The sequence below is a fragment of the Spea bombifrons genome, chromosome 6 (assembly GCF_027358695.1).
Source record: "Spea bombifrons isolate aSpeBom1 chromosome 6, aSpeBom1.2.pri, whole genome shotgun sequence".
Lineage (NCBI taxonomy): Eukaryota > Metazoa > Chordata > Amphibia > Anura > Pelobatidae > Spea > Spea bombifrons.
In genome coordinates this window covers 11,330,269-11,474,447 of record NC_071092.1, presented here as the reverse complement: position 1 = coordinate 11,474,447, position 144,179 = coordinate 11,330,269, and the positions used below count along the sequence as shown (strand labels likewise).

Genomic DNA, 144,179 nt, shown 5'->3' with positions numbered 1-144,179 from the left:
GTGTGTTCCAATAGTTTGTGCATATAGTGGTACACAAAGCAAAGTCCATAAAGACATGGTGTGTTTGGTGTGGAAGAACTTGACCAGCTGCACAGAGCCCTGACCTCAACCCCATCGAACACCTTTGGGATGAACTGGAACGGAGATTGCGAGCCGGGCCTTCACGTCCAACATCAGTAATCTGTTACAGCTGCAAATGGGAGACCAACTACATATTAATGTCTATGTATTTAGAATATGATGTCACAAAAGTCCCTGTAGGTGTAATGGTCAGATGTCCCAATACTTTAGTCCATATAGTGTATCACTAGATGTGTAAAACATTGGACACTACTCTAAATCTAAATCTAAGTTTCACTCATTCTCTACAATCATAGGGCAGTGTTATAAATCTGAAGGCAAGGAACCATATTTTGGACATTAGAAAACACCACTTATTTAACCATAATCCACAAATTTGCAGGCAATTTCATGCATTTTCATATGTGGCTTCCCTAAGTCATTTATTGTAAGGTAGTATCATCCTGCGGCTTGTGGTTCAACTTTAATAATATGCACACTCAATAAGCACAGTACCCCTCTATATAGCTTACATGTGCGTGAATATATATATATATAGTAGAGTAGAGGTTGTAGCCGTATTAGTCCAGTGGTGTCAATATCAAATAACAGATGGAATAAGTATCTTGTGATAAAACCTTTTTTATTGGACTTTATTGAACAGAATTTTGGAATAACAAGCTTTTGGGAGCTCTTCTCCCTTTCTCAAGTGTGTATATATATATGTGTATATATATATATATATATATATATATATATATATATATATAAAAATCATTATAGATCTGTCTCTATATTTTGATTTATAGCGTGTGGAACTCCTAATTAAGGGAAAGGAGACAATATTAAAAGCAGACGGGGAAGGTGAGGGGGGCTGTGAGTATCCTGAATGTCATGTAAAGCCTTTCATGTCCTAACTGGTATTAATATCTCCCCCTGCCTCCCCTCCCTCCCCAGGCTGGTCCCCATTAGCATTGATGCAGAGCTTTGAAGATAAGGAAATGTAGGAATACAAATCTTGGCATCATCTGACAGCACACGCTTCTCTTAACCCCTAACAGACAGAGGAGTAAAGCAGTGATAGGGTGGCTTAGGAGCAGCTGGTGATTTCAGGGTTATCCTGCAGAGAGGGAGCAGACACAATGAGTCCATAGGTCTATGAGTTTGATATTGTGTCACCCTTCAAAAAGAGAGACAATGTTCTTGGGTCAAAGGTTCCCTTTGTCATTCTTATGCAGTCCTTACAGATGCAGATCACAGGTTCCTTCTGTTTATACCACCATGTGACAGCAGATGAGTAGAGTCTGCAGGCCAAAGGTCTCTGCTGTCTTTGTCACCCTGTGGTAGGAGGGACAGACCTAGCGGCCCTTCTGTCTATATCAAAAGATGTGTTCCTAAGATGCCGAGCCAATGCAAACTACAGATTAGATTTAAAACCTTTGAAATTAGAAAACACACACAGTTATTGTTCCCACTTAAAAATGCTTGTTTGAGTTAACCTCATTTTCTCCCACATGATTCTACAAACTCACAATGCAGAGATGTACTCTTCAGGACTCTTCCAGCAGTGCTGGGGTTAAAGATATGTGAGTCTTAGACTGGCCGCCTGCCTGAGACCTCAGGGTCATCTCCTTGATTATCATGTAAAGGAGATGGATAAGATGTTTGTGTTGGTCAGCTCACTGAAAAGGATTATATTGATTCCTTTAGCCACTAAAGTCAAGTAGCCGTGATAACCTCTTGTTCTCCTGTTGGTTTGCTGGTACTATTGTTTGGCACGTTCTGGGCAGAATGGAAAGTGAAATAGACAGAAATGGACAGATGAACTAGGAACAGTTCTATAGCCATGGATGACCTATTCACCACCTGCCTTGGTCTTTTGGCTGTCTGGTAGGTAGCCCACGTTGTAGGATTGGTCCAAATACTGCACATTTTATTTATTCTAGTAACCATTTAGCTTTGATGTTTATTTACTCTGGGACTAAGGTTGGGAGTTGTAGGTTGGTCCTTTCCCTGTAAGCATTTGCAATCACCCATGGCAAAGATCCATCTCCAGAGTTGGGTGAAACAAAGGCTTCCACAAAACCGCTTGGTGCAAAAGACCCAAAGATAATATCCTCCCATTTAGCCAGGGAATTAAAAACAAAGATCACCCAAACAATGAAGGACATTGATCTGGTAGTGTCAGGATCCTATCTCTGGACGTTGGTGTATCTCCTGCGAGGAGCCATCCTACTCATACCTTCTACATGTGCATGTACCTTTTGTAACTGGTGTCTCTAACATTTTATCGCTTTGCTAGGGTTGTGGATTTGTATTGCGACATCTAAAAATGTAACTGTTGTTTCACGCCTTGCCAAATTTATAACTCACATGCCAGCGTCACATCTTTGCCTGTATAGTGAGCCTAATTAATGATCTTCAGGTGTGCTTATAAATTTGTTGGTCTTCCTATTTTTGACTTTTCCTTTGACTTTGCTGCTGGCCCTGACCCTTTGGCCTGTCCTTTGCCTTTCAGTTAGATTTTGCCCTTAGGTTCTGTTTGCTTGAGAGATGTAGCTAAGTCCTGGTGGTCGTAGTACCCAAAGGCTTAACGAAAGGGGAATGTGATTGTTATAGGCAGAAAACTTTCTCTTCTAGGTTTTCCCTACTCATCTCTGACCAAGGGCCAACTGTGATGTGCTATTGTTACAGGTAGTTTGTTGTGTCCTGTGGCAGTTTACTGAACACCAGGCTGGGCATCAGTAATGTCACATATATATATATATATATATATATATATATATATATATATATATATATATATATATATATATATATATATATATATACATACACAGTGGATATAAAAAGTCTACACACCACTGTTAAAATTTTAAAGATTTTAAAGAATGAGATGAATCATGTCAGAACTTTTTCCACCTTTAATGTGACCTATAACATGAACAATTAAATTGCAAAACAAACTGAAATCTTTTTTGGGGGGGAACTGTGCGGATCCTCTTATAACTGGGGCTGTGTTCAGAAATAACCAATCACATTCAAATCTATGTTAAATACACACCTGCCATCATTTAAAGTGACTCTGATTAATCACAAATAAAGTTCAGCTGTTCTAGTAGGATTTATCTGACATTTGCTTAGTTGCATCTCAGAGCAAAAAGCCATGGTCCGCAGAGAGCTTCCAAAGCATCTCACTGTTGAAAGATATCAGTCAAAAGAAGGGTGCAAAAGAATTTCCAAAGCATTAGATATACCATGGAACACAAAGACAGTCATCAACATTACCAGACATTACCAAGAACTGTACGTTCCTCCAAAATTGATAAAAAGACCAGAAGAAAACTGGTCAGGGAGGCTTACAAGAGGCCTACTGCAACATTAAAGGAACTGCAGGAAATTCTGCCAAGTACTGGCCATGTGCTACATGTGACAACATTCTCCCGTATTCTTCATATGAATGGGCAATGGGGTAGGGTGGCATCCAAGCCCGGCTGAAGTTTGCACAAACAAACATCACGTCCCCCAAAAGCACGTGGAAAAATATGTTATGGTCTGATGGAAACGAAGGTTGAAGTTTTTGGCCGTAATTCCAAAAGGTATGTTAGACGCAAAAACAACACTGCACATCACCCAAAGAACACCATGCCCACTGTGAAGCATGGTGGTGGCAGCATAATGCTTTTGGGCTGTTTTTCTTCAGCTGGAACTGGGGCCTTTGTCAGGGTGGAGGAAATTATGAATAGTTCCAAATACCAGGCAATTTTGGCACAAAACCTTCAGGCGTACGTTAAGAAGCTGAAGAGGAAGTTCACCTTTCAGCACGACAACGACCCAAAGCACACATCCAAATCCACAAAAGCATGGTTTTACCAGAAGAAGATTTGGAATGGCCCAGCCAGAGCCCAGACCTGAATCCAATTGAACTTCTGTGGGGTGATCTGAAGAGGGCTGTGCACAGGAGATGTTCTCGCAATCTGACAGGTTTGGAGCGCTTTTGCAAAGAAGAATAGGCAAATATTTCTATGTCAAGATGTGCCATACTAATAGACTCCTACCAAAAAAGACTGATTGCTGTAATAAAATCAAAAGGTACTTCAACAAAGTATTAGTTTAAGGGTGTGCACACTTATGCAACCAGACTATTGTGTTTTTTTAGTTTTTTTCCCCCTCAAAGATTTCAGCTTGTTTTGCAATTGAACTGTTCAGGTTATAGGTCACATTAAAGGTGGAAAAAGTTCTGACATGATTTATCTTTGTCTCATTCTTTAAAATCACAAGAACCTGGCATTTTTACAGGGGTGTGTAGACTTTTTATATCCACTGTATATATAAAAATATATAATTTCTAGTTTTCCCTTTGAAGCAGTGCTGGGGGTAAGCCTTGTCTATCTAGTCACATAGGCTACATTGCATTAATTTTCTTTATAATGTGTTCATCATTCCCAAGGCTCAATGTGTCTGTTTCTAAACCCTTGCTTTGAAGTGATATAAGATCCCACCCAATTTGAAAAGATGACACATTGTCAAATTGAAAACAATTTGAGTATAATTACACTGGCTTAAACATACCAGACTAGACACAGATATCTTGACACCGTTTTTATTTGTATATACACTGAAAATTATTTTGATATAAAACGTATTTGCCAGCAAATTAGTAAACATCCTATTGCCAGGTATAAGAAACTGTAATTGATACCAGAGGCTGCTAACTGCCCACACCTGGAGACAGGAGGGAGCTGATAGAAGCCACAGCTCAGACATGACCCTGCTTTTGATCACAGAGACAGGGATTTCATAAAATGGAGGGATGAAGCTTTGAAGGTAGAAAAACCAAGTGGAGCTATGGGCGTTCACAGATGCCCCCCTGGGCTCCTTCAGCCTGACACCTTCCAGAAGCTCCACGAAGACCTTTGTTACTTTCATCTTTCAATGCAGTAGGGAAATAAAGAACTGAGGAGTGACCGGACCTCAATCTCAGTGCATTCAAAATACCCAATAGTTTGAGGAATTATTCTTTCCAGACTCTAAAGACCGCAGATTTAAGTGTAGTTTGGTATTTGGTTGTTCCGTACCCCTCCCCTTGTTTGGACTCTCGCCTGTTTGTGAAATGACATGTTGTCCTTTCAAAGAGGTGACAGCAATGCTCTGACTGAGGACGGGGAAACATTTGTTCAGCCGAGTGAGGAACACAAGGACAGGAGTGAAATCTTCAAAGCAAACTATTCACAGCACTACAACAGTGACACATGCATACATCCTCACTCAGGTTAAGAGCACTTCTTGAAAAGGAGACGGCGGTTTGCATTGTGTCTATAGTAGATGAAAGTGAAAGACATTAACACTGACAAACCAACTGCAGGAGCAGGAATGGTAAAGATGATACATTTAGTGGCTTACTGAATTGCATTAGATTGTAACCTCTTGGCTACTTAGGTATTTCTACCATGAAGAGGAAATGTAAGTAGTCTTGAAAGCTTGCAATCTAATGCAGTATAGTCCGCCAGCAAAACTGTTTTTGGGGGAAAAGGCAAAGAGGTTAAGGCACAGAGTTCTCTGCTGTTTTAGACTGCTACTGTAAATATTGTCCTGTATGTACAAATACCATGATGTTAATGGGTACTGCCAGGCCACAAAATGGGCTGAAAGAACTCACACTGCATTTAATGAGTATGTTTTCGAGATGGTAGGCAAACCTACACTTCTGTACAGCCTTTGGATGCTCCCATTTTTGCATGTTTGTCTGCTTTACAGCTAGAGTGCCCAGCTTCCGTTGAGTCAATGTTGGTGATACACATTTAATTCATATTTACACCAGTGACATTGAACGTTAATATAAGTAAAGGCATTCTATAAGAAAGGAAGCTGCCGTGCCTTATCAAGCAGTCTATGATCCTGATATCATTAGCTATGAATCCCTTGAATAAAATCGACTTTATCCTAGTGCATTACTGTCAAAAATTATCTAATGCAAAACAGATGTTTGTTACATTATTATCGATGCTCAAATGTATTTGTCTGGATTAGGTGTTTGTTAGAAAAATTCCAAAACTCGCAGGAATAAGGCCCTTTTGGCCCAAGTTTGACATCCCTTTCTTATTGGATCTTAGACTGGGGTTTACTGTCCACTTTCTATTAATTGCTTATAGTGAATGGGCCCTCTTTACCTAATGTATTAGTTTGCAATGTCAGTCAAATCTAGTTTTGTGATACTCTTTGTCATACTGTATAAGAAGCTCTGCATTGCTGGCGCTATATAAATGAAAGATAATAATAATTATTTAAATATTTATCTAGTGCCATCATATTCTGCATAATGACTAAACAGGACATAACATAGTGAATTACATAAGTAGGACTTAGAAACAGAAAGATGAGAACAAGCTTCCACTCTTACTATGCTTTAACATGCTTTAAGAATGCAGTAATATTCATTAAATATGCTTTAATATTTAATATGAGATTAAAGCCCACACTCCATATGTGATCCCCATCCACTCCCACTCCACTCCCACTGACATGACCATAATAACCTTCTGCTTAAATTCTAAGCTTTGCAGTAACCTAGAACTAGAGGTGGGCAAGCTGGAAATTGGCACAACAAGACTTTGAAGTCAGCATTTGGTGAGATCCATAATGATCACAATACCAAACAACCCAGCTTGAGTCAACACTGACTAACCTAATTATATCTGGAACCAAACACTTCAAATTAGCCCCCCCCCCCGGTCAGGCACCGGGGTCCTGTAACGAGGCTTCTTTTGAGCCAGGACAAGGAAGATTAACAGAATAGTGAATACTTGTATAGCTAAATACTTGAAAGACAGAAATAAACTGATTTAGAAACAAATTTGGTGAAAGCAGCATTTCAATGCTGAAAAAACACAAAATGGACGCTATACTTTAGTACTTTAACAATAATTTAGAGGACAGTCACTGCTTAATATTGACTCGCTTGCCAACCGAGGCCTTTACTCAATGAGAACCTCTGTTGGAGGAAACAGTGGTTGGCCACAGAAGGTCACCTGGCACAGGCGTAGAGATAATACAGGGGTCTGTGAAGCCTAGGGACAGGACGCCATAGTATAAATGGTACAGTTACACCTGGCCAATTTAGCACAAGTAGCCTGATTTGCCGGTAGGATGATTTGTCCTAGTAATGTGGCACAGAGGCTAATGCACTCTGGACCTGGCGCAACAAAGTGAATAATGTAGACTAAGTCATCTTCTCTGATGCATATCATTTCCTACATAATCTGGTTAGGTATCTTCTAACCTAATATTGGGAATAAATAGAAGACTGGGAGTTAAAGAACTGATTCCCTTACACTATGCAATATTTCAGTGACTACATATTAATGTACATCGCTGTTCTGCCTGCTGCGTCAGAAAAAAACTAACCTGATAACGGATCTGATATAAAAGGTCAAATATTTCCCTGTATGCACTTCAGATATCAGCCGATACACATGTATCTAAATTACTCTGTAATGAACCATAGCAAACATTTTCCTGATAGCAGATGTAACTTTATACAGAATACCCGTGATCATTATTCTGGCACCAGACATATCCTTGAATGAATTTGAAAATAAACATTTAAAATACAGTAAAAACAGGTTTGGGTACATTTGGGTTACAAGTTGCACATTAGATTTGGCTGATGCTCAGGCAAAGATGAATTAATATAATTAACTTTTTTTTTTTACCTGCCTTTACCAGCTTTTTTTTTAGAAATGTTTAGCCTGAGATATGTGGCGTTTACATATATTTCCAGGACAGCTCTGGGGCCCTAAAGAAGAAAGTTTCTATTGGTAATGGTATGAATGCAAAAGCTGTCAGCGTCTTTGAGTTTGAGCTGAATGTGTCTAGGGCATCAGGTCTAGTGGGGCTGCAGCCCGTCTGCTGCAAAACAGGGAGCCTATTGCCCTCTTTCGCAAGATTAGGCTTGCTGTAGCAGGCCAGTTAAAAGTGAGAGCAGTCAGATCCTCACAGCCGGCCCAATAACACTATGGAGGACGGAGCTTAGACCTCACATCCTCCATAGCTCACTTTCGCCTAGTGTCATATGTCCTTAAAAGGTGGAGCACCGGGTTATGACATCATATCCTCAGCAGCAAAGAAGGGCTGCCTAGGGCAACACCATCAATAGCTCCATTACTGCCATTTATTTACTAGACCCATACTCTACTGCATCTGTCTAGTTAAGGATCACCAGCAAAACATTTCAGACCCATTATCAACTTAGACCCAGGCAACCACCCTGTCATGGCCCTCATGTTAGTCCCCAAGATGCCCTCCATGTTACAAAAAGCCTACATCATCTTCCCCTAGGTCTACCCCATATTAACGAAATACAGCACCCCTCCCCAGCCCCTGAACTTAATTTGGATAATTCAACTGATCAAATGCGCTTTGAGATTCGGTTTCTGTGTCACAATGTAACTCTCTGCACTCAGATTGATCCATGGTACATTAATTGCTGTCGTTCTATCTCCATAGTAAGACTGAAATGTGGAATTTGATGATTCCTTGCAACTAAAATGACTAATTAGGAAATCCACTGAACATTTCTTCTGATTATTTCCCCTGGAAACCACCAAATAATAAAAAAAAAGACAGCCCCAACCCTGCTGGACGCGCACCACAGATAGGGGTAAGAATGAGATGCTTTAATTGTTTAATTTTGTGGAGGAATAGAAGATTCGGGATTTGTATAGAATAAAAAGAAGCCAAATTGTAAGTGTAGGGAAAGGGATGGTTCCGCATTATAAAGAGATCACACCTCTTTTAGGCATAAAGCAGAAGGCAGGTGACAAACAGGAATTGAATCATTTCAAATGTTAATACAAGGCTGCTAATTGACTCACATCACGAAGAACTAATATAACCCCTAAAGTGCTGCTCTGAAACAACCACTAAAAGGTGCAATATGTACCAGAGAGCACTTAGTCATATAACCCCCTTCTATATCATCACTATCCAGTCATACAGTAAAATGTCCTTAAAGAATTATGGCTTTATACTATAAAAGAGTATATTGTTAGGCCTTCAGAAAGCTAAATGGCTCTGTAGACCACCGGTTGCAAGAGACAATACTGATTATTTTACAACCAATGTATTAAAGATATATATATATATATATATATATATATATATATATATATATATATATATAGATAGATAGATAGATATTAGAAAAAGGTCTGTGGGCCGAATCAAGTTTATGCATTCAATATAATTCAAATGTTTCTTCTGTTAGGTCCTCAATAAGAGAAATACCGGTATTAAAAACTAAAGTTGGTCCAAGATGCCACAAGACATCTTGGAAGGTAGTGCCTGCTGTGGCTCCTAGGGGCTACCCACTGGACCAGTGGCCATAATCATTAACCGAATATCTTGTGGATAATTCGTATCGGTTTCTCTAATTTTTGGAAATGCATACACCAAAAACGTCTACCAGAAATAAATGTCTTCATGCACTTTTTGGAGGGTATAATTTGGATTTCATGCTGTATATAAACGAGAGGTCTTGTATGTGGTAGAGGAGGGTGGTAATATTATACACTGCTTACCCCCAGCCCGCCCCACCTTGTATGAATTCTACAGCCATTCATTTCAGTTCTATAACAGCTCATTGTCATTCTGTGAAATCCCGATTTTAGCTTCTGCCACAAGACAGACACCGTTCAGTCTCTCAGCAGCCATAAAATTTGTTGAACTCTTCTCATCATGATGTGTTGAAGAGGACCACATACATATTCTACAAGGAGTTCATTTAGGGCACTGCGGGGGTGATAGACATAGCGGAGGGGCCTATAAAACATCCTCTCATCCCAAGAGCACAGTTCCAACATTGTGAGATGTGCTGCTGTCCTGCAGGCATATCGAGAAAGTCACAGGACTGTGCAAAAAGCTTCATTAAAATCCAATTATATCATGAAAGGGCTGCAACCTCATGACTGGGGCAAACCAGACCAATCATGCCCCCAGGACACACGCAGAGAGACGGCACCCTTCAGAGCAGAGACTGAATTTTTTAGACCAATTCCCAAGGACTGAAGTAGTCAACCAATTAGATCTTCCATCTGTTTTAAACACTCGCTCATAAAATATAAAATTTGAGGACGGTAAAAGCTTGAATCCATTCATATTTAAACATTTAAAGCAAGTAAGAAAGAAAAAAAACACACTTACAAAGCAGGAGAACCAATTCTCAATATATAGACAAACTTGCTGCAATTGTGTAATATATAGTCCCAGGGACCCCTGAAAACTGTGTTTAGGATCTTTATAGAGCAAATAAATGCATTTTGCCCCAAATATGAGCCAGTGGTATGTTTAACAAACACTCTGAGTTTGTTAATTAATAAAAATAAAAAAACAGACCTCGTTATCATGAAATTAGGGTGAATATTTCAAAGAGCTCACTTCTGGCACCTGGGGGCCTTCCCATCCGCTGCAGGGACATGTGTTACACGCCTGATGGGATCAAGAAATCGATCGGTTCCATTAGTGTTAGATAAATATAATCTGACACCTTTACAAAATAGAATGTTGGGGCTATTTTGACAATAAACTGACCCTGACCTTGCCCACTTCTAGTGCTGCCAACAGGCGTCTCAACTGGAAATGTTGGGTGGGATTCCAATGCCCATATCGGTTCTGAAGAGTAGTTCTACGAAGTCATTGATGACCTTACAGGTCATTTTCGTAAATGTCTTATTTTCAAAGAATTTCGGCAGCTATGGCGATGCACATGCTTCACAGTGGGTCTGTCACCTGGCAAACTCATGCTTAACTTCCTTGAATGTATAACGTTCCCTAACCACAGCAGACACAGAACGTTGAAATCATTAAGGGCGTCCGTAAGATATTGTTCCCTGTCAGGAAACCTCTGGTTCACTGACTTTTCAGATACACACTGGCAAATTGCACCAGTTAGGGTGAAACCTCATTATCTATGAATGATAAGGAAAGATGTGGTTAGGAAGTATTACCGCATACATGAAAATATAACATACATGAAAATAACTACATTATATAGGGACAGTCTTTATGTTCCACTGGTTAGTCAGAGGCGATCCAAAAATACAATACTTTGCATTCTATGCAACTAGTTGTCGGTAACAGTCTATAATCTTACACCCAAACCAGAGATGTATTTAATTCTCCTCGTCTTAGACCTGCATTCTGGAAATGTTGACTATCGGTGTCACCCTGGAGCACAGAACCAGAGAGCGGACGCGGGAGCACAATGTGTATAAAGCGCAAAAGGGTGTACAGGAGAAATGCATTGTAAATGAGATCCTCATAAAGTATACAATAAAGGGATCTTTTAACTAAACAAGAGGCTGTGTGTGAGGCTCCAAGATTAAAAATATGTATCTACTGTATATCCATTACGAAGGTCCAACGCAATCCGTCACACAGCAGACTCCCGTCTGGTTGGTCCTTTATAATACAAACTTAATGCTGTAACATAATTATTTTTTCATCTTACAGCAACTTCTCCCAAAATAACCAGTTATATATGGATAAGGAGAGTTTACACAGAAACTTAATGTAAGCAAGTGAACTCAGTCTAATTGTAGAACCTGAAACAGACGTCATGTGAAGCTTAAAGGGCACTTTTTACACACAAGGCAGCAGTGACACAGATCAAAAATTAAGAAAGTGAAGACAGATCCTAATAACAATAAAGTCATTAACGTCAGCAACCTTTAGGCCTACGGCATTTTACAAGTTTGCTGGCACGATGGCCAGGTATTAACCCTTTCAGAGATGCATGTCATGTTACCAACAGTTGTTGAAGTGAAGGGGTTAACCCTTATCACTATGGTCTCCTTGCAGGAAACCTGCTCCCCTTCTCCGCATTTCCTCAGGAACACCCCTTCCCCTCTGCCCCTCCACCCCTCCTCTCTCCGAGGCCTGATTTATTCCTCTCACTTCCTCAGGGCTCCTTCCCTGACCCCAGTTTCCTGCCTCGGCTCCCAGTCCCACTCCAGGGAGGGGCTTTTCCAAAATACCCTTTCTACCAGAGTCTGCTGTATGTATTGCGGAGAGCTAACAGTAATAAGAGTGTTTTACAGCATGACGCTCTATTCTGCGTGTAAAGCATGTTACGTGTATCTCGCCTGTCTCGTACATATGATGGCAGACACATCATAGAAAGTATCCAATGCCTGGGTCACAGTGTAGACAATGGTAGTCATACAATAAAGCCGTGTCGTGAAGGGGAACAGAAAATATCATATCCTACGTATATCAAGGGATAATATGCATTATTTAACCCTTTGGGTGCTCTGGTTAATTCCCTTAATCTCTTTTTATGTGGCCTCCACATACTATACAGTGCACGTTGTATTGATAAGAATCATTTTTGTGCAGTTGAACTCCTCGAGGCTGAATTGTATCCCAAGGATCTTTTATAGCCCCCATTACAACTAAAAACATTCTGCCCCGGTTAATTACACGGATATATCATGGCATTGTGTTATGCAGTGGCTACTTCACGCCGTCCCGTCTACATAGTGGACACATGTTTAGTTGAGTTCTCTTTTATGGGAAGTTTCAGTCACGCTTGAAGCCCCTCACGATATATGTCCCCCCTCATGGACTTCCAGTCTAGGATACTCCAGGACAGTTGACGGGCGCTCAACAAATTTGGTAATGTGGGCAGCTATGCGCGTGTGCTATACCCAGCACTTTCCTCCTATAACCTTAGCCTTGTACATATGCCCTGAGCACAATGGCAGCCTGTCAAAGACACCGGTCAGGACAACTGTCAGACTCTCTCAACCAGATCTGGAGATTTGGCGATATAAACATTCTGGCTGAAAAGACCTCAAGTTCTATTGCGTTCATTAACCTTCTCATCGATACAGAATGTGGATTTCTAGCACCACATTATCGGGTAAATATAAATTGAGAGTGTGTCAATAATAAAATGTCAACAAATGAGACAAAATCTTAGGAATGTTCCTGATCACATGTGGCCGTTTCAGAGAGCATTCCCTTCCTCTGCCCCTGTTTATTATTGATGTCAGGATTGGGTTAGCCATGCCAGGGGAGGAGCTAGCTGTGCGCATGGGCAGAGATAGCCCCAGATAGCATAGAATTGTATGGAAGAGAAAGGAGAATTGGGAAGGTAATGTGGCAAAAAAAGAAACGGAGAAAGAGCAGTCCTTCACCCAGAGACTCCGAATGAAACCCAGGGAGTTCCCTTGTATTGGTGGCAGCCTCTCTCCTATCAGGCTGGTTAAAAGGGAGATCACTGATCTCCCCAACTGGCCCATTAACACTGCACAGCCTCCATAGTTACTCACCTAATGAAATGTCTAAACATTACCCTCTAAACATTAATCATAGTTCAAAGTATAGGATTGTATTTTAAATAATTTAATTCCCGTTTAAATAAATCTTACTATAAAAATCACCACAATACATTTTATATTATTTAATATCACCCTTAAATAACCTATTACTAATACAGACCAAAAACATTACATATCAGCTATGTTAGTTTGACGGTAAACCCAAGCTGTTTCTGATCATCAAGCCATTTGTGCTCAAATATTTCATAGGTAAGCAAAGTACAAGTAGAAACAGATGTAAACTGGTAAATAAGGAATCTGAAAACAGAAAGCGGGATAGCGTCAGAGAAAGTGTATGGCTTACATGTTATTGCCTAGAGGAAGTATCGCTTATTAAGCAAATTGTAGTTCTATACGGCTTCTAAAACACGCATGGGAAACTGAGGTTTATGGGTAGGTTATAGACCAGCTCTGATAATGTCTTTTTAAGTGACACTTCAAGGATCGCATCTTCAGAGAGTTCTGTATCAGTGAAATAAGAAACATTCAGAAGTGACATATGGATCAGGGTCTAACTTAATTAGAAGTATTACTATAATGAAAGTGTGGTGTATCTACAGAATAACCTCCGAGAAGAAGTGTCATAGGTTAATAGACAAATTCAGCTCAGATATGCTTTGGGTACACATATGTCCATTCTGCATACAAAGAGAGGTCAAGGATCATACAGGTTTTAAGGATGTAATTGACCAGAATAGACAGAGCCTACAAATGTTTCTCGTCTGCTATCTCATCCTTTGGGTAAATGAATCAAAAACATAAAAGGAACAAAAAATGAAAGGATGTTCTTCTTTCATATTGAGACAATTAAGGAGTAATTTCTGGAGCCATGGTACCCTCGTACCTTTGGCCTTAGCTGAACAACAATCCAACTCCACAGACATGCACAGACAATATGACATACAGTATGTCTGCAGCGGCTGTCTTACAGTGATTAAGATTCAGATCATATCTGAATACATGCATCATGTTTGTCGAATGACTCTGTTGTTCACATTTACTAAGAGGTAATTTTGTTCTATTTAGCTATATATATATATATAACTTTCCCTGTTGCCGTTCGGTTTTGCTTTAAAGAAAGTGTTGAATAAAAAAGATGTCTCTGGGCCGATTGTCGATGTTGTGGCTTGTGAATATATGTAGAATAAGTGTCTCATGCGTGGTCGTTCCAGCCACGTGGAGTGCAGTTCAGAGCAATAGCGTGGTGAGCCTTGCCTTGAATATTGGCCCTGAGGGCTTTGTGTTAGCCCAGCGTGGGGCTGATGGGACTGAAATACAATGAGACTTACACATAAGGTATGTATATATTCTGGGGCAGTGTTATAAGAGGAGTACAATTTAGAATAACAGGAACATTTTATCGGTTTCTAGGGTGGTTTATTCTCTTATTGTATGTCTTGTTGAAATCCCGGCCTAAAGATCTTACAATAAATAGAATTCATTAAGTGATCATTTAGCATTTCCCAACCATAGCCAACAGTACAAAGAATCCACTCAAACAACTTTGCATTAATAAGACTGGAAAATGAAACAAACAAGCCTTTATTAATTATTTGGACGTTTCCTTTTTGATGCAACTTAATGGTTTAAATAACTATTGGAATTGGAGAGAGGTGATTAAGGCTGACAGCAAAAGTAAAGATGGAGGGGAGGTGGAGGAGGTTCCAAATCTCGGGTTAAAAAAGAGCTCCCTTGTTCCTTCTCCATCAGAGGGCAAAATATGGTACCTATTAGAAGTTGGCGGGGGTCACAAGCTTCCCACGCACAAACTCTTGCCCACCGCTACCAGACAGGCATTAGATGATGGCAGCTGGTATACACTTTGCTATTCTTAAACATTCTGATAAAAGCAGGAACTGGAAACGAAAGACAGGAAATAGGTGATTAGGTCAAACATTACATTGCACATTGTGACTGAGTATTACCAGTGTATAATTATTTGTCATAACAGAGCTCTGCATCTGTTTATATAAGTATCAGATTACAGGCCGCAGGCAGGATGTTGAAACCATATTTTCAAAGAGGAGTGTAAGAGGACCAGAATATTGTAGAATGTGCCGTAAGCAGCACAGCGAAGAGCTATTTATACACGAGAGTACTCGTACTCAGATTGTGTTGCAATGTATTTTATTTATTTGCATGGTGTGTCTAAATATTTGACACATAGAATATATATTTACAATATTTATTCAGTACACAATCTAATTTTTTTATGATATAAAAAAATTATAAAATCATATACAAAAATATAAAAATAAATATAAAATATATAATATATGCATATAATATATATACTGGTGTGTATATATATATATATATATATATATATATATATATATATATATATTTTATTATTATTATTTTTTATTTTTTTAATGAAAAATATTTATTTTATTATTACAGAATTATTTTGTTTTTTATTAAAGCCATATTGACCCCATTCCAGTTTATTGGGTTCACATGACAGGTTTCTATGCTTTGATCCTAGGCTTGCTAATTTAACCATTTTAATACCAAGTTAATCATCAGGAATACTTCTAGATGCAGAGTACCAACAAGACCCAGAACAACAGATGGTAATTTTATACACCTTATTAATAAATAAGGTATTTTAAACTTTCTCCATGTAATTGCCCTTTCAATCATTTACAACCAGGAGCTGTCATTTTAATTCAATTTAAAATCAATTACAAAGCCCAAAAAAGATTTTAAAAAAAATGGGTAGCCAATCAGAAAAAAGGTGCCAGGTGGACAAATGGAAATGTTTAGTTTCAAACACAAAAGGTTAACATATGTTTGCATTTTTAGGGGACAGCCCCCTTATTGAGAATCTGTCGCTGGTTACTCTATGTCCCCAAAATTGCCCCCCTCTAAAATTCAAAGATAAATTATATGTAAAAGTGACGTTTAATTTATTTACTATACTCAATTATAAAATGTCTCCACCAGACTAATTTATTTTAATACTGCACTTAAAAATAACATTAAGGCTAGTGAATGTTATGAAAAAAAAGTGTATTTAAAAATATCTATTTACAGAAGTTTATTTTTATAAGAAACAGGTTTATTATTGTTAACACTTCCTATATTATTATTAATTCAATTAAATAAGGAGTATACTTCCTGCTCCTGTGCATATCACTTGTTGGGATAATATAAATACATAATATAAATAAGTCCTCAATTTAGGATTTCGTTCAAAACTGTAATTTCTTTTCTGGATTTAATTGCAACAATCTCATCGTCTTAAAACACTATATGGTAAATACAAGTGTGAAAATATTTGTGTGTGAAACATTTGAATCTTACCAAAATTAAGCATTTTTTAACTGTGTTAGTCTTTTTTTTCCAGTTATTGTTGTGACTTTCAAAAGACAAGTTTTCGGGCTCTTTCTTTAATGTTTTGAACGGCGCATTTTGGTGGATTAAAGCTACTGTTCCACTTAGACTAAACATTTATCGCATACTCTAGTGTGTTAAGCAAATAAAGATTAGGGGATCTGTTATTATATTCTCTTTTTTAAATGTTTTATCGCATTAAAACAATGATTCCGTTTCTATGGCTGGAACAGCCCATCATTGCCTGTGTGGCATAAAAATTAGGGTTTTCCAGCAAAAATTATATATAATTACAGAATTATTTCTAAAAACGATTTATGCATTTGGCAGTACGAGAATTGGTGTTTCTAATGCTGCATTAATTTAAAAAATCAATATCCTATTTTTGAACAGCACCTTTAACTGCTAAAGGCTTTCTGGTGCTTTGGCAAAATTAATGGAAAAACAAGGATATAGAAACAAAGGGTGCTAATGTTTTGGACGGCTTTTATTCTAGCTTTGCACTAGAAATATACAATAACCTCTAGATCTTTTGCTTTGTGTAGGAACCTCAATTTATGCAGGTCCTCTCCATCTCAGTAATTTAGAACATCTCTCTCCATGTACTTTTGAATGTCTTTATCTCCCTCTCACTATCTGACTTCCTATCCATCTACCTATATTTATCGGCCCTTTCTCTCTCTCCATCACCTTTAATCCATCCATCTCTCTCTGTTTACACAATGTCCAGGGCTCGGACAACCACAGGACATAATGCTAATAATTAAAGGCCAAACCTGTGTTATGGGTTATTATACACGGCTACGTGTGTGTCCAGTGCCCTGCCCCCAATACTGAGATATATACCAATCCCTCTCCCCTCCAAATAAACACAAGGAGTTGTGAGTCTGCCTGGAGAGCAGTGCAGATGTGCGCAGAGTAAACTGTATATGTATACATATATATAATATAAAGTCCAGCGGACCTCCCTGCTTATATTGCTATTTCCTGCTTCTAGTGACCTCTCGGCTCAAAGCCCATCTGGGAAATTAGCCAAAACACAGACTGGTTCCCACCGCTCTTTCTGGTTTAACCCCTTACTGTCTAACCAACAATGGGTATATCTAGAAGCATAACACACAGTAGTTATAATGGCCGATGAAAAAAGTATAAATTGGTATTTTTCTAGTTGTTTTGTGCATTGTAACACATTGACCGGTGAATATATCTACGGAGCATTAGAGAGTAGAGTAAGAATCATAGGGCCGTTGGAGTTCCTGATGCAAATTCCTTTTATTTTACTGTACATCAGGGGAATCCTTCATTTACTAGTTAATTTGTGACATCATCTCCTGCTGATTATCCCCGGGGAATGAGATCATTCTTCCAACCAGCATGTAGGCTAAGCCCCCCATTTGGGACAGTGCCCTTGTGGGCAGATGTCCCTCCAGGAGGGAGACCACCCCATTGCTACCATTTGCTACTGGCTAGCATTTGCTCTTGGCTACAGCTGCTTCTTAGCCAAAGACCTCCTGTATGTCCATTGAGGTCCACAGACGTGGTATTAGTTTTGTCACGTGATGAATGTCTGCCAGCAATAGATTCTGGCGATTGAATATTCTCACGTAAATGCCTGAAATAGCCTCCATACTCACCTTTTCGTAGCTAGTTACTGAAGCTAAAATAGTTCTCCATCCTTGTTCTGGTGGGTTAATTACATTTGCACTTTTATAAATTAATTAGTGCAATCACCATTACACCCTTTGCATTGTAACAATTGCCCAATAACTACTAATTTGCATAACTGAAAAGGGTCTATTGGCAAAAACTCCACAGGAGTCCATAGAGTGTTGTATGGAAGGGGCAAAGCCATTATATAAGTAACTTCAGTATAGAATGTGGATACATGGATGCGGCAGATATACGTGTGCCTCGTTATTTAAGCTGTTTGGAACATTTGGCTACATTGCTTAAAGGGGAACGCCTACCAAATTGTTTTTGTTGCTAGAATCTGATAAAAATAAGTATTCAAAAGTGTTGTTTTCTTTTTAAAACAAAATCTATTTTTTGTACAATGTTTTGGACAGCTGTACATAAGGCTAGCTGTGTTATCTAAGTCCAATCAAGTCTTTATCATACTGCCTAGTGGTAAACAATAGAATGGCACTGTCTAAACCAACCAGCCTGACCCTCTGAAAGTCTAAGAGGAAATTATTTTGTTTTACAAGCAGGACTTCAATAGTTTTCCCATAAAGAATCCTCTCAATGTGATGTTTGAGCAGGGAAAGTCATCCAAAATATTAATGGCCGTCTCCAGATTCTACATTTGCCAGGAATTCACTAAATGCAGCTGAACATGCAGTTCTCTTTGGACTTAAAATGAAATTCAGCATGGTCAAACCCTCAGAGAGATTCTGACAAATTAAATGATGGAGTCCACAGGAGATACGTTCCTCTTCTTTCTATTAAATGTTCTAGTGAACATTTAACAACACCCCAAGAAAATTCTGTGTATGCACAGAGGCAGAAGACATATGTTTATGACACAAATTGCGATGTTTAAAATATATACCGTAAGTTACAAGGTTTTGCCATTTTATGAGGTTTCCTCCGCCGCCGGTTTAGAGACCATTAAGACCACCCACTAATTTTATATAGGAGCATATCAATTCCTGGAGGTATTATATATTTTTTATACTAACAAACACAAGCTGATGGTTTATGCGTCTCTTTTATTCTCAATTGCGGCTTGATGCTACATATATAAGTAAAAATTGTTATGTTGTGCATTATTTGCTATGTTCTGGCTACCTATTGTACAGTTCCGTGGAATATGCTGGCACTTTATAAATCAATAAATAATAATATATGTACAAAAATCCCTTCCTGGATTATTACAGATTGTTCATCAGGATTCCACTATTGGAAAAAGAGTTAGATCCTTTGAAAAAGAGTTAGATCCCATGACCAGCTTGGTCTCTACTTTAACCTTAAACATCTCAACGTTTGGATAGTTGCAATTATATTTGAGCTAATTTTACATCTGTATGTAAATGATATTTAGATTACGGTAATATGTCTCCGGCTAGCTTTGTCTGTCCTTTACGAGATGACCATTCGATTGGCTGCTATTGTGAGTTCACTTTTAAATCTCTTTTTATTTTATTTATTTGTTGTTAACATATGCACCGCTTCAGGTATCTCAATTTACTATTTGTGTACGTTCCTATTTAAGATGTAGCCAGTGCGTGCAGGATAGCAATCATCGGAATGGCTACGTAGTAATATCTATACAAAGAGAGGAAACAGGAAAGCCTTACAGCGATCAGCCATCCCCTCAACAACAATACAACAAACACTTGTGCTTTTTTTTTTTTTTTTTGCTTTTTTGTTCAAAATAAAATGGAGACTTTATTAGTGAATTTCAAGCCTTTTTATACAGCAGGTTGAACAATGCAAACAGCAATGCACAAAAATAATGGATAAGGCAAAAATGACCAATTATCACAGGATGTAATATATATACTAAACGCGTCCTTATTACCCCTCTGTGAAGAGGCTCCTGCATTTTGTAAAGCCATTACCGCCATTAGCATTATACAGTTTACATATCTGTACATATAAGCACCTCTCTTGGTAACCACCTTGCTCTCAAATAATTGGATTGTTGCACTTGTATTCCTGTATTGTTTTCATCCCTTAATTATATTTTCCATTTAGGTGGATTCTGTTGATGTTAGCTGAATGATAGCTGATAAAATCGTGAGGGCTAAGCCAGTCTTTATAGTTAGAGCGAATGAGCAACTGGAATGGTCTCTAAACACATTACCCATATCTTCAACATTCATTGGGAGAATCACAAACTAGGCTTCTGCCTTAGCCAAGAACAAGCATGATATGTTTACAAATGGTTAGCATCGTCCTTGTATATTGTGAGTTAAGCATGGGGTGTTCATTTGGTACAGCGACCATGGCTTGGTGTAATCTCTGAAAGTATAATAGACATCAGTAAGCGCCTCAGGGCTCTCTGTTTAAGCAGTTATGGGTTCCCTGTCGGCTGTCACTGCTGCCTCTGATGCCTCCACCATTCTGAGATCTGTCTACACAGAAGATGGAGAGGCTCAGCGTTACACTCATTGAAGGTCTATGAATAATAAGCTTGAAATCTGTCCCTCCAGCAGCCCAGGTTTCAGACAGGATCAATATGGCTTATAGGCATGGGCTTCTGCAGTCAGGGGCAAGAGGGAGTATTTGTCCCTCTGGAAGATTAGCCACAGGGGTAGTGCAGCTAAAGGGCTATTTGAAGCCGTGGCAATAATGTTTAAGAAAGTATGTGGTCTATAATTAAAGGCTTTGTAAAAGCGTATGGAAGTTAAACAGGGAGATAGAATGGATTCAACACGAAGGGATAGAAAAATTTGAACTTCAGGCTTTGCCTCTCTTTTGGAAAATATTTCTGTGGTTGCTCATGTCCACAAGAACAATCATACCATTGAATATTCAGTGAAATACTGTTGGGGGGTCAGCTCAGTTGGTAGAGTAGATACAGCAGAGACCATTGTTTCTTTTGCTCTTGCAATAAAGGCTCCAATCTATTGCAGTTTGGGTGGTGTATAGATCTATAGCTTTTGTTGGTCTGCAACTTCCACAATCCTCAGCCAGCTGGAGAGGCACATGCCGGCCCTCTCTGTGCATGTCTGCATCCATTAACAATACAATATGTTGCTTTGTAGGAGGGATGGGAGATCCTCCCAATGAACAGAGAATCATTTTGCAATCTGTGTCTTTTACCGCAGTCCATTACCATTCTAATCCCATTTGCAAGGCCTTGTCCTGCTCCCGCATTAACATTTGGTTGGAGTCTTTATTGGTTTTGTTTGTCATGTAATCAGGGCTAACTAAAACTAAAGCCATGGATCGTCGCTGTCCCCACTTCTTTTATTCATATTAGTAATCTAATATGCACATCCCACTTTAATGTTTGAAGGTAACTCTGGACACAGTTTACCTTGTCCCACTGCCAAAAACATATAACGTGTTATAAAAATGTTTTGGATGACAATGCTTTCAGTTTTGGACATAAGGCTAGATTTAGGGCAAAGTGCTGAGACATCAGGACCACTGGCCAGTAACTTGTATATATACATCCTGGAACAAATGGCTGATGTGGCTGCCCCTGGTAGCTCTGGTCAGTTGGCACTTCTGCTGCCCTAAAGGTTTTACAAGGGCAACAGAGACTGTTGCTCAGATTTGGTTCAGTGAGTGCAATATAGCACAATAGTGTGTCAGCATGGCAAACGCTAGGGACTGTTCCTTAATATATGGGACAGTTGACAGATTTTTTTATATCCACCCATCTGGGTTGAGTAGAAAAAGGGACTCTGGTGCAATGTTTGATAAGCAGTCATCATAGCAGCAAATAGAATTGCCCAATTAGCACTTTAACTCTTGTTTTATCTGTCTAGTCATTTGTATCTTCAAATCCAAATAATTTGTATATTATGGCTCTTTTTGGCACAATGGTAGCTAGTGTTCCACATCACTTTTTAAGCTGGCACATGGCAAGTGAAGGATCCAGTCCAGGCTCTCCAGTACTCTGTAATTCCTCTCACCTGCTCCACTAATTCATTGTAGAGGCTTCTGCCCATCTGCAGCACCGAGGAAGGTCCGTTCTGTTCCCTGAGAGTCTGGAGTTTGGGGGCCTTCAAACTTTGACCTGTGCAAACAGAGGTAATTTTGTTGTGTCTGTTAATTGTCATTATTAACATGCTTTGTTTTCCTGTTAGTGAACAGAAGAGCCAGGAACCTGTCTGCAATTTGTAAGAGCTTTGCAGACCATGGGGTTTTTGGTAAATTTTTTGTGCTACTGTTCCAAACCAAATAAAACCAAAAGTATCATGTTTTATTTCTGGGTATAAAAGGGTACAAAGTATGCGAACAGGGCTTTCTTCACCTAATGTTTCTCTTAGTCTGTCAATTCTCGTCTTGTCAGACCCCTTGAATATATGTATTGTATTAAACGCTGCGTAAAATGTTGGCGCTATATAAATAAAAGATAATAATATGAGTATAATGCCATAAATCCAATACCATGTATTAAAGACTGGAATCACAAAGTAAAGTTATGATTTAGATTTAAGTGAATTACTACCTGATTCTCCTTGTAATTGCTGCAGCCCAAACAGTTAAACAAATGATATTGTATTCTGTTGCTATATTGTAACAACTGACCATGCTACTAATGGGGAAAAGGGAATCCACTCAGGAGCCAACACACACTAAGGGGCCCCCAGTTGCCACTGTGCATGGATAGGGGTTCACCACTAAAGATGAAATTTTAGGTCAATTTAGTTTGGGGAACTTGTAACTGGTTTTAGATTGCATTGTCTCTCTGCAGAAGTTGCAGACCGTACAGGGCTCCCAAACATACTTTTGGACAGGTCCTGTTTGCATTAAAGACTGCAGTGTGGAGTAGAAAACCGGATCTGTATTTGTTAGGGGAGCTGTTATAGGCCGGTTGCAGGGCAGCGTCAGCAGCAGGTCTTCCTTATGCCACATGTCCTCTGCTGAGCTCAGATACCACCTCATATGCTGGTGCTCAGCCGCAGATGGACTAGTAGATACTCTGATACTACAGTGCTCCAAAACTAAAATAGGCTAGTTACAAAGGAAGTCTCTGTCCTATTGATCAGAGGCATCCCAGCACATCCAATCAATCTGATGCCCCTGGGACTGACGCCATAGGCTTGATGGCCATAATCTGTGCTTCACTAGCACGTCCAGTTCTGATGCAAAATAGTGACAGTGGAGCTTTTGCAAAGAATGCTTCACCGGTTGATATGTACTGGCATATTCTGGCCTAGGGCAACGGTTCCAGGGGCAGTAGCCCTTCTGCAGCATTACAGGGGCAGATTGGGTGATCTGATCCTCTGGCACACCACTGTTTCATGGGCTACCTGGTCTGTAACGCGTGCTTTAAATGCAGCACTCGGGATATAATGGCATAGAGAACAAAGACAGAGGAGGTAGGTGGCGGGACAAGCCTAAAGCAGCTCCCAGCCAAGAAACGCTACTGCTGCTGCGGTGTTTGAGCCAGTTTTGCCCTTTGTCTTAACACAAAGCCCACAAACTCCTTTCTGTAACTAAAATAGGATAGACTTCACAAATGTCAGTGTTCATACATTGATTTGGTAATATCAAGAAAGTTTGTTCTGCAATCGGTTTACTATGTCAAACTGTTTGAAATATTTTGCCATGGCGAGAAAGACATGTATTGTGTTAGTTTTAAGGTAAATAGCTTAACACACATTTTATGCTGGTTCCCTTTTAATAGACAAGAAACAAGGTCTGTAGGTCCAGACCCTTAAGATAAAACTAAATGAACATATTATCAGCTGTAGACAATTCTTAGTGCACTGTGTTAATCTCTATATCAGGACAATGACAATAAATCAGTTCACACTGAGGTCTACAAATGAGCTCATTCTTGTTCCTGAAAGAGTTATGGTGACAGCAATGCCCGCTGACCCCCTTCCAGGACAAGGTCATTGCCAGTCTGACACTGAATGTCCCTGCTCCAGTTCTGGGTCAGCGGCACGGGAGTATGTGCTATATCTGGACACCTTTAGACATCTATGTGATAATTAAAACAGACAAATCACCAACCTGATTGTAAATCACAGTTACAATTACATAGCTATCTGATGTCAAATAACACTAAAGTGACCTTGGCTTATCAGTTAAAATACTGCATTTTGAATGTTTATGTACTTTTTTTTTCATTTTCCTCCATGAGTCCAGCTATTGATGGATGTGTGTGTAATATATATATATATATATATATATATATATATATATATATGTGTGTATTATCCTCTAAGATTCTTATGGACGCGTAACATATTCTAGCATATGTATTAATGGATTGTGTTAAGTTTTTTTCCTAGTTCCCCCTTTCCAGTAAATATGAGTTAACTCCCAGTAAAAAGCCTGTTCTTGTACCTTTCCAGAAATCATCAGGCAATTCCTAACTACTGAGCAGCTGATTTCCTTTTCCTGTCCATATCCCTTGCAAATTTCACCAATCTATTAGTTTTGAATGTGCGCTGCTGTTAAACATAACTGTGTGGATTAAAGTAGACCTTTTTAAATATCACTAGGTCACCTCTGTCTGGATTGTAACTCGCGTTAGATTAGGCTGTTCCCAGCTGGTTGTCATCTGCAGCAATGTGTAGGCCAATGCAAAACTTGAGTTTTCCATAGGATAATTTGGTATCTGTCCAAGTCTCACACATCTGCGGCTCTCGTGTTATATGGTTTCTGGTCCTGTTATGTACAAGAAACCAAGGTCAGTATCTCAAGTTCTTCATTATGTATACTCTGGGCAGGTTATATACACTAAATATGACAGCATTGGACATGGTTCAAATAAAAAATGAAAAGACACTATGGATTTCTTGTGTCAGGAAATTTAATTTCCAGGTCGTGCCTAAGATCACATTAAATTAATTTAGAAATGATAAAGAAGCAAAGACGCACTGATTCTGTTACAAAAGTTGTCGTAGCACCATAGCAACCAGTGGTATGCCCCTGCTAAGTGGATCATTCCATTAGTTGCTATAGTGACAAGACCACTTTTCAGACTTTGCACCAGAATTAATCTGTGATCAGAACGTTCATGTTCCCATGCTCGCATCCCTTCATCGCACTTCTTCTTCTCATCAGTGGTGCGTTTAGTCTTCAGAATGGTTTCCAGTGTTGCGGAATATGTGCTCTCCTCAGGACCCTGGCCTATCCACCAGGCTAGTCTGATGAAAGTCCCATTGTAATGGGAACAGGCGACACAATTTGCTTACCTAGGAACGTTGTCACCTTTTCTGGATGTGGGTCGTGGTCCTGCTGACGTTACATGTGGTGCTAGCCCCACACATGTCATGGTTGGAGGGGAAGTGAGCAGGGCATGCCGCAACAGCAATCCCCATACCCAGGATTTCTATATTGAGAGGGCACCAATACATTCACTATGTATGTGTTCACGTTTCTTGTTACTTGAAGTTTCCGGCAGATGTTAGGAAGCAACACCAAGTTTACTGAAGGGTCAGTTATACACTGCTAGGATTGTCATTAAGAAAATGTAGTTTTACTGTTTCCATGACATCAACTTGTAAAAAAAAATATTCCAAGCAGACCGTGGGATCCAAAAAATGACTATTTTTGTTTATAGAGAACATTGTGCAACAACAAGTTTGCTATATCTATCTATCTATCTATAGATATACTACTTTCTCTATATTCTTCCCTCCTGAATTTCCTGATGGTCAGTGGCAAAACTGCCATTTGTGAGTATGTATGGTCTTGTTCCTTTAGGGAATTCTAATCTTAAAACACATTTTACTAGGCAGTTCTGAAGTCGGGCAAGAAGGGGGCTAGGTAGTTTGTGTGGAGGGGATGGGGAGGATGTATAAGGAAGGGTTAATCTGTTAATGGTTAAAAGGGGCGATAATGGTGATTGGGACAAACAAGATGTCAGTGGATGGAAGGGGATCAGTGAGGAGGAACAGGAGGGAGCTGTGTGCCGGGACTGTTCTGAGGGGGATGGGGTAGCCCCTCTGAAAGTTTAGTCTGGCAGTTGAGTTATATCTGTGATACTGTAACATTATCTGTTCATTTAGTTTTCTTTACTGACCCTGGATATTTTCACACCCAGTAAATGGGGTTTTTCACGTAACCAGAGTCTTGGACAAATATTTTCCCATGTGGCTCGAGTTGTGTGTTCACAAGGCAGGCGTGCGGTGTTGACTGTGTGCTTGGGGGGCAGCACACTTTCGGTGTTTGTTATTATCTAACACATCTAGTAATGAACGCTGGGCTCTGGGACAAGATCTAGATGTTACTTTCACTGGGCAGCAATGGGTAACTGTTACTGCAATCTGCTAAGTATATAACATACCGCATTGTATCACTAACTTGTCATTATTACATGGATAAGCGTACGTATGTACAAAAACCAAAAGTACATACTTTTTTCTTAACCAGAAACATTTGTGGGAAATGTGTACAATCTGGTTCCATTGAAATCATTGTTTTCCTGCATAGTAGGCTTTGTTTAACCAAAGAAACAGCCATGTTCATTAAAAATGCCCCTAGTCATTTAACCCATTGGTCTTCACTCTGTAAAGAAACTAGATTATTTTACCTAATCTGCCTATACCTTGCAGTGTAAGGCCAAACGTCTGTCGCCTATATAAATGTCACCCTTCAGTGGCAGGGAAATGTCACAGAATTGGAGTCATCTTCTGTACATCAAACCACTGTTGAAAGGATCAAGTATTTATTTCCTTATCAATTTGTCACCTTTCATTTAGACATACAAGCTAATTAGCTCGCTTCTGTTGGATAGAGAGCACAAGCTATCACTAACCCATCGTCCTATTACCAGGCTGGATTATATGTACAATTTCCCTACAATTATCTTCACTGCATTTAACTTGGCAGCAATTTTAGCACTCCTTTCTGCAGTGTAGATCCTGCTGAGTTCAGTGTTCAGTCTGTATGGATAGCTGCATCCTAAAATGTCTATGGAATTTCAGGAAGTTTGGATCATCGGAGGCAATTCCTTTTTAATCAGAACACTGATTCATTGAATTCAGGGAATTTTCTGAATTTTATGTGACAATTGCTCTAGAAGTATGAGAATGGTTCAACTGTAAATCTTAATGTCCTTCTTTTGTAGTTGCAACAGGTCAGAATTCACAAATTTATATAAAAAAAAAACTAGAAAGAACAGCAACATCATAACTAATATGACTGTGCATCATGCTTTAGAATTAACTGACTCTGAAAAAGGAGCTTCCCATCCTATGTCACTAGGATACCCTGGCCAAGCCACACTAACCTGAATACTGCCTATGGTAATAATATTCAATGCCCTCCCAACCCTTTCATAAATTGTTCAGTTTGTAGCATGCCTGCCAACCCACTTATGGAGCTGTCCCACTTTATGGTGGAGGATCATGGGTGGGTTAGGATGATGCTCTGATCTCGCCTAACTGACCCACCATGATGTGAAATTGATAGAGGTTTGTCTTGTTACAGATTCAATCACATCTTCCATGTGGCCACCATGTGATTCATTGAAGCTGAGCACCACAAGGTGGTATGATGGGTAAGGTAGGTGGTCCCACCTTGGCTCTGCCTCTACCCAACCATCGCCCCCCCCAACAAAGATGTCCTGATTTTAACACCTGAAATGTTGGGGAGTGTGTTGTAGTGGCTCACTAATACTGGCAAACAAATGGTTCTTTTGAAACCAATGACTTTTCTGGAGTTAAACATATTCTGAATTGTCACCGGCATTTAAGCAGGGGTATAAGTTGTGATATCAGCTCTGAGAAAAGCACCACTTGGGATGCTCAGATAAAGGATTGATACAGGGAGATTTCCTTGTGGGCCAGCTGGTCTGGGGGCCTGCAGAGCAGCACTGGGTCCCTGCTACCCCTTGGAAAAGGAAATTTGCGTTTCTTCACAAGGTGTGAGAGGACCATAATGGCCCCAGTGTTGCTCGGCCAGCACGCGAATCAGAGATATCTGCAGGTTAGGTGCGGGTGAATGAATGAAAGAGTGACTAAGTAAATGAGTGAATGTATAAGAGGTGGCACAGGCAGGCTGCTTGCGGGCAAAGATGGCACAGAAAAGCTGTTTGATCAAAGGTGGCACTGTGGGACATGTTGCTTGTGAAGTTGGGGTGCCCTGGGGCAATTTTTGAACTCAACCACTTAGTCACATATATGGGGCTGGTATCCAAATATTGCCAGGCCTGCTTTTCATTCCTAGTCGGCCCTGCTTTTCATTCCTAGTCCGGCCCTGCTTTTCATTCCTAGTCGGCCCTGCTTTTCATTCCTAGTCCGGCCCTGCTCAGATATCAGAAAATAAGAACAACGTGTGAAGGAGTCAGCGGCTCTATGGAGTGTGACCCAGAGAATCTGCCCATTCACCCTGATATTGGGACACAAACTCCTTTAGAATTCGCTGTAATTTTCTACATTATTACTGTCATGTAGTGCTCTGCTGCCCAGAGTTAATGGGAGCGTCTGGCGCTGTGATCCCTCCGTAATGATTCTGTCATAAAACAGCTGAGAGATATCAGCGTATGACAGACTAATCGGCGGCGGATCCCCCTAACTTCCGCTGCATCCAGCTGCTCATGGCCAGACACTGTTAACTCCCTCATTACCAACAGTCTCCTGCACTTTGTAATAGTTTTTCTTGGCAGGAGGGATCATGTATACAGTTCATTTATAGAACATACTATTAGCCGGTCTATGATAGTTCTAGTGAAACATTTGCCGCACTAGTTAAAAAAAATGTGTTTGGGAATTCTCTATTTACTATCTTCGCTGGGCCTGATTCTATTGTAGCTCTGGTCAATCTAATAATTTAAAAAGACTGTGCCACAAATATTTGTTGGAGTGTGTTGCGTGAATATATGTCCGACAACTATTTTTGCTGACATTTGCTGAGTACTGTGGAGCTGTTTTGAAAGCATTGTTTCCCTACTTAATGTAGTTTTGATACTTCTTTTTGGGGAGCAGACGTAGAAAAAAGTCACATAAGCTTTCGGGACCTTTTGGAGCCCACTGAAGGCTGCCATTTGTAGTGTATTTTGTTGTATCACTTAAAGAAAGGAGACCCAAGAGGTTCTGGCGCCATTTTTTTTTAATCCTTCAGTAAGCCAAAGGTGGTCCAAATTGTAGGGCCACACAATAGATACCCCCAATCTTCATCTAGTGGGGATCACACTTCCTGAGGATATGCAGTCCTTCCCTCTGGATCTTCTAGGGTCTCTCCCAAGTGATTCCATATCAGAAAAATAAGTGGCAAACCCTAGTTCCGTGGGTCACGTTATGTTTCATCTACCTACTGCCCATCTATATGAAGAAGCCTCGGGCAGATCAGATCTTTCAGGAATTGTCATTGCTCATCCTTATCTGTGATTGGGAGATAGAATATTCTGTGAAAGCCACAGAGGGAACGTCAGGCATCCTGATAACATCTCCAAATCAGGAGTTAGCTCCTTCTGGGCTAGTCTTCCTTAATTGCATGAATATTTTAGCTACCAGACATCCACACCCATAGCACTAAATGTCTTTATGTCATCTTGTGTCATGCAAATTTACACCTGAGTAATTCACTAAGATCTGTATACATATGCTAAAACGCCACATTACTTAAAATCTAAATAACAAAGCTATGCTATAGGCAGGTGTGACCAAGCGCTGCCTTTAATCAGACGTATAAAATGTTTCATGCGAGGCAGCTATGATTTTAATACAGTGTATGCTATTAATAAGCATCCATCTGGAAACGGGGTCTTCTTATTGTAGAAACATTGAGACCATTCTGCTTTGGACAAGTTTTTTTAGTGATTTTTTGTAGCACTGTATGTATGGCCCTGAATTTTTGTGATCTCCCTTTTGACCACTGAGCTTATATAGAGGTCTGATTGTGAATTCATCAACTGTTAACGTCAAATGAGTAACAGCATCTCATAATATTATAATGCTAGTAAATATGCATGTCATTAAAATGACATGCCATCAGATTATTATTTTTTGTGGACTACCCTTTACCGACCTTCCTCAAACCTTTTTTTTGGGGCAATTTAATTGTGGGGAGGTGTTGGTTTAACTCTCTGGAATATTGTACATGTCAGTGCCATACGATAGTCATAAACATGTTTGACTCCAATGTATAAAATTTAATGTGCAAATTCTTGCATTGCGGCCTCTTATCTCCGCATGTTAGAATTTCCGCTGCCTGCGGTTTCTTTTCTTATCTGTGCCGGGCCTGTCAAGGGGTTAATTACCTCTTTACTTGGCTCTGAAGCCGGAAGCAGTCCATAATGGGGCTAATTATAGCAGATGCAGTGCAGGCTCAGCAGAGGTGTGATACACGAAACACTTCAATATGTCCTAATATCTGTGCCCCAGTGGGCCGTTATTAACCGTTTCAGCGGCACAGCAGTCGGCAACATCCATGTCTCTTTGGTGCTCAGAGGAGATTAAGCCCATTGATAATGTATACCGCTAAGCTGCATTAAACTCAACAACGTCCTCCATGATTCTTTTGAAGCACCTCCTAATTACCTTGCTGCTCAAAATAGTCAGAGGACCTCCTCACTGAGAATTTATAAAAGACACTCAAGATGCATCGAAATGCTATGTTTCAGGACTGGGAGTTTTCGGTGGGGTAGTCTGGGCTCCAACCCCTCTATCGTTAGCCCTCTGAGCATGTTGGGAAGGATGTGCGGGACGACATGCATCGCGTGTGACTTTTATTTGCACTTTGCTCCCCCGATTAGGTTGCATGATTTCAGTAGAAGTGGAAATCTTGGTACCTTAAAAATGAGTCATGGAGAGCCTCTATGACAATAATGCCTCCTTCCATTGCACACCTTCCATAATGCCCCCTGTTAAAGCGGGAATTCAGTTCTAGGCTCAAGTTCCATACCTTAAAACCCAATCGCCATTATTATTCTGGCCACTTGCCCACGTATCGCGACACATTTACCCTAAACTAATTTTCATTTAAGTTGAACGCATGACTCCCAGCATCTGAAAATTCAGTTCCCTCCCTCTTTCCAAACCTCACACTTGTGGTTTTTCATGTTTTGACCATTTGATTTTCAAGCACCATTTTAATGGTGACTAATATGCCCCTGATTTGTTCCTCAAGGGTTAACTAAGGGTTAGCAAGAGCCAAGTCTTATCCTGAAGAACCAGGACTGACTTTCACAACCCCGCCAGGTCATTTTAAGGATAACGGCTCTGAACTAGAATAGGCCAGCATCAGTTTCATTTTATTAACGGTTATTGAGCCGACACTCAGTTTGACCCTCGACTGTCCTTTATATTCAGGGCAAGTCTGTGTTATAATCCATTCCATGGCCTCCCTATGTAGAGGTCCTAGGGCCATGTTTCACCAAAGCTTGCCATCCTCCATCTCCTGAGCATTTCCCCTTCATTGAAATGCACTTCCCTCCGGTACTCTGGCAATAACTCCTTTATGGCAGCACATTCAAGGACTTTAACAATTGGCATCCTATCAAGAAAACAATGACCACATTGAATTAGGGAGTATATGGTTTAGGTCATCTGTGAACCACTCACAACCTTTATCAGAAGTCTTAGATTCGTCGTTATCTACAGGGACAGAATAATTACCATAAAACTCATGTAATATTGGATTCCAAGATCATCACCTATTTAAATGCCAGAGGTAGAATCAGCCATTCAAAAGTTTGGGGTCACTTAGAAACGGCCCTGGTTTTGAAAGGAACATTTGTATATTAAAATAGCACGAAATGGGTCAGAAATACAGCTCAGGCGTTGTAAATGTTCCAGGTGCTTTATAACTCCCATCACTCCTGTGTTCCAGTGGTATGTTATAGTTGCTAACAAGTTTAAAAGGCGAATTGAGTATTAAATAAAACTTTTGCAATGAAGTGGTCCCACACTTTTGAACGGTAGTGTACAACAGGCCCCACCTAATAACGACGACTGTGTCTTGCATATGTTACCATTTTCTCTATAGTAAGAGACCATATAGAATTTGTGCATTTTAAACTGTGATGTTTTATTAAAAAACAATAAAAAAAATACAATAATATAAAATGGCTTATAAGATACATATATTTACACATATGTACAAACAGTTACACTTTTGCGTTCCCACATGTCACATATTAAATGTTCGTCACATGCCGAGTACTATAAGAATCTGGCATTGTTGCTGCATATGATTGGCTGTCGGCTGCGGCAGTGCAGTAGGTTGGAGGATGCTTCTGCAATGTCCGAGAGAGACTGGTGGTAGTATAGGGAGAGGGGTCTGCAACCCAACTGGGGACACGATAGACGTTTTACAGCTTCTTGTTCCGGACGGCCTCGTGCCCTGGACATATTGCCCAAGCGCCTTTTAACGTTACCAGACAGGTTGAGTAAAAATCCATGAGGCTTGTGCAGCCAGTTGCCAACCTCTCTTGCTCTCCGCTTCTCATCCTCGCCATTCTCTGGCAGGTCCATCCATTGCTTTACCAAGTCAGCAAAACTGTTGTCCCCCAGAACTAAAGGTTGGCGGCTACGGCACTGAGAGAGAAGACACCCAGTCCAATCTTGGGAACCAACCCCCATTCCAATTCCTCCCCACTGTTCCAAGCAAACATCTGATGTGGATTTAGGCCTAATCCTTCCTTGGCGCGTCCGGAGAAGCCCCCCAGAAGAAAGGCGCTGACATGAAGGAAGGGGATTCCGACGCAGCACTGGAGGAGCATCCCTCCTCTCTTCTTCTTCCTCTTCATCTTCTTCCTCTCCCCGTAGAGAGCCTCCTGACACCTCAGAATAACCAGAGTCCCATTCCAGCCCGCGCTGTCCACAACTCACAGGGGACACCTCGCTCGGGAGATCCACGCAGCAGGCAGAGTCAGCTTCTGACAGATCCGACGTGCGGTGAGGACGCTGGTCCCGCCGGGGAGCTCTGCGGGGAAGGGCCACAGGTGCCTCTTCTGTACTCGCAGGGGAAGGAGGAGAGGAACGCTTTAGATCCTGCAGAACTCGTAACATGCACTCCATTTGTGCAGAGAGAGAGGTGCTGGACTCCTTCATACACTGCTGGAATAAGAAAAAGAAAAGGAATCCATGAGACTAATGTACATAAAGCATCCATCACACAGTTCGGTATATTACAGATTTCATAGAAAAAAAAAAAACAAACGCATTCAGGGAAACAATGATTTTAGTGCATCGCTACAATACAGATTTTTCAATACGCATTTCAACTCTTATTACCTAAAATATTAATGATAATAATAATAATAATACTGCCCCCCGCCCCCAACAATCCACAGCTCATAAGCCATAAGTGTTACATGTTATGTCTGTGTTCCTCCCTTTCAGGTTGGCTATATCCTTTCCCCCCCATAAAATTTTTACTGGCCTGCTAATGTGTTCTTACTTTTAACCCCGATGATAATGCACTATTGTTATCTTCATCCAAGACGCTCTACTACGCTTTAGCCTGAAGAACTGGTTTAGACGTGACTTGCCGCGGCAGGTTTGGAAGTGGGCGAGTGGGCTCACAGCGCCATGCCTTAATCCTCTGGCACACGCCCGAAAGAATAAGGGGGTAGGTAAAAGCCCAAGGAATACATATCCTCAGGCAGTTCTACCCCCCCTCACCCACATGTAAAGGAGATGAGGCTTTTAAATGCATATTCTAAAAACCATCCCCCTTCGCTGCAGGCAGCAAGCAGAGACACGAGCCAACACAATAAGCATAGAACATTTAGCCCCGGGGCAGCCTCGAGGCCCGCACACCGGTTAACCCCGCCATTGCCAGAACAAACGGTTCAGCATCTTCCGTGATCCCTCTGTCTCTCTGTCCTATTTGTCCATCCTCACTTTCAATCCACACTCTCCCCGCTCCTGTTTGCTTTGGCTCTCGCTCTCTAGTATTCCCGACATCCGTCTGCTCAACATCTGTCTCTAAAATGCTCTAATGTAAAAAGACTCTCGGACAGGGCACAGGGTTGAATTATGACAGACTAGCTGCTAGTTAGGACAATGCAGATAAAATGATCACAGATTATCCGGTACGGTGGGTTCCGGTAGAGTTTACGTTAAATTATATGCAATGTATATAATAATGCTATATGGTAATTTGTAATGTATGCGCTATGTATTCCCCTCATTAAGAATTGCTGGGCTACCTCCTTCCCCTGGAACATCGTTAATTGTGCATTTATTAACCCTGCCTGACATCCACCAACCATATGGGCACCAGCTGAGCGACTGGATGCTGCGGACTACTGCTTGGCTAAAACCACATATTATCATTAACGGCCATCGCTAAATGCCGCGTTTACTATAGAGAAAGAGCCCAAGTAAATTAATTAAAATCAAAAGTTAATTTATCAAGCAATGCTTTTGTTTAGAACGTGGTGACCATCTCGCTAATCACTAGAGGTGCCTGAAGAATATACACCGCGGCGGCTCTAAAGTCGCTGTCCCCGGTAGAACCGTAAAGTAGATCTGTCCCATCTATATAGCCCCCAGTTCTCTGCATATCTACCTGGATAATACCAGAAAGAAAAGATCTAAACTTTTCTGCCTTATCTTTCTTTTTAACCTTCACTCCTTCCCTGGAGGCCTTTCCTGCCCTTTGTTGCTCACGGCCCTGTCATCCCTGCACCCACTGACACATCCGGCCCCCGCGCAGGGCACATCCCCGGCCACGGGGGCCAGGGAGACTTCTGAATAGTATGACGGGGAAGTGAGCTGCTCGCTATGATTAAGTTATTTTGCATTTCTAGACCCGGTGCCAGCTCTTCACATGCCGGGGCACGCTAGTTAATCAGACCGTGCCCACAGATAAAGAAAATCTAGCAAAACAATAACCTGATTTATTGATACATCTGGTGTATCGGACGGGGGGGCTGCACACAAAACCGGGGTTCTTCGGGGGAGATCAGAAAACGTATACAGATTTGCACAAAGCAACTGGAGATGGGGAAGCGTTCTTGGCTCTCCTTGCGTAAACCATGAATTTGATTTAAAAAACACACTATTCCCGTTTATCCTAAACAGACGGCAACGCTCATGCAGGTCGTGTGTTTGCAATCTAGTGTCCGCGATTACTTATTTGTGAGCGTTGTCTGCTCCAAATTAAACATGGAATTCTTGCCCCCAAAATAGAACACCCAGACAGAAACAGACAGCATGTAATTTATTAGCCCTGCAGCTCCTAAAGAAAAGCCTGAAGTGTTTACACAGCACACAATACCTTTACACACTGCCCCGAGGACATATAAAACGAGATCCGCGCAGGGCTAGCATCTTATCATGGCACCAGCAAGCTGTTTAAGCCAACAAAATGTGATCAAAGCATTGGGGGCACACTACAACCCCCCCCCCCCAGTAGCAATACCAATACACAAGGGACCAGGGTATGGTAGAGAAGGTGATGTCGGGTCCAATCGCTGCTACATATTTTGAAAATCTGGCTCTAATTTCCGACCCGCAAACGCATTCACCCATTAGAAGTCCACTGGTAACCAATACATTGCTTGCTCCTCTAATACTTTGAGCCAATGGCGCATACCCACCCGCACATGGGCATATAACACTATGGCACAAAGATGCCGTCCCATCAATTTATAAACCTGGGCGGATGTATATAATGCAGGTATGTGCATGCGCAAGCATATACTTTAATCCCTCTAACGTGGCTCAGCGATGTGCATTTCCATAGCATAAGGCAGTATTTAGCCCTATTGCGGGTACCATGTGATATTAACTTGGGCATCTATTCGCACGGTGTACCTGCTTAACAGATTCACGCTCGCACATCTACTGAGCCGAACGTGCACGCTCGTACACACCTGCACACGTGGAAATCTTCACACACGTTTTCAATGCAGATCTTAGAGAATAGGAAGCAAACAGGACAAAAAGGAGGGAGGTCAAAGACGCAGAACTGCCCCCCCCACACCATGCCCCTTCCAGAACGGGCAGAAGTGCGAGGATTTTGAAGTGATCTTTTATATCTATCTCTGACACCAGATCTGAGATTCCTTCGGCTTGTACCGAGACTCCTGCCTGTTCCAACACGCACCCAAGCAGCTCAAGCCTCTTTCACTATCCCAACTGGGGTTTAACCCATTCATCGCTCATCCACCAGCAAGTAGCATTTGCAAGTTTATGGACAATTTAAAATTCTGGGCCAAATACAGGCATGCCGTTACAAAAGGAGCGGCTTCAAGGAATAGCATAGCCTTTGACGTAAGCATAAATACATTAATTTCGGAGGAATGGGTCGTGTGTGTGTGTATAATTATATATATATATATAAAATCTTAATTATGGGTACAAATTAATGAATTTCCAGCCAATAGCCATTACCAAAAAAGTTAAATCAGAAAAAAATCCTCTACTAATTGACCGGATAGAGGGATCAGCCAAGCAAGGTTTCTAATTTCCTTGAAGCCCGGTGTTTTGCAGTCAAGAGGAAAGCGGCGGATTAATGGAGGGGTCTCCTTTATGCCAAAAACCACTTAATCGTACGATTCCACGTCCATTGTCCTGCATATCTCGGCTCTCCCTTCCCTGTATTATTTTTAGCCCCGTATCCCCTCTCCCACCCATCTACAGTTTGTTCTACAGGGAAAATCCGCCTGATTGTTTGGAGATGTGGAAACGGCCATGGGCATGCGTGTGCTCGCTCTTCACGTGTATCGCTTGCCAAACTGCTTGCGTTGCTTACAGTGAGGGTGTGAGGTATCTGCCTGGCTGAGCATGATGAAAGCACCAGTCAAACAGCACTTGGATGATGGGTATCCCCTTAGTGTACGGAGAACCCCAACGGAAGAGGGGGGATACTGCAAAGTGTATCCAAAACTATCACAAGACTTAGATGCCCCCTTCATAACGTATATCCCAAGACATGGATCCTACCTTCATAAAGACGTAATGCCCCTCAATGTATTACACGGCATAGATCCCCATTTATAATGTATCTATCGCAAGACTTAGATCCCCTGTAATAATGTATCTATTATAAGACACAGAGAACTCACTGCAAATACTAGGAGATAACCCATGAGGGTCACAATTTACCTATAAAAAGTACAATTATATACACTAATCAGATATAGTTATATATACATTTATATACACATCCTTTATAAGTACCACTGTGTATAACCATCACTCCTTTCTATACGTTACTTCTCCCCAAACCCAGATTTCTTACCAGCTCAGATCGCAGCTGGAAGGCGATGGGGTCCAGTTGGGTTCTCTGCATACCCTACAGATCCGGAGGCTGGAAGCGGAGTGAGAAGCGCCGGTACCCTTTAGATCCGGAGCGTGAGAAGCGCTGGTCTCCGGTAAAGTCCTCTGTGCGGGACGCGGCTCGCCTGCTGCCTCCGGACACGAACTTCTCACGTCTTTATCATCCTCATTTTGCTTAAGGCTGCCGAGTAGCTCCTCCCACCAGCCCTCCTGTGTTACGAGACAGCCAATGAGCGCTTCCCATTCACGCCCATAGGCTTTGGGGTTATTAAAGAGAGGGATATATAGAAATCTGATCTGGGTTGTATGAGAGAGAAGAGGGTGTGGGGGGGGAAAGTAAGAATTAAATTATTTCACAAGGAAAATAGAGGGGGCTTTTGGGGGAAATGTCTGGAAACAAAAAAAAACGAAAGGTGTTAACTGTTTGTGGACTGAGAGGAACAGCCATAGGGTTTGAAAAGAGGAAAAAGATTGGAAAAGGTATGCTGTAATATTTTTGTTAAAAAAAAGCTTTTTTTCCACCTAAAAAATAAATTAAAAACAATTAACTATAACTATCACACCAGATGTGCAGCTAAACGAAATAATATAATTTGGAAAATGATATAATGTTGAAGATCAAATCTGAAGCTGAAGAGGCAAGGGGGGTAAGAAGTGGCACACAAGGAGTTAATGAATATCTATCCATTAAAGGTTAAAGAGATGGGGGATACAGTGGCAATAACAGGGGAGGGGGGGTCATGACTGCGGGGGGGGCCGTGTAACTGATTGTTAATTAAAGCTCAGTAGGTGCATTGATTGGCTTAAAAGGATTATCTAATTAATAATGACATGCATTATCAGCTCTAAATTGTAGGATTAACTATTTGAGTGCCAGTGTTGGTCATTGTCCGCAAGACCAGCGTTGGATGAAAGTGGGAGGAGCTAAAACGAGATGAATTAGCATAGGTGCAAAAAAAGTGATGTATGGAGCAATAGGAGATCATGATGGGCAGAGAGGAGAGGGACATGGTTTATACAGAGTATGGGGTTAGAAAGGGACAGTGGAGCATGGTTGGTGAGCTGTAGAGCAATGCTCTATGGTGATGTTTACATGATGCTATCAGGAGTTTGCGTTGTTGTTGCATGGAGGTCATTTAAATAGCCCTGTATATAATGTACTGTCTGCTGGAAGTCACGTCCCTTCCTTTTCCGTAAGTAGACACTCAGACCCAAGGGACCCAAGGACATGTCCGCGTTGTATGTGCCGGGATCACCATGTATGTAACTTCTGTAACTTCTTCATCGTGTGCGTTTCGGCGTTGTTCATTTAATTCTGTATTTCGTACACATTTTCCATGATTACAAGCCTTGGAGCTATAAATAATATCTGCCTTTTTATTAGTTACTCGTTTTATGTTAAAAATGTATTCTATGGTGACCACACGTATTTAAAGGAGTGGCACCATGGAGAAAATATTTTTCTAATTGCGCATAAAATCCAGTGCTGTGTAGAGTAATGTAGGTCGGTGTTGACAAAAACCTGGTTTTACCTCCTTTTGGTTCCTATAAATTTCCTTTATCTGCAGACATGGAGGCGGCCGTTGTTGTCAGTTGTGATATTTTGGGTGAATTTCCTGCTCAGTCACCACACTGAGCTGATTCTTTGTGGCAATGCTAATAAAGTCTGTTCCTCCATAGACATTCATTAATCAGAATGTCTGCCTGGGTGATGGACTGAGGCATTCTATTGTTTCCCACTAGTATTGTGAGTCGAGAAGTTTGCCTAGGAAATTAACAGATACAAATGGCTAATATGCAGCTGCCTGAAAACATATTATGCAAAACTAGGTTTCAGAAACCTATTTAAAAAAAAAAATGTAATCTGATAAAAATAATTGATGGGATTTACCTTTATATATTCTGAAGGACTCAGCTATAAATTTGCCATAGATTGTGGGCTTTTGGACAATAATCCTTTGCCCTTGAGTCTCTCAGCTTGTTGTCGGTTTACTCTGATAAATACGGTTAACGTCTACTGCCGTTGGTGCGAACATCTGTAGGCCAGATGTGTAGGGCTAACAATCCGGCCTCTATTGACACATTTTCCATGAGAGGCATTCCCGCTGTACTCCCTAAAACATTCTCCGCGCGGCCTCTGAACGCCTGGGAAGCAGTTCTCAAAAAATGTATATAAATGCATATAAATAAAAAAACTAAAAGAATTCTGGCTGTTGGTACTGCAGCTTCAAACCAGACAAGTTAATCAGGCCTGAGCTCTGTCCCTTTGGCTAATACCTTTTGTTTAAAATAAGCCCGCATCCTCGCCTGTTGAGGCTTGTACAACCGCCTTAAAATAAAACCCCATCAACCGACCACATAAAAGTCCGGACGTTCTTGTAGCGGCATGAAGCGGTTTGATTGAAGACGGATCAGATTGCACGAACAGCGAGCGACTCTGCCTATTCCTCTAGGGGAGAGTGACCCCTGGTGGAGAGAAGTGGATATGGCACATATGAAATCTCCGCGGTTAATCCCGATACCTGTGACAGCTGTAGGCTGATCATCTATGGAAATAACAGTGTTGCCTTTCTTCTTATATATATATAATATATATATATATTTATGTAAAGAAGAAAGGCAACACTGCCTTCAGGTACACATGGGCGGCTTGATAGCAGTCTGTGTGTGTGTGTATATTATCTATCTATAGATAGATAGATAGATAGATAGATAGATAGATAGATAGATAGATGATAGATAGATAGATAGATAGATAGATAGATAATATACACACAGACTGCTATCAAGCCGCCCATGTGTACCTGAAGGCAGTGTTGCCTTTCTTCTTTACATAAATATATATATATATTATATATATATAAGAAGAAAGGCAACACTGTTATTTCCATAGATGATCAGCCTACAGCTGTCACAGGTATCGGGATTAACCGCGGAGATTTCATATGTGCCATATCCACTTCTCTCCACCAGGGGTCACTCTCCCCTAGAGAGTTTTACAGCAATTTGAGCTACAGTAGCTCGTCTATAGATTTGACCACACTGGCAGTTTCGCCCCCTTGTGCATGAATGAGCATTTTTCTGCCCATGACCCTGTTGCCTGTTTTATGTAGTTGTAGTTTATGTAGAAGATATATAATGGCTTCCACTCTTCTGAGAAGGCTTTCCATAATGTTTTGTGTTTCTGTGGGAATTTTTGCCCATTCATCCAGTAGAGCATTAGTGAGGTAGGGCACTGATGTTGGACGGGAAGGTCCGGCTCACAATCTCCATTCTAGTTCATCCCAAAGGTGTTCAATGGGGTTGAGGTCAGGGCTTTGTGCGGCCGGCCAAGTTCTTCCACACCAAACCCATCCCACCATGTCTTTATGGAGTTTGCTTTGTGCGCTGGGCACAGACATGCTGGAATAGAAAAGGGTCTTCCCTAAACTATTCCCACAGTTGGAAGCGTAGCATTGTCCAAAATGTATTGGTATGCTGAAGCATTAAGATTTTCCTTCACTGGGAGTAAGGGGCCCAAACACTGTTGGCACAATGCAGGCAGGTAATGTTCTCCTGGCATATGCCAAACCCGGACTCGCCCATCAGACTGCCAGAGAAGCGTGATCTGTCACCCACGGAACACGTTTCCACTGCTCCAGAGTCCGGTGGCGGTGTGCTTTACACCACTCGATCCAATGCTTGGCATTGTACTTGGTGATGTGAGGCTCGCATGCAGCTGCTCGGCCACGGAAACTCATTCCATGAAGCTCCTGCAGCACGGTTTTTGTGCTGATATTAAAGCTCCACGCGCTTCGTGGCTGAATTGCGCTGCACCTAAACTCTTCCATTAATACCGCTTATAGTTTACTGTGGAATATTGGCCAGGATGAAATTTCACAAACTGACATCCTATCCCGGCACCACGCTGGAATTCACTGAGCTCCTTAGGCCGACCCAATTTCTTCACAAATGTTTGTAAATGCAGACTGCAGGGCTAGGTGGTTGATTTTATACACTTGTGGCAATGGGTCTGATTATTCAATCTGAATAATAATAATGTGTGTCCCAATACTTTTGTCCATATAGTGCATGCTGTAAATGTGTGTATATGTGGGATGTATATCATTTGTATATATTTGCATCTGTATACATCTGTATATTTATAAATCAGTTTTAAAAAGGTCCTCCCCAGCTGCTTCTACTGAAAGCAGATAGAATACCACAATGTGCTTTTGGCGCATGCTTCGCAGAGCTCCTGTTTTAATCATTAGGAGTAGCAGTGGCCAATCATGCACACAAAGCTTAAATAATTAATGCTTTCTGGGCTCAGGGGAGGAAGAACAGGAAAGAACTCAAAAAACTAAAGAACCCCTTTGTATATAGGAAAATGCATTGGGGTCCAGATTACTGCTCTGGATCAGGTCATCATCACTCCCATCACAAAACCAACGGCAGCCTCTCTGGCCTGGTCACGCTGTTGAATGGCACCAAACAAGGCTGCCCCCTCTCCCCCATACTCTTTATCCTATCCTTAGAACCCTTAGCCAATCCCATTCGGCAGAACAGCGAGATCTGCGACCTGGAAAGCGTTTTTAAGCTGACTGCTTACACAAATGAACTGATGTTCACAGTCACCCGAAGCGATCCCTACCCCAGATAGTTACAGAATTTGAGGCCTTTAGAGACTTTAAAATTAACACTTGCAATGTCTAAATGTCAGCTTGCCACGGTGGGTAGAACGTCATCTTCTCTCGGAGGCTGGATACTTTAAAATATCTGGGAATACACAGGTTTATCACTGAATTCATTTGGGATCACGACACCCAGACTGCCGTATGCTCACCGAGCCAAAAAGAAAAAGGGTGGATGGAGTTTTGGGCTTCCAGATATTGAAAAATATTAAAGGGCTACATCGTGGTTTATGCTAGAAAGCCCAGTGCTCTACCAGCACCCTACTGTCTCCTCGGCATTGTCAGCTTATGAAACCTCACTCCACAAGAGGCTGGGGCGTATTTACAACGGCAAGTAATTCTTGAAGTTACAGGAACTCTCGCCTCCACGGTTTCTCTAGCAGCAGCTGAAACATTACATAAGGTCCCTCACAACCATAGATACAAGGTCTCAGGTACTCGCACCGCTTACACAACCCCCGACCACACTTACTTTCCCGTATCCAGAGCGCACTCACAGTCTTCCACACCTTATTTTTTTGGCTGTGGGAAAGAGCTGCAGAACGCTAAATGGCTAAAGATTTTCGTCGTCACACAAGTGACTTTATACAAGCTTTTTACAGGGTGGTTTAGGACTCCAGCGGACCTCCACAGCTTCCACCTATCTGTCTCTGACCGGTGTTGGAGGTGCCAGGTTTGAGGTGGTGACTTACTGCATGTGTGAGGAACTTGCCCTTTGATCACAGTTCTGGGAGAAGGTCTTAAATAATTTGCAGTGTGGTTGACTTATGTGGGAGATTCTACACCCGTTATCCTTAACACCGCCAGAGGCCATGAAATGCAGCATAAAATGAAATGGAACCGCAGGTCCGCTTTCATGAAGTCAAATGATATGATCTGGTTGTAACAGTCCTCAGCTTTTAGATGGGGTCCCACATGCTGTCTTTGGAATATGGTGGTACCCTGCTACTGGAAAGCACGATATCGAGGCATTTCAGCAACACAAATCAAGCTTTCCAGCAGCAGCAGCAGCAGCAGCAGCAGCAGCAGCACACCGCCACGTTTGAAAGACATCATCTTTGAATAGGGTGAATATTTTTTTGATATAGCAGAATGTCTCGATATAGAAGGCATTGCACTATCACCGTCTGAGCGGAGAAATAGATCGTTCTAAGCTTATTTCCCCCCCAGACGCGTTGGTCATTCACCGTGTTTTTCTGGTACATGCGAGGCGTTTAAGACTAAAGGAAAAACCACCACAAGTGGACAGTCTTAGAGGTGCAAAGGTTTAAAAGTAATATCAGGAAATATTACTTCACACAGAGGGTGGTGGATGCATGGAACAGCCTCCAGTATAAGTGGTAGCTGTTAATACAGTGAAGATGTTTAAGCATGCATGGGATAGGCATAAGACTATCCTAGATATAAGATAAGGCCACAGAGTAAGAAAAGTATGTATCAGATGGGTCGAATGATTCTGCTGACACAATCTGTTACTATGTAACCCAGCGGAACCCGGCGTGCAGCGTATGGGATGTTGCAGGACTCAGAGCAGCCTAGTTGAAAAAGCTAAGAGAAAAGGTAAGACTTGAGGATACAGTTTCATTTAACGTAACAATAAAAGACGAAGGAGTTCAGAATGAAGAGCGTATAACCGTAAGCTTGCGAGCAGGGCTCTCTTAGTCTGTCAATTCTCGTCTTGTCAGACGCCTTGAATATATGTATTGTATTAAGCGCTACGCAAATTGTTGGCGCTATATAAATAAAAAAATAACGTTTTTCCTCAGTCTGATAAGGACAGATTCCCAGTAAGGCAGGCAAATCAGCCGTGGATGCAGGGCATATAAAAAGGCCTGAGAGTAAAGGCGTGCATTTAACACGCTGCGTTGGCACACCGTGTGTTGATTTAGTAAAGAATACAAGTTAAAGTCCCTGCACAACCCCCCCCCCCAAAAAAAACCACATGCAAAGCACTCAACATGTAAGCCTTTGTGCAGAACGCAGCATTTAGAAATGTGAGGCGATGATCTGCAGCCATACCAGCCCTTCAGCAAGAAAAAAAACTCATCGGTTCATCCAAAGAACAGGAGAGATCACAACCACCTCTTCCCAAACGGGAAATGGTCCAACAGCAACCGTTACATCCCACAGACTGGTTCCAGTTAATGGGGTCCCACGGAATGTTTTAGTCCCCACTTTGAACATTAAACAGAATTGCATACTGTAATATAATTCAGTGTTTTTGTCATATTGTTCCTTGCAGCCCTGTGCACCAGATATTTATTAGAATACTTGTGTGATTGATTGAGCCCAGAAGGTAGCGTAAGGACTTTGTGCTACGATAAAAAAAAAACGGCTAATAAGGAGCAAAATTATAAACAGAGCAACTGGTGATAACATCCCCCTGGCTGCTCCAGCGACAGCAGAGGTGTGAGAAAACAGTAATGAGCCCGTTGGATTTTGCTTTGAAATTTATTTCTTTGGAAAGACAAGAGACAAAATAAACTATATACAGTGTTTCCTGCAAATAAACAGTGACTGATCAACCACTTGAAGAGTTCCAAAAATAAGGTCCAATCAAACTAAAACGCCGGCAACCACCCTGCACACGTTCGGAAGCAGCTGGTGCTCTCCCACATTGTACATCAGGACACCCGTCCACCTGACAGTTAAAGGAATAAGGTACCGACCGGTCGCTGGGAGAGAGGGGCTTTCACAGCACTTCTTTCTTTGAAACACCGTCTAACAGTATTTAAAGTTTGTTCACAAAACAAAAACATATTTACACTGTACACAATAATACATATATACAGGCGAGGGTGCCGCTTTCTCACAGAGGTCTGCAGTCACCTTCTGGAATTGTTCTCTGCTGGGCTACAGGGACAGCTCTGCCACACCAGTGCTTCCCATCCATGGTAATTAACAGCACATCCACTGCTGCTCCGTCTCATTCCATTTCCGTAAAGCGTGCAAACATCGCTTTCCTCACGGCGTCCTTGTATGTGTTCGCTGTGTCTACTCCATATGAGCTGCCTTTTACTCCAAGACCGGCCCCCCTCATCCTAACCTGAGCCTGTATGAGAGAAGCAGAGAAATGTATATGTAGTGAGTGGAACTATCCCCACACAGTTAGATTTGAAGTCAAGCTCTTACAGCCCTTGTTTTCACATAGAAATAGTACAAATGTCCCTATTCAGTTAACCAGGCCCTACTATATATCTTTACTGACATGCAATTTGTATGATCTGCACTTAGTTATCTATTAACAAGTACAGAGCCCAAAACACTAAATGAAATTAAGACTGTAAGCTACTTTAGTTTAACTACCAGAAACCATACTGAATATCCAGAGAGCGATAACCAGAGGCTGCGTTCATACCTGAATGGGAGCCGTGATACCCTGACTCTTGCGACCGAGGCCTGAACCCTCCTTCCAGCCCATGGCTTGCAGCATCTTGTTGCCTATGTTGCTGTTGTCAATTCCATCTTTAGTGGGTTGTTCATAATTTCTGCAGAATAAAGTGAGGTCAGATCGCTGTATCTCTAGAACGCAAATCTTCAGAATTATCCCGCCAGTTACAGGGACAGTAGAGACACTAAAGAGACCGACTTACACTACTGCGGAATCATACATCTTCTTGCGCTTTGGCTCTGGAGGTTCTGGAATGCCATATTTTTCTCTCCTCTCTGCAGCCCGATCTCTATATTTTGCCTGCAAGCAAACAGAAATAGTTATAAGCAACTGTTATACATCTCAAAGAGGTTTGCTAATAAAATGCAAAATCCGGTCTGCACTGACCTCCCTCTCTCTCTGCTCTAGCGCCTCAAGCTCCTGTTCAGACATCTTTGACCTCCGGTACACATCCAAGTTTTGCTACAATGTATAAAACATTGTTTAATAAATATTGATGAAAGCAGTTACATAGGAATTAAGTAGAACTGTTCAAATGACCTACTTTATGCAAGTCAGACAGTTGCTGATGTCTGTTGAGGGCATCCTTGTTGGGGAATTGCCTGCGGCACAGCAGACAGGCCATCTTTTTCCAGTCAGTCAATTTGTCCTCATCTATAATCCCCAGAAGTCTGTCGGGTTCTTCTTCATTATCGCTGTCACCACTATAGGCAGCAACCAATGCGCGCTGCAGAAACAAATGTCACAAGATCGTTAGTGGCTGCGGGTAATCCTTCACATCAGCACTAAACTTCAGGCATTCTGTGTTTACTATTAATCCTTCAGTCTTTCAAGGAAACGTACAGATCCCACACACAGCTCATTGATAATCCATATCCCTTCCCACTAAACAGTCTTGGAATATGCACACGCCGGCCAATAGACAAAAACTGTTTGGAATCCTACTGGTAGAAAAACACGACATGAGGTTTATCAAGTATATGAGCTCACCTTGGGAGGCTTTTCTTCCTCTGTGGTAATCATCATCATCATATCGGGCATCATCTGCCTTTCCAACAATGCACCCTGCTGTGAAGATAACCAGAGTTTTAGATCACAAGCTGCCTGGATTTCAGAGGCCCGACATACTGTATACAGGTCACTAAAACTTTACAAATTTGTGTATATAATTATATATATCTATCTATGTGTGTGTACTCAACTAACCTTTTTCTCGAACAAAGCAAATCCAGCATCTGCTGCGGCTGACTCTTTCCTTTCCTCATCTCGAGAACTCAGAGGCTGAAAGCTGTTCTTAAAATTCTCCTTCTGTTTGTTCAAACTCTTAGCCCAGCGCTCCATATCTTTTGCAATCTAAGAATGAGACATGTTAAATGAATAGGTTTCTCAAAGATTCCTACAAGATAGATCACTGGCTGATATTTATAAACCATCAACTCAGAAAGATGGGGGACAAACAGGCCACTGAATCAAACCATCACGGAAACATTCTAACACAAATCTCAGTAAGGAAAAAACAATTCCCGTTACACACTGGGGTGGGGGATACAACCGACTTGTCCTTAACTAGGGCTATGACGACAGTATCTTTACGAACATTTTAAATAATTTAAAGCAGTAACAGTAAAAATGAAAGGGACGCAACAAAAATAGATCATCCAAATTCCCAAACAATCTGAAGGTACGGATCTCAAGCCCTTCCCTACATCAATCACTGTTACCATACAGTACATGGAAATGTAGATGGTAACGTTTACTATTCTTACAGGACCCATAAAACACCAGTGTTTCTAACTAGCAAATCTTACCTGCTGAGCAGTTTTGCTTTTGGGCTTCTCCTTTTTTTCCTTGCCCTCCTTGTTACCATTAGCTGTGGCGGTTTGGCCGTTGGCCTGCGCAGCGTTTTGTGCCGAGCCGTCTGCTGCTGGAAGGTAAGTCTGCTTTTCTCCATCCCAGTACAGGTACTGCTGGGTCAGCGAGTTGTAGTAATACTGTTTACAGGAATACATTATTACTCACAGAAAACAGATACAAGATTCTACTCTTTAGATACTGAAACTGTTAACTACGGTGCCCCATAACATTTGCCATTATAATCTATGAGAACCCTATAGAGACATTTTTATTCTTAAATGATGCTTTATGGAACTATATTATTCTGTTTGTACTTCTGTTGTAGCCAAGTTTCTCCTAATGTACCTGGGAATTTGGGTCATAGTACAGTCCGGTCTGAGGATCATAGTAATAGCCAGAGGATTCATCATATTGGTATGTAGAAGTATCTGGAACAGCTGCAAAAACAAGATATGATAATTACGAAATTGCGGATTTAATGACAGAAAACCCTACGTACCCTATTTTCAACACCAGTCCTAATGTAGAGCTCTTAATTCAGGATATTCATGGGCATGTTCAAACTCCCTGGATAAATGAACCTTCACAACGGTGACTAAAAATTTGTTATAACCGCCATGGTGTGTTACAATATACCCCGAGCAGCTACAAAATAAACACTCGCTGGGTTCCTGAAGTCAATGCCCATTGCAGGTAATGGAGCAATTAAGTCGGTTTTAAAGGGAAAAATGACTTACAATATTTGACGCCAGGAATTATAGCATTCGGAGGAGCGGCTTCTTCTGTGCTAGAAGTCGTGCTCGGCGCTGCCGTGGTGGTAGGGGTAGCGGTGGTGCTAGCGGCGGCACTGGTGCTGGCCTGAGTCTGAAAAGCAGAAATAGCAAAATAATGGCATCTATGGTTTTCTGCTTGACATTTAATTAATTCTAAACAAAAGAGGGAAGGGAAATATATTTACCGGGGAACCAGGTTGCTGGTACAGCTGAGGACTCTGACAAACGACTGCAGCACTTGTGGTGGGAGCAGGAGCTGAAGTGCCCTCTGCAGAATAAGGATTCACATTTTAGGCACACATTAACATTACAGCCTCCCAGGGCACACAGACTTTACTCCGCATCAATCACGGACTCACACGACTCTCTCCTTACCTGCGGTTGCTGCTGTTCCCGTCTCTGCTGCTCCTGGCTGCTGATAGTATTGCTGGTAATCCTGGGAGTACTGAAAGGAAGATTTTGCTCAAATTACAGCTCTGTTAAAAAACACCAGATAACCCAACCTTGCCTAAGGACTTGTGAGCACAAATTACCTGCCCATAAGCACCATATCCTTCTTGCCCTGGCTGCATGTATCCATAATCAGCACCATCCCCACTCTGTTGGGGCTGTTACAAAAGAAATAGAAATGAGCATTAAAGAATCCAGTATCTGAACACGCGCAATATGCTTGAAGACAAATAAGGCACAATAAATACACACAAGATATTAAGGCTATACGTTCGTCTCCTAATTAAATTGGACTCTAAGCCCGACGTAATGCGTCAACGTTTTGAAACTTTTCAGGACATTTAAACACGAAAGAGGCTAACCTGTGTTGAAGACCACTGTGCCGCCGCAATAGCAGTGCTTGCCACAGAGAAAGCGCTGACCCTGTGCCCATCTTGCAACACAAGATCCCTGTGGACAAAGAGACTTAATGAAATACTGCCGAGCCAAGTATCGGTTTTCTACCTGTAGCGATGGGAGTATGGATACATAATCATATCATAAGCGCACTGCGATACATGTACGATAAATGTACAATGAGACGCTTTCCAATGTAAAGATACTAGTGATTTAGGTATTGCTGCATACGGTAAATGCATCTCCACATGAATGGCTTTTTCTTGCACCTGGGGTTTAGAGGCATGGGCCACACCAGCGTTCTTTTATGATGATGATGATTAGGGACTCATACTCACATTTAATATCTGTCCTTGTACACGACATTTAGTCTTACGCTTATAGTGTAGCTACAAGCATTAGAGGGAAAAAATGCTTAGAATCATACTTACTTTCTAGCACTTTTGGCAAAATCTACACCAATAGTTTTCCCATCAATTTTAAGGGGTGGATGGAGAGTCTGCAGGATCTGCAAAAGCTGCGACGCCTCCTGGAAGGGGTGAAGAGGAACGGGTCAGCCATGTTTGCACAAACCCACTGACAAACCCGATGGGATATTAATAAGATTCTTACCAGTGCAGAAGGCAGTTGTACAAATGCAAAACCTCTGTTCTGCTGGGTTTGCTTGTCTTTTATAAGCCTGATGTTGCTGACCACAAGTGAGACGTACGGAGCGAGGGCAGACAGAATGGAATCCACCATGGTGTGAGGCCCGATGTTTCGGAGGATTATGGCTGAGGATACATAGCCACCTAATAAGGTTACACCCAACTGAGTGAAAAGGGTCAACACCATGGCACACAAATATACATAACCCCCCATCTATAGCCCAAAAGTTTAATAAAACCAGCAGCAACAGGCTGCAATATAATAAGCCAACCATTATAAACTTTAAGTGTATTTTATGCCATAGCAGTGAAGCCAGGGACATGACACTGATTGCTATGACAAGACAGTTAAAATTGCTTATGCATACATTAAATATAAAGCAGCTGCCCAAAACCCATTATCCTATCAAGCTTAATAATTCTCTCCCACACCAGCTGGGCCTGCAGGCAGGCCTTTTACCTCCCAAGAGACAAACCATTCTCTGCCCAACCAAGCAATCCCTTCAGAACCTTAGAAACACTTACTGTCATTGTAGTAATCCGCTGACTGCGAAGCTTCAGAGCTTCCAGAAGGAGCTTCCACGTCAGAATCTACAAAGAAGGCAGCAACAGGACTCTGAATACACACATCTATGGCAGAAGCAAACCCACGGCCAAAAGGATCCCCCATTTACATCTACTGAAAGATAACTATACTTACTATAAGTTACATTTCATGGCCAACACTGTGAGGCAACGATACCAAAACTAGTTGCTATTCTAAATAGTCTGTTTGAAATGAATGTACACAGCAATGGCCCAAAGGGCTTTGCTTCATTAGCTCCAGGTAATGGAAGGCGAGGCATTAAATGCACCCATATTTTATTCTCGTGCGCTGAACACAGAAGCGCAGGGTAGACGTTTTCTGCGCCGACACCGGTTCATGCTCAAAGTTCGACTTGCATTATTCAATCACTCACCAGCCTTGGCTGCCCCACAGCGGAAACATTTTAGTCTTCGTCGAAAGTTGTAGAGACCGCACTATAAAACCAGAGAGCTTTGCACTTAATATTAACCACTCACATATTCCCCCACAGCACTTGTCTACTTATATTATTAAACTATGGAATTTATGTATGAAAAGCTTTAGTTTCCATTAAAAACAAAACTTAAAAATCTGATGCACTAAGAAAAATAACATTCTATCTATATCAATTCACCCCATCAGGTTTCCAGAATTAAATTATTTTAAGCATTACGACTGCATCATCTTTTTTAGTTAAGCTTTGTGTAATCAGCAGCCAGGAGCGGAAAGCCCTAATGAAGGTAACCACCACCAATAAAGAAAGACGTTATACAGGGTTATTCAACTTAATTTAAACGTAGCCCCAACCAGCCAGCGTACATTTTAAGTGGCTGGAATTCTACCCCTTACGTGACAAGTGATTTGAGCAAACGCTCACCTTGCTACAAAGCCAGTCCTCAAATTTAGGTCGTGGGTTGCTGTAATGCATGGCGATAGTCTTCCCCTGGATCACAAGCTTCTTCTGCAAGAACACAAAACATACAGAGTTATTTCCACTTCCCGAGGAGCGGACATCTATCCCCCGCTGCAGGGGAGGGAGCTCCCGACTTTTAAACGGACAGCAACGTGGGGAAGGACCACCCACTGCCAGCTAATGAATTGCCCGACCAATCCCTCCACAGGGGGGTGGAGAGAGGAACAAGATGAAGAGGGAGAGGTAGAGAGAGGCGCAAAGAGCAGCCGTGGAGGAAACAGAGTGTGGTATGGGAGAATAATCAAGGGCAGGGAATCTCCAGAGAGAGAGAGACGATATCTCAATACTGCACGCAGTATTTCCAAGGTCTGTAAATCTCTGCAGTTACAAGTGTCTTCTGATTAAGAGAGGTAGTCCTCCCGTCGCGTGATCGCTTCAAAGCCCTGGGGACAGAACTAAATGCCACCCAAACAGGCTGGAGAAGGATCAAGCTGGGATGACTACAAAACAGCTTCAAGTGCACATTTGTCAAGCCTAAATAAACATTTTTAAGAAATAACACCCCTCTAAGACCTCCAAGTTATGGGTCCTACAACATTCTGTCCAAACAGAGCCCATTTTGCTGCTATCACTGACCCCACATCTTTCACACCGCATAATGAACTCAGACAGTATCTTAAAACACAAGGCTACCATTTCAGGGGTATACAGCTGGACTGTAGTCCACTACTTGGCAACTCTTATAAAAAAAAATCCCCAATTTAAAAGGGGTGGCAAATAAGTGGAACAGCTTCCCAGCAGAAGTGGCAGATGGTAATATATGAGGGAATTTCTACATACAAGGAACAGGCAAATAGCTGTCCTTAATTTAACATAAGACCAAAGACTGATTAAGGTCCGAGTCTTTATGGACTTAACTATTTGACCCTTATAGTCTGGTCAATTTTAATTTGCCTTCAGATTACATGCATCCATCGTGTTAAACAGCATGTAAGGCAAGGGACTACTTTAGGTTGCCATAAGATCTGGTTTTAATAGTAGGCAGACACTTCAGCTAATATTAACATAACCCCCAATGAACTGCCTTTATGCAGAAAGCTGACGGATCAGGGGCATTAGGCCCCCATTCCAAGAAAAGCTCTACTGCCCCCGTGGAGTTATACGGAACATGTGTCTGTCAGATGTACTCAGCAGCAAACCCAGGGAGAGGGAGGGGACCCGACCTGCACTTCATTCAAACCACACACCTGAGCTCTGCATACATTAAAGTACATGTTTGTATACTAAATAGTATTCCCATGGGACAAAAAAACCACGGGTGCGATTATCTCCTCTTAGAACACCAGTCCCTCCCTTATTAAAAAAGGGAATGGAAGCCCTAGCGTCTGTTACAGGTAGGGCGCACCAACAGGTTATTAGATTCAGAAAGATTTGCTCAGCACAGGTTACCTGTCAGTTTTGAAGGTACTTTAACAGCCTACAATTTACACATTTATGCTACAATTCAAGATTAAAATTAAAAGGTTTGGCCACTTTCTGAGTAGAGAAAGTCATGCAGGCTGACCTTCAATGTACGCAGAGCACCTCTCACTCTCCCCTACCCTGACAGCATTAGCCTTGTTTCTTCACCCCCTCCCTCCCCCCCATTCTCGTTCTGCTTTTCGATCTCTGTTACAGACATATGTAATGTGCCATTTCTCAGGAATATTCTAGACTTGGCGAGTGAAGCAACCTGATTGGCTTCCATCCAGCTGGTAGCATCTTGCAAGTGATAAAACTCCACGAAGGCGAAACCGCGGCTTAAACCTAGAGACAGCATTCAGATATAGACGGGATACTAGTGTTAGTCAGTTCCTTTTACAGAAAACACAGCTGCATCTCTCCAACTGACAAAGCCCATGGACCTAGCAGTGCTTTATGGCATGGCTTCCATGGGTGCAGTCCTGTTGTCTGTCTTGAGGGAGGGGATTGCCATGAAAAGGAACCCCCAGACTAAGTAACCCCCACACACCACCCATTCCACCTGAAGAAGGGGTTACCATGAACTGGCACCCGCGCATGCTGTACACTCACAGGGGACGCATAAGGCTACAGGTACAGGCTGTGATTTGTGATATTCAGGAGGGAAAGGGGGTGGTGAAGCAAACCATGCAGCAGACATTAAATCCCTACATTCTACTTACCTACGATTCAAAATTAAGAAAAGGCAACAAAAAGAATGTAAAAGCTCAGACTACAAAGGGGTTCCTTAGTCATGGCAAGTCCACTTAGCACCTGATGGTGATGGGGATGGAGAGGGGAGAGCAATTTGAGGGAATGGGTTCTCAAACGAGTGGCAGCGCACCACACGCCGGATAGATCCTCACCTGTCTTTCTCTTCATCAGTCGCACGTCCGCAGGCTGTGGACCCTCAAAAGATTCAACCAGTTCTCGAATCTTAAAAATAAAGAACACTATTAGCCAAATGGTAAAATACATACGCACACACATATATATTATATACATGCAGCACGTGCTGGGGGACAATTCGGATCCGAATATATGCAATAAACGGTGTCTTAAATTATAACTTACATCATTCTCTGTGATGTTTATAGGGAGTCCCCTCAACATTATTGTTTTGCTCTCCTTTTCATCCATGTAATAGTCGTTGCGATAGTCATGATCCATGTAATCGCCATCAGAATGGTAACCATCCTCAGAGCGGTCACTGTTACGTCTCTCCCGATCTCTTTCTCTGTCACGCTGCAGATCGACAAATATCTGATAAGTCAAAAGTGGCTTCATTTTTAAATAAACAGGAACCAAACTGCTGAAGGCGTTGCTTACATCTGGGCTGTCATAGTCCCTATAGTCATCATATCGATCATCACGATATCTCTTGTAATCTGAAGATTCTCGGCGGCGAGGTCTAGAGTCGCGATCATCCCGATCATCTCTATCAAAAGCGGAGCCGTACCTCCCGCTACGTTCACTGCGGCTTACACTGAAAGACAATTATGGTTATGTTTACACCGCATGCAGGGGGGCACGGTAGCATACCGGGGGTATAAAGCATATAGGGTGCATAAGGCATATATGGGGGTGGGCAGAGTGGCATATAACAGGGTATAAGGCCTATCTGGGGGGGCAGGCTAGCAAATAAGGAACATTTTTCTCAATCTTGGTTTTTATTAAATGTAAAAAATAGTTTACATGTGAATATTTACTAGTAAAAATCTTTTTAGGTTTTAAAACCTAGTTAGAGAAATATTGTGTTTGGGTTCTTGTAGCTTTTATTATGTCAGTAAAATAAGAAGGTGATTAGAGAAATGTCATTGTGATAGAGATAAACGTGTTGTGTGCACAGAGTACAATGACATGTTAGCGTACATTTTAATATTCTGCTTGTTTTTAATACCCAGTTTGTCCATTAAATCATTGTAAACAAAATTTGCATATTTTTTATCCGATTAATTGGATGCCCTAGAAGCAAAATGATCAGACTTACCGTTTATCGGAGCCCATGTTTGGGGGTCCCCAGACAGCAGGTTTAGCCGTGTTTGCACTGGAATTCGAATACGTGGTTGATTTGGATGTGCAGCCTAAACAAGAGAACAGAGTATTAACAAAAAACATCCCGAAACAGTAATGTATTTAGGAAAGTGCTTTGGGAGGAAGTGTTCCCTGTGTACAGCGCTGGCATATGCTGCTCTATCATTTAGAAGAATCACTATGTTGATGCGCACAATTGTGTGAAGAGAGACTTCTGTACCTCTCGTGCCATGGAAAGCATGTAAGACTTGTACAATGTTGTTGGTCCCTGGCTTATGACGTGACATGCCGGCCAGTGGCATCGTTGATGGCACACACACTTCCATCTTACTTATATTACTTATATCAAGCAGGTCCCAGAAGACTTGTAGCGCTTTCATATTATGTCAATGCTTCATGAAGCAGTCACCACAAACGCTTATGTTCCAAATGTGAATACTTAATGTGGATCCATACGCAGGACGTCACACCATTTGAAGCGGCCACGTTGTAACCCTACTTGCCTATGGCAGGGATGCAATTCACTTTATAATTGTGTCAACTAAAAGCACAAGATAATCTAACGCATTCATTTAATTGTATTAAGAACTATGAAGATGTAAGCCATCAGAACACTAATTAATAGGGAGTTTCCTATTATTTTGACCATATTATATGGATTTGGAGAAGTATTCCAGGTGAAGATGTTAATGGAACGTGCAGCGGTGGACCCGGCAGGGCCGCATGGAACGATACAGCAGCAAAGCTGCACACAATACCCAACAACCAAGCAGGGGCACCAATGTTACACACAAAAAGATTAGTAGATGACGAGCAAGATAAAATAGAGCCTTAATCTGCGTCAATTACGTTATTCTACATAAAGCATCCTCTCCCATCATTATCTGGGAGGTCGGTGCCGAGTGAGGCCATGTGACCCCCCCCTTCCTAAGAGCATACACGAATGGAGAGGGGATACTGAAATCTGCGAACGAGGAGCATCTAATCCATTAAAATACAAACATTAATCTGAGCAATTCTCCAAGCAGTAAACGGATCACAGGTCTGTGTGTTAGTGATCTGTGTATCCGTTGGTCTGAAAGCACGTGTGAGGCCGCTATAATCGAGAGGTCAGTGTATAGAGAACAGCAAATGCATTAGTCCGGCTGAGTGCATTCATCGGCGGGTTATGCGGTAAGCGTGTTAGTTGTGAGGAGTCAATGTGTTTACATATTAGTCTGGCTATGAGCCACTGGGACAATCACATGAAACACTCCCTTTGGGAAAAAAAAAATCCCATCTTTAAAGGAAACAATCCCCAGTAAATGACATTGAGCTTAGGCCAAAATGAGAACAATTCTGGTCTGGATGACCTCAACTATTAATACCGTCACCAACGTCTCTTACCAGGACAACCGAGGCAAAGCAATGCGTGGAATGTATGTAATCACGCGCCACAAAGCCCAAATGAAACCGGGAAAGAACCGAGGAAGAGACCCAGGAATGGCACAAAAAGGACGACACTAAGCAGTAAGATATTAGCAGCCACGGCTATAAGGTTTGTGTGTAATATGTAGGCGCCGGCGCATTACTCGGTGGTAGCAGGCGCTGCATCTCTGCACAGCGGCTCCCTGCGTTTTAACGATGTCACATAATTACGCAGGCATTAAACAGTCCGTGCCCCTCATTAAAGGATCTGTCTCAAAAAGGACTGCAGTAAACTCACTTCAAAGCCCATCCGCCAAGCAACAGTTAACCGAGAAACGCTACGGTTACTAACAGATGCCAGTTTACGGAGGGCGGGGCGGCTGCCGGGCAGGAAAGCAATATTACATTGTATTAAAAAAGCAAGCAATGAAAAATGACACAGCCGTTCCTTTGACACAATAAGGTAAATGTAGCACACACTTATACAATTACATGTGTGCTGTGATGCCAAGTTAACCCAAATTAAATTTGCCCGCTTATTACTGGATCATTCACACCGTGATCTATTCGGTACCGCAGAGAAAAAGAGCTCAACCAGATAGATGATCTCTAGATGGTGTTGCGGAAACCTGTTCCAACGGCTGCCATTTCTTCACAAATACAATCCGGCTGCTAAATGAATACCTGATACTGACCTACAGACAGGCAGGGAATGCCCAGCAAGGCAGGGCTGAGACCCCCACACATCGTTTATAGAGAGGATCCAGAGATCGCTTCATTCACAGACTTCTGCACAAAATACCACAGAGGCCAGTGAATCGCCCGAGACTCCGCGCCCCTTCATTTCGCAGGACTAACTAACGAACTGCAGACGCTTCGGGATTTACATTTGAAGGAAAACAAGGTTTTGCACAGATGGCTGGCGGTAACGTCAGCCTTTTCAACCGATTTTTACTTTCGAGACTAACAGCTTGTACCGGATGCTGCCCGTGGAGAAGCACGAGGGGTTTCTATTATTTTAATACAAAGTGACCTACTTATTACATAAAATAACGGGGGGGGGGGCTGCCAGATGATAGCGACACACAGGGGGCTCTAAATAAACCCCGTCGTAGTAATAGCGTGAAACATTCTTACAATATAAATCTGTATGTGAAATAAATACACTTACGGTAATATATTATGTTATCGGTCCTCTGTGGGTGTACACTGTATGTATGTTAAATGTGATATAGCATACCCTGGAACGTTAACATTCACCTCTACCCAACACACGGAATAATTATAACACTAGGCAACTGTTTTTCTATTAATAAGGGAAAGGCTTCTTCAGGGAGCGCTAAAAGGCAACATGGACCCCGCACAATACTTACCGTAAGGCCGTACCCCAGACACACTGGCTTCTTGTAACACAGTCAGCACGAAATGGCGCTGGTTCCACCCGTCTCCTACCCACAATGCCTCGCGATGTCCAAGCGCCTGGAAGCTTCCACGCAAGCTACTGCACATGCGTTAACCGGGGCACTGTGCGTTTCACGCCTCGTTCGGGCTAGTGGAGGGCGGGTATAGAGGTGAGGCCAGGCAAGGAGTGCGCTAGGATTTGTGGGAGTCACAAACAGATATAACGCTCGTTCATCTGTAAATGATGCCGTATTTTACTGCAGTAGTTATTACCGTATTAGCTCTTATATACTGTAATAGTTATATTAAAACGTTGCTAATGTGGTAGTAGCGTTATATATGACGAGGCCTTGGACGCTACATTATGGTAATTAAAAGGCGGGGGTCGTGCAGAGCTGAGGTAGCTCCACTTGCTTGCAAAAAGCTAGTAGGCAATATGTGGTTTCCCCTCAATTTCCTCCTAAAAACATAATAATCAGTAACAGTACCAATAAGCTAAATGTCTGTAGACCAAAACGGAATAAACTGTCAGGGATACGTCCGGACATTTCTCAAGTAATGGCGGATGTTCATGGTAAATGTACACTGCATGGTGCATTTCATGAGGTACTGTGCAATAACTGATTGCTTATGGTGTACGTTTACATTAGGATTACATGCATTGCCACCCCGATACATTTTCATAAGCACGATACACCGGGAAGAGTCAAGACTCGAGGGGAGGAACAATTCCGTCGTCATTTTGTCACGCAGCTCTTGTTTGCAAAATAGCCCGTGGCAGTAAAGGCCCTGATGGTATCCGTGCCACGTTACATATAAGGATATATTGGATTCGTCTTTGGTTTAATGCAACTCATACAAAATGGCAAGTGCCAGGTTCTATGTGCTGTGTGCAGATCAGATCTATAAATAGAAAACACTGATGGTTTATAGGAAAGGTTGCTTAGCAACAGATCTATTTCATCACCTTAGCCCAAAAAAGCATCCATGATCATATCTGCAGCATATTATGCTCGTATTCTACTGAGCGGAAGGACTGGCTTTGTGCAAGGTGTCAGCATTTTCTGCAGTTTGGAGTCTCAATCTAGATTTCTTATTGTTTGTTTTTTTTTTTGATATCCAGAAAGCGCTGCTTCAGGTGAAATGGAGCTTTGCGAACACCTAATAGATTAACTAAACGCTGCAATCTACCACAAATAACGTGTGTTCAAATGCTTTGTAAATACTTTTCATATGAATTCTTAAACCTGTTAAAAATGAAAAAACGTATCTTAAGAAGCGCAATGCCCTTTCCTTGCGGTCCCATTTTTGTGCCACTGACTGGCTGCTTTGACACCCTCCTTCAGAACCCTTACAGCTGGGCTGGAACTAGGGGCAGGTATACAGCACTGGCATAGACCTTTCACCAGCACACCCCCCTTGAGCAATCGCATGCATGGAGATGCCTGGGTCCTCAGCCATCTGGCAGCAGCTGCCCTGCATCATATATAGGCTGCAAACAGCTGTGATCAGCGACAGTGGGAAGGTAACAACCGCTACTTCCACCAATTTCAAATCTAAAAGCCTGCAGTAATCAGGTTTCAAATCACTTGTGAAAAGGTGTTCAGAAATCTTTTATATAACTTTTTATTAAAAAAAAAAGAAATAGCAGCAAAAGACAAATTATAATGTATAACTTGAAACGTAGACACAGTATCTGTGTTTGGAGATGAAGGGTTTTTATTCCAATTCCTTGTACCGTGCCAAGGTCATTTTCCTAAGGTTCTCCCTGTAAGACTCGCTGGCGGGTTTCGGACCCACGGAGACCGTCGTTCTGGTCCTGGTTTTCTTGCCATCTGTACAGTCCTTGCTGCAACAGAGCAAGACATGAAACGATCAGGAATAGTGCCTGTGAAATATAAAAGCAGAGAGCTGAGCACAGGGGGCCTTTGCTACAGGTCTTTCTGGGAAGAAATAACAGGTTTTCTATAAAAAGGTAAAGCACATGATTAATGGCTGATTTATATACTACTACTGTAATCCCCACCTAGTTTGTGTTGCTGAAGTGAGGGCATTGCATGCCTTCTGGATAAGTGGTCTTATCTGTTTTAGCCAGGGAGAGATTGGGTTCTTATATCGCATGCTCTTTGCTTAGATCTGTAAAGGCCTTGCCTGTACTTTCTGATAAGGGGGTTATAATAAGCATGGATGTAAATGGCAATGCAACATGCAAAGGGGCAGACCTGCTGATATTCCACCCCAATGTTTCAGCTGAACGAGCCCTTTATATTCTCTTGCCAGACAGCAACACCAGAACATGCACATTGTGTATTACCTGGTACACCGAGTGTATGCTGGGGTAAGAGTGGTTATAATATATAGGAATACTAGAGACAAATTACCCCCCCCCCCCAGTGGCACTACGTGTAACCCCGTCCTAATTCAAGGTTAAATGTACCAATTCAGCTCAATTACCTGAAAGAAGAACCAGAGACCTTTGGCTTCTTTTTCTCAGGTGTTTGCAGATATTCATCCGTTTCCTGACACAAAGTAACACACACGTTACAAAACGTTGCTTACAAGTTACAACTGAGCTAAATCTGAACATGTAATGAGGCAATGCAGTGGTTTGTGACAGTTAAGGAGGTTTGAACAAGCATTTTACTTTCCCTATGACGGTTTGCAGGATGCCTTTTAACGTTTGTCTTATGACACATCAAGGGAGATGAGGTTTGATGAAGAGCATGCAGAAAACGTGCGGAGTCTGCCGATACAGGGGCACAGAGGGCCGGAGCGCAGTGCTGGAGGAATACCTCAGCAGAAGCGTATTAGAACGAGATTAGCACAGCATGCTTAGGGAGAAATGTGCGGCAGCTATACATCTTCTGCCATGAAAACATGTAAATACTACGTTCAGCGGCTGCACAATCCCCTTCGCCAGGCATGTGATCTGAGAACAGGGACACACTGCACCTGCCATCCGCCCTCCTCTCGCTCCAGCTGCTCCAGCTCTCTTTTTGCCTCCTGTAACCTCCTCTGTATGGACTGATTTTCCTGTTAATAACATCCGCATTCAGGATATGACCACCTAGGCAAGCTCTTACCTTACCCCTTTTTGGGGATGATAAATGAAAATGTAAGCTTGGTCATTGAGAAAAGCCAAACAATACATCCCGCCTAGGCAGTGTTTAAACTCCTATCATCCTCAGACTGCTTTTGGCAAGTGTGCTAAATAATGCTCTCATGAGAGTTGTAGACGAGAAGGATAGCTTTTTTTTTACCACTATTGTCGCAAGTGCTAATTCACAGGAATATAAATCCAATGCCAAATAAATGGGTCCTCTAAAGAGTCCATCAATAAGCTAATAGAAGACAACCTACCTTTCTCTCCCTCTCCTGAAGGTATGCCAACTCCTTCTCAGACTGTTTGATCTTTTGGTGAATAGCCAGATTTTGCTGAAAATCAAAAAAACAATTTTAGGCTACAACAATGCAGACGCCTAGGTGTTAACCCTTTAAGTGCCAACCACATTAGGGATACATGTTGCCAAAGTGGAACTAGGGTGCCAACCACCTATCATGATTGCAAAAACGAGCAGCTTTCATGTGTGTTGTGGAATTGCCATTTAGCTCCTGAGCTGAAAGCAAACTTAAAGAGACGCACTGCACGTGCTTTGGGGCACTTCTATTGAAATAGGTGTAAGGAACAGCGACCAATTGGACATTTGCTAGTTGAACTGAAGTGTTCTGGTAGCAGACATGGGATTGGCTACAACCATCGGGAGCTCATCTTCTATTGACTAGGAGCACCACGGTGCTTGTGCAAGACGTGTACCGACAAACGCTTCCTGCTTCCAGGGGAGGACCTCCATGGGACAGAAGTTTCATCTTCTAACTACATTAGCTAACGAATGCAAGCACCGATTTGCATGCAGCAAAATGCACTAGATTTTACACATTTTTAAAAAAAAAAAAAAAAAAATAGGGCTGGGAGCGGTCGTTTAAGTAAGGCAGAGAAAAATAAAGACTGACTTAGCATCAAAGGAGGTATTGTCTGAAACATCTAGTGAACCAATGGTGCTCATTCCTGGACCAGAATGTCACCAGGAAGCTAGTGCCACAAGATTGGAGGGAGACATTACTTGGCTACTGTGCCCAGTCCGATTTGGACTGGCATTAAACGTTTATCATCTTTTTGAACCCTGTTCGATGTGCAGAGCAGAGTCTAGATAGTTACCTTGTGCAGGTCTGACAGCTGCAGGTGTCTGGTCAAGGCATCCTTGTTGGGGAACTGTCTGCGGCACAGAAGACATGCCATTTTTTTCCAGTCTGTTAGATTATCCTGGATGGTGCTAACTGAGGGGGCTGGTTTTTGAACTGGTTTTGGAGGTGGTACAGGTGCTCGTGGTGGTGAACGAGGAGGTGTCTTCCTGCGTAATGGCGGTAGTAACAACTGCTCTTGATCCTCTTCCTCTTCACTGTCATCTCCATATTCCCCAATAAGCCCTATAAGAGGGTTTACCTTTGGCTACAAATAGCATAAGGGAAATACATGAGACACACAATCATACAGATGAAAACATTTTAAAATATGGAAGCATGGGAAGGAAGAACCAGAAGATAATAGAAGGATATAATGGGAAGACAGAAGATAAACAGTGAACAGGACAAGAGTATAAAGGAGGCAGCAGATCAAAACAGAAAAGGAAAAACTGATGAGGCGTGTGATCAATACAGTAGAAAGATAAAAGACAGACATAGTAGCGACAGCCCAAATGGGTGGTGCAAAAAGACATGAAAAGCAGATATAGGCCAACACAAAATAGCCTGCAACCTCGCAACGTAGCCACTGTAAATAACGGGAAGATGAAGGAAGGTACCTCAGGACTTGACTGGTCCTTCTTAGTAGTGGGTGGAGGTAATGGCTTCTTAAAAAGTTCTTCATTTCCTGCTTTCCCCTACAAGGACAAAAATATAAATAGAAAACCACTTTTTCACTAAGCAGGTAACTATAGTTTTACCTATTTTGGCATTAATCTTTATGCTTCCCTTACTACAACACGTTTGTAGGCCAAGTCTTTTGTAGCATGTTATCATCCATAAATAAAGTCTGAAGTTCCGCCAACACATTCTCAATTTAAGAGTAGATGACGAAGACAAGAAAACTCCAGCCACTGACAGGTGGCAAGAAGAGAAAACTTTAGGAACACAGGAAAAAGCTGAGGACTAGAAGAGTCCATAAGGATGAGATTGTCTATTGTACTAGAGAACTGGAAAGCACAAACACTGCTCTGAATTTTGCTTAACCACGGAACTTTCTTACATTTCTCAAAAAGAAAAGTACCACATACTGTAAAATAAGTTATTTTGAATAAAGATTTCTCTACAATACATAAAGCCTCACCATGTCCTCTCTGAAAGCCCTTTTCCTCTGGGGTTCACTTTCATGCTCCTCACGATCTGACGTACATGTATGACGGCCATCTGTTTTCAGCTGCACGGGGCACACAACAAATAACAGAGTAACAAATGAGTCAGGAACAAAGTCAGCATTATGGAGGCTTTAACAGGCAAACGTATAGAGGTTATACTTATTTTCCAAAATGTTAAACTAAACAGAACAAGGACCAAAAAAAATAAATGTGTTCTTTATCAAGCGTAGTTGTGATGTAAAGTCCTAAATGTGGAGGAACTGGTAGAATTCCACTGGATACAAGTTTTAGAAATCTGTCCTGAAGTTTCTCTTCATGATTATGACCCACTGTTTGCATAAACACTGTTCAACCTCCATAAAGTCAGTAAGTCTGGAGAGGAGGCAATGAAATGGTGACAGGAGAAGCCCACACAAGGAAAAAGGCCATTGCATGCATACCCGGGGTGGAGATGGGCTGTGATATCTCCCTGGGGTTCTCCTCTGTTCTCTTGCCTCGGAGGCCCTGTCTTCTACGAAGTCCTCCTCCTCCTCTCTATGGTGTGCTCCTTCTTTTGCCAAGGGAACCTCTTTCTGTAAGAAAAACAGACATCACAGACAAACGGTTATGGACTTTCATGCCATTTACGTAACTAAATACAGAACAGCCCTTATTCCCTTAAATGACAAAACCCTTCCCAGAAATTATTTAACCATGTAAAGTGTTGTCTCGCATAATTAATGACAGGAATCTTTGTCATGTGGCACAAAAGCAGATATAAGTTGTTGCCGTGAAATGTAAACATTTATTTTTAAGCAATTAAATGTTCAGATGAAAGAATAAAAGCGACACATCTGCTAAGGCATATTTGCGTAAAGCAACAGTTTAATCTGCTTAACACATCTGCTTGTATGTGATATACTCGCTGCCTGCCAGCTCCTGCCTGCACAGAAAGCATTTTATTGACTTCCATGGGAGTGCTTTCCCGTCAGGAATTCATTATACATTCTTCATTATACATGCTGCATTACGGGGCATTGAGGTGTCCATGTAACACACCAGATAATACAATTACTATTTTATCTAAATGAAAGAGTACATTTATGAATGTCAGAAAGTAACCAAATTAAGTCCACACACACGGCCATCTCACCTGTGTTTCAGGATCATAGTACATGTCTGTCAAAGGATCAATGTAGAGGCCTGTGTTCGGATCAAAGACATAGCTCGCTCCATCACCGTCAGCTGTAAAGTAGTAAAGTCGAGTCAGGGACAGCGACTGAAAATCAGCTGCATGTCACAAAGTAGTAGTTGACAAAAATAACGTACGATATATTGGTTTTTTTTTGTTTTGTTTCTTTTTTAAACTTTTGTAAGTTTGTTCAATAAAGCCATTTGGAATTGCGAAACATTAACCCATAAAATGACAATTTTCAACAGTGTTAAAAAGTGCCTAAATAACTGTATATGTATGTATGTATATATTAAGATCACGTGTCAGTTTTAATATATAAATAAAAGATAAATAAAAAATGCATTAGTTTGTCTTAGTCGGTCATTTCTAGTTTTGTCAACCCTTAGTGTAAGCAGTTCAGAAAACAGGGGGAGGTTTAGTGCTCACAGAAAAAAGCCTAACAAAACAAGTATGTTCAATTTTTAAAATACTATATGGTGCGATAAAGTAAACATATAAACCATGATGATTTTTGTAATTTAAAAGATCTTTTTAGCATTAGAACCAATTAGTTTATTTACATTTTTCAAGATCACAAAATTTACTTCAATAAAAAGGAATTAACATGATCAATAAGACAAAGACATTAATTCCCATATGAGGAAAAAAAAAAAATCAAACGTACATACAATGATGAAACAATATGGAACTAAAGTTTTTATTTTTTGTTTTGTTTTTTTATAGAAATGGTGCTGCAGAACATGATGGCATTACATATAAACAAATAATAATCGTTACAAACACTCACCATCAGCTCTTCGCCCGGTGTAAGATGCTCCTCTACGTTGGCCTCTCTGGCGCTTAGCCTATAAGCAAAGATATTCATGGTTTCCGTGACCGCTTTTAACGAGATAATTGACACAATAACATGTGCGGGTACTACTTAGCAGCATGAGTTTGGCACGTGAATTACCTGCTGTAAGCTCTAAAACGTATTTATTATGACAAAATACAAAAGCCACGCTTTCATAAAAGGGATATTACCTGCACTATATGTTACGAAGGTCCGACCCCAGTGAGCTTCTGCTGCAGGGAGAGCTTGGTTCGCCCTCTTCAATTAATACTTTTATTTTAATTTCTCCCCACCCATTGAATAATGCATTATATAGGGCCGGCTCAGCCTTTCTTGCTGGAGAAGCTTGCCATTGTTGACCCTTCATAATGCATAATGAAGTAATAAAGCTGAAACCAGAACTCCTGTCAACCGTCCCTTGAATTAATAAACCCCAAATTGCGTGTAACATTCAATGAATATAGAATGTACAATAATACATATACATTTTCATACCTGGCCCACAGGTGTATTTTTAGGAGACCTCTGGAATCTGCCTTGCTCATTCCTGGAAGATTCAGTTCTACATTTTAGCAGATGAGAGAAGAACGTTTAGAGAAAGTTAGAAAACCCATCAATGGCCAAGTTTAAATTGTAAACAAAATGATACTGGGCATTTAACAAATGAACAACTTTATTTTTGTGTATTTAAGTGTAGTTCTAATTTCCTGATAACAGACTCTGTTACCTGAAGTTGGATTCACTGGAGTTATCTGGATGCCCAAATTTGCAATTACCCCCAGTGCATATAACCGGCACAAACCAGCATCATGGTCTGCATCAGTCAAAACATATTAGAGTTTTGCGTTACCTCCTCTGCCAAACCGCGACTTCAATCGTGACGTGGTTCCCATTGATGGTGAGAGGAGGCTTTAGCTGATGGACCTGCGCGGTGAGCCGCGCTGCTTCCTGTGAGCACAAGAACCAAAACAGAATGGTTTATAAACATTGTTTTATACACATCTGGCTATATTTCCACTTACATATTGCTAGCCAAGACACTATACATATGAATGCACATAACTATGTTATGGAAAGAATGGTTAAACGTAATGTAAACTTTACCAATGCAAACAGAAGAAACCACCTGAATAAGGGTCTTCTATTCCAATTACTCATTCACTGCTGTAACTGATTAACATTTGATAATAATCACTGATAATTATGTTTTTATAAGTATATTTAAACATTCCCCCCCAAGGATCTTTTGACTCTTAATATGTGGTAAGTAGGACCCAATGTCAGATTTAAAACTTGTATGTTTTAATTACGATGCCTGGAATAAGTTACGTATTTGAGCTCCCACCTTGTGACTTTTGAGGTCTATGAAGGCAAAGTTGGCCCCTCTCTGACTGCCATGATGATACTTCATGATGCGGACATTTCGAGGAGACAATTCTACAAAGGGTTCTAGTGCCTTTAACACACTCTCCGAACAAGTGTCCCAAGGAAGTCCCTTCAATATAACAGCTGGGAAGCGGAAAAGATAGACAATTAACCACATTGAATACAAATAAGAGAAATGCACAGCAATAACATGTGGACACGTCTGGCTGTGAAGACGTTTAAAAGGCAGCCATGCAAAACTCACTGGCCCATATGGATACATGTCTGGACACTGGTTTTATAGGGAAGATTGCTCTTTGGCTAACTTCTGTCTCCTTCCTAAACGAAGGAACCAAGCCAGTCAGGAGGATCACGTGACAAAGCAACAGTAAGCGACACTCCGCCAATGCCAAAAGCGTAATAATAAGGATTCTAACAAAAAGGAAAGTGCATCAAGTAAAAACCCAGACAGATGTACTCAGGAACATGCAGAAAGCGTGATGGTCGGGACACTTGCGCAGAAGGTAGAAGAAATCAGGAGGGTAAAGTTTCCCTCACTGGAAGTTTGGGTTTGGTGTTAAATACATGTGATAAGTAAGACTAAAAAGGGTTAAACACCAGGATCCAAAATGTTTTGAACCTATGCACTTAATTTGCTCACTTTTACTCTCCAAATCTGCCTGCTGTGTTCCCTTTTTCGGATGCTTTTGGATGGCTGGGAAAGATTTCTCTCTTGGCGGAGTCTTTTCTTTCCACTTCTCTGGGCTGTGGGGAACGGCACTTTGCTTGGTCTTGCGCTTCTTGCCTCGCTGCGCTGGCGGAGCCGGGGTTGTCTTGGCATCTTTAGGGTAATCTTTGAGTGGGACATGGTCTGATCCTTAAAAACATTGGTTGGGAAAAGGTCATAAGAGCAATGACAAGGAATTCCATGCTAAAGTGTAAATACAGAACACAAAAAGCTGTGTGAGAAGAGCCCAATTCACAGAATAAAAATCAGAAGAGGTTGTGTTGCAGAGACGGATGAATCGTAGGTTGTCTCAGACTTTACGCGCACTCACCTGACCTCAAAGCACTGCACTGCCAACACCTTTCCTTAGATAAGACATTAACCACCTTGCACTGTAAGAGAAATGTATGAAGCAATTAATGTTCAGGCAATGGGACATCAATTCCTTCCCTGACCCGTACCAAAAAGAACCTCCTTTCATATTCCAAAGGTCTTTAACACAAGGGATCTACAACCGTGAGCCGTCAAGATCTCCTTGTCTTGGCACAGGAAGATAAATCGGAGGACATTTTGGCTAAGATGATACACACCTGCTGGCAGTTCCACCTGTCTGAATTGGGGATGTATTTCAAAGTAACCTTTTTGCCTTTGAAAAAAAAGGAGCCCTGCGGAGCAGAAAGCAGATTACAACAGGCACGTTAAAAGTATGAAACCGTCCAGAGTGTTCAAGGCACCCAACACTGAAATTCAACCACATTTTCATTAACAGAATGTCAGGGTATCATCTAATCGGTAGGAATTCTAGCAAAGCCCAATAAACAATAAAATAAATCCTAATTACACCTTATTATTGCGACACAAGGTATGCTCACACGCACATTGTTAACTTTTATAGGAACTTCAACAAGTTCAGCTGTGGTTGCCAACGCTGCAGTGATTGTACAGGTACGACGGACTCTTACGTGGGGGAAAGGGGCAACGGAAACATTTGAGTAGCTCTTAGGATATTTAGTCCTGGACAGAAATAAGGTTGAAATGTGCAATAGCTCATGGAAGTCACGTTCAGGTAGATGCTTCTCATGCACGGTTTTCTTCCTCCTCAGGTGTTGAGTTTCTCTGCCGAGATGCAGAAATAACGCACTATTTTTATCCATCAAGCTCATAATAAAGATCCAACGGTCCAGCAGCGTGACCAATAATCCTTTTCTGCCTTCATCATGTTAACGATCAACCATATTTCATGGTTAAAGAGGAATGCTTTCTTCAGCAGAACTGCTTGCTGAGGTTAGATGCCAACTTTGGCACTCTAAGGCACATTTAGAAAGATAATGGAGGATACCTTGTGAGGTCAGGAAAAAAAATTCTCATTCGCAATGTAAACACGGATGAAATCCTAAGCCAGGCAAGACACACATACCCACGTGAGCATGCAAACACGAGCAACAAAAATCCTAAAAGGCAAATATGGTTAATATGCCTGTGTGGCCAAAACGATACTTGACCAGGTTACCCGAATTATTTGAAGAAAAAAACCTTCCTGGATCATTGGTAAGATCAATTTTTGATATTATTTCCAAAAACTATTTTCAATGTCGCCACCAATTAAACTACCAGCCTGCCATCGTGGTAGCTTTTGTTTTTTTCTTACTCACACTATTGAAAATGTATTTCCCACTAGCTCAAACAATTAATGTATACCCTGTGGAAACCCTTGGACGGCACTTGACCACGCCAAGGAGGCATAAAATCAATGGATATCTGTGCAGTTGTAGGCAAGGCGGACGGCCGTAACCATTGCCAGTGCCTTCCACTGCCACATCTGCCCCTCGCCACCAACCCCAACACCGGTGTCCCATCCATACGTTCATTCTCCAACTACAAAAATCGTCAACTCAAAATAGTTTTGAGTGCGAACGTATGAATGGCAAGTGAGCACAAACAGTATGCCTTATCCTACTTAGTCGGAAGTGTGCATCGCTAACACTGCGCCGAACAAAAAAAAGAACAAGATTTGTGCCAAAGCTGAACTTGATGGAAACCAAAAACTAAGTAATAAAGCTTTATCTATTGCTTTATATTCGTATAAAAGGAGAATGGGAAGAAAACGGTGTACACAGTCCTTAAGGGAGATGTCATTGGTCTTTCTAGTAGAAGGAGCACTCGATAACGCATGAATTAGGCAGCATTGAACTATTTCGTTAAAAGGCATATAAAATGCATCCCGTGATATGTGAACAGTTGCAACTCGAAATGCTAGATATTTCAAGTGGGCAACAGCTGGCACGAGCAGATGGTTCCAACAAACCAAACGCACCGACAGCACAAAGAAAGAATGTTTTCAGATATAGATGCTTTTATGTGCTCCCAAACCCAAGAGAGGGTCCAGGAACAGACAAAGAAGTAACATAGCTGGCAGCGTGTTAAAGTTTCTGTAGATGTCAAACAGTGAACAAGAAAACTATTTATATGCTTATTCCCCATACATCAAGTGTAAGGGAAATGTTATCTTTAAGAGGATGCATGTTTTAAAATAAGATCAGCTGTGCGGACCGAGAGACGGAGGAAGAAACGGGCTTCAGCTGGATCTGCCTTCACACGAGGGCATCGTCACCACCGAGACCCGAGATCTTCCAAGAGATCTACTCCAACTTCAAGAACTGTGACAACACGGAAAACATTTACTAGACCTGCTGTTCCTTAACATTACAAAGATGAGGAGTGGTTTGCTAATTTATTTTTTGTTTTACTATACTGCTGCTATTAACCCTACACGCATACCTTGGCACACCTGGATTGTCCTAACACTTTCTTAAACAGTAGGACTGCAGTAAGGACAAGAAACAATTTATATGCTTATTCCCCATACATCAAGTGTAAGGGAAATGTTATCTTTAAGAGGCTGGCAAAAAAAGTGACTGAAATCACAGGCACTTTATAGTAACGCCAATCTAGTTAGTAAGTTTTATAAACGAATTGTTTATGTGCTGTAAACAGACCGTAAAGTCTAGCCTACTCGCATTATAAGAGAAGCTGAGTGTTCAGCAGTGAAGCGCACCAGGTAAAGGTACACAATTTAACCTAGACAGCCGTGTGGTCACACATTGACCATTCATGTTGTGAAAACCCTCTGTATCCCACCCCCCCTCCTGTCCGCCTCTATATCCTTCCACAGCAGCGCTGGTTCAGTGGATAAAGCAACCTTGTTGGCTTCCATGCATCGGACGGCATCTTCCACGAGGGAAAACTCCACGCAGACAGAGCCGAGGCTGTAACCTGGGGACAGCATGTGATACAGATAGGACGCACGTTAGTACTGTGATTTAGAAGACATAGCAGTTCAAATAATTACCAACCCATAAAAAGGAGAAAAGAATTGCTTTTCAGGTACCCAAATGCAGCCCATAATGCCATTTAATTGCTGTTACACACAAGCGAAAGTATCAGATAAACACAACATTACAATAGCACTTCTTGTCAATGAGAGTAAAAAAATAAAACAGAATTGGACATGATCTGGAGGGCAGCAGCGTTATAAAAACAAGCAAGTCTTGGGAGATCCATGGTCCTTTGTACCAAAACGGAGCTCCTAATCTTCGGTGGTCATGAATAATACAGCGCGTGGCACTGCAGGCATCGAAGCTCCGACATTTTACCAAAGCAATTAAGTACATTGTTCCAGATCCTCTTGAACTACGTGGAGCAACATAATTTTCAATGCGCCCCAGAGACGGCTGCACAATATGCCTCCAACGAGAAATAATGCAGCTCTTTGGGCGGTGGAAATAGTTTATGCTGCCAAGCAGTTAGCAAATGTGCGTCGAGTAAGCCTCTTGTACATTATCCTAATAACGCGTATCCTTTGGGAAGCCCTTCTACTCACAAAGGAGCAGCCAAGAACTTAGCAGCATCTGATACCTTACAGGAGGCAGAAATGTAGCCTCTGATGTCCTGGTAAATATGTGAATAGGTTTCAGCGATCGTACAGCTGTTTCTGTCTCCCCACACACATTATAGCACAGGCTTTGCAGAACAAATCCGCCAACACTGCCTAGAAGTGAAGACTTTGTGCAATGGTAACCAACATACTTCTCACCTGCTGGCACCAGAAAAGAAATATGCCCCCCTACAGTGCTGTCTCCTCAGGGAGCTCCCAAATGTCTACAATTTAGCGTGTTTGGACTGAATTTTGCATTCCCCTTGTAAAGGCATCTGCTACAGAAGCCTATGATGTGAAGCATCTGATCCCAACCGGAAGGAATTCGTTTTTTCACATAAGCAGACCATAGGAGTAACGCATTACCAGCAACTTCACTTAGACACCACATTAAAAGCAAGCCGTCGGATAATTTATTTATATTTATTTTTACTTATTTAAGTCAATTGCCAGGCACAGCATTACTTAATGCGCCTCCAAACACGAAGCGATGAGAGCGCCTCATTAAGTCTACCAAGCACCGTAAGAGACGTACTTGCATCGTTTTCCAATTACTTTAATATCCATGGGAATCAAAACCTTATTACAAACACATTTAAATGGAGTTACAAGTAATGTGCTGTTATAAAAAATATATGCCTTATATAGACACTAAAAATGAATATGAGCGGTTAAAAAAATCAGATTATGAATATAAACCAATTCCAACATTAGTTACCTCCTGAAGGCCTTTCATTTTTGAAAGATATATTCAAAATATGCAAAGAGCCGAGTTGTTAAACATGTAAGAGTTATATGTATGTTTAACAGAAATACTGCTGGCTCAACACATTATATAAGAGCCAGCGTGCCACATTCACACAGGCGTGATTTGGTAGAGAAATAGGAAATACACAGCGTGTAAAGCTGCTTTAGTGCTGCCATCCTCAGGGGCAAATTATTTAACTAGCATCAACATTTCTTTAGGTAATGAGGTGCCTTAAACTGAGTAAATGACACATCTTAACCCGCGAAAAGGGGTGACAAGACACTAAAAAACTAAAGAAGGTTAGGAACTGTATACATCCTCTGTAACAAGATGACAGCTCCAAGCATGCCCCCAAAATGGGACAATTCCAATAAATAGCAAAATTAGTTTTCATATTTTGGAGAAACTGCAAACTGACAAGGGAAACAGAAACCTTTTCTAGATGTATCCTTATATCTGAGGTGTCTAGGGACAGCCTGAAAAACTGCATTCTGGTGAATCCTACTTTCAAATCAAGGGCCTTAGCTGTCGTGTCTAGAAGCCATAATTAGTCTTCTTCATAGAAATAATTCCCTTCACTGGCGTGGTACTTCACAGAATGAAGATGAAGGGGAAAACACTATTACTTATTCATATGTCAAGGAGACATAAAAGTCATACTGGAAATGTACTGAACTCACCTGGGATATATCCAATAAGATTCACATTTTCAGGTATCTTGCTGGCGGTGTACAGAGCATACAGGATCTGCAAAGAGGACACTAGATTTAGTACAGACTATACACTATAACCTCTGGGTAATCCTATACTAAGATCCCACGATTTCCAACTACCTATTACTGTGCCTACTCCAAAAAGCTTACCTGTAACACCTAGACCGGTACTGTCCATATTCATTAAAACACAGGACCACATATGCCTTAAGGACACATATGCTAGGGTTAAACATTCTTTCTTCATGGAGCTCACCCATCCTACCAGAACGTTAAGGAAGCTGTTCATGGCTCTTAGTAAAGCAAGAACCCAGCCACAGTGCAGCGGAGTACTACAGGGCCCTATCACTACAGAAGCAACAACATCATGCCAATTTATCAGCCATTAAATAGAGCTCTATTGGCATGGGGCGCTTTACTTTCCCTCATGATCACAGGACCTGCTCTATCCAAAGTATATATTAGCTGCACTCCTCTACACATGGTAAGTGCCACCTGCAGCAAAGCTCGCTAGCGACAGAATACTGTTATTTCCAAGTGAAATCACATCTTTAAAGTCTCTTACAAACTATGAAGGTTCAGTCAACTAAAGTGCCTGTAGAGTCAACAAGGTAGAAAGTTCACATAGTATGCATCAAAGCTCCTATCCCAACTTTGAAAGCACCTACCAACATCCTGGCAACCCAGATCGCTTTTACACAAAACGCCAAAGAAAAGGACAAGACATACGTATCGCTTATTATTTAACATTTTATTTACTGCCACCATAATCCCTAGCGCTGTACCTACCTCTTCTCTAGATCCACCAGTTGGCAGACCATCCATCCATAAAATTCTTGTGGCGCCTTCAGGCAGGGAAGCCCTCCTATAATCCTTATCCTGAGAGCAGAAAAATAAAATCACATGAGAAACAAACAATGAGCACAAATAAAAAGTGGGGACACGGTAAGCTGGAAAAGGGTCTTCCGAAATAGACGTACAGAATCATCTAGAATGTCACCGTAGATGAAAGACGTCACTTCACTGGAAATAAGTTTCCTAGCCTGAACCATGAAAGACAGCCCAAGCCACCAAAAATTGTACAAACACTATAGGGTCAGACAGGTTTTGTTCTCTAGGCATCTGTCGGGCTGCCAGGAAGTGAAGTGATTACATTCACAGTCCAATGACAGCAAGTTCTACACAATTTTAGCAGATGCCTGGCATTGCCCATCATTTTAGGCTTATGTGCGGCAGCTCGGCCATGGCAACCAATTTTATGAAGCTCACAACCAACTCCTCATTGCTTGGAGAGGCAATCTGGAACCTTGTAGTAAGCACTCCAACAGAGGACATGCGATTTCTTACTTGCCACATACTTTAACACTCAGCAGCCGTGTTCTGTGAGCTTTAGAGGGCTACCAATTTCTGGCTGAGCTGCCGTTGCTAGATATTTCCACAATATCAGCGCTTACAGTGTGGTCCTAACAGCGAAGAACCTTAAGGAACCAAGCTCTTCAGTACATGCCATTTTAATTGCCAATATTTGCCGATGGAGACAGAGTAGTTGCGTGCTTGATTTTATGCACATTTTAGCAGTAAGTGAAGCCAATACAGCAAATAGTTATACAATAATTAAAAAGCATGCCCACATTATTTTGGACATATATTGTATGATGTGTTTAAATATAAGACTGGAACATTTAATGTTTAGAACATGTCCAAATACCTTACTCCCAGTCTGGAGCTCTTCACGAGATCTTTTATCCATTGAGCGCTTCTCTTGGTCATACTTTACCCTCAGGTCAACATCTTTATAATCCATGTTTCTATAATCAGCGTCTTGCCTTCCTATAAATTCAATCTCATCAGGGCTATTATCTATTCGCTTGTCGTTGCTTCGTATGGCTTCGTGTGAAAGGTGGGGCTCTTTGAAATCCATTACAGGTGGCTTTACAGGCGTGGAAGAGGGAGTTTGCTGCCCTTTTCCTAATTTCCCGGGCATCTGTCCTTGCTTTTGGCTTAGCTCTTGGGCTGCCAGCTGCAGAAAGTCAAAAATAAGAGAATTCTGAGTAACAAAGTCACCAGATGTCCCTGTCTTTCCATCTCTGAGATCTTCATCTTTCTTTTGCACATAGCCTGCTGTTGTACGGAAATCCTGGTCGCAGCTACCTCCGTTAGAACGCCCTGCAAAGTTCTCTTTGCTGCGCAAATCTTGGTCACAAGTACCCAACAAGTCGGAACAAGGTTTCTCCCTGATGGAGTCCCCTTTGTATCCTACCTCAGGGTTTGGTTGGTCTCTGAAGTCTGTATCTAATTTCCCTGGGGAGTTAGCTTGTTTACACCTACTAGCAGCTGCTCCATCAGAAGAAGCTGTTTTGGAAGATTTCTCCTGTCGGGCGGCTTCCATCTGAGAACCGTCTGCAGCAGCAGCCCACTCTTTGAAACCAGAAGAGGGACTGCCATATACTTTTTTAACACCCGGGGTCTGGCTCTTTATCTGTTTGTATGACTTTCCAGTTGAAGTAGGGGGTGGTCTGTCCATGTAATCTGGGGCTGCTGGATCCATAAATTTGAGATCTTTAGTCTCATTTTCTTTGCGAGCTTCAGCTGTCACACGATCTCTCTCTATTTTATGTTTGTTCAAGTTTTCTAAGCCATCTTTCTCTCTGTAATCCGAGTCTGCACTCTCTCTCTCACGGTAATCTGCATCTACACTCTCTCTCTCACGGTAATCTGTGTCCACACTCTCTTTAGCACGGTAATCGGAGTCTGTATTTTCTCCATAATTTAACCCTGGAATGGTGTTGTCTCGGTTTCCAGTTGCACTCTTTACAGACATGGCCTCATTCTTAGTTGACTCCAAACCACCTTTTTTCCTGTACGCTTTAGTTTCCTGTTCTTTGTAACCTATTGTCTTGTGCTCCTTATATGTTTCTCCTGCAGTCTCTCTCTCCCTAAGGTCCATATCTACAATCTCTTTGTTTGCGTAGTCTATTACCAAGGTACTTTCGTCTCTATGGTCCATGTAATTGGGGTTTACTTTGTTATCATCTGTATAGGATAATGCAGTGTTGCCAGTATTATTGTAATGGGCTATTCTTTCTTGGTAGTTTGACCTTGCTCCCTCTCTGTATCTAAGTGTAGCGGTTTCTGAAGAGTTGCACTCTCTATAATGATCAGGAATCCTTCGATCTCTATAATCCATAGCTGCAGCATCCCTCTCTCTGAGCCTTAATGCCCCAGCCTGCCTCTCTCTTAATAATAATTCTGCTGCCTCCCTCTCTCTGAGTAACACCTCAGCTACCTCTCTTTCTCTGAGCAACATCTCTGCTGCCTCTCTTTCTCTGAGTTCTGGAGCTCTTCTCTCTCTGAGTTCCAGCATGGCAGTCATTCTTTTTTCATATTCTAATGCTGCAACCTCTCTACCTCTGTACTCCAAGGCCATTGCCAGTCTCTCCCTGTGTTCCAACTCAGCAGCCTCTCTCTCTCTGAGAAGTGCTAGCCTTTCTCTGTATTCTATGACTTCTCTTTCCTTAGATATAGCAGCTAGAGGAAGACGCTCTCTGTATGCAACAGCAGGGAACTCTGCATTTCTGTAATCCACATCTGGAACGTCTCTGTTACTTTGGTTCACAAGTGATCCTCCCCTCTCTCGATAGTCCATATCTGGGGCTGTATGGGATCTATAATCCTTATCAGGAGCCTCCCTCTCTCCATATCCCACAGATGTTGCTGCTGGCATCTCTCGAGCCCTGAAATTCATAGGAACCCTTTCTCTCCTAGGGAAACCCTGATTCATTTCTTCTTGATAGTAGTCCCCACTCCTTGACTGATCATCGTGAAAGTTCCTCCCCTCTTCCCAGAATCCATCTAAGTTTCTATCCATGGACTTTTGGGCAAATGGACCAACTCCATGGCCGGCAAGGCGGGGATGAAGTCCTCTTGTTGCACCATGAAAAGGAAAAGGAGGATGTCCTCTGATTGCAGGCCCTCGAATTCTAGGGTTAAAGCCTTGAGGTAATCTTGAAGGATTAAAGGGATCTTCAGGGCGTCCCCTGGTGAAGAAACAATACGTCACACACAAAAATGGGATAAAACGAAAAAAGTCAGATGACCGTAAGAGAAAGCCAATATTATAATATGTCCTTGCGAAACTTAATAAAATATAGATTGGGAGAAGGATGCCCATTTTTCTGAATGTGTTGTCTATATTACCATAGTAGAAAACTATAAAGTGAAATCGTCTCCCACACTTTGCGAATCAGGCGGTAGTCTTGCACCACCCAACTTTTTTTTGTAATTTAACCAGCAGATGCCCCTTCATGTACAGGACTGCTTACTGCCAGATTTTGTCAATGCTTTGCTAGATTTCTCACACATGGAAAAAAGAAAATCTTACCTAAAAGCGGAGTTGAGTGGTGGTCGTGGGCTTTCCCACATCTTCGGTATTTTTGGAGTGCAGATGATTAAGTAGAGGTGGGTGAAACAGCCAATGAATCTGTATGGAGGTAAAACCACAGTGTAAGAATAAAAACTAAATTTCATTATAGCAAAATAAACAGCAAAATGGAACCACCATACCCCAACAATCACCAAGTTATAAGTGAAAAAATGTAAATCGTGCAATCTGATTGCCTTGATCAAGAAAATCTTGGCAGACTTGAGTTTTGCGAGAATCACAATGAAAATGTCGGGGACACGCGTCATTTAACACGGAGATATCTCCGTGACCTCAGTGCTTTGTATCACGCTACGGATTCCTGAACACGGAGGGAAAAAGGGACTGCACGCGTGACATGTAAACACATTACATTTATATAGCGCCTGCAGATCCTGTAGAGCTGTTATACAATAGGAAGCTGAAAATAGCTCACACGTCACTAATGGAAAAAACACAGGGATGTATCTTATGTTACAGAGCAAAATAAACCCAACATGAAAATACCTTTTCCAATAGCTGATTATTTCAACACTCGCTGCTCGTGCGGTCGCTCATTAGGATCTTTATACGTTCAGAGGGCAGATAAATAACTCTAAATAAAGAATAAACAGAAATGGAGAATTACACAACGTAATATATACGTTTACTTCACAAAATACCGCCATTTCTTTAAAGCCCCTTCCTTCTCAGACTTTTATTCGAGACTGTGTGTGTGTGTATATATATGTATACATAACGAACGTTATACATCTAAAAGAAACGACATAATCTGGACCGATAAAATACATTTTGATCAACGACATGCTTTACGGTTTTTAACATTAACGGTCTAGTAATTGTGCGCTCCAAAACTCCAGGTCAATATTCGCATTATAAGCATGTATATACGATTTTTATATACACTCCATGCACTATTTAAATCACTATCACCGTGGTTTTTACGTCAGAAAACAAATCAAGCTCACCCTGATACAGTATACCTCCCGAACGGGCCTAATGGTTTACCCCTTCTACCTCCTCTTCCTCCGAAACGCAAGACTACTTCCGCTCCCCCTCCCCGAAAACAGCTCATGGCGCATGGCATGCCGGGAAGTGTAGTCTATTTCTCCAGAAAACAACCTTCAAGAGAAATGCATAGGACCACCAATCCCAGGGTCCTTGGCGAACAAAACCCGCAAGAGATTATCTCCTGTAGAAGACGAGGAGTAGTTTTCCTAGAGGCTGTGGACACTAGAAGCGATTGCTTTGCGCTGCATGTCGGGAGTTGTAGTCTTTCTACTGTCTGTAAATGCATGTACGTATATTTACAAATGTTATATAAGTATTTGGTTCTGTGTGCCGGAAATGGATTATCCTGGAAGCAGTAATTTATGTGGGCTGTTTTCTGTTATGTTTTTTTTTAATCCTATAGATTTTCTGGTGTAGATTGAATGTTAAGACGTTTCACAGTCAGGTGTCTATTACCGCTGTAATAGGTAGCATGTAGTCGAGTTCAGTGTTACATGTCACCTACATGCAGTCATTCTCAGTGTTTGGGGTTTTATTTTTTAAAGGGCAGTCATGCTGATTTTTTTTTAGTGTTCCACGTAGAAATAATGCCCTTTAACTGTAACAAAGGCATGTACGCTTCCTAGAGTACCCTGCAGGGAGAGGCTCTGCAGAGCATTTCACTTAGATCAGGAAAAAACAACCCAACTGTTCCTTTAAAGAATGTTTCGGCGTGTAATCATAAAGCCAACCACATAGTTTGGCCTAGGGAGGCAGCTTTCCCTGCCGCAAACCCAGCTGCAGACTTCCCTCTTGGGCATTCAGGCTCTCGGGTGCTGCCGCCAGTAGAGATGTTCCAAACGACCCATTTACACCATGGAGATTTATGCAGAGCCGGCACACCCTTTATAGAATGCAGTAAAAGGCTTTCTGTTCTTTAAGACAAGGAGAGCAGGAATATGGCGTATCCTAACGCTCGGCGGCGAGGACAGCAGCTGCAGGGGAGGTGGTTGGCGGCATGGCCAAGGTAGATACACCGTAAGGTGCCGTTCTATCTGGATAAAACATTAATTGTGCTTTCCAGCAAGCTAAAGGGGCAGCTCTGCTCAGAGAGAGCTCTAATACACATTCTTGAAAAAAAAAACTTACCTGAGGTAGAAGCTGCAGCTGCCCTCCTCCTCTATAGTCCAACAATTATTATAATTATTGTTCTGTATAGCTCCATCATATTCCATAGCGCTGTACAATGGGTAGACAGGACATAACAAGCAGTATATAACATAACAATTTGACTGAAACAACAGGTGAGGAGGGCCCTGCTCAAATGAGCTTACAATCTTGCCGCACGTTAACGTGGCCTGCAAGTCACATGTATAGAAAAGTTATTCCGATGCAAAGTTTGACAAATGATCTCCATTCCATCACATCCAATGAAACTGTAGAGATAGAGATACTGCAAAGGGACACTGGAATCACATTTTTACATATGGCCCCCGGTGTATTGGTACCGTGTAACCATAGTGAAAGCAACCATGCAAATCAGAGGATTGAATCTAAAAGTGTCGTGTTTTGCTTGGTCATATTTGTATTTTCTGGCATCTTTAACTAGAACCGATACATTTGCGGAATTAAGATTTTAAGGAAATTATTTTTCTGCCTTGCTTTTGAAAATGCTGATTTCTACGAGAGTAGGTTTGGTGCTCGGTGCATTGTATGTAATGACACGGACACATTGGTCTGCTTAAACGTTTTGCATACACACGTCTGTGCCTTAAACAAACAAGTGTGTTGATTTAAGCAATGCCTTTAGCGTGAAGTGTCAAGGAACTACAATCCCCATAATGCAGCAGGGAGAAAGTGACCTTTAAATCACAGAGCAGAGAGGAGGGGTATTCTCCTGCATGCTGAAACGGGGAGTGTTCTCAAAAGTGACACTGGGGCAGGGGCCGTGTGGCACAATGCAAATGTACTGAGAAGAGTTAACGAGGAGGAATCATCAAGAATGACACTTGTAGTTGTGAGTTACCCAAGACGGTAAGGGGTTTAAAATAATCTGTGTTTGTGGAGATGACGGCATTTCCCGTGATGAGCCAAACATCACAGATTCTTTTTGGTGCTTTTTTTTACTGTAGTGTTTTAATTGTTAAAAGGAATGCTTCTACTCCAAGGCTTCCATTTCCATATAATGTAAAAGCGCCTGCAGCATATCTTGATGAAGTGACAGGTTAGCAGATAAAAGTGAGCCGCCAGGAGATATTTAAAACTATGCAGATCTTTGCTATTCAGTAACCGGATCTACTGCTTGACTAAAGTATTATTTTAAATTGTTGTTTCCTTGATAACCAAAGGCATGTTGGACAAATCATTATCTCTACTGCAGGGAGGAAGCATTATGTTGAAAAAGGAGGAGGGAAAGACTGCAGGCTGTCAGCATTATCCAAGTCGCCGCCCTATGTCTGCAGGGTGACCATGCCCTGAGGACTCCGTTGTCTCTAGGCAGCTTTATCCCATATGGAGCAGATGGCTTCAGATGTGCCCAAGATGGCATCGTTAGATGGGGGAGCTGCCAGCTCTTCCTTGCTGTCCCTGGAAGTGAATGACACCCAACGTTCTGAGAGTCCGGCCCCTACACTGACTCAGGGAACAGAACCAGGTGAGAATGAGGTCCAGCATGGTATAACTCGATAAGTGTGTTAAGAGACACACCGTGAGCCCGGGTCTATCATTCTGTCATTTTAATTGTCACACGTGGACGTTCTGTCGCCTGTGGTATACAGCACCTGCACTGGGGCTGCTTGTTCGCAGAAGCTGTACTGCCAGAGGCTGTCTATCCTTGATCTTCATTCGCCAAGATAGCTTACCTTTTTAATTCACTCTTTGAAATATAGAATTTGACGGCGCATAAGAACTACTCCGCGACTCTAGTCTGTCCATTTTCCCTGCTGTAAAATCATAAAATCTAACTAATTCCTCTCTTTACAGAAACTGGGAGTGATGAAAACCAGTGTAAAAGGGTGTCTAGGGAATAAAAATATGTATATATACTTTCCTTTTTTTTTTTTTTCTTTTTACCGGATACTCAGCTGCTGCCCATAAAAACACTCTCCTGGTGTTTAGAAATACAGATATGATCCACTAGGAGGCGCTCGTGTAAACCGGTTACGATAAACAAAAATAAAAGAGAAAAAGGTCCTTTTTCTCTTTTATTTTTGTTTATCGTAACCGGTTTACACGCGCGCCCCCTAGTGGATCATATCTGTATTCCTCTCTTTAGTCTTGTATTCAACGCTATCCCGTGCATGTTTAAATCTAAAAAAAATAATAATACAATTGGCCTATTGTCCTAACATATCAGCTCTGTTGAAGTATACTTCATTCTTGTACCTTGTTGAATGTTTCTATTGAATTCCATGTCTCATCTTTCCTCCAAACAATGCATTTTTTTAGTGACATTTATTACTTTGTTTCCCTTAAATGCCATCTATTTCCACTGCCAACCTCTTATTTATTCTCACATTCTCTGTTGGTTATTTAAGGAGCCAGCCAAGATGAGTCCATGTTTGTCCACGCTCGATCTTATGAAGACCTCACAGGTGAGGAGGAAGATTCCGTGCCCGGCAGCCCTGGAGCTGAGCCTAGTAGTATGGAACAGATCAGCCAGGACTTCAACAAGCTTAGTACCCAACTGAGTGTAACGTCTCTGCAGGACGTTGAGCAGTGCAGAGAAGTAACTTCTGATTTGGGACCCAGGGACGCTTCTCGTTCCATAAGCGGAGATGAAGATGGAGATGGAGCTTTCAGAGCAGTAGATGCCTGGTACCAGCACCAGAAACACGTGTTTGTGCTGAGTGAAGCTGGAAAACCTGTGTATTCACGTTATCATTCGGAAGAGGTTCTTTCAAGCACAGCGGGTGTGATGATGGCACTTGTGTCCTTTCTAGAGACAGAGAAGAATGCTATCCGTTCCATCCATGCAGGTGATTTTAGCAACGTCTATTTTGATTTTTTTAGTGGCCTTGTAGATGCTACATGTAAATCAGTTTATTATACACAGTACAAAAAGAAAGTTATCCCCATACATCTAATAAATCTGAGTGGTAAAATAACTAGCAAGATATCCACAGCCTGGGTTAAAGATTTCTGTAAATGTAGCAAGTATTTGAATTTATAAATTGCTACTCGGTGCTTGCAGACATTGGCATGCATGTTAATAGCCCGTGACTTACCTATAAGATTGCAAAACTTTGCTCTCTTTTGATGAGGGGAAAAATAGTTTGTTTGAACATTGTTACAAATGTAATGCAACAAAGAAAAACCGGGTGATTTTTCAGTAGTTTACGTTATTATATTTTCTGTCCAAAATTGTCTACATATTTCGGCTTTGTAAAAGAAGTTGGTTATGCTGGTAAAGGTAACCTTAACAAATTGTACTACAAGTAGAATGTCCAGAGGAGTTAGTAAAATAGTTTAACCTTAACCAAGAAATAAAAAATAAATCGGCATAGCTGGCAATCCAAAATCCTCATTGTAATTTAGGTTGAGATATTTTAGGTAGAGATCTTCCTCGGCCCTGAAGACTACACATGAGTTTGTATCGTGTGCTACCATGTTATTGTTTGGTCTCTGACAAATCTTTCTATTCCCCTCGGCAGATGGCTACAAGGTAGTATTTGTGCGTCGCTCCCCTCTAGTGCTGGTCTCGGTCTCTCACACTCGTCAGTCAGAACAAGAGATTTCCCAAGAACTGCTTTATGTTTACTATCAGATACTCAGCCTGCTGACAGGAACCCAACTCCACCACCTTTTCCAGCAGAGGCCCAGTTATGACCTGCGGCGCCTACTCTCTGGCTCAGAGCGTATCACGGACAGCCTGTTGGACCTGATGGACACTGACCCCAGCTTTCTGCTCTCAGCTGTCCGCTGCCTGCCTCTTGCTCCCGCTATAAGAGACTCTGTTGGCTCCAGCCTCCAGCAGGCTAAGGCCAAAAGCCTTGTCTTTTCAGTTCTAATGTCCAGGAACCAATTGGTCAGCCTGGTCAGGAAAAAGGACCAATATTTGCATTCTATTGATTTACATCTGCTCTTCAACCTGGTCACGTGTTCTAGTTCCTTTAGGGAGGGTGAAGCATGGACTCCTGTTTGTCTCCCTAAATTTAACCCGTCTGGCTTTTTCCATGCTCACATCTCCTACCTAAGCCAAGAGACTGAACTCTGTCTTCTGCTGATCTCCACTGATAGAGAGGATTTCTTCACAGCGTCCGATTGCAAGAGGAAGATTGTGGAGCGTCTGGAGAAACGTGGAAGCTGGGGGCCACTCCAAGAAGCTTTAAAAAGCCCATTCTATGATGTCAGCCTCGTTGGTGTTCCTGAACTCAGGCATTTTCTATACAAATCCAAAAGCTCTGGTCTGTTGACCAGGTAAGATACATTGATTTGAGAAATGCTAGAATCATACAGCTAAACCAATTAAGTATTAGACAGTGGTACTTTTTTAAATATGCAAAACCTTATTACACAGATTTACATTTATATAAAAAAAGTTCCAATTCTTATATGTAATTAACTTAAGGAATTGATATGCTAATTCTGCTGCATTTGGTCACAGATCTTAGCTTCCAGAAGGTAAAGTGGTCCCTTTATTTATAAGGGTAGTCAATTAATTTGTATATTACAGTACTGGTTAGTAGAAGGAATGTCCTGGAACTTAAAAAGTAACAATTAGAAATATTCATGTTTTAATCTTAATTTAAGAAAATTGCTCTGGGGATTTATTCTCTAAGCGCAGAGTATCACATTCTGAATTTGGCTGAAAAAATGTACAGTTATTTATTGCATTCACAACAGCTGGATGAAATTTCTTCTGAGTATAATCATTGAAAAATGGTTAAAACAGCACTTTTTAAACTTCGCATTGGACTTAGTAGGGTCAAAGCTGCCAAGTTAAACTACAGAGTTAAAGGCAGTTGCAACCAGGTTAACTTTGGCGATTAGCCACATAAACCCCAGCTTATATTAATGTATACTACAACATATACTGAGCAGCTGATGTCCACTTAGTCCTGCGATGGAAGCTCCCTATGACACGGAAGGAGAGAAGAAGCGGCTTCTGTCTCTTTACCAGTTTCTACACAGCAAAGCGCACTGCAGCACTCATCCTCTCAGCACCATCTACCACATGGGTCCCCATGAGAACATACTTGCCTGGGTGAGCAAAGGAGTTCCACTTGAAATATAAAGCTATTGTAAAGAAGCACGAAACCAGGGTATCCTGGCATTAAAGCTAAAGATTTTCTAACATATCTCCCTCTTGCACTGCAGGTAACAGAGGCCTTTGAACTGTACGTCTGTTTCAGCCCACTTGGGACAAAGTCATCAGCAGTAAGTGGCGTCTCTCGCCTTCTGCGCTGGATCCGCAAAGAAGAAGAGAGGCTGTTTATCCTAAATTCTCCCACCTACTAAAATCTACTACTACTTAAAAGTAATGTTGATGTAAACCATTAGCACCAACAATATATTTAAAAATGTTCCCGCACAAATATTCCATCTCATAGAAATCTGTCTCCAAGGAGCTGGAAAAGAGATGAGTTTGAGCGAGAATCTAATTTACGTCTCAGTTTTGCCACGGGTCTAATCTTTTGTCCTCTTACTCAAGCAAATATTTCCAAATGCAATTATACTGCTTGGAAAACAAAGTTCACACTATAGCTGGTATTATTTAATACTTTTAGTTTCAGTTATAGTGACTTAGTTCAGACCAAAAACTTGTTTTGAACAAGAAATCTGTATCTCAAACCTCCCTTGATGTGCAATAAAGATTTTCTTTTATATGATGTGTTAAATGAAATATTGAACCAATACCATTTCCTTTGTAGTTTGCATGTTCTGAGGTACATGCACTTGGAATGGAGGAAACCAATGTGAAGCTAAAACTTTTAATAAATACACATTTTTAAATACTATGGGTGTTGTAGCTCTTCAGTTTTTTTTCTTGAAGCCCAAGGTCCAATGCTTCAATGTGTAGAAGGTACGGAACATGATCCAAAGTGCTCAAGACCCCAAAATCTAATGAGGAGGCCCTTCCCTCCCATACATAAGCCTGAAGGAGTGTCTTATCTTCTTGGTCCTTCTCAAAGTTCAGTAAATTGAACCATGACGTTTTTAAGGAGAGACGGGTGCCGTTGGCATCACTGCCTCTCCCACCATAACAAGCCATATTACTCCAGTTCCACTGCGGCATTTCCAGTGCGACAAATCCGTGAAGCCAAAAAAGCTGACGGAGTATTACTATCGTGTGTCACCTGAAATAGTACAAAAATCCACACAACGCTACAAAATCAATCGAGCATATGTGCACAAAAAGAATGGCGTGAAATCATGAGTGCAAGTGGGAAAAATTAAAGTGTCCATAGTAGGCCCCAGCCTTTCAGCCGGTATTATAAAAATCGTGCCACCTAATGGCCAGGAAAAGGTGAAGGTGAAAAACTTGATTTGTTTAGCTCACTCTGTTACTTTCCTGAAGAAGATATGGAGAATAAGGCCCAACGCATCTCCTGTTGAACCGAATATATGTTCTGTAAGAGTAAACAACAGAGGCAAAAAAACAAATGACGAGACACTCAGCTTACGTACAAATTAAAGTCATACCTGTGACTTCCCCCAGAGTAGGCTACCTGGAGAGCTCCTTCTTCTGGAAGTGGCTTTGTGGGGGTGGTGTGGGGCTAGCCATACATGGAGGCAGGGGAGGGTGGCACATTTTTGGCCTGGGGGGCAGGCAAAGCCATCTACTCTTTGTACCGCATACTCGTACACATCTTATGTATACATTTACACCTACACACTCATACTAACATATACAAAGATTTACACATACATACTTATGCTAACACATACACTTACACATATACACTCATGCTAATACACACAAACTCATGCTAACATACACATACTTACACATACACAGTCATGCTCACACTCCCTCTAACGCACACCTACACACTCTTGCAAACACATGTACATTCAGTGTAACATACATGTATGCATACATACATACATACTTATTCCCTATCTAACTTGCTTGTCATCTCTCTCACTCTCATTCTCTCCCTCACTCTCTTAGCTTAGGCTTCTTTCTCACACAGTGTGTGTGAGCAGCCATGTTTTTACCTCCGGGCCACTTCTTCCATGGGGCCAAGCAAGGGCAAAGGCTAACTAAATACACGGTAGGGGTTTGTCTAACCCCTGACAAGTGGATGAGAAGTAGGAGGAGACGTGGCAGATAGTGGGCATAGCCAAGCACCTCTAGCCTGGCCAGGGAAAGAAGGCAGCAGCGCCAGAGACTTCCCAGGTTCAGGATACTACTGAACATTAAAGTCTGTGGTCTGGCTGGGAAAAACAGCTGTAGGGCGATAATAGATTTATGGCATGGAAAAAACAGGAATAAGGGCACCCATGCAAACAGGTACATGTCGCCACTCTTCTCCTACATGCAATAAGTCATACTTTGCCCTACTTTACCCTACCGAGATTAAAAAAAGCTGGAAGTTCCCCTTAAGGGCAGTCATGTTCGAAGGTTCATTTGTGGTGAGGAGTTACAGATATCATTAAACTTCCTGTATTTCCACAAGTATTTGGCACTGGGAATGAGCAATGAATGTAATGGTGCATCTCCTGACACTGAAAGGGGGCTAAAAATAACCTGTAATGTTGTGCTCCCTGGAAACAGCAGGTAGGTAAACGACAAGTTTAAAGAGTTAAGTCGACCCATTTATTTGAGTGCACAGAGGAAAAAAATTCACTATTCCCTGCAAAGCCGATGAATTCAATTTTGATCTTAAACCCAAATTGCTTGAGGACAGAACACTTGGCTCTGTTAAAGTCGGGCGACTAGATTTCCTGCCCTGAATGATGCATTATTTAAAGGGACACTTGATTTTATATAGATTTTTTACTACATTGAAACATGCATTTGTTTTTTTATAGTTCTGTCTCATTTCCTCCTACTCTGCATTCCTTTCCTGAAGCAGGCAGCATATCTAAGGATTGTTCCTCTGCTTGCACAGTAGTGTTTCCGCTAAACGTTGTCTCGCTGAAATAATGGGAAGCTAGAAACATAAAATTTGACAGGAGATAAGAACCATTCGGCCATCCAGTCTGCTCATTTTCCCTGCTGTAAAGGCTCAGACCTTAATCAGTACTTGGTATTATCTCTGATGGGAGTCTATTCCATTTATCTACCACCCTCTCAGTTTAACTCACCTACTCAACATGCACAGCACTAAGGTTTTGGAGTTTTTTTTTTAAATTCTTAGGTACAACCAAATTTATGAGACAGCTATTTAACAATTTATTTAATGGTTAACTTTTTTCTTGACTTTTTTTTTTTTATACCATTCTCAGGGTTCCATGATAAACGGGTCACACAGTATGGAGTTGACTCCTTTATATACTTATTGGAATCAATAGTTTTCTCATTAGTGTATCACAATCCACCCTGTAGCAGTACATTTTCTGCACTAAAATAAACTATTAATTAACTTGCAGCATGGTATGTGACTCTCATCAGTCTGTAACTGCTGCTGCTGACAAGATAAAATGGCGTCCGCACACTTATATATGTAATGCTTGTCCCCTCCCCTTGTAAATGCTGATTGGCCAGAGTGAAAAAAGTAAGGAAAACCCACAGGTTTCACAGCCATAACAATCAGTGTGGCCACGCCCCATGTTTTTGGCTCCTTCCACCTATCAGTCATTGATATGTAGCCTCCTAGACACAGACCCTCACAGTTTACCTCATAAACCAGCGCCAAAACAGCTTCTAATGGCGGCGGCCGCACACGATGCCGAATCGTGAATTTTGCAGTTTGTTTTTGTCACTTTCGTTGAACGCCCTCATCGTTGAGTCGTACAAATGCACGAAACAGGCAATTTTTTTTATTTTATTGCATAGTGGTTCCAAAGCTTCTATCTTTATGAGGGCCAGTGGTTCTTTGTGACCAAAATCAACTGTTTTGTTTCCACTGATGTTTCATTTCCTTGGAGCTTGGAATGCTTGCTGGGAATGAGTGTATCTACAGCCATAAGTCCCAATAATGTGTATATAAACAAAAGGAAAAGGATACTATTCAATAGTATCAGGCGGGTATCAGTAACGTAGCCGGCTGGAATGTTTGGAGAGAATGTGGTTCAGCTGTTTTTAGGATTTGTTTTTTGAATATCAAATGTGAACCTAGTATGAGGGGCTCATTATACCTCGTGGGCACTCGTCTAATCCACATGCTCCCTAATTTGCTTGTGCTGGTTTTAAGACTGAATATATTGTTAGCTGAAGGAAAGTATTTGTTGCATTCTTAATGAGCCATATAAGATAATCTAAAACATAAAATAGTGATAATAATAATACATGCGATGTTCTGAATGTCTGTATTGGAGAGAAGATAAATGACAAAGATATAATTAACAAAATATATATTTTTTTTTTTACATAAAAACCTGCAATCTAAATATTTTCCAGCTATTTAGCTGGCCCTAATGTTAAGGTCTATGGCAGGGTGATGTGGTTTGACCATAGATGGCGCTGCCATTTAAAAAAACATAAAAGGTCAGCTACACAGCTTTATATATCATTGTTTATAAAAGGCAGACATTGCCCTTTTTGTCAAGGTTTAGTGAAGCAAAGTACGTTCGCTTCACTCATACCTGTCTCACTGCTGGCTATTAGCATCCGTACAGGAATGGGAGTGCGTGTTTATAGAAAATTGTAAATATTTGGTTTACAATTAAAGGAGTGTTTTTAATTGGTAAAGATGAGTCGAGTGGCAAAATAACTCAGACCATTATAAGGATTTGGCTGTAGGCTATGCAGGCCCAGTGCCTGTTGGGCTACCGAGTCCAGGACTATTTCTCAATTTCAGAGAGTACATAACCACTTTACATGGTGGGCTGCGATGCATTCAATTCTAGTCTTCTTTTGGTTCCAGTAAAGTCCTGAAGAACAATGCAAAATAAGAGGAAGGTTAGGCTGCTCTGTTCTGGCTCGCACACCTCTCCTTGGTTATTCTATTTTTCTGCTCTTAGGCACCTTTCTGAACATCAATAGATATGTTTGTTAAGTCTTCTGAAATGTAAAGAGTTGGTTGACAGATGATCTTCAAGCAGTTGCTTGAAAAAACATTTCTTAATGGTGTGTCTTGGTTGGGCTTTACAAAGGCTTTTGTGATTTGTGGCCTCAAATCTTCTAAACGGTTAATAAAGAGTTACGTAGGATTTCGAGAATCATTTCTGCAGGTTTATAGCAGGCCTGCTGAAAGCTATTTATGTTATGGAGCGGAGTGTGGACACCAGTCCTTGCAGCTGGAGTTAACAAAGGCGGAGCATTCCATGGTCTTGGATTATTCTTCTGTTATTATCCAGGAGGCAGGTGCCCCTGAAGTAACTCAGTACCCTACAGTGAAAAGAGGAGGGAGTCTTCTCTGACTCAGGGAGTGGTAAGCCTCTACCTGTTTGGCTGAGGGTGTTCAGTGTGTTTGAGTATGGATGTGGGCGGTCAGCTTTTGTTTTTTTAAGTTTGTATCAAAGGGTCTGAGCGTGATCAGTATGGTTCAGAACAGTCAGTGTTTGAGTTTGTGCCATTTTGTGGAGGGTAGTCAACAGATAAACACCTTGATGCAGACATCAGACAGGCACCATGGCAGGATAGGGACACAGATTTCAAACAGGATTTCCATGGTTTGAAAAGTCTGTAGACAAGAGGCTATGGTCATACTGGCAGGGCCTGCTCCCTGTGACCAGATAACCCTACAGGAGGGGGCAAGAAGACATAATCGAGCAAGCAGGGTCAGTACGAGAAGACCACAAACAGCAGGCCAAATCGGGACACAAACACCGATACACTGCATACTGCAAAGCATACTGCACTGCATACACTACAATGCAAAGGCACGGCAGGTATTTAAGGACACGGCTACACCGAGGTAATCAGGTTCAGCTGTCATAGTACTTAGGCCCAGGTTCTACACTCAGAAGGTTGGCCTCTAGAGGTTGCGAGGGAGATAACACCTGACTTGTGTTGAGTCCCAGCACAAAGGGTGAAATAATGAGGCTGACAGAAATGGAATGTAAATGCGCATGAGATAGGTATATCCTGAATAGAAGACCAAGGACTGATTATGGTTTCAAGTCTCTACGTCAGGAAAAATAAGGAGATTAGATCATCCAAATGTGCCTAAGGTGCCATTAAATCTTTCCATGGCGGGCGGACTGGTAATCTTAACAGGGCTGAACCATACCTGGCCTTTGTTGGCATTCTGCCTCGACAACCGCACCCTGCCCTCCAGCGAAGACGGTTTTTTTTTTTTTTATTATAGAAGCACAGATTTACAGGACCCCTGGCTGTAGAGAGTCTGTACCCCTGTTTGTGGGTGTCTTGCTAGTGTGGTCACCAGAAAAATCCTTTTGGGAGCCATGCTTACGCATTAAAAAAACAATGTTTCTGTTACACTTTCAGTTTTAAATACATATTGTTACTTTTAGGACTGTGGAACAAGGTTCTACCACCAAACATTAAAAGGTGGGCTGCAGGATTTGTGTGGGTTGGGGGATTGTCCTAGCAAATTCAGGATTCTTGGCAGCTATCAAAATGTGTTTTTGCAGGGCGGTTAGGGAGTCTACTAGAAACACATTCATTATGAAGGACAACCCAGCCACAGTTTGAACTATGCATTATGCAGGGCTAGCGTAGCCCTTCTTATAGGAGAAGCTGATTAGGGATTGGCCTCCATAATAAGTGAAGTATGAGTGCTGAAACTGCAAGTCAATCCCAAACCATTTGCTTCTGTTTGGTGCACTCGCTATCCTGGGAGATGACGTTATAACTCGCCGCTCCATAGTTATTGGGTATTATTGGGTCACCTTAGGCAGAAGCTGTTTATGTTGCAAAGGAAAGTGAGTTGAGCTGTTCTGCTCACCTGGAGGGTCATGGTTTAATGAGTGTACCTCTCTGGGTGGGCCTCAATTAGAGGATGTACCCTATTTCTGGAATGGAGGACACAGCTGGCTACTAAGTGCATCAAACATTTCAAAGGAAATAAGAGGAATTTGCCTCCTACTTTGCTGTTCTTTGGGTGTGACATGATGGTTCTCGCACTTAAAGGGGGAGTCAAAAATAGACTGTATCGATTGGCGGGGGCTGGCATTACTCGGAGCACATTCTCCTCTAACAAGCGGGTTCTGCATTGAACCCAGCACTGTCCATAGCAGCCTATGCTGGCCCGTCTACTAGCCCTTGCACGGCAGCCCTGCCGAGTCCTTTTCATAGAAATATGCTGGGGAAAAAAAAAGACTGCGTTATATTTGACTTTTTGGTTAATTTACTAGCTTAAATCTTCTGCCGATTATTTTTTTTCTCTTCGATATATTTAATTTTGAACAAAAATAGCAAACGTATCCATGTTACAGTATATTTTAGTGTGGTATATGCCCAATGCTTTGGCACCAAAGGGTTACCGGTTTTTAAGTATTTTGTTCTTGGAATCGTAAATAAAAAAAAAAAAAAAAAATGCAGGTAAACTTTGTCAAGTTTATTGAAAGGAGGAGAAATGTTAGAACAAGAGATCATAATCTAAAGCTAGAGGTTTAGATGTAATGTAAGGAAGCTATTCTTTACTGAAAGGGTGGTAGATAAATGCAACAGCCAGGGGCGGACTGGCAGGAAAAGCAGCCCTGGAAATATTTGGACGCCAGCCCCAGGTATTTTATCGCGTGGTCGAAGCAGGATTCCTTGCGCATGTGTAAGCGCTCCAGAGCGTTAAGCTGCGGACTGAGTTAGGTTTCCCAGTAGGCCAGTCCGGCCCTGGCAACAGCCTCCCATCAGAAGTGGTAGAGACTAATACAGTGCGGGGAATTTAAACATGCATGGGGCAGGCATAACTCTATCCGGAATCTAACACAAGATCCAGAAAGAGTAAGACATGAGCCTTAAATCAGAAAAACAGGCACAGATTACATGGTCCAAATGGTTTTTATCTGATAGAATTCTCTGTTGTTTTATCCGTGTTTAATAGGAATGCAGTAAAACAAGAATGAAGAAACCATTTAACGCTCTGCTGATTTTTGTCCTTCTTTTGGCTCTTTTTGTACAGCCTGTCCAGTGCTAACACTTCCTTGCATCTTATGAAACTCTGTCTGAAAACTTTATTCACTACAGTCAGTAACTGTACGGCAGCGACCTGTGACTGCAAAGTGTACAGCAGCACCGGGAACTTCATTACTGTGCGAGTAGTTAGAGGGAGTGGTGAGTACCAGGCGGAGATTAGCAGATGGGGAGGTATGGGGTTCTTTCTCCTCATAGGATCTAGCTGCGAGTGTGAGTGCGAGGGACGGACAGGGTGCCTGCGAGCTGAGCAGGGTGGGGAAGGGACACTCGGCATATACAGTAGATTGCGCAATAAAAGACTGCCTGTGGATGAGGGTGGAGTTCTTCTGGAGCCCTGAGCCACCTCCCTCCGCTCTCCTCCATCGCCACATATTTATTATCCTTACACTAAAACAAGCCAGAAGCCCCCTCCTCCCGAGACCTCCGTCCCGGTCAGACCAGAACTTCCAGCTTCCCCCTCCTCTGGGAGAGAGACAGAAGACCCCCTCTCCGCCGCAGCCCACTCACATTCCTGCGCAGGGTCTGCCGGGCAGCTGCACGTGAAACATACAGGTAAGTGCCTTCTTCTCGATTTAAGTGTAAGCTCCGCAGCCCAAAGAGTGTTCTAGCTCAGACAAAGCAGCGCTGCTGTTCTTTCTCTGCGGATTGTTTCTAGGAGATCTGTATTTATATGACCTAGAAATAACCCAAAGGACGTCTTACCGGAACATATTCCATCTGCTAAAACATAAGTTCAAGTTAATGGGGAAAAAAAGTTTGGCGAAAAGTAATAGAATTCTTGTAAGTGACCCTGGACTTGAGTGGCAGATAAAACTCACCTTTTCCTGGAAGAAAAAAAATCCTACAGTTTCACTGCTTGCGCAGGAGCAATATTAGTCCTGAGTAAAATTTAACCAGCTTTGCTTGTAAAATACCGGCTACCTGTTATTGATGGCCCCAGGGGAGTGCCTCGAGTACAGAAGCTTTCAATCAGTTACTAAGGGTATTTCAGGCAGGTAAGAACCTGCTAGTGTCCTGCTTGAATACAGGTGAGGCACTAACAATCAATTCTTCAGATTAATTTCTAATAGGTAAAACAGTGTGTTTAGAGGACCAGGCTGGCTGTGAGTTTTTAGTGTTGCTTGTAAAGGGTTCAGTTTGCTTGCGCTTGTGCTGAGCAGTAAATGCAGGTGGAGGGTGGTGGCTCTTGGAAGGACACGAGTTCTTTAAGATCCATGGCGGTTGTCTAAATAAATGCTCATACTAAGCAAAAACAGAGAATATTGTCTCCTCGAGGCCACCTTGTCACAGAAGAGGTTAGACTAGTAGCCCTGTGCAGAAATAATAAAATGCGGCATTAAATGGGGAAATAACAGTATGAGCTAATTTTACGTCTGACGTGTAATTAGAAAATCATTGCTTTCATATAGTCTATAAACTCGTTGGCTCCAACATGGATCCAGCGCTCTCACGGGGCAGCATGTTCTCCCAGGCGGTGTTTAATGGGCTCAGCAATAATTTTTTAATAAGATACAAAAAGCTCCGGTTAGAATATTAGTACCTAATTAGTCATACATTCTCTGCAGCACTCCCTTTTTCTCTATTTACTTTCCTATCCCCATAAGGCAGCGTTTCCTGCACACTAAGTGCCTCTGCAGAAATTGATTACATAATTAAAGTTATCATGTCCCTTTCCATAACTTAGTAAGCCGTATAAAAACTTCACCCTGCTAAACGGCTGCTATCAGCCCGGTTCTTGTAAATACCGGAATGTAAGCCCCCCAGGCCTTTCACTGCAGATAAAGGCAAGCGGTTTCACCTCAAGTGCAATGTACTCTGTGATGATTCCATTAAATGCAGAAATGCTGCTGTTTACAGGGGTCCTTATAGGGGGGATTAACCTTTTTAGTAACAGGAAGGCGAGTTCAATGATGCTATTACCACCCAGCTGGTGCTCTTTGACCAGCATGTCATATATGAACACTATACCCATGGTACAACGCTGCGGAATCTGATGGTGCTATATAAAACGACAAATAATAATAATATGATCTAGCATGATTTTTCATGGGGATGTGCTTTATGGGACCATTACGGGTTAGTTTGTGCACAGAATCTTTGGCTGTTAAAGGGTTAATATCGATGGGTATCGGGGTCTGCAGGTTAAGCTGTAGGCTTTGGTGTGCTAGAGAGGACGTCATCCACTGCAGTTGGTATGCATTATTATTATTTTATTATATGCGTTATTTATTATTATAGTTTAGTTATATAGCGTCAATGACTTACACAGCACTTCTTATGGTGTATATGCTAACGTTCAAAAGTTTGGGGTCGTTTTGCTGTTTTCAGAGAAAACAAGGCCGTTTATAGCATAATTGCAATAAATTTTTAATCTTTAATCTTTTAAATTTAAACTTGGATCAGGGAACACAACGTGGCATTGGAACACAGGAGTGATGGGGGTGATAAAGGGCCTCTCTACGCCTATGAAGATATTCCATTACAAATCAGACATTTCTAGCTACAATAATCATTAACAATGTTAACGTTTGCGCTGGCTTTCTGTAAGGACATTTTTACATGACCCCCAAAATGTTGAAGGGTAGTGTACATCCAAAGGGTTTGACAAAACTAGTTGACAGACTAAGACAAGCCGATACATTAGACAAGCTTATGTATACCGCTCCAACGTCATTGTCTGTCCTTCTAAAGTTTTTAAGGGCTTGTCATTCACAGATGGAAGAAAGCCAGTTTCACAAATGTTACATCTACCTATACCAGGGGTCTCCAATGTTTCCTTTAATGAATATTACTTTTAATTACTGAACATATTTGAGGACTATTAATAAGACTGGAAAGTAATGAAAACTAGGCTTTGGAGTTTTTCTTTTCTTTTCATCAGAATAGATGAACGCACCTTAATACCCTAACACAGAGTTTTTCTGTAGTGAGAGGGCTGTGAGCTATTTGGTGGCAGCTGACGAGCTTCCTGTTGAAGACCCCTGGCCTGTATGTTCCATTAGCCAAACTGACGGAAAATGTATGATTTCACCCTTGTTTTCTCGTTTCCAGTGAATAATATTGTGAATGTTGCGTCAAATAAATGGTTTCGTTTGATTGAATCTATTAACCAGAGGACATGGGTATCTGTGGTGGGTAGTGGGGTGTCAGAATCTGCCATCAGTCCCGTAATTATTAACTATTTGTTTACTGCTGGCATGTAACATTTTGTAGAATCTCATATTGATCTCTATGGATACTTTCCAAAAAAGATCGACCTGGCTCCACGAAAATCCACCCGGTTTCTCTGGCATAATACCATAAAGTCACGAGCGTCTGGCAGTATTTCAGTAAATTCGAGGGCAGCATAGTCCACGGGTTCTACAATGGTTTGCAGATGATCTGGCCTGGGGCTTAGACCCAGACTGCGTTATGTGTATCTCTTGGGATCAGTAGTTACATGGCCAGGAACAATAGAAGCGGCAGACAGATTTAAAACCTTGATGATCAGTTGATTAATAGAGGTTATTTTGAAAGAATTAGTTATTAGCATTTGCATTTAGTTCAGGGTCTTGAAAATGAAACAATTGTTCAGTCCGCATTGATCGCAAAGGGGTGTGAAGTCAAAAGTGTAATGTGTAATGCCCAAGTTCCTGGTAGAGAGAGACCCGAAAGATGTCTAGTGCAAGCGGGTTTAGTCATTTAAAAGGTGTTTTCCACATAGAAAAACAAAAATCAAACTCCCTAGTGTGTGATGGAAATAATCTTTTACAGATCTGTAATTGTCTTCTTTCCTCTGATGGTTCAATCAAATAAAAACCACACATATATTTTTCAAGAAGCTTGTTTAGTTTATATCGCGTTGATGTTGCGTTACATCTGTCCCCAAGTACTGAAATCCTCAATTAGTATTTTTCCAATTAGACCGTTATTAGTTACCATTTATTTCCCGGTGATGAACCCGGTGCACTTGTCCTGAAAGTTTGACTCTTGTATAGTTATTGTATATAAATATTTTAACGTGTGTTTAAGGTCAAAGTTAAAATACAGATCATGTTTATTTAAAGGTCATATTAACCACCCAGTTCCTATTTATAAGCTTTAGGACTTTATTATGCAATTGTATTCTTTGCAGATGTTCAGTGAATCAGCTGGAAAGGCAACCTCTGCTGCTTAATCTGCTTTAGACTCAACTCATGAGCCAAAATATATCGCTACCCCCAAGCTTGTTGATCATTATGTAATATTAACAAAAAGTATCACCTGAAAGCAAACAAGCTTTTTTTTGATATTCCATCAATTATTATGTTTATCAACAAATTCCCAGGCTTAAAATAATAAACACCCTTCTGTTCCTAGAACATGGGTTCAACAATAATATGAAATGGAACGTGCAGTACTTTGATTTCACTCTGTAGAATGCCTGCTGGCTGAGATTAATGGGAGTGTTCTCTCGCAGCAGTTTAAGTATAACTCTGTGTAATTAACAAGAAGCGTCAAAAAAGTCATTAAAGTAAACTGCTGGGAAAATAGCATGTATGATGTCGTCTCATGTGTGTTGGCTTTTAAACTGTAAAAGCATAATGTATGTTTGTTTTATACGGCAACCAGTTGTGTTTAGCTGTTTTATGTAGCACGTTGCATCTGAATTTTGTAACACATAGTGGGGGCTCCTGTGTGACGATGATCTCCTGGCGTTCCATTATCCCTTCGTAATGTTACACCCCATGCATTAGCTTCGTGATTTACTTGCGTAGGGAATTACTACATAATCCTAACACTCATTACAAAAAGTAGCTGTTGTTTTAGTTGCTCTTGGCAGTTGCTTTTGCAGACGGAGTTTTTAAACCCAGTGAGTTGTCTTGTGACTTCTTTCGACCCGAGCCTTGTGCGCAGGCCGCTTGGACCGTAGAGACTTGTGGCCACTGGGTATACAACCCCTTCACACCTCCTGGTGAGACTGGGAGTAACGCTGACTCTGCAGACACAAAACTTTGATTCATTAGAAATAATACTTAGTAATACAAGGCAATCAAATACACAATGATAAAGCGGTGAAGACGCCAGGGACGACTTACTCTTCTGTCACCGGTAAAAGTAGAAACAACACATTTCATAAATTCAAAACAGTTATGCTTGGGAATGATGGCATTTTTCTTTTTGGAAAGTATTGAAGAGTTACCATATACACTAAATTGAGCTCTAGCATTGAGTAGTTTCAAAACGCTCTCTCCATTAAACTAAATAATTTTATAGACATAGACTCTATAGTAGCCCATGTAAATTTTGTTTATCCACCTAGATTGTGGAAGCTGGTCAGCATCAGCTGAGAAGTCACAACGGGACAGCTTTGGTTTAGATTGTCTTCCACCTCTGACCAAAACCTCTGATAAGGCTTCCTTAAAATGATGCTTTAAAGACAAGACCGTGAACCATACCATCATGGTTACATATAATATACACACTAATTTGATTGGTGGGAAGCATATTGAGCATACATTGTCTATATAGATAGGAGCCCTGTATAGAATTAATTGGTCAGTACAGACTGTCTACTCACCATGTAACACTTGCGGACTTTTGTGTATACAAAATAGACAATCACATTAACACGAGCAAAAAGAAGGTCCTGCTCCTATCTATTAGATTGTGAATAATGGCTGCTGGGCATCCTATGCTCTTTTGCTGATATGACTTCTTCTTTTTTTTTATTTTTTAAATGATCTAAATATATATTTCAGGAGCCGGTTTTGCTTGCAGTGGAGATTGGAAGGAAATGTGTTTTTGTTTTGTAATTTTTGTGCCAAATAAAATCTGTAGGGAACTTTGTTTTTCTATTTTAGGAGTCACTGAGCTCCACCTTGTTCTGGATGATCTGCTGAGACTTAAGGAGGAACATTGCAACAGAAAATACCGTATTTGCTCGATTATAAGACGACCCCGATTATAAGACGACCCCCCAAAATCAAAATATTAATTTAGGAAAAAAACAAAAAGCCTGAATATAAGACTACCCTATAGGGAAAAAGTTTTACCAGTAAATATTAATTAATGTAAATTATTTTCATGTTTAATAAAAGCTATGATTGAGAAAAATATATTTTTTAAATTTCCTTTTATTTGCCAACCTGCCCCCCCCAGTTATGCCACTCTGCCCCCAGAAATGCTTTATACCCCCCTATTTGCCACTCTGCCCCATGATATGCCTTATACCCCTGTATGCCACTCTGGCATATAGGGGGTTAAAAGGCACATCATGGGGCTGAGTGGCATATAGGGGGGTATAAAGCATTTCTGGAGGTATATAGGCATATCATGGGGCTGAGTGGACTCAGCCCCATGATATGCCTTTTAACCCAGCATGTACTGGCTGCCTTGGCTTGATAGGAGTGTGATTGCTGTTAGCAGTTTGATATATATATATATATCAAACTGCTAACAGCAATCACACTCCTATCAAGCCAAGGCAGCCAGTACATGCTGGAACCTGGGGATGATAGCAGTGGGATTACAGCCTCCATATGCCATGCTACAACCCCCACCCCCCTTACACATCCATGCTATCACACACACACTCACACTCATTCACAAACATTTAAATACTCATTCATTCCCTTAATCACACACACTTCACACATACTCAAAAACCCTCCCCCACCCCCTCACCTGAACTGCAGATCTCCCACTCGCAGACTTCTGCAGGGGACCGGCTGTAGCAACTTCTCTGGCCCCGCCCTCAGAGGAGGGAGGGGGGAGATAGAGTTCTGTGAGGACGCTGCAAGCTTCCTGCCCTGCTTCTAACAGAAGAGACGCTGCTCGCGACCGGTAAGCAGCATGGCGCCAGCATTTTTTTGGGGTCTTATTAGAAGACGACCCCGATTATAAGACGAGGGGTATTTTTCAGAGCATTTGCTCTGGAAAAAACCTCGTCTTATAATCGAGCAAATACGGTATACATATTGTACACATTGGATATAAAGAGAGATATAAAAATGTAGTTATGGAAATTATTTGTACATAGTACGGTAATTAGTTTTTCTTGTGCGATCAGCAAATTATAGCCACAGCTTATTTAATGTTTTTTGCCCCAAAAGATCAGTATTTTGTATGTTTCTCATGGCTGTTCCAAATTTGCTTACATTGCATAAGACTTTTTTCTTTCCAGTGCTATTTTTTGATAAACATGACCCATGGGCTTTGTGACTGTCTGATGTTGAATAGTATCACTTCAGCCCATCAGCCGACTGTATGTAAAAACATCAGCATTTACCATCTAGTGTGTCGCTGGCTTTTGGATTAGAACCAAGTTAAATGTTTGATATTCAGTACCTGTCTCCATTGCCTTTGGGCAAACAAAGACAATGGACGGTCTCCATTCAGAGGGCAGGGAGTTGGCCGCAGGTGTAAGGAGTTTATTTGGTTTATTTGTTTGATTGTGTAAAGGAAAGGCGCTCATTCATAAGGGTGTTAAAAGCTTTTGAAAGATAACATCCATACCCCTCCTACTTGCTGGAATGCCTAGAATGCCTGGGCCATCAGCCTCCAGGGGCTGTGCGATCTGAAACCCTCTTTAATTTGGTGCATCTAGAAAATGCATTATAAAGGACAATGAATTTAAGTATTGTTGGTCATCTTTGGCCAAGTGGTATGCCACCCGGGAGAGAACTATTTCCAGCTTGGGGACTGGCCCTGGGTGTTGATCGTCCAGGTTACAGGTTATTCTTCCCAGCAACCCTGTGAACCAGCAGACAGGGCCCTGCACCCTAGGGACATCCCAGCTGGTCACCCAGACCTAGAGAGTGATTTAATGAAGAACATTCATGTAAGCATCAAACATTATAATATGATCGCCTACCTAATGAGAGAAAGGTCCACAAATAAAGCAAGTAAAATGTGACAGTAATGTAAGCTATCCTTACATGTACAATCCTTACAAGCTGTCCTTTTATGTTTTGTTTTCCTGTCATGCCAAGAACTATTTTGGAATATCAGTTACTTGGCTTGCAGGAGATGTGTTCAGCTGAGCCACTGCCAGTCAGCTACAGGGGCTAGCAAGAATCACGAGGAAGGGGTCTAATGAGACCCCCATATACATGGGCTTTAAAAAGCAAATCAGTGGTTTAGAAAACAGAACTATAGATTTTGTGTAAGTATATCAAAGGGTTACCTGGTAGGGCTGAAGTCCAAAGGCATGCGTGTTGCGTGTTGCTCACACATGCAACGTCTCACTAGCAGAGTGGTCAAGGATCACCGCCGCTTCCTAGTGAGAGCACAGGGGGTAATCTGGGATGAGGTACTCCACAAGGAGGACACAGAGAAAATTTAAACAAAGTACAGAGGCCTGGAAAAGAAATTGCTAAATAGTAAGGAAGCCTATGGTCAGGAAGCTCAGGCAATCAACTGGGGCACACAGGAGATGGTGAGTCACATAGGGGTTTTTATATTGTGAAAAGGCTCGGTGTCATGACGCGCCACCCGTTGTATGCGTTAAAGGGACACTAGCTATCATATGCACATTATTATGTATGATACCTGAGTGTCCCCTTTAAAATTTTGAACATTAACGTCATGGAAGCTGAGCTGTGTCTCAGTGTCGGGTCAGCATTACCCCATCAACATCTTTTAAAGTGCTCTTCCTTCTTCTCGCCTACCTTTACAAAGCTATCCTGGATCACATAAAATCACCAGTAGTCAGCAGTTTAGTAGTAGGGCAGAGATTAGATTATTACAAGAGATTATTATTATTATTTATTGTTTTATATAGCGCCATCAAATTCCGTAGCGCTGTACAATGGGTGGACAGGACATAACAAGTAGTATGTAACATAACAAATTGACTAACAGGTGAGGAGGGCCCTGCTCAAACGAGCTTACAGTCTAGATGATAATTCATGCCGAACCAGAGAAAGATAACCTTTCCCCATAGGATACATATAAATTGTATTTCTAATACATATAGATATTACATAATTTAATCTGCAAGCACTGACACAACATCACACAGATCCACTTTAATGATAAATCTGCTAGCCGAAACTCTCCAGCGGCTGTACTAGTAAAGTTTGGCCTGTATGTGGAATTTTTGATGTATTAAGAACACACTACTTCTTCTCTTTCTCTATACCTTATGTTTTTCCTCATCCAGTTCCCTCATGATTGTAACCTTAAGCTCCTTAAATATATATATATATATGTTTTGTAAGAAGCGTTGCGTAAATTGTTGGCGCTATATAAATAAAAGATGATAATAATAATAAAACTTCCACCAGTTTGCTGTTTGAGGATCATGTAATTGGCAATTTAATAGACCTGTGGGTTTGGTAATGCACTTAAAATAACTTATTATCCTGATCTTTCATGGGCATATAATTGTGCATAGTGGTTTTCTTTACATTCTTAAAAGGATAGGTTTCCCAGATTGTGATCTGTATTTATAGTTTATTCCAACAGTTTAAATTATGAGAGAGTGGCATTTGTTTTAGCTGGGTATTCACAGGGAAAAGGCCTTTGCCATGACTTTTTGTGACTTTGGGATCTGTTGATACTTATTTGTGTAACCAAGTATTTACAAGAATGTAATTTTTACAGTTACATTAAAAAAAAATAATGCTGTTTCTATACATGATATTGTAACTTTTACATCTGTAAAACGCTGTGATGCACTTATAACGAGCAAACATTTGAGCTCCTGGGAAAGAGTGACATTAGGGGATAAAAGTGGGACAGGGGATTCGGATCCAAAAAAGGGACACTCGATAATACAGAGGGACAGTTGTTAGGTGAGGTCAGGTGTGATGCACATAAATGGGAACTCTCTTGGTTAAACCCAGACTCTCGGGTGGATTGCTGCTTCCCTGGGTCTCCAGGTCATTCTCCTGTTTCGCTGGGGCAGGGGAATGTTATTTAACCGTGCCACTCAGTACCCCTCTCGCTCCCAACCCATGTAACGCTCTCTGAGACAAGCCCCACCCCTTGCATATGTAACCCCACCCTTGTGTGTGGCTAGCCATGCCCCCTGGTGAAGCCACTCCCTCAGATGCACATGCATCAATGTACCTAAAGTATCACAGAGAGGATGTATCTTGCGCAATATGTTTGGTACACAAGTAGTATCCACTTTCTAATGAGCTGACTGGGACTCTACAGAATAGTAATCCTTTAATAGTTTACCTACAATCTGGGTGAGGAGCAGGCTAAATGCTGCTCCCCATCCCAGCAAATATATAAATACACTGACCCAGAAGCCTGGTAATCGTTTCTGATTAACAGAGACCAAAAATAAAATAATGAGTTATGTATCCTTCTATTCATGACTTTTAACTGGCATATGGTCAGAGATGTTTCTGTATCTTCAAATAGGTGAGGCGCGTGAATAAGTCAACTATTTGACTCTTGGAATCTGCCTCATTCACTTTTAGGTTACGGTATTTCATGAGATATGTTTGGCCAATTTCTAAAGGAGATTTAAAAACACCCTGGTGCTGTATCTGCCCATGGGTTGCCATTGCTATAAAGAAATATTAATCCATTTGACACAAGCCAAATATTAAAAACAGTTGTGGTTTTCTGAAGAACCCATATTGACGAAAAGAGGCATAGCGATTGTGCTGACCATTTCCATTGTGGATGGAACGAGGGGGTTTTATGCTATCGTCTGTGCTCAGGACCCCCACCACACAAATCTTCTTGTACTCATAATATGAGCCGCTGATGACAGATGAGCTCCATCTAAGATCTTCCAAAAAACTTGGTGCAGGGTTTTTTTTTTACTTGACCCTGTTATTGATGACTCCTTTTGTTGTCCTTGTGAATTGCAGATATTCCCCCGTTATGCTCCGCTTCTACTTGCCTCAATCTGTCTGGTGAGGGTTGGAACCCAACTGGGTGAAACTCAGTTGGGCTCCTACTGCTTTATCAAAAGGTTGTGGAAGTTTCTCCCGAAGGTCAGATTACGCTCTATTCTCACGTATACCATTGTTAAGCCATTTGAACCTCATCTGCAAACATACCGGAATAATCTTATGCTGTATAATAATACTACATTATATTTCCTGCTAGATGTATTATTCAGTAATTCTGCCTGTTAAGGGTTAATGGAGCAGTTTATATTATGATTACTTCTGTTATTGTGAAATTAAGTCAACACTTTGTATATACATGTCTTGCTTAGGAAACTGTGCGTGACTTACTAATGTCTAGAACATGATGTGTACAGCCAGAGCATCCAATAACTCTTAACAAACCAGCCATCAACCCCATGATGATCCCTGAATGGAAGCCTAGTATGTACAAAAGCAACGCTAAGAGGGGGATTTCTGCTACCCACAAGGAAGCAGACCATTATGCGGGAGTCAACAAACTTCACTACAAAAGCTCAGCATGAAACATTGCATACATTCCAGGTGTCCCTGATTCTCAGAAGCAGCAACAAGTTCATACTTGCCACCTGATCTGCTTTAGTTCGAAGAGTCCTGTCTGCACCACCTATGCCTCAGCTGGCTGTCCTGACTGGTATGTTGGCTTCCTGCATGTGGTTATGTATATAGATTACGCATTGAATCCGGGGCCTGAAAAAGTGTTCCACTTCGATACATTACTAGATAGCCACATAGGAGCTGCCATTGAGGGTGCTTTGTTAGCCCAGACCTTGACTGGTTCCACAGTTGGACAGTCAAGGGAGATCCTGTGATCTCCCGAACCAACCCATGAACCTCATTTGGGCACAAAGATTCAGGGCAAATTACAGCAATATTTAATAGGTTAGGGTTATCCATGCTCAGTTCTGGATAGACAGCCAGATTCTTTGACTAAGTAAACAATGCAGGGTCACATTATAGGGTCATACACCACACAAAACAAGAAAAGTGGCCATATGTTTGGAATAGCAAAGACAGAGAGCCATGGGAGAATCCCAATACAATAGAGCTGTAAAATGTGTGCTTTACGGGTTTACCCACCTATATAATACTCAGATGGCATCATCTAGTCTAGGGGGCACTGGGTGAATGCATATTTACATACTCCCTTTCACACTAACACACACTTACACATTGATGGGGATACAAACACACACATTCATACTCGTGCAAACACACATAGATTCACGCTTACACACATACAAACTTACACACTCACTTTATCACACCATCATCACACCCTTACCTTCACCAGAGACTTTTGTGGAGATGCTTGTGCACTGTGCGGCGGTCACGCTGTTCCTGCAGGGTTATGCAACATCGTGTCACATGAATGCATTCCTGCCTCTGTGAGCGGGTCCGTCCAATTTGGACCGGCCCTGTTTTATAGCATTTTAGCTTCTGTTGAGCCAAAGTGGTGCTCTTCTCACTGCTATGTTACGACTGAAATGCCTGCTTGAATACGCTTATTTGAGAATATATTTAGTATGATTTTCATTAGGAGCACCATTAGAGCAGTTTGTGATGGGCTATTAGAGGGTTAATATTGGAATAGTCACTTGATTAGCTCATAAAGTTTCCAGGTATAATGTTGAAAATGCACTGTAGTTGCGATCAAACTTTTAGCTGTATGGTTATGAGACATTGTTTGTAGTTATCACAGAGTTAACCAAATTTGTCAGAACAAGCAGCTGAACATGTGTGTTGCTCACTAGTTGCCATGGGAACTCTGAGTTTTTCTCAAATACTGCACCACCTGTACATGCCCTTATTACACCTAAACCATAGAAGTTAACTGCTTGGAGACCAGACGTGTGTGTATCAGATTTACTCTAGATAGGGTGTGCATTGCAAAAGAGATGTAGCAGAAAACGAAGAAATATTAATACTTCTTTGTAGATCCCATTATTCATAATACTCTCTCCAGCTGGGGAGATCATGGTCACAACATCCCCTTGCTACCAAACTGGGGGCAAATCGCCCTACTGACTCTCTGATGTGCCGCTGCACAATGGAACGGTTACAAGGAAGATCTGATATCCCCGGCTACCGTTTATACACTATATGAGAGAGAGACAACCTAAATTCTCTTTATAAAATCACTGAATTATTCTTTTCACTGAATGTTTATTTCATGAAAATGCATTGAATTTATACAAATCTAAGCTTGATCGCAATTTGTTTCATTGAGTCTCAGAAATGGGATGCTGCCATTTAATTTATGGTCTGTTTGGATTTGAAGAATTGGTGGTGCTAGCAGCAGGTCATTCCCATATAACCACCAGTAATTCATACAAGTCTAGTCAGCTTGTAGATCAGGGGCGTAACTAGAAACCTCAGGGCCCCGGTGCGAGAATCTGTTAAGGGGCCCGCCCCCGCCCCCAACCCATCTATCCCTTTCTCACTATCTCCCCTCTCCCTCCCTACCCCCCCTTCTCACGATCTAAACTCTCCCTCCCTACCCCCCCTTCTCACGATCTACCCTCTCCCTCCCAACCCCCCCTTCTCACAATCTACCCTCTCCCTCCCTACCCCCCCTTTGTAGGTCACTTACCATCAACTCCTGTGTTGGGAGCGTGAGGCGTTTGTCTCGGGTGCCGGCGCTCAGCGTGAGGTGCCGGCACCCGAGACTAACGCCTCACGCTCCCAACACTGCACTCTGGGCAGCGCTGAGGCAGGCGGTGGCAACGGCGGCAGCGGCGGGGAGCAGAGGCATCCTGGATTTCTGTCAGTCAGGGGGGCCCAAGAGTTGCCGAGCGGTCGTTTTCAGCAACCGCTCGGCACCCCTTGGGCCCCCCTGACTGGCAGAACTCCAGGGCCCGGTCGCACTCGCGACCCCTGCGACCCCGGTAGTTCCGCCACTGTTGTAGATCTACAAAAAAGGAATATTGTTTTTAAGGGACAGTAATAAGGAAAAGCTCTTTAAACACCTTCTGATCTCATTGTTTTTGAAAGGACTGGTAATTTCCTTTATTTACCTGGTAACTTCAATGATCCTCTGCCACCCTATAGCTCTACATATTGGGTACTTCTAATGGGTACATATTAGCTGTCTAGCCGGGTAGTAACGGGCAACAAAGGTCTTTGGGTTACCTTGTGGATCACCATGTAATGGATGTTCCATTCAGCGCTTCTAACAGTTCAGGAAGAAAGCACTTTAAATAGCAAAGTATGATATGCATGGAATGCGGTGTCATTTTGTATACAATTTTTGTTACATTTTGAGATTTTCAGATCTGTTTGTTTTAACAGAGACCAGCTGTTTATTTAGGCACGCTAACCAAGCACAACTGGAAAGAAAAACACAGAATATGATTAAAGGATCCATATTAACGAATTAAACAAAAGTTTCTAACAGCGACAAACAGTTTACCATTTTCAGAACTGCAGTCCACAAGTTTTGGAAAGGGGAGGAATAATGACCTTTTACCCTTTGTAATTTCCAAGCACATGGAACACCCCAGTTTGCGTAAGCAAGAAGATTCATGCCATAACTAGGCAGAGGACCAATGGATCCTCATTAGTTGCAAAATACTGATACTAAAATTAAACCATTTATGTCATTTTATGGGTTTTTCCATGAGTTTCTGAACCGTAACCTAAATTCACAGGGACAGTCTGGGCATTTGACATCAATGAACCTTGACTAAGAGCAAAGCGTAATTGATGAGGAGTGATGTAAAGCTATATTTACGCTGATTATAGTCATGCGGAAATCTGTATAGCTAAAACCAGTTATATTGCTTTGTGAGCTGTATCTAAAGTCGGTATTATGAGCTCTCAATTGTTGGGATGTTGCTCAAGGTTTTTAAAACTAATTTTAGTTTTCGGGTCCTAATACCTATATCACAGATAACTGGATGGCAGGGCAACGAAAGGCTAAATGTGTCAACGTGGGAATAAAGAATGGCAAGTAACAAACTCGCTTCTTCTAATGTCATGTTATGGTATGGAGCAGGTAATAAAGCCAGAAATACACTTGGCAAGTCATTTTCACAGACAGGCTTGTGGGGCAGAGGGTTTACAAGGAGCAAGGAGAGTCCTGCCAAAAAAATAGAATATTAACTTTGTGATTATATTCCAGTATAGTGCATTTTAATACAATGCATAAAAAAATACCCCCAAAAAGGTTTACAGTCATTAAAGATGTTGTTTCACTTACAACATAAAAGGTTTTTTTTTTTGTTTTAAACCAAACCTCAGCAATGCTGAAACATTTTCTTTGCCCATGTGCTTTGTTTTTCTTTTACCTGTGTATGGTGGTTAAACGTAGTTTGGATTTGTCTATAGGTTTGTAGATTTTTTTTATGTAGACAAAATGTAATGAAAGTGTATCAATTTATGGCTTGGTAAACGGCTGCTTACACACCCCAGTTACTTCCCTTAGGTGAGGTTGTTTCCTATTCATCTCTCTGTAGTCGCAATCTACATTTTACCAGTGCAAACTTAATTTTAAATATGAAACCTCTTTCGCTACTGTTAACACCAGTTAACATTCAGACAGGTCAGTAGCCCTGAAAATTGCTTTCAATAGTTCACGACTACACAATGAAATGCGAATGACAGAGCAGTGACTTCAAAATCACGTGTTTGCTTCCTACACTGTAGACTAAAGGTCGAGGGACATGGACTTTGCGCTTTTCTTTCTGTGTATATTGGCATCCATGGGACCTGTTATGGAGTTCTAGACATTCCAATTCTACAGCAGAATAGGGTAGGGTGACAAGATTGTAAATCTGTATAGGTAGAGCGGAAAGGATGTTTTTAGCCAAATTTTCCAAATGATCAGTGTTTGGTATTTTATTATATTTTTTTTAAATGTATTTATTATTATTATAAGGTAATCTATGACTTTCAGTCATTTGCAGTGGTATGAGTGTACTTGTAGGCGTTAGATGAGTAATGATTTAAGGAAACAAGAAGGATGGTCAGGAATTTCAAAAATGTAAAGCATATATTTTCCATTAAATACACAGTTTTTACTGACTAGGATAAAGATGATGTGTTTTGCAACAACTTAAAGGAGAAAGTCATCTGAAGGCAGTATTGTAAAATGAAGAGGTGTGTTTTGTTTCATGTTGTTGTTGTTTATTATTATTAAAGAAACCATTACTTACATTTCTTTAAATGCTAAATTAAATGAAATCTCACCGTAAATGTTGTTTATGTAATTGAATAAGGTTGATTTTCTAATAGCATGTGTGATCTCCCCAAATTCTAATATTTCCTCTAATAAGGAATATTAATTAAACCAATTAAATTAAAAAAAATGAGTTCATGCTATGTGCTTATAGGTTGTGTCATATAGTGACAACAATAAGCATTATATTTTTACTTTAAAGAGCGGTGAGTTCATGAAAGATCTTCCAACTGGTCCTGTTGTCTAAAAACGGGAAAACAGAATTGTCTGGAGAACTGAAAATTTCAACTCTCAGATATTATGCATTATCAAGGGCTATCCTCATTGAGATTTTCCTGCAAGAAGGCCAGAGAAAGCCCTGCATAATGCATAGTTCAGTGAGGAGAGTTAAGAAATCTCTCCAATTAGCAATGCATTACACTGGACCACCTCAAACTTTATTGGAGGAGAAGCTCCCTAAGGCTGGCCCTTGATGATGTATAACGATATTAGAGAGATAACATGTTTACCTCTCCTGCAAACATCCACATTAGTGAAGGTAATTAAAGGATGTATGCAATAATCACTGCATTGGAGAGCAGGTTTATGTTTGTGGTCAAAATCTTTGCTTTCATTAATGTTTCTTTGTACCTTAGAGGTCTCCATTTCACATTTCATATTATAGCTCATAAACTTGTATAATCCTTAAAGGGCCTCTTTCCAAAGGTAATTAGACATGTAATAAAATGACCCCTAGGGTATCTCAGGCTGCCCAACCTTATTGTTGAATGGTGAGCTACCTGTGACTGTGTATCTCTCTTCTAGGTTGAATGATATGGATATTCTTTACATGTCATGCTGCTTGTCACTGAAATGAAGTCCAGTACTGACCCACAAGTGTTCCAGATTTTCACCAATAATGATTACCCTCCCAAGTGTGTTTTTGCTTCTCCTCATTTTATCGGGCAGCCTGGCAACTCCATTCAAATGCCCTGAGCCTGTGCGTGGCTCTTCTTTTGACCCTGATATTCAGTACTTGCTTCCCAGTTTCACTGCTTCCAGTACAATCCAAAACTTGGCCACACAGGACAATGAGGAACCACTGATCTTCCTGACCACAACAAACCACCTGTATGTTCTCAATGGGACCGACCTTCAAGTTCTACAGACCATCGTTACCGGCCCCACAAATAGTTCTCAGTGTGCCATGTGCTCACAGTGCCAGATGGGCAGTGCACTCCCTGATCAGCCCGAGGATACTGAAAGCAAAATCTTAGTGGTAGACCCAGAAGTAGACTTGCTTTATAGCTGTGGGACCTCTTTCCATGGAGCTTGCTTTTTACATAGGATCACAGATGCAAAGATCTCGGAATCCGAGTGTCTCTTCAGGACAAAAGACAACTCTCCATCTTCATGCCGAGACTGCATTGCCAGCCCCCTGGGGACATTGCTCACAGTTGTGACACGGAAAAGTGATGTTTATTTTTATCTTGCATCCTCTATTAATTCCAGCATCGCAGAGAATTACAGTCCTACGTCAGTGTCCATAAGACGTCTTCTCTCCTCTGAAGATGGCTTTGCAGGCGACTTCCACTCACTGACTGTGCTGCCCCAGTACAGAAACCCTTATCCAATCCATTACATACACACTTTCCAGAGTGGTAAATTTGTATATTTCCTAACAGTACAACCTGAAACTCTTGGCTCCAGTGTTTACCACACTAGGATAGTTCGTCTGAGTGCAAATGAGGAGGAGATGAGAAGGTAAGGACGAGGAGCGTTTTAAGTTGTTTTACCACTAAACCGTTATCCAAATATTACGAAATAACTGGATGGAAAGAGGGTCGTGGGATGCTGTTTTGTCAGGAATTGGTCCTTAGATCAACGATTGATTGGCAGGTTTTTGGTCCAGCTAAACATTCCTTTCCTTCTTTCCACCAACTCATTTATCTAGCATAGATTATTTTCTCCTTTTTACTATTGTCATCCCTCCTACTATATTTCCTTTCCCTCTATTATCCTGCAATGTTTCTCCTTTATTGATATATTTATATATATCAGAAATATCTTTGCTTTGTGAATTAGCCCTTTTCTTTTCTATGTAAAGTCTCAAGGTTAATTGTTAGATTTTTTCCCCCGCTTTAATTTTTTTTTATTCTTCCTCCCCCAACAGTTATCGGGAACTGGTCCTAGATTGTCGCCATGAGCTGAAGCGCAGACGAAAACGTGCGGAACCTGATATCTTCAATATAGTACAAGCAGCTCATGTGGTCCGTGTCGGGGATATTTTAGCTGAAGAACTGAGTGTAAAGATTGATGAACCTGTTTTGTTTGCTGCCTTTGCGCAGAGTGAGCCTCAAAGCAGAAAACCACTCAGAAAGTCTGGACTGTGCGCCTTTCCTATCCAGTTAATTGACACTTCTATTGAGGAAGGAATGAAAAAATGTTGCCATCTGAAGAAGGACCCTGAAGGCCTTCGGAGAGATCTTCACTTTTACCAGTCTGATATGTATTGCCCACAAGATGTAAGGAATACGATATGTATGTGCATGGGAATGGATATGTTATGTGACAAACCCTGTAGCACGAGGGCCATAAACGTCACAGTTAGGGGTCTTAAGCACAGTCCTATAGGGCAATCAGAGTCAGGAACAACAGTTTGTAGCAAAACAGTGCTTTATTTTTAATCGCTGAAACCCCAAAACCAAATCATAAAAAGAAAACCTAGCTCCCAACTGGAGCCCTCTCTAACTGAACTATGCTGGTGCAGACTGACCAGCCTAATCACTCACTACCTCAACCTCCCAGCCAGACCCAGCTACACCAGGCTCTGGAAAACCTCCCCCAGACAGCACACAAAATGTCCAGGCAGGTATTGCCTCACTTGGCTCAGGGATTTTCCTCTTCAGGGTCTCTCCTTGCCCTGGGAGCGCAGGGAACTTCCTCTTCCCCCAACAGTCTCTCTGAGTATCAGGCTCCAGAGGGTTTTAATGCCCAGCACCTGTGTCTGATGCCGGCCCCATAGGAATCCCGGATCCTGCAGACTTCTAGCCTCCTGGAAAAGCTGGCTTGTTTTTTCCACAGAATGGGGGAATGGAGCATTAGCCCACCCTGCTCTCCAATTGCTCCACCTTCTGGATAGCACCTGTACCCAAATGCCAAAATAAGCATCTCCCTGGGGTTTACATTATCACAGTATGTATAGGACCATAAGGGAGACTAGCCACCAAGAGTACATTAAAACATTAACCTGTTATGAGTTATCAAATAAAGAAGTCACATAACGTGGCTGAAGTATTAAACAAAATTGATGGGATCGGGCAGAAATAATGTGTGCTAGAACAGAGAGCCCAGATCTGACTTCATGCAGGACTGTCCGCATTGGTTCTACAACTGTCTACTACTAAGTCTGGGATTGTTTTAGTTAACATACAGACATACGTGAGACAGATTAGGCGGCACAATTGTACGATTGTTGTTTTTGTTGTGGCCGTGAAATAATGACCTGACTCTTCACCTAGGTGGACATGTCAGCTCCTGTTCCAGACCTAAGTTGTTGGAATGTCCCCACATTAGTGATACCGCCCTTGGTCCGTTTAGATTTGTTTCATGGGCGACTGGATGGGACCCTTCTGACATCGGTGTATGTGACCACTCAGCAAGATCTTACCATTGGGCACCTTGGCACATCTGATGGCAGAGTGATGCAGGTGAGGGGTACAACCGTCAGCATCAGCATCATTGTACGTTCAAGACATAATCACTTAGAAATATTTGTAGAGTTTGTTTGTTGAAACTGTTACAAGTTTCTTATTTATTCATTTGTAAACTGTGTGATTATCAATACAAGCAGCAACCAAAAAGTTAGTGGGGGGGAGGCTGTCATGCATCATCAAAAAATGTCAACAGTAATCCTATGTGAAATGACTTTTATGATTGGTAAATGCAGTGATCGTCAATGTAAACAGAGAAATATAGATACATATTTGCAACTCACCTGGACTGGCCATACCTTTACATACTTCATTTATCATTATTTTATTTTCCTTAAAATCAGTTTGTGAGACTTTTATGTGGATGATCATGTATTGAGCAGCACAGGCTGCCGGGCCAGTTATTATTTATGGGATTGTTATACAAAGTGGGCTCAGTAAGTGGAGGTATGGGTGAGGGTATGTAAGGGTGTGGAGAGATGCTATGTAGGAGAAAAAATAAAGACTACGTATGTATATACACCCTCACAAATAAGCTAAAATGTTTTTTTCTAACATTTAATTTCAATTATCGGCCCATAGGCTAGTCAGAAAGGATTCCAGGCTTACAGCCAGAGGCTGTGGTCAGAATGCCAAGATTTTATTCTTTTTGTCAAGCAGATAAAATCCATGAACATACCTTTGTTAAATAATTACTTTATACTGGCATGTTTTTTCTTGTAGGTAATCCTACTGCGTAGCAATAATCCTATCACCCTATCAAATTTTTCTCTGAGTGACAGTTACCCGGTTTCACAAGAGGTCGCTCGCATTGGGGACAACTTGCTTTTTGTCACTGGAAATGAGGTAAAGTTGGGACTGGGACAGAGAAAAACCCAGCAAGAGACACAATGCGGGGTGAAAAAAGGATGGAACGGTCTTAAAAACGCTTTTATTTGTCCATCTCCTGTAGGTGACACAGGTTAAAGTCACAGGTCCTGGCTGCCGTCATCTTCTGAGCTGCAGTAGATGTCTGCGTGCTTCGCATTACATGGGCTGCGGCTGGTGTCGAAACGGCTGCTCTCAGCGGTCTGAATGTCAGGGGGAGTGGAACCAACAGACCTGCACCCCCTCCATCACAGAGGTAACTATATTTTTGTGTTCCTATGTTTCTTCTTCTATTAATAGTTGGCAATCTTCAATAATTCCTAACAATGAACTTCAAGATGTGAATGTCAAACTTTATATTATGAGGATATGATGTTATTCACCACCGTTTTCATACACTGCTTTAATGAAATGCAACTTTAGAGATATTCTCAAGTAAAACCTTTTTTATTTTTTTTTATTTTTACAACTGGAAAGACTTGTTATGTAACACAAATGGAGCCATTGATACATTGTTACCATAGCAACTGAAAGAGCTTCTCGGATTCTGTGCCTAATGTTTCATGTAATTAATCCTTCAGACGAACGAATGAAAAATACAGATCTGCTAAGGTTTATTTAATGTTTAGTCTAGGTGGAACAGCACCTTTAAAATATGGCTTTCCTTCCAGAATCCTAAATACATTATTAAACAATAAATCAGACCTCAGGTAGGCAGAACAGTAATTATACAGACACTAACTCTTTGGAATTATCATTGGTTAGGACAGGAGTTGATGCCAGGTTTAATCTAATTATAATAAACAACATCTGCTTAACTAACACAACAAGTTTAAAGGGATATTTAAACCTTGTAAAATAGGAGCTATATCAAAGAAGTGCTGGTCAGTATATGCGGTCTGAGAACTTTTATAAACTGAAGTACTGAGCCATCGATAATATTTTTAGACAACATAATCCTTGCTATGGATTTTCAGGTTGCCCAAGAGGGAGCAACTTAATGCTGCTTTTAGTGTACGTTGATTTAATTTGTTGAGCTGGGTGCGGTTAACGTGAACCACGCATACATTAAACATCATTTAAGAGCGATGGACCTTCCCTGATATAAGATTTATTGGCAGGATTTTGTTTCTTTCTTCCTTTTCCTCCTTTGCGTTGGGTTATGTCCGGTCACAGAGTGTGAGGTAAAATATGCACACTCAGCACGCATCAGGCAACTTGCTGTAAGATTTTTCCTGTCCGGGTCTGGCCTCTCTGGGTGTGTTGTGTCGCATTGTCTTGACACCTCCACTGTTGGTTAACAGTTCTATATCTTTATATTTTTAATTTGCTTCTTTGTCTAGTTTTTCCCTAAAACCGCACCATTAAGAGGCAAAACCAGTATCACCCTATGCGGAAGAGATTTCCAATCCCACAGTGTGTACAATGGCCCAGCCAACAGCAAAATTACCAAAGAGACACACAGTGTGACTGTTGGAGCTCGAAGATGTGTTGTGGATCCTGGAATGAGCAGTAGCAAAAGGTAAAAATGGGTATATAGTATTGGCACAAGAATCGTGCCACTGCCAGAGCTTTTCATGTTGGTACAGTGTGGGCATAGTCTAGCAGAGTACTAGAGAATGGCTTTTGCATAGTTATACCAAAGGGAGGTGTATTTTGCAGACAGATCTTGAATAATTGGTGCAGAAACGGTGTGTGTTAGAATGGGAATAGCAGAAATCCTTGCTGAGGAGATGGAGGAGCAATAGAAGCCAGCGGTGCACAGAATGATGATGTATAGTTGATAAGTAAAACTTGTGCTCTTCTCTTCCCACAGTTTGATTTGTACATTACAGATCGAGGGGCCTCCGGATACTGCGTCTTCTGCAAACATCACGATAGCGATTAATGAACGCTTATCTGGAAAGTCTTACTACATCTTGGGTAGTGCATCGGCAAGCGGCTTTACCTTTGTGGTAAGGAGTCACAAAGCAAACGCAAGGAATTGTGGGTCAGAATGCAAAAAGTTATGGAGCGAGTAGAATGAGTATAGTCACATACAAATTGAAAAAGGGGTCATATAAGGATAAGCATATGCATAACCCACACAATGAAAAGTAAGAATGTCAGAGTGTCACAAACCAGTATTTGGTGTAAAACAAAACAAAAAAACAAAGGCAAGATATGGTCACAGAGACTGGTGTGGCCCAGAGAGTAGGCTGACAAAACAATATAAGAATATTTTTTGGCAAAGTTGGGTCAGAGTGGAAGGAACATACAGATGCTGGGGCCCTGTGGACCGGTGTTAGCCAGAAATACACAAAGCAATGACCAGAGAAAACATTAAAACAAAAGTATAAATTACATTGGGCTGAGACAGCGGGCTAGTGATTTCACATATGTTTAATGCCTCTCGTGTGGCAGACCCTATGCTTTAGCATGCACCGCCTTCTACATACATGCAGTGGCAGAATGTAGCGTGAGGCCACGTTTATTCATCAGGCGGCTGCATTTACAGGTCTCAGCAGGAAATGAATGTACAAATGAATGCATCCACACATATCTATTATTACATATATGTTTCTCCTCAGGATCCAGTGGTAACATCTGTGTCTCCATCCTTTGGGCCTCTGGCTGGTGGTTCCAGAGTAACACTGAAGGGACAGAACTTGACGGCTGGGGGGACCCAGAGAGTGTTAATCAGCGAGTCGGAGTGCTCCTTATATAGCGAGTGAGAAGGCTTATTGATACAAAGATTATTAATCTAGTATATGTCTGAGCAAGCATAGACAAATGGATTATAAACCTGCCAATCTGTCTTCTTGCAGACCCTCATGCCCATCAGATGCTCTGTGCTGTGTGTCTCCTGAAGCCAGTACTCTTGGACCTGCGGATATCACTCTGTGGATGGACGGTGATATGGTTTCATTCTCTAAACCATTCCTTTACAAACCCAACCCATCTGTGGAACGCATTACCCCCAACTGCAGCTTGGCTCGGTAAACCAACATTTTATAGACCTAATTGCGAACGTTAGGTGATATCGGTGAACACAGCCTCTGTATTATATGAAATGTGAATTGACTGGATTGGGGGGTCCCATTTTAGTCATTCTGTGATTATTTTTTTTTCATAAAAAGGTATTATATAAACAGAGAGATTATCAATGAGCCTGTCTAACCCAAACTTTAAAAACTGAGGAGTAAAGAGATTTAACTCTGGCTTATGAAAGGCTTAGTCAAGTGTTTTAACGTTGATTTAACATGCTAGTCTAAAATGTACCAGTGAATGACACTTTACACCTTCTCCAGGTAAAATAAAACCTGAAAAAGAACTGTGAAAACATGTGTCAGTGCCTTTATTAGTACAGAGTACCTCCATAGAGTTATGTTATATACTACTTGTTATGTCCTGTCTACCCAATGTACAGCACTACGGAATATGATGGTGCTATATAAAACACTAACAACTTGGTTTATTGATCCACAAGGTTCCATAACCCAAACAAGTCTGTATTTAAGCAAGTGTATGTTGACACTACACCTTCTCCATTGCAGTGGTAGCTCCCTCACTATCCAAGGAAATAACCTGGACTCTGTCTCCACCATTACGATTTGGTTCCAAGATGTCAAACAGGTCAGTGCCGAGTCCCTTGTCTTCCTAAAATAACTCTTCTGGGCTCCTTGGATTTGTTCCATTACACGTTAAGCTGTGATTGAGTGAGAGAGTGGTCTGTATGGTCTTTTTAGTTCTGGGAGAGCGCATAATGAAGTCACACTTTACATATCTCACAGCCTGAACTGAAATCTTCTGCTTGTTCCACTTGTTATTAGAACCAAATAAGCAGATGCAGTCATATGGAATTCAAGGGTGTTTCCTTATTCATCATGATAGTTCAACTGATGGGTGTGTAGAAGGTGCAACCTGAATGTCAGGTTCAGATTTTTCTTATTTATGGAGGATACTTTCCCTTTCCAGCAATTACCATAATCAGAAATATGAGGTTTTACACAGTGCTGGAGGGAATCTAGGGAAGGCCAACAATTTGTGTCTCATTGCAAGGGCGATGTAGAAAAATACAGATCAAAACAAGACATAGACATGACATTGACTGTCAATTGTGCAGTAAAGTGAACCTTTTTTGAAAGAACAACAGAAAGCTTTAGCATTATATATTAACCCCTTAAGGACCGGGCTCATTTTTCGTTTTCTACCCTGTGGGACCGAGGCTGTTTTGACACTTTTGTGGTGCTTGTGTTCAGGTGTAATTTTCTCCTCACCCATTTAGTGTACCCACATAAGTTATATATTGTTTTTTTCAGGACAAGATGGGCTTTCTTCAGATACCATTATTTTGATCGTATCATCTTATTTACTATAAAAAAAATAAAAAAAACATGGTGAAAAATTGAAAAAAAAGACATTTTATGACTTTTATTTGAAAAATCTTTTACTCTCCTAAAAAAGCAAGTAAAAAAACTAGCTAAATAGATTCTACTACTTGTCCTGAGTTTAGAGATACCCAATGTTTTTATGTTTTTTTGCTGTTTTTTGTACGTTATAGGGCAATAAGTACAAGCAGCGTTTTATGATTTCCAAATCTTTTTTAACAAATCTGGTCATTCTGCCTCCATCTCCTCTTTGGAACATCTTTGAAGCCGGTTAACTCAATTTAACCCATTCAAACCATATATTTTGGAAAACTAGACACCCCAGGGTATTCCGAATGGTGTTATTTTAACCCTTTCCATGCACCAATTATAGAACTACACTTTGTCAAACTTTGTAATAGTAATTTTTTTCACACAAATTGTACTTTAGTTATAGATATACAGGTTCTGGTATATGTCACTGTCAAACAACCCCCCAATATGTGTTCAGGAACATCTCCTGAGTGCAGTGATACCCGACATGCATGGGTTTGTCGGGTTGTTTCAGATTTAAAATGCCACATTTGGGAAGTGCGCTTTTTTTCTCCATTTTGGTCAGTCTGTACCAATGCCCTATCTGTGAGCTAGGCCACTCCAATTTACCCCATCAGCCATTTTTTTTATATATTCGACACCCCTTGGGTATTTGAAGTGCTTTTATTTTAACTCTTTGAGATTTTTGAGAAATTTTAGCACTTGCTCAAAATAATAAACTTTATTTTTTTATTTTTTTTTTTACACATTTTGCTGGTACTGGATGGTTCATCTAGTGGCATCACTGCATAATTATTTTTAAATGTTAGCACATTTTTTTTTTTTTTTCCATTTTTTTATTTTTATTTTTTTTTGAATATTTTACTAATCACATAGTGATTAGAAAGCTGGGCTCCATTGACTTGCATGGTTGAATGCAGTACCTGTATTCAACCAGCAAGTGGAGCCAGTTCTCTAGAGGGTCTGGAGACCCTCTAGCGAACTTTTTCGTCTCTATTGTTTTATTTCCCGGGCCGCCGCCATCTTACTTGATGGCGAAGATCACCGGCAGCTGCGGCTGTGACCGCTCTCCGGAGCGGTCACAGCCCACCTAAAGGTAAGTGTTTGGTGTCGCTGGATGCCTCCTGATCGCCTCCTAAACGCTTTTAAAACGGGCGTCCGCCGCCATACAATGTATGGCGGCTGTTGACGCCCCGGGGAGGGGCCAGACATGGCCCCCGATGCCGATCTCGGCCTTGCTGAATGCCTCGACATCGAGGCATTGCAGCAAGGCCGTTTAAGCGAAGAAAGTGATCATTGATCACTTTCTAAGCTTATTTAACTTTTTGACGGTTCAGGACCGTCAAAGGTCATTTAGTGACCTTCTTGTCATGACGGTCCTGAACCGGCAAAGGTCGCGAAGGGGTTAAGGAATACAGGTTTTCAGGAGTCTCTTTGGACCTCCATTGCTTGGGCACCAAAAGCTAACAGCATGGAAGGTCTGCAGCTAAGGCTTTCCTATATAGAAAGAAGCCTAAAATGGATAGCTGGTGCTGTTACAGCACAGACTTCCATCACAGCTCTCATGTGGCCCCCTAACCCTCCTACCTTCAGCCTCTTCACACCTACAGCCACAAATAAAGGTGAAATGTTGGGGGGTAAGTGATCACTGTTAACTCCGAAACACCTCTCTCCATAAACATGAAAAGCAAAACAGAAATGAATATAAATGCATTTTTTACATGAACTAGAAAGGCAAAAAAGATTCTGTGGATTAATGCACCAATGACCTTCAGCCAGGATGATGAGGGTCATGGGATGTGGCCCTCAAAAGATGGTGCACTGCATATGCAAAATGAATAGGAATAATGGCAGCCAATCGCACTGGTTCAAACGATGATCAGCTTGCGTACATTTTCAGCAGTTATTCCCGTTAGATTTCATGGATACTCGGCTCCCATTGATCACAATGAGAGTGCTGCTGAGCTGTGGAGGAAGAGTCTGGTTTCAGTAGAAACAGCCTAAGGAGACATTAAATTATTAACCCTGGCAAAGAATGCCTGCATCCATGTGCATTCCGTAAAAGGTTCATGCAAAATGCACTCCAGTATGCATTTAACGTGAAAACAGGGCTTAGGTGGTCTATCAGTATTAAGCATTTGTAACGTGAAGAGACATTTGGGACAAATCTGTCTCAGATGGTATTTACGCTTTGCAATCCTTGTGAAACCTGTGGAGCAAAGAACAGGAACATTCCGCTGGTTTCCGTGGCGATTACTCTTCACGTAACAGTTTCTCCCAGTATTGTTTGGAAATGTGTGAGACGTTGAGTGTAATCTGTGCCTATATGTTCTATATAATACATATTATATATATCCTTGCTGAGGAACACAAAAATAAAAGCAATATATTTTCCATTATGGGCCAACTACAATAGGTGTTATTTTCTTTATATTTCCCGCAGGATCTTTGGTGTTCTGATTTCCCATAATCTGCAAGACTCATTTAAAATTGTTTCTACATTTTGTTATTGTTTTTTTTCCCCCCTTCCTTGGCACCGCAGACTATATCCAGTCATCGATTATCCTATTGATCTAACACAAACACCTAAAATTGCTAGTGTGTAGTCTGCAAGCAGACCCTTTATATATCCCGAAAAACATATGATGTGTAAACTCATAATGATATCCCCTGAAGTGGTTAGGAAATGAATGAAACCTTTGGGGAATTTGGAAACCTAATATTATTGTATTTGTTCCCCTCCTCCCAAAGCACATTATCACATCGCTACCTATTTCTATATTGGGATGATTATGGGCTTTTGGGGGATTAACATGAAATCCTCTTTTACATTGTCCCCAAAACAACCAAAATAAAGTACAACAAAAGGCTCCATTTTCTCTTGGGATAATATGTTTATATTGATTTTGCTGCTGGTTTTAAAATCCACTCCTAACCCATCACAGGAGTTTATGTTCCCATGGTTGCACTTGGATTATTTTACCTATACATGTGTGCCATTAATACTTCTTTCTCCCACAGGACTGTGAGGGGATCTTCACTTCGGGGATTGCGGTTTGTCGAGCCCCTGCTTTCAAGCTTTCAGGGAGTGTGCCAGTAATCCGTGGGAACCTGAGTCTGGCCCTGGACGGCATTACATACACATCCCCTCACCTTTTCAGATACCTGCGGGACTACACAGTTTACGCATTTGAGCAGGAAGGTGTAACCTACAGGCTGAAGAAAGGGGAAGATGAAATAGAGGCACATGTAAGATTGCATGTTGACTCGTGGAGGGTGCTTATCACTAGTGGCAATGGCAGGTCATAGAGTAATAAAGACATTACACAAGAAACCAAGACTTTATGGTTATGTTATTGGATGTGTGGTAAGACTCATGTCTGTTCTTTATGTTGCATATGACTGTTCTATTCACTCTGCTTTATTAATCTTAGCACCAATATCTTGATCTGCTTGGTGCCTGCCATGATGTTTCCATGACCATTGGGGGCAGAGAGTGTTATCCGAAAGTGCTGAAGAATGAAGTCACCTGTCGGATTCCCAAGGATATGGTTATCCCTTCTGAGGGTGCCATAGTGCAGGTATAGAGCATTTAATGTCTCTCCTGTGGTGGGTTTAGCGCGGGGCAAGTAGCTTGAGCTGGAAGTCTGTTGCAGGAGGAGGTGGTGGGGACATAGTGTTCTGATAGTATTGTAAGGTTGAAAGAGTATGTTAATGTTGGCAGTATATATATTGTCAACTGTAACGTTATTGTTACATTTCTCTCCCTATTGTAAAAGCACTATAAAATTCACTGGAGCTCTAGAAATGTAATGTAATACATTGTTTTCCGACTGTCTGAGCCCTGCATTCGCAATAGTAATTGCTTGTAGTTGTAAACACAATATAGGCCTTTTGTGAGTTACTTTTCCATTTTTTAGTTGGCAATGCTCAAAGCCCGGCATGCAGCACACTTGGTATAGTTTCTTCTTCCCACTCGGTTTCTTCTAGCATCAAAGCTTTAATGGCTTACTAATGAAATGATCTCATGTACTGATACAGCCTTGTGAAGCTACCATGCTAAGCCCTGTGGACTGCTCTGTGTTTTTCCCCAGGTCTGTGTAGATGGCGTTTGCTCAAACCTGGGCAACGTGATAATAGTCAGTTATCTGGATCCTGTGCTGGGCATTGTTCTGGGCAGTGCTGCTGCGATACTGATTGGGGCAGCTCTCGTGTTTCTTGTCTTGAAACAGCAGAAAAAGAAGAAAAAAACTGGTAAGGAGCTTGAAGTGTTGTCCAACTATAGAGGGCCGCACGTATTCGGAATCCTAGGTTAGCCAAACAATGTTAAGTTAACCGAGTAATGCAGAAAAATCCAACATTGTGTGTGGCCTCATTTAACCAGCATGGTGCCAGCTTCATTACAGTAAGCCTGAGCTTCAGGAGTTATTCTTTTTGGTTTGTTTTCTTTCAGCTGTTGAAAATTTGGAGTTGTTAGCCAACAATAACAGAATCACTATGATTTCACCTATCGGCAATACCCATGGAGATTATCGGCAGTCCTGTAAGATAATAGTTTATTTTTAAACACAAAATAAAACATAATAAAAAATGTGACCTTGTTTAACGTCTGATTAGTGTCTCTCATACTTTGTTTTCAATCCTACATGTATGTTTTTATACTTTATTTTACCAGTCATCCTCTACATTTGTTCACTTCAACACCTCTCCACATTCTCTTTTTACCCCCTTACTACTCCAGTTATTTCCATGCTTCAAATACAACCTTCAATTGTCTTCTTACTCCCTTAGCTGTTTTTTTTTGACATTATCTAATTTCTTCACAGATATTCCCAGCAGCAGCAGCTCTGGAGGTATGATGCACCACGGAGGGGGTTATTCCGGAGGAAGCCTTGGCGCCGGCTCCATGCCTCTTCTCCTTACCAACTTTTTTGACAGTTTAAGACCAGAGCTCCTGGATGAAGTGAAGGATGTCTTGATTCCAGAGGCCAATTTGACCACGCATCGTGATCGTATAATTGGAAAAGGTTATTAATAGACATAAATTAACAGCTTTAAGCTATACAGCACATGCTAAAAACGTATTTACTATTGTCATACGCAACAAAATACGGATCTACTCTGGACCACATAAATCATCATTGGGTACAGATGGGAAGTTGGGAACTATACTTTTTTATTCAGCAATGGTAAATTCCTTTGCACTAAATAGTGTAAAATAACAAGATTCTGCATGGCAATGACAGTCCAGTGCAATAAGAAGTCCACAAACATATCCAAATGGGACAAATGCTAAGCAAGATGTGGTAGCCAAGAGGGGTGACAGCTGGGGTATACATGGTACTTACACCATAACACCAGGTGTTATGTGATGTATAAAAATACCTTCCATGTAAAGGTGGGAAAATACAACAAGGGATTAAAAGCCGGTCAAAAAGCCACCAGTGGTAGATTAAAAAAAACCCACAGTCCTAGCTAAACGCGACCACTCAATGTGCAATGCTAATTTTTTGAACCATGAGGCGTTTCTGACTCATGTCCGCTTCCTTTGTAGGTCATTTTGGGAGCGTTTACCATGGAACCTACCGGGATGATGAACAACGAGAGGTTCACTGCGCTGTCAAATCTCTCAACAGTGAGCATTACTGGGACATATTCCGCTAGTGTGTTAGAGACATTTTTTAGTGCATCGTGGAAAGAATGACTATTGCCTTTAAGGTTGGTATGGCAGGATAGGTTACATTTGGATTTAGCTTACTATGCGCTCATTCCCTTTTTTAGGGATCACTGATGTAGAAGAGGTGGAGGAGTTCCTGCGGGAAGGAATTATCATGAAGAGCTTTCACCACCCATACGTACTATCCCTTATTGGAATCTTCCTGCCACGAGAGGGTCTTCCCTTGGTGGTCCTTCCATATATGACACACGGGGACCTGAGACACTTCATCCGTAGTGAAGAGAGGGTGAGTGTTAAAAAACTAGACATTTGAACCTAAAATAAAATATGGCCTTCAAGTAAAATGTCCCCTGAGAGCAGAAGTAACCCAACAAGCTACCTCAGGTGTTATTTTAATAGGTACATTATAGATCCTTTGCATCTCATCTAACCGTCTTAAGGACTGAGGCAGCTGACAGAAACATCATCTGTGATAACTGTAATATAAACGGTCAAAAGACATTTCAAATGCTCATTGTTTTAAGGCTTGGTCACCCAAAAATCAACATGTTTATAAAGTAGCAAGTGTTTTTTTTCACCCATCTATTGCTGCATCTAATCTAACTCCCTTATGCATGTTCCACCAGAATCCCACAGTGAAGGACCTCGTTGGGTTTGGGCTGCAGGTTTCCCGGGGCATGGAATACTTGGCAAATAAGAAATTTGTGCACAGAGATCTAGCAGCTCGTAACTGCATGTGAGTAGAACACCTGGGAACACAAATATTGAAATTCTGCTTGGCCAAGCGAAGCTACGGTGCATTGGCCAGAGGAGGGGAGAGGGAGAGGAGGGGAGAGGAGGGGAGAGGAGGGGAGAGGAGGGGAGAGGGAGAGGAGGGGAAAGTGAATGGCATAAGCATTTTGATACCGCGTGATTCACCAGAACACACAACTATTGATTGTCCTTAATGCTAATGGGGCTGTGGGCAAAGTTTTGCAGGCCTTCTCCTGGTGTTTCAGGTATCGCTGCTGTATGCACAACTACTTTTTATTTTGCTTCTTCCAGGCTCGACGAAACTTTTCATGTGAAGGTGGCAGATTTTGGCCTGGCACGGGATGTTTTTGATAAGGAGTATTACAGCGTCCGGCGTCACAGGAACGCCAGACTGCCTGTTAAATGGATGGCACTGGAGAGCCTTCAGACTCAGAAATTTACCACCAAGAGTGATGTGGTGAGGAACTAATGCTCCAACTAGCGCCTATAGGATTTACTATGTGATAAAATGTTATAAAACATCGCTTAGAGAAACTGAGAACTGCAGAATGGAGAGAGGGTCGTAATTGATCATGGGAAGAGACGGATATAAGTTTGAGGAGCGATTGGCTTATTAATGCACAATTTGGTAAACAAGGCATGTTTTCTCCCTATAGTGGTCATTTGGTGTACTACTCTGGGAACTGATGACCCGTGGAGCGCCACCCTATCCTGATGTGGATCCGTATGACATCACGCGGTACCTGTTCAGGGGAAGACGCCTTCCACAGCCTGAATATTGCCCCGATCCACTGTGAGTCCTTAGGCATTTACATAAATTACAAAATATTAAGTGTACTGCTGCACAGTATTGATCGTCTGTTTCCATGTTAATTTCCTATATAGCAGAATGTACCATATTTGCTCGATTACAAGACAAGGTTTTTTCCAGCATTTGCTCTGAAAACTACCCCTCGTCTTATAATCAGGGTCGTCTTATAATCAGACCTCAAATAGGTCTGACTATGAGACTAAGATCCAGATCCCCCGCAGTGATGCAGGGGACCTGGATCCTCCTGTGTTATGCCCCCCCAACTTACCGGTGCTTCTGAGTCCCCGGTGTGTGTAGAGCTTTATGCGATTCGCGTAGACAACTTCCGCTGCAGCCGGGAGGAGGTGCGGTTAGCAGTGGGGGTCTCAGAAGCTTCGGTAAGTTTGGAGGAGGGAGGGAGTGAGTGTTAAATGGGGGGCATAAGGCATTTCTGGAGGCAGAGTGCTCTATGAAATGGATTTTAAACCCCTTAATGCCACTCTGCCTCCAGAAATGCCTTTTAACCCTCTATATGCCACTCTGCCTCCAGAAATGCCTTTTAACCCTCTATACGCCACTCTGCCTCCAGAAATGCCTTATACCTCCCTATATGCCACTCTGCCCCATAATATGCCTTTTAACCCCCTAAATGCCAGAGTGGCATATATGGGTATAAGGCAATTCTGGAGGCAGAGTGGCACATAGGGGGTCAAAAGGCATATCATGGGGCACAGTGGCATATAGAGGCTTAAAAGGCATATCATGGGGCACAGTGGCATTTAGTGGGTTAAAAGGCATATCATGGGGCACAGTGGCATATAGAGGGTTAAAAGGCATATCATGGGGCACAGTGGCATTTAGTGGGTTAAAAGGCATATCATGGGGCACAGTGGCATATAGAGGGTTAAAAGGCATATCATGGGGCACAGTGGCATATAGGGGGTATAAGGCATTTCTGGGGCAGATGTGCATAACGGGGGGGGGGCAGGTTGGAAAAAAAGGAAATAAAACCAAAATATTTTTCTCAATCATAGCTTTTATTAAAAAAAATTGTTCACATAGTTTACATGAATTAACATTTACTGGTAAAACTTTTTTCCTATAGGGTCGTCTTATATTCAGGCTTTTTCTTTTTTTCATAAATTAATATTCAGATTTGGGGGGGGGTCGTCTTATAATCAGGGTCGTCTTATAATCGAGCAAATATGGTATGCACCATTACATGAACTAACATTGTCAGAATGGATAACTGTCACTTTTTGGCAACATAAAATAGGACGAGTAGAAAAAAGGCACCAATAGCTGTGATCTTAATCAAAATGATCAACTTTAGGGGTAACCAGGGACCTAACCTTAATACAGTAGAGGTAATTTGGTCTCTTGGTATTAGAATGGAAGAATTAAACCACAGACCGGGGCCATAATTCCCAATAAAGTAGCTCTACCATATGAGATATTAACTATATAAGTCAAGTTAACCAGGTTGGCACCAACTGACAATAATATTTATATTTTTTAGGTACACTCTCATGCTGCAGTGCTGGAGTCCGGAGCCTGGAGAGCGGCCATCCTTTACTCAACTGATCAGTGAAATTGAGGTGATCTCTAATTCACTGAGGGGGGATCATTACATTAATCTGAATGTAACATACATCAATCTGGATCGAGACCAGTTCTTTCCACCTATAGTGCCTTGCCCCGAGGAGGAATTAGAGGATGAGCTTACAGAAACTGATGAAGAGGACATGGAGATAAAGTGATGAACAATCCCTAGAATTACTAGATTAAACAGTGGCCTCAGATATTGGAAATCTTGCAACCAATTTGGACAAATCTGATTGATTAATTGGTTTGTTTATCCCCAAGATGTTGTCATTGATGCATTGGGTGCAGTTGCTCGAGCTGCGTGTCTTTTGAATGTTCCATATGAACCAGATATGGATAATGCAAGTGCCAACCCAACTGTGCTCTTAGTTGCTCAACATTCCCTGGCATATCTGTCTTGTGTACTGTCTTGTGTACTGTCTTGTGTACTGTCTTGTGTGTACACTGAAATGTGTAGGGCCATGATGTACCCTGACACCTTTCTCGTGAAGAACAAAATGATGGTACTAATGATGAAGAGAGCCCCGCTATTGTAAAGAAACAGTGTGGTTTCAGATAACACACTTATGTGTTGTCATCAGGTGACATGAAATCACAGTGACCAGCAGAACTGGCCTTTTAATGTTTTGTTTTGTTTTTTTTTTTAAGCTGTAAGTATCAAGAGGTTATATACCTTTCAATAGAAGCAGTTTAGGAAAGGTGAGAGTTAGAAAGACATGTCTCTGTCAGCGAGGTAGAGTCCCAATTGAGACAAAGCATCACTCAAGATCATTAACCACCTGTTACTGATTCTTCAGTCCGTCATTGCATTAAAATAATTTAAATGTGCCAAGAAGCCTTTATGCATTAAGAGTTTTGGAGAAAATGATGTGGGTTGAAGTAAAAACACTTTCCTGCAGAGGATATACTTGAAGTGTATATGATTGTGTAATGTGTGTATATATAGGACTTTCTTTCAAAAGGATTATTTTTTTATAGAGATGTAATTTTAAGATCATTTCTTATAGGGTATAATATTTCTTGCACTCATGATGAGTAGCAGAAGGTGATGTGTAAATAAATTTAACAAAGTTCATTACGGTGTTACATGTGTTGGCTTTTGGTAGTGAATCCGATTCCTTTCTCTCTGGTTCAGTCCTGCATCAAACCCCTTTTTATAAAAGACGTTTTTTTTTTTTTAATTATATAAAAGCTTGTCACTAGCCGAATGGCTACATTATCTAGACTTTTTGTGTGCCTTGAAACACGTCTTGTTCTCGCTCAGGTGACCACAGCTCGTTACCGTAGTTCCTTCGATGCCTACATGCAGCTCTCTGCTACCCTTCTTCTCCCGCTGTAGCTGTGATTAGAGATTCATGTATTCAGCTGTCATCCAGGAGTGTCGTCTGGTTCCCTGCTGTCCCTGTGGTGCAGCCCCCCCCACATCGTAGGGGCCCTCAAGGCTTCTTGGTGTGGAAGTGGGCATCTCAAAGGTGGTCCCAGTTGCCATTAATGATGTCTGGATTATTTAACTAAAAAAAAATAATACACAAGATGTTTAGCATACCGCTGCTTCATGTTTTGAGCAAAAATGTTTTAATTTGCTCCATTATATAAGTGGCTCTAATTTCAGTTGTTCTACATGTTCCAAGACACAGCCATTTGGGACCCCTCAAAACAGCTTGTAGGGGCCCCCGGGGGTCTGTGTTACACTGCTGCAATCAGCTGCCTAATTGAGATCATCAAGTGTAATCTTTTTAACAAACTCACTCCTGCTAATTTCTCCTTTAGATTTTTTTATAGAAAACCACTGAAAAATATTACTTTAATTCGTTCTATAACCATATCTCAGCGCAAAAAGAACAGTAGGGTATGATTAATATTTTATAACATAGGAACATCGCGATACAATCGTGTACCTCATGGAGATATACAGTACACGCAAGAACCATGCGCTCCACAATTTAACAGAAAACCCATCAACTTTGAATCATTTAGTTCTAAACATTAAAAAGGCTTATTTTACAGAAAAATGACAAGTCATCTGCTTATATTTCAAACTCAAACATCCGCATTGCTAAATATGTAGAAACAAAGTTCCCTCATGGCGATAATCAAAAGAATGCAAAATGATCCCGGCTTGCATCCCGGAACTATTGTTTTCTTGCCATGGGATTGCAAAGTGGAAACATGAGAAGAGGGCATGAGGCCATGGCGCCCCAAACCACGCTCATCATTGTCATTATACTGGCAGTAAAAAGGTATATGGCGAAAAGAAAAGTGGCTGTGAATCTAGATTTAGCATCCTAGATGTGATGGACTTGTGTAGTTAAATATGGGCTAGAAGATCAGGACAATATTTTTTATGTCTTCTGGTAAAAATCCATTAACATGTTATTCCTCTATTTCTACAAAGAAACAGTCACTTAAAATACATCACTGTTACTGCCCATCTCAGTGCTTGACGCGTTCTTCATTATAGCAAGTTCTGGTTTCTGGTTTCGAAGTATCTCTTATTAGGTTGTGGTCTAGTTTTTGCATTTTAATTCCTATGATTAATATATAGTAAAAATGCATTTAGTTAATATAATATCCTGTACCACACCGACATGGGGAACCAGTAGTGGATGGTAAGTGAAGTCTTACTAATACCAAAACCTGACTTAAATTGTCCCACTATACATCTTATATTTCCCAGGCTGGGGTACATTTCTTCATTTAAATATTGAAAAGTAGCCCTAAGGGTAATCGAAATTAGTATTAAGTTTGGGAGTGTATCGAAATCCATTTCAAGAGCTGTAGATTATGTATGCGGGTATGTATATTTTATGTAAAGTGTATGCTCGGAGCTAAGGGCCTGTATAAAAATATAATTAGATATATAAAATATATATAGTAGAGTATATGCTTTATAAAATTAAATGGATCTTCTATTTAATGCATCAAATAATGCATTTCATGTAAGCACTCTGAAATAAAGCACATCAGTAGAGCTTTATCCCCATGTCAGAATGTTAGATGTCACTTTTGTTAAATCCCCTTTGTCAGTCAGACACAGATTTGAATTATTTAAGTGTGTTTTAGGTGCATGTGCATTGCAGATAAATCATTTGATATTATGAATATTTTTAATGATTTCCACTTTCCTGTATTCTTCCTTTGACGGAATCCAAAATCAATTTCCCACCTTTCACTTGTCCCTCTCCATGCAGCCTTGCTGAATCGGCTGTGTGCCAGGATAAGCAGAGCCGAGCAGCTCCACACAGACTGACGGGGCGAACTATATTTCTTTTAGGAACATTAATGGACAAAAAATATCTGCTACCTACTGCTTTCTGTCTCATTCATCTTATCTCATGTCAGTTTTCAGTCTTAATATTGTTTTCTCTTCTTAAATTTCCCATTCTCTGCCTCCCTCTATACTCTTTTGCCTCATTTTCCAATATGGGGTAGATCGATGGCAAGTGAATTCAAAGCACTGCATTATAGTAAAGAAAAGCTCAACTGATCTCTCTGAAAGAGGACAGCTGCATGCAGGACTGTTCTAACAGCACTTGCACAGGAGAGGGCGCTCTTTACCAGTAAGTGATTTACAACCAGGGTGAATACATAATAAATCCGCAGAAACATACTCTGCGTTTGGCAATGCATTTGGTCTTCCTGCGCCATGAACTCCCTATCAGTTCCATCACCAAGGAGCACAGATACTGTAACTGCACAGTAATCGTCAATTTACTTCAATACCTGTGCAGTGAGTGAAATCTGAAATTTATAGTAAAATTTACAATAAGATACAGTGGCATTCGTAATAAATAACTAGCAAACAGAAACATAGAATCTGACAGTGGATAAGAACCATTTGGCCCATCTAGATTGTAAGCTCATTTGAGCAGGACCTTCCTCGCCTGCTGATCTGTAAGACAAATTGTTATGTTTTCGGAAGACGATGGTGCTATATAAAAACAATTTATAATGATCTAGTCTGCCCAATGTTCCTGAAGTAAAGGTTCAAACCTTAATCAGTCTTCCGTCTTGTAGATTTAGGATATAATTATGTCTCTCCCATACATGCAGGGGCGTACCTAGAGTATTTGGCACCCGGGGCGGATCCTGTATGTGGCACCCCCCCCACACACACACACACTCTTTAAAACTACCTGGCCGAAACTGAATATGACCCCCCTCCCACACACCATAAAAAAATCTAACACTTTTATTTAAAGTAAGTAACACACCAAAATAGGACAAAACAATTAAATAACAATATATATATATATATATATATATATCTAATTGTTAACAGCAATCACATTCCTATCATGCCCAGGCATACCCAGATTCCAGGAGGCACTCGCAGACTTGGCATGATAGGAGTATGATTGCCCTATCTACCCCTTCTCGCTCCCTTCTGCCCTATCTACCCCTTCTCACTCCCTTCTCCCTATCTACCCCTCCTAACTATCTACCCTCTCCCTCTTTGAAGTTCACTTACCTTTCAGGAGTCCTGCGGTGGGGGTGCAAGGCCTCTGTCTCCCAGCTCTGCCACTGTATGGAACAGTATAGAGTGATGGGAGTTATGATGTACTTTAGAGCATAATTATATAATGAAAAATACATTGAAAATGGTACAGCATAACACCCATCACTCTCACACACTTACCAATCCACACTTACCAATCCACACATACCAATCCACACGCATACCAATCCACACGCATACCAATCCACACGCATACCAATCCACACACATACCAATCCACACACACATACCAATCCACACATATACCAATCCACACACATACCAATCCACACATATACACTAATCCACACACATACCAATCCACACATATACACTAATCCACACACATACCAATCCACACATATACCAATCCACACACATACCAATCCACACATATACACTAATCCACACACATACCAATCCACACATATACACTAATCCACACACATACCAATCCACACACATACCAATCCACTCTCACTGAATGCTTTCCTACCTTTCCTCTTTTCTCCTTACAGCTCCTTTTCCTGCTCTTCGCTCCTCTTCTTCTTCAGTTATTCTGTCTTCTTCTGAGGGCACGGGGTTCAGAGGTCACGGACAGCGGTGGGCGCGGCTTCAGTGTTGTGCGCCGGGATCTGACAACAAACCCCGGCGCACAACAGCTGTTGCCGCGCGGATCGCAAGGGAGCGGTATCGGAGGTGTTTAACAGACCTCCGGCTCCCTTGAGTGATTTTAAGCCGGGTTCAAGGGATATCCTTGAACCGGCTTAAAATCACTCAAGGGAGCCGGAGGTCTGTTAAAGACCTCCGATACCGCTCCCTTGCGAGCCTGCTCCTCCAGCGACGGACATAACTGTCTGTCTCTGGAGGGGGGCCGGTTGCCGGCAAGTTGGCACCCCTCTGATGAGCGGCACCCGGTGCGGACCGCCCCCCCCGCCCCCCGCTAGGTACGCTACTGCATACATGTTTAAATTCCATCACAGTTTTAGTCTCTACCAATTATGCCAAGAGGCTGTCTACCATCCTCTACATAAAGTAAAGCTTGCCTTACATTAACTCCTTTTGACATCTAGTTTTAAATGATGACCTCTTGTTCTAACATTTCTAACTATATGAACATTTAAACAGAAACAGCTACACTTATGAGAGAAGGACTACTTACAAAATACACACCAACAGGAAAGACATATAAACAGAAGGCTTTAGCCCACATAGCCATTCGAGCCATACATCTCCTGCCATTTTGGTTTGCACAATGTAAAGTTTAAATTTGTTTTCTTTAATAAACCCATGTAATATTTCTTACAGGTGCCCTGACCCTGAGCCTCTTCATAATAATAAACCTTTAATAGCCAACCATGGACATTCTCTTTAGTAAACTGCAGTTACTGCATGCCTCTAAAAATTGTTCACATCACAACAACCAGCTTGCCATGATTTAAAGTTACTCTTTACTGCGTCAATTCAAGCAATTTCATCTATTACTAAGTGACCCTGAGAAACTGCCTCCTTCAGAAACATTTCCAGAATGGATACTCTTGCTTAATTCAGATAAATTAATCCATGTTCATCTTTGGCTGAATTCTGCAGCTTGTGAAAAATGAACTACATTCCACACTGCAGCAGAAAGCAGACTTATAACTAGTGATACATATATCACAAGAAATAAAACATGTCCATAATAAACCATTCTGACTACTGTAATCTTCTCTCAGCCATGAAAGAAGCAGCACGTTATCAGGCAGTCGTCTCCCAGTAGGTCACCGGCTACCTTTGTACAATTTGGACAAAGTTCTAACTCGCCACTTGTGTTTTGTGCTGTGTGCCTTTCTGTTCTTCACTCCTTACACCTTCATTCTTACATTTTTAGTAAACCTACATTTGAATATTTGGTTAATGTGTGACCTACATTTGAATATTTGGTTAATTCCAGAATTTGTTTTTTTTCAATGTCACACATCAGTGCAGAAAAGCACAAGCAAAAATGCAAACCGTACCAATTTGCATGCCAGTGGCAACTGAGTCCAACTCTGGATGAAACCTAGACATCTATGGTTATGGTGTAATATGTGAGATCTTTATTTTTTTTAGACAGAAGAGGCTCTCAAGATATTCTTATACATTTATGAAATTGCATTCCCCTAATTACCTAAAATATAGACCATCTCCATAACTACGTCAGCCTAAAAGTACACCCAATTGTAACATATGGTATCTTTAGCTTGATTTCCAAGTCTGGTCTGCAGAAGGTGTATTAAATTATGTCTTCATCATTTTTTTTCTTAGAAAGTGAGCAGGTTGAGTGCGGTCTTCCCACTTTTGTATGTTCTCGGAATGGGAGTGCCGTCTCAGGATCAAAAAGCACTTCCTCCTTTATAAGGGAACACGGGTTGTTCTGAATGATGGGAATATTAAACCCCACAGTAGGCGATTAATCTGCATATTTGTGTCAAGTGCATGTTACAGGATTTAAACAAAATGTTCCTAATCCTGAAGCAGCAACAGAGTCTGTCAAGCCCCCCTTCACACACTCTTCTCTGAAAGCACACACACTCTCCCAATACGAGTGCTTTATTTAAAGACAATCCATTGTATTATACTATCTGCATTAAAGCAGTAAATCTCCATAAAGTATCCATTTAGGGGGCTGCATCCAGAACCATCATGCCAGCATTGTTCTCACCTGTGGTCTGTTACTTCGAATGATTAGATACTTTACTATATTGCTTCTAAAAACATTTTTTGGTCTGTCTTGCTGAGGCTGCAGGTTCAAAATGTTCCTACATGAACATAGGTAAACTGATTAGGATGTTAACCATCTTAACAGATAAACCTGTGCTAATGAAGAATCTACAAACATTCAACCAGTTTCAAGGATGCGGTTCTTGGCACTAGAGATGGTGTTTTATAGAATTATTTTATAGAATTATTTTATACAATAATTAAACTTTGTATATATATAGCTGGTCCCTTCCTTTCTCCATTCACTGTTCCACATAGGCTAACACAGTAGTATTGTTTTAGTGAATGACAAAAGCAAACTATATTGTGAATCTGTACCCAACTATGCTCAGTAATGCAGTACCATAATAATATAACCAATTATGACTTCCTCCACAGTGTCAGCAAAAGGCTTTTCTGTTGTTGGTATTAATCACATTTATAAGACACATAAAGGGACACTATGTATTTTTCAGCTTAAAGAAAAAAATATTTCCCTTAAGGAGAAGCTGCAGCACACCACCCTATTCATGATCTACATTTTCTACCTCCCTCCATTGTCTGATTGCTTCAATTAAAATCAACGGGAGTGATTTAATTCACGTATATTTTTCCATTAAATGTACACATATTTAATTATGACTCACATATGCAAAACAGTTGAATCGTAAATGTTACTAATGTGTAGAATTTCATATGTAAAGGTTGTGTTTGTCTTGTATCCGTTTAGTTCACACCAATGGGATGTGGAGTTGTATGTGCTAGTTTAGTTTAATTAAACCTAATTGTTCAATTACTTTCATCTCAATTGGCAAGATTGAAAACAGCATTCTTTTTTGAAGTGTTTCAGCATTACACGTGCTAAATGTGTAGCCTAGGAACTGAATTTATTACTAGGGAGTGCGGTTTTAACGTTCATTCTTGTTTTTTTGGATTTTGGATGTCCTCTGGGTTGAGATCTGCAGACGAAGAAGGGTGCGGATCTCACATATACTCACATAAGGGTACAGAGACTCACATACGGCCTTCTTGCTCAGGTAATAAGCAGTTATCACTGTGGCAACTGTTGCTCATTCAAGGCCACTATTAGTCATGGCTATTAAACTGCGAGGACATTGGCTTACCTTGTTAAAATAAACATATAAACAGTACTGGCTGCTGCCATTATCTCTCTATAAAATAGTAAGTATGCCCTGCAGTGTATGGAAAGTGAGCACCCTGATGTACGGTGACCTCCATGTGTCCCTTTTAGTCCCCAGCTGTCTGCCAAGCTGTATTTAATTCTTTCCTAAAACACATTTTCTCAGTTCTTAGAAAAAGGGACAGGATGCGACCCCCGGGGAGGAGAGAGTGAATTGTGAGTGCGGGAAATCCAATGCTACATTAACTAGTTGACATGACAACAAACTGAGGCCTACAGGGAGAAGAGCCTGAGGCTAAATTTATAGCGTTACTCCCTTAGGCAGCAGGGAGCTAAGAGCAGCAGATTTAGAAATTGAGGGGTGGAGAAAGTAATACAATTTACTAATCTTGGGGCAATTACCATATTAAATATTGGCACCAATGTGTCAGCAAAACCCCGCTGGAACTGGCAGGGAACAGGCTGAGCGATGATGTAATACGCAGTGGAAGGAATGCTGTAAAGCATCTCATCAAGCTGTTCTCTCAACAACAGGCTCAACGTAACTGTTAGGGGCTAACATCAAAAAAAGGCAAGGGCACCCGGCTGCCAACCTTCCGATTCTGTTGGTTGCATCATACAAAATGTTTCACATATGTAAGCATGTTTTAAAACATGATTACCGCAAACACGGATCGGATCGCCATATGATGGTTTATAAACCTTGCAAGGTCTATCTATATATTAAGCAGGAGAGACTTGTAGATGGAATCTGTTTCATTGTCTCTGTGCGCCATAAAAACTTCCATGTTAAATGTGCTGTGAAACATGTAACATTTACCATAAAAACCCATAGTGTGATACAATATGACTGTGGCTGGTGTTCCACAAGTATGAGTTATTTGATCACAAGACCACCCAAAGAAAGTGACAATGTCCTGGTCCATGGTCCCTAACTCCTTATTATTCCCGGGCAAGTCCCTAGTGGTAAATCCAGTGGCATTAATGTCAATAGGCATGTATGTCAACCTATACTGTGGTGCACTGAACCTTAACATACATAAACATTATATTACCCTACCCCAGAATATATGTTATATTGCCTTTGTACCTTGTGTACATAAGAGCCCAGCCAGTAATGTAATTGAAGTGGCACAAGTTCAATTAATTTAGAGGTATGCAGAAGAACTTGTATAGTGGAGATTGGCATGGAAGAGGTTAAACTCTATTCTGTTTACCCCACTCCTTTAGGTGGTAGTTGTAAGTCATAGTTTGTAGGCTCGTGTCCGATGAAGGGTTAAAAGATTCCCATTAACATGCACAGATGCTGGATTAGTAGAGAGTTGTGTTGCTGGGTTGAGCTGCCAGGGGCCCTGGCACTGCAGAGCAGGATGGCAGGATCTGCTCCAGGCAAACAGCCAGCCTCCCACAGGCACAGAATGCCCAGAGCTGGCACCATAACGGCGGGGGGAGGGTTCCCTTCCATACATGCAGATAATAACTTGGGCACTCTGGAGATCACTGCAATGCATTCTGAGCTCTGAAGAGTTACTCTCTGTGACCGTCTTTATTATTCATTCTAGGCTTTTGCATCTCGTGTTGTAGTAACAATGTAGCATTGGTCTCGTGTTCTACAACTAGTGCTTTGTCAGATGCAGCCACCAGCCCCGGTAGTGTCCTACCACAGGCCCTGCGCAAGGGATAATTTGAAATTATTCTAGCCTTGGTGCCCGAATAATTATAATTTTAATAAAGACAGGAGGCGAGTATTTTGCATATCTTCCTTTACTCTCACCAACAGCAGCAAAGAAAGAGTTAATAACACAAGTGAAAACAACCAATACATAACAGTACATAGGTGGTATATAAACTCCTTAACTATCTTCCTCTTCCTCTTTCGTCCGCTGTGAACCGGAACTGAAGAACGCAGCAAACCATCTAGCAACGTAAAACCGAACCCAACACTCAGAACAGGGGCTCGAACTGGAACCAAAGTCAAGAGCAAGGCGACAATGCACTCCAACTGGGAAACAGAACCGCTATGACACGGAGATGGTATCAAGCTGAAACAAAGAGAGAGACATAACAGAACCAAATTCTTCACAAACATGGTAAAACACAGTAGAACGAGGATCACTGACAGTCATCACAAATCATCAAATGCAACGGAGCAGACAAAACCCCAAGAAAACACAAAACGAATTCAAACCAGGCTTACTTACCCAGAGTGTACACCTAACCATCGGGAGGGTAGGGAGGGAAAATACTCGCCTCCTGTCTTTATTAAAATTATAATTATTCGGGCACCAAGGCTAGAATAATTTCAAATTTTAAGGCAAGACAGGAGGCTTCGTATTTTGCATTTTTAACGCCGGAAACCAACGCCATTGCCCCTGAAGAAACCAGGCGGAAATATGCCCAAAAGGTGGCGGTACGGGACCAATCCGCCGCTCGCAGAAAAGCCACTAAAGCTCCACCAGCCCGAAGGGCACAGGAGGCCGCAGCCCCCCTGACGGAAAGAGCACCGATGCTCCTGTAGGAGAAGAAAAACAGCCTTGAAAGGTTTCACAAAGGAGAGGAGTTGAGATGTCAAAACCGGACGTATCGACGTCGTGCGTGACAGATAAGTCCTGACACACCCGGCGACACATTTTTGGGTCGTCTAGAAAAAAGGGATAGGATACAGACGAGAACAACTCAGGGGAGAATAGAGACAGCATGAGCATCCAAAGCGCTAACATCTAAAACCCTACGAAAGCATAAGAGACACAACAGAAGGGTAAGTTTCGCCGACAACTGTTGGAGGGAGAGTGAATCGTTGTCTGGCCATCCCGAATGGAAAACTAACACGACAGCTACTTCCCACAGAGAACCGTAGCGCGGCGCCGAAGGACGGGATAAATGAATACCACGCAAAAGGTGGCAGACAAAGGGAGCCAAGGGGATCCATGTGCCGTCCCAAACTCCAAGGAGCCCAGCCTCGCCAAGCTGTCCGGTATGACATACCGGTACCTGGAGCCCAAGATTTGCGGAGCAAGGACTGAGCCGCCTCCAATAGGCCCGAGACCGTTCGGGGTCCCCTGAAATCATCCATACGACCAGGAGGAGATGTCTTTCCAGGATGAGCACATGAACCTGGACCTCCGGGCCCGTCAGGGGATAGTACAGAGATGGGATCTACAGAGGATCCTGGGCAGATAACTGCAGCAGGGCTGGAAACCACGGCTGAGCATGCCACAGGGGGGTCACCAGAACCAAAGGCCCCCCGTCCCAACACAGGTGATGGATGACCCTCGAAATGACCGTCTGGGGATTCGTCCTGGATGCAAATAGGTCCAGGTGCAAGACCCGACCGAGAAGTCTCCAGTCGCTCGCATCCCGCCAGTGTCTGGAGAACCCGTCCGCCAAGAGAACCTCGGCGCCCGGGAGGTATCCTGCCGGCAAAGTATGTTGCACGCAAGGCAAAAGTCGAAAACATCCTTTGTTACCTCTGAGGTACTTGGACCGAGAACCCCCTAAGCGGTTGATATATCGAACCGCCGACATGCTGTCTAAGAAGCCTAAGAAGAAAGCGGCTTGGGACTAGTTCGGATTTGAGAGAATGGACTAGAAACCCGAGTTGGTGAAGGGTCTGCACCACGAAATCGGTCTGGGCGAGCAGGGTCTCCTGGCAGCCAGAGAAGAGTAGAATGTCGTCTAGATAGACTATACACCTGATACCCCTGGACCTGAAGAGAGCCATGACCGGCTTCAGGAGCATTGTAAGGCACCAAGGGGCTGAACTTAGGCCGAAGGGAAGGGCCTTTAACTGCCATACCTGCCTGCCCCAGCGAAACTGAAGAAATCGCCCGGAATCTGGGTGAATTGGGGCGGAGAGAAAGCGTCCGAGAGGTCTGACCATGTAAAGCAATCGCCTTCCAACCTAAGGTGTCCGAAGAGACGGATCCCTTCCATTTTGAAGCGGCGAGAAACAAAGCATTGAGAGCCCGTAGATTGATCACTGGGCGGAAGTCCCCGGTGCATTAGCGTACTAGGAAAAAGGAGCTGAGGAAACCGATTGATCCTTTTGCCCGCTGGATAGCCCCCTTGTCGCGGAAGGTGCGGAGTTCTGCTACCATTAAGGCCTGATCGGTAACGCCCTCTGAGATGTGGGCGGTCAGCGTACTTGAAAGGGGGGAAGAGCTGAAAAACTATCTTGAAAACCTGTACCGTTAGGGGGATCCAAGGGTCTGACGAAATCCACACCCAGTCGTGGAAAAAGATGATATATGGCCCGCAACCCCGAGGAAGGGAACGAAGGACAAGAAGCATTCGGACTTACCGAAAACGGAGCGTCCCCTGGGAAAACCAGAAGCGCCTCTACCGTCTCCGCGTGGGTTGAAGGCCCTCTGTTAGAACGGAGTCCTGTAGGACCTCTGGTTCTGAGGGAAGTACCAGGAGCCTTGGGATGAACAGCTGGCGGCCCGGCGGTCGACCAGCCCTCCCAGAAAAACAAAGGTCAGTCTGAAAGACCTTCCTCATTGACAGTTTGGCCTTATTCCATGATGTCATCACGGATACGTGGCGGTTTAATTCCTTGACAAATGTGTCTCCAAACAGTAAGTGGCTGCACCTAGGTCTTTAGGGCCCAATTCCACCAACCTGGGACCCTGGGATCATCTAGGTGGGGCTCATCCACCAAATACTCACGGACGAAGCATGAGTCAAAATCTCTGGGCAAGACCAGATTTGCTGAAGCCTCTGATACATTAGATGAATCCGCGTGCCATACGTCCACTATAGATAATGGGTCATGCAAAGGAGTGTCAAGGGGTTTTAGGCGTTTGGCAGGTACCTTACCCTTGCCGACTGAAACGCTACTGCCCGTCCAAGGCCGTTTGGAGCCGGACGCCTCTCCTTCAAAGTTCTCGGATTCTGACTCCGATGGTATTGCCTCTGGTCTGGAGGGAGCAGGAGGCTGCCCTTGGGGCAAATTGGCAGACATTTTAGAGAAAAAGGATTCAACTGAGTTAGAAGACTTTGCCCCTAACCAGGCCATAAAGGCATCCTGGGATGGCACAGTATCCTGAGACATTATGTCTGTATAAGGTAGGTGATGAGAACAGAGGCTCAGCCTGTATATTGTGCAAGGCCACAGGGACTCAGCCCGTATATTGTGCAAGGCCACTGGGACTCAGCCCGTATATTGTGCACGGCCACTGGGACTCAGCCCGTATATTGTGCACGGCCACTGGGACTCAGCCCGTATATTGTGCACGGCCACTGGGACTCAGCCCGTATATTGTGCACGGCCACTGGGACTCAGCCCGTATATTGTGCACGGCCACTGGGACTCAGCCCGTATATTGTGCACGGCCACTGGGACTCAGCCCGTATATTGTGCACGGCCACTGGGACTCAGCCCGTATATTGTGCACGGCCACCGGGACTCAGCCCGTATATTGTGCACGGCCACCGGGACTCAGCCCGTATATTGTGCACGGCCACCGGGACTCAGCCCGTATATTGTGCACGGCCACCGGGACTCAGCCCGTATATTGTGCACGGCCACCGGGACTCAGCCCGTATATTGTGCACGGCCACCGGGACTCAGCCCGTATATTGTGCACGGCCACCGGGACTCAGCCCGTATATTGTGCAAGGCCACCGGGACTCAGCCCGTATATTGTGCAAGGCCACCGGGACTCAGCCCGTATATTGTGCAAGGCCACCGGGACTCAGCCCGTATATTGTGCAAGGCCACTGGGACTCAGCCCGTATATTGTGCAAGGCCACAGGGACTCAGCCCGTATATTGTGCAAGGCCACAGGGACTCAGCCCGTATATTGTGCAAGGCCACAGGGACACAGCCTGTATATTGTGCAAGGCCACGGGGACACAGCCTGTATATAATGTGCAAGGCCACAGGGACACAGCCTGTATATAATGTGCAAGGCCACAGGGACACAGCCTGTATATAATGTGCAAGGCCATGGGGACACAGCCTGTATATAATGTGCAAGGCCACAGGGACACAGCCTGTATATAATGTGCAAGGCCACAGCCTGTATATAATGTGCAAGGCCACAGCCTGCATATAATGTGCAAGGCCACAGCCTGTATATAATGTGCAAGGCCACAGCCTGTATATAATGTGCAAGGCCACAGGGACACAGCCTGTATATAATGTGAAAGGCCACAGGGACACAGCCTGTATATAATGTGCAAGGCCACAGCCTGTATAAAATGTGCAAGGCCACAGGGACTCAACCTGTATATAATGTGCAAAACCACATGCACTCAGCCAGTATATAATGTGCAGAACCACATGGACTGAGCCTGTATATAATGTGCAGAACCACATGGACTCAGCCTGTATATAAATGTACAGAACCACATGGACTCAGCCTGTATATAATGTGCAGAACCACATGGACTCAGCCTCTATATAAATGTGCAGAACCACATGGACTCAGCCTCTATATAATGTGCAGAACCACATGAACTCAGCCTGTATATATAATGTGCAAAACCACATGGACTCAGCCTGTATATAATGTGCAAAACCACATGGACTCAGCCTGTATATAATGTGCAAAACCACATGGACTCAGCCTGTATATAATGTGCAAAACCACATGGACTCAGCCTGTATATAATGTGCAAAACCACATGGACTCAGCCTGTATATAATGTGCAAAACCACATGGACTCAGCCTGTATATAATGTGCAAAACCACATGGACTCAGCCTGTATATAATGTGCAAAACCACATGGACTCAGCCTGTATATAATGTGCAAAACCACATGAACTCAGCCTGGGAGATGCAATTCCAGAAAATTCCCAACGAATATTGAAAGTAATGCAGGGCTCACCCTGTAACCACTCCAGTGAGGCACAGATAAGAAGGAGCCATTTAGAGTAATGCCAGCTATATGTGGTTCAAAATCACTTCCACACACATCATAACTGTAATGATCCAGAAAATAACTGAAGAAACTAGCGACCAAAACTCACAAAAAGGGGTCCCAGATAGGGAAAAGAGAAGGGAAAAATCCCTCTCAAGATGCACAGATGCAAAGAAACAATGAATATAAATAATGAAAGACAAGTAAAAAATATACATACAAACATATATTTATATCAGAAACCTATACTGTATATAAATGTGCATACCCACCTAATTATCTAGAATTAGGTGAAAAAAGCAATATGTAATGAATAATAAACAGATATTATTCAATAAATCAGCAATAAATGTAGGTAGGAAGAGGACTGACCTGCAGCTTTGGTGAGCAGCAAAGAAAGAGGAAGAGGAAGATAGTTAAGGAGTTTATATACCACCTATGTACTGTTATGTATTGGTTGTTTTCACTTGTGTTATTAACTCTTTCTTTGCTGCTGTTGGTGAGAGTAAAGGAAGATATGCAAAATACGAAGCCTCCTGTCTTGCCTTAAAATTACTGTACATCTAGGTGTGTGTAAAAAAGTGTATGTATGAAGGTGTTTGTAAATGTTTACGCAAATGTGTGAGGATGAAAACTTGTGGCCACAGCAAAAAATAATAATCTCAGAACCAACGTTTTATGGTAATTCTTTCTAAGCTCTCTGGTTCTGTTTGGGTCTTACTATCTTCCTGGTTGCTCATTTGTAACAGGCTTGCAGTTCTCCTGCGGTGTTCTCAGCCTTGTCCCGTACGAATACAATATAACCTATACCTCAAGGGCCGACCCTAGGACTGGTGTCCTTTGATGGATGTGAAAGTAGCTCTTACAGCTGATATACTTAGAATGGGCGCAATTCTTTAGAGCACCAGGCTTTAAAATACAACCAACCTCTTCTTCCACTCACCTGGGGTGGTGATTTAATGAAAGAAAAAACAGGCCACAATTAGCCTTTCAAAGTGTACACATTTAGCTGTACGGTGCAAAAGAGTAACATCCAATTAAACAACAAATTCATAAGTAAATACACATTCCAGCTAATAAAAATGTACGATATAAACCTGATGAGAATTGTGGAAAAACATGCTGAAGTATTAAAGGGTGCTTTTCAGGGGAGAGAAAGGCAAGAGTGTTGGTAAACAGAGGAGACAGTCATGGCAGGAGGTGGAGGATGCATGTAATGCAATGGCATCTGTAAAGATGGCAGAGGATCAGCAATGCTCAAGAGGATGATGGCAGAGGGTGCCCACATCAAAGAGTCAGAGGAAGGAGATTTTAGGGAGGCATCCAAGCTTAACCTTGGATCTGAACACTGGTGATGCCAGATTCTATGTGCTGCTGCCAGTTCAAGTAAGAAGCTTCCCACATCCTTACATAGCAGCTAACACATTGATTAATCACAGACAACACACACATGCATCCATTAGGACCAAAACCCAGAAGTCCCACTAACACTCAAAGGGGGAGGTAGGATGTAACAAATGATGCCATTTAGGTAGCTCTTAGTTAAGAAGAGCTTCTGTTGTTATCAGTAGCGTACCTAGGGGGAGGCATGGGGGTGGTCTGCCACGGGGGGCCACTCATAAGGGGGGTGCCTCCAGGCCGGCATCAGGTGCGCACCCCTCCAGAAACGGACTATAATGTCCGCCACCAGAGGAGCAGTCAAGGAAGCAGGAGGTCTGATAATGCAGACCTCCAATCCTTCTCCCTTGCGATGCGTGTGGCAACTGCTGCTGTGCGTTGGGATTTGAGGTCATATCCTTGCGCACAACACTGAAGCCACCCCCACCGCACAGGAAGAACACAGATGAAGAAGAGCCAAGAGGAAGAATGAAGAGGAGGAGGAAAAGTTACAGTGATAGAGAAAAGGTAGGAAGACATTGAGGGGGAGGGAGAGGGGGAGAAAAAGGGAGGGATAGAGAAGGAGGGAGAGGAAGGGAAAATGCTGCCCTGCAGTATGTGGGTTACATAAACTCATGGAAGGGAACCAATTAGTCGGTTATACATTATCCATACTGCAAGGCAGCACTTTATTTGGTCAGCAATATGTAGAAATTATATGTGTCCTGGAAAACATGGCTGATGTGGTCACCCTACTCTCAGTATATAGTGATAGTAGTTATGCTGTTTTTAAGTGTGTTGTGTGTGTGTGTGTGTGGGGGGGGTGCCACATACAGGATCCGCCCCAGGTGCCAAATACTCTAGGTACGCCCCTGGTTGTTATAAGTTGGGACGTTTGATGCAATGGGCCTGGGGATAAAATGTTGAATATCCCGGCTTGTCTATAACTTTGTAATTGTTATGATGATCGAACCTATTACAGATAAATCCTGTTATTCTTGAAGACATACATAAATTAATGTATTTACACTAAAAAAAAAAAAAGTTGGGAGGTTTGGAAACACATCCCTAGCATCTCGCTAGACACTTAGGAAATAGGAAATAGGAAATATAGGAAAATTACTGCACTGAAATGTTTTAGTGCAGGTGATATTGGTATAGGCTTGTTTTAACAGCGGCGAGCTGGCCCTGAATATAACATAATTAATGTAGGCAAATTTCCTAGAAATCACCTCACCAATTTTAGCATATGTTATGACAGCCAACAAGCGATCACTTAGGTTGGCACTCACTGCACATCACAGATGTGACGTTATCCATAACATCTAATAAGGACAAGGAGAAGATGAATCTGATCAGCCAGGGCCATTTATCCTTCTGACCAGACTAGCTTGTCTCTCCTGCACGTACTTGCTTTCTTACATCTGGCAGTGGCATTTCCCAGCAGGTTCCCTATAGGGTAGGGCAAACTCTAAAAGGGCCACAAGACACGGTTGATCTACTCATTCCACTTTTCTTCTGCTTCCTTTTTTAATAAATTATGCTGTCCATGAAAACAGTGATATCACAGTTACTTTACAGACACAATGAGCAGACTCTATAGCATGTATTTCTCCAAATGTCATCAGGAAAAGTAAGAACAGAGCCACCCTGTAGATGTAGCTTGTTTGTAAAAAAAAAAATGTTTT

At 41.8% G+C, this 144,179-nt stretch overlaps 5 protein-coding genes across 8 annotated transcripts; 2 read left to right on the top strand and 3 right to left on the bottom strand.

Moving 5' to 3' along the window:
- Positions 1 to 32,397: 32,397 nt before the first annotated feature.
- INKA1 (inka box actin regulator 1) lies at positions 32,398 to 37,744 on the bottom strand. Of its 2 annotated transcripts, none has more exons than XM_053469286.1 (2): positions 37,560 to 37,744; positions 32,398 to 33,421 (listed from the first exon to the last, which is right to left on the bottom strand). In XM_053469286.1, the coding sequence occupies exons 1-2, from the start codon at positions 37,608 to 37,610 to the stop codon at positions 32,525 to 32,527; spliced, it is 948 nt and encodes a 315-aa protein (XP_053325261.1). In that variant the 5' UTR covers positions 37,611 to 37,744; the 3' UTR covers positions 32,398 to 32,524. The 2 variants fall into 2 exon arrangements, with proteins under 2 accessions (XP_053325261.1, XP_053325262.1); XM_053469287.1 differs by having other exon boundaries at positions 32,398 to 33,418.
- A 6,958-nt stretch (positions 37,745 to 44,702) lies between these two features.
- RBM5 (RNA binding motif protein 5) lies at positions 44,703 to 57,685 on the bottom strand. 2 transcript variants are annotated; one of them, XM_053470376.1, is made up of 25 exons: positions 57,574 to 57,685; positions 54,750 to 54,843; positions 54,089 to 54,245; positions 53,834 to 54,004; positions 53,626 to 53,695; positions 52,992 to 53,065; positions 51,224 to 51,307; positions 50,741 to 50,801; positions 50,307 to 50,372; positions 49,747 to 49,925; positions 49,566 to 49,663; positions 49,101 to 49,188; positions 48,822 to 48,896; positions 48,664 to 48,733; positions 48,474 to 48,556; positions 48,253 to 48,379; positions 47,861 to 47,952; positions 47,470 to 47,652; positions 46,868 to 47,014; positions 46,652 to 46,729; positions 46,206 to 46,388; positions 46,049 to 46,123; positions 45,864 to 45,961; positions 45,629 to 45,758; positions 44,703 to 45,322 (listed from the first exon to the last, which is right to left on the bottom strand). In XM_053470376.1, the coding sequence occupies exons 2-25, from the start codon at positions 54,764 to 54,766 to the stop codon at positions 45,197 to 45,199; spliced, it is 2,532 nt and encodes an 843-aa protein (XP_053326351.1). In that variant the 5' UTR covers positions 54,767 to 54,843; positions 57,574 to 57,685; the 3' UTR covers positions 44,703 to 45,196. The 2 variants fall into 2 exon arrangements, with proteins under 2 accessions (XP_053326351.1, XP_053326352.1); XM_053470377.1 differs by having other exon boundaries at positions 49,747 to 49,907; positions 57,574 to 57,662.
- Positions 57,686 to 58,808: 1,123 nt separating this feature from the next.
- On the bottom strand, positions 58,809 to 77,948 carry LOC128500516 (RNA-binding protein 6-like). The gene is made up of 24 exons (XM_053469678.1): positions 77,894 to 77,948; positions 77,433 to 77,518; positions 76,887 to 76,985; positions 74,214 to 76,542; positions 73,295 to 73,384; positions 72,473 to 72,539; positions 70,310 to 70,383; positions 67,701 to 67,775; positions 67,442 to 67,502; positions 67,045 to 67,260; positions 66,364 to 66,527; positions 65,869 to 65,966; positions 65,514 to 65,580; positions 64,974 to 65,031; positions 64,145 to 64,236; positions 63,453 to 63,584; positions 62,985 to 63,074; positions 62,461 to 62,538; positions 61,818 to 62,108; positions 60,962 to 61,036; positions 60,554 to 60,634; positions 60,056 to 60,120; positions 59,340 to 59,450; positions 58,809 to 58,848 (listed from the first exon to the last, which is right to left on the bottom strand). Exons 3-24 carry the CDS (start codon positions 76,925 to 76,927, stop codon positions 58,809 to 58,811), a joined length of 4,395 nt encoding a protein of 1,464 aa, XP_053325653.1. The 5' UTR covers positions 76,928 to 76,985; positions 77,433 to 77,518; positions 77,894 to 77,948.
- Positions 77,949 to 78,096: 148 nt separating this feature from the next.
- MON1A (MON1 homolog A, secretory trafficking associated) lies at positions 78,097 to 84,874 on the top strand. 2 transcript variants are annotated; one of them, XM_053469027.1, is made up of 6 exons: positions 78,097 to 78,222; positions 80,296 to 80,568; positions 81,452 to 81,892; positions 82,568 to 83,333; positions 83,973 to 84,120; positions 84,234 to 84,874. In XM_053469027.1, exons 2-6 carry the CDS (start codon positions 80,427 to 80,429, stop codon positions 84,372 to 84,374), a joined length of 1,638 nt encoding a protein of 545 aa, XP_053325002.1. In that variant the 5' UTR covers positions 78,097 to 78,222; positions 80,296 to 80,426; the 3' UTR covers positions 84,375 to 84,874. The 2 variants fall into 2 exon arrangements, with proteins under 2 accessions (XP_053325002.1, XP_053325001.1); XM_053469026.1 differs by lacking the exon at positions 78,097 to 78,222 and adding an exon at positions 79,822 to 79,949.
- A 7,442-nt stretch (positions 84,875 to 92,316) lies between these two features.
- Positions 92,317 to 126,296, top strand: MST1R (macrophage stimulating 1 receptor). The gene is made up of 22 exons (XM_053469024.1): positions 92,317 to 92,616; positions 108,904 to 109,842; positions 110,252 to 110,603; positions 111,600 to 111,788; positions 112,515 to 112,637; positions 112,744 to 112,914; positions 114,002 to 114,180; positions 114,475 to 114,613; positions 115,229 to 115,368; positions 115,466 to 115,636; positions 116,195 to 116,273; positions 120,083 to 120,310; positions 120,496 to 120,642; positions 121,156 to 121,315; positions 121,515 to 121,604; positions 121,888 to 122,088; positions 122,616 to 122,696; positions 122,843 to 123,024; positions 123,365 to 123,474; positions 123,783 to 123,948; positions 124,148 to 124,284; positions 125,801 to 126,296. The coding sequence occupies exons 2-22, from the start codon at positions 108,998 to 109,000 to the stop codon at positions 126,039 to 126,041; spliced, it is 4,131 nt and encodes a 1,376-aa protein (XP_053324999.1). The 5' UTR covers positions 92,317 to 92,616; positions 108,904 to 108,997; the 3' UTR covers positions 126,042 to 126,296.
- Positions 126,297 to 144,179: the final 17,883 nt, after the last annotated feature.

Coding starts and splice junctions, on each gene's coding strand:
- RBM5 (XM_053470376.1), bottom strand. Junction 53,696..53,833: donor TAAACATCACAGAGAATGAT/GTAAGTTATAAT, acceptor TTTATTTTTAAG/ATTCGAGAACTGGTTGAATC. Junction 47,015..47,469: donor AAAGCAAAACTGCTCAGCAG/GTAAGATTTGCT, acceptor TCTCATTCTTAG/ATTGCAAAAGATATGGAGCG.
- LOC128500516 (XM_053469678.1), bottom strand. CDS start 76,927: ATGTGGGAAAGCCCACGACCACCACTCAACTCCGCTTTTAG. Junction 65,967..66,363: donor TAGACCTCAAAAGTCACAAG/GTGGGAGCTCAA, acceptor TTGTGCTCACAG/GAAGCAGCGCGGCTCACCGC. Junction 65,032..65,513: donor AAAATACACCTGTGGGCCAG/GTATGAAAATGT, acceptor CTTTGCTTATAG/GCTAAGCGCCAGAGAGGCCA.
- MST1R (XM_053469024.1), top strand. CDS start 108,998: ATGATTACCCTCCCAAGTGTGTTTTTGCTTCTCCTCATTTTATCGGGC. Junction 121,605..121,887: donor TGGAGATTATCGGCAGTCCT/GTAAGATAATAG, acceptor ATTTCTTCACAG/ATATTCCCAGCAGCAGCAGC. Junction 124,285..125,800: donor GAATATTGCCCCGATCCACT/GTGAGTCCTTAG, acceptor TATATTTTTTAG/GTACACTCTCATGCTGCAGT.
- INKA1 (XM_053469286.1), bottom strand. CDS start 37,610: ATGCAGAGAACCCAACTGGACCCCATCGCCTTCCAGCTGCGATCTGAG. Junction 33,422..37,559: donor TCCAGCTGCGATCTGAGCTG/GTAAGAAATCTG, acceptor TTCTTATTCCAG/CAGTGTATGAAGGAGTCCAG.
- MON1A (XM_053469027.1), top strand. CDS start 80,427: ATGGAGCAGATGGCTTCAGATGTGCCCAAGATGGCATCGTTAGATGGG. Junction 81,893..82,567: donor TATCCGTTCCATCCATGCAG/GTGATTTTAGCA, acceptor TCCCCTCGGCAG/ATGGCTACAAGGTAGTATTT. Junction 84,121..84,233: donor ATGAGAACATACTTGCCTGG/GTGAGCAAAGGA, acceptor CTTGCACTGCAG/GTAACAGAGGCCTTTGAACT.